Below are 144,179 nucleotides of genomic sequence, written 5' to 3'. Positions count from 1 at the left end.
ACAGAACCATGTCAAGTGTTAAGTCCTTTATTCCAACAGACCATGTCAAGTGTTGGATCCTCTACTCCAACACAGAACTGTCAAATTTCAGAGTGGTAGGACACAGGTGTGACAGTAGTACTGTCTAGGGTGTACTCCAAGTAGCTGCAAATGAGGGGAACTTCTGCACTTGGGCATTTTCCAAGTCAACCTCAATATCACCTTGAAAACTGAGAGGTGAAGGCAAGTGAGTGATGCTCTAGGCCCCGCATTCTTTCATTCTGCTGTGCTTGGCATTGGGAAGATTTTTTTTTAAATAAATGAATTGTGGCTGAAAACATACACCTCCTGTTGATATCATTCAGGTGGCCAAGAGTGTAATTAAAACCTGTTTTCCCTTTATCATTTGAGGTCTAATCTCAATGGTAATGAATATATTGAAAGATTTTGATAATTTGGTGGATGTTCTTAGGAATTGCTGTGAATAATTGGGTGAAGAATGTGGTGTTATCAAGCTTACCATGGTTCTGGTAATTATTTGATTGTGCTTTGTAGGGTAAGGAGTGACACAAGAACCCTATTTGAAAGAGCTCACATTGAAAGTATGAAATCAGACTCATTAGGCATGTGGCATGTTTGTGGTGGATATAAGGAATTACAAGAAAATAGAACAATTTTTAATTTAGAAATGTTTTAGGATGTGTTTTCCTGCTCATTTATTCCTATCAAATCACACTTTTTGTTTTTTTAAATTCACATTTTACCCATATTGGGACTTCATTTTGGTGTTTTAGCAGTGATATTTTTGTTTAAATTTTGGATGCTGTGTTGCACTCTTTATTTCCAGAGTCATCATTCAGTGCTACATTTCCAAATTTGTACTTATTTAAATTGAAATGCTTGGGTGTAGGTGTTGTGGTGCAAGGAATGCCTTTCCTCATAAATCAGGAAACAGAACAGCAAAGTCAGCATTTATATAATCTGGTTTCCCTTGCAAGTAACAGGATAGGGTGAAGAATTTGCAAGAGCACTGATGTCTTTTGCATTCTGAATTAGTATCACTAATTATTGTTGCTTACAGAATGATCTTGTGATTACTTCTTGCTGTATTTGTATAATATTTGGAGTTGATGAAATATTCTAGAGTTTTTGAGAGACCACAAACAATGACCCCCTTTTATTTCAATGTCTCTTCACATAACTTGTTTATCATCTCCAACACTCTTCTGCTTTAGTGCCCCTGAAATGTCCTTTTCTCTTCCCTTTTTGAATACTCGGTTTTGAATCTTTGTACCATTCCTCTCTTTTAGTGTAATGCATGTTCCTATTTGGTATTATGCTCTGTTAAATTTTTCACATAATACTATCATCATGTAGTTTTTTCATCCATTAGTTTCACTTTTGTGGAGCGTCGAGGTGTCAGCATGTGAGACACTGGTCTGCATCTGCATCCCCAGGGACTGGTAAAAGGATTCTTGGCATTGTCCAAGGGGGCCTTATATCAGACAGGTAGAAGTCAGGTCAAGTAAATGAACCCTTATTTGAAGACAGATTGGCCAGATACTTCTCCATTTAAAGGTAATTGGAAGTGCCCCTTGGAAACTCATGTCAAAAGAATTTCTCGGTGCAGCCTAATTGTAAGGCAGCTGCAAAGGAAGTTGTACCTGGCATGTGGATGCAGCACAGAGCATTTCTCCTCACTTGATAACTCCTTCCAGGTCTCCATCACACATGCTGAGTGATTGACTCCATCCTCTCCTCATTAAGGATCAGAGCAGACACCCACCTCTACTTAGAAGTGAAACATCCCACGTTCCAGCTCTTTCCTCTTTTTTCATTATAAGAAAGGAGCAGCTTTCCACCTGACTTGCTGTGATGTTTCCCAATCCAGTCATCACCTAACCTGCAAGGTTGCACTTCATGCTTCCCATCCCTGAGCTGTAAACAGTCATTATTCCATGAAACTGATTGGGCCCTGGACCAGTTTCCTTGTTCAGAAAAATCCCAGATGAGCCCACACCTGGAGGAGTGGGTTTGCAGGGCATTTCAACTTGTGACCGGGGCAAGACTGGGTGACCCACCCACCTTCCTGAACCCCTCCAGCCCTCCCTGGTCTACTCGTCTTGGTGGGAGCTAATTGCTTGCAGCAGTATCAGGGTGGTGCTGCCAAATGAATACAGTGCCACCTAGGGACCTGGAGGGTACTGCAGGCTTTCAGGCTTGAGTTTAATCATAAGTCCTAGAAGGACCTGGACTGATCATAGGCCTCAAGGCCATGTCCCCCAGAAAACACTTGCACACATTCTCTTGAGCCAAAATGTTGGGTTTGCAGTTCATGAAAAAAACCGGCTCCTCATTCCCTTCTTCTTCCCTCTTATCATCACAGCTGAGATGGTGCTTATCTTCAATCTTGGTCTGATCTTGCAGAACTGGAAGCATCTCTGGTTGCCATGGGAACTGTGATACTATCATGCTATAATGCTGTGTTTCTTTGACCAATGTTGTATCTGTAATGCAGCCAAAAAGTCTTAAGAGGCATTCATTGACACCCATCTTGCCCATGGCCCAGAAGAACACCATGGGGGGAGAAACAAAATTCATTCTCCTACCAGACCCTGGAAACTTTTCACCCTTGAAACCCAACATACCAGATACCAGACCCTTCCACTTTGAGTAATGGAACTCTTGCCTCTTTTGCTCTCAGTCAAAGTAACTCTGGTAACCAAGAAAGGCATTTCATTGAGAAAGGTCTAAATGATTGTAGATGGACCTTGAGTGGCAGTGATTGAGGATTCAGTGGACATGACTTTCTGGAACTAATCTCATTGTAATTAAGCTTGAGAGGAATTGTAGCAAACATATCTACACAAAGTTTGAATATTGGATGACAATATTTTTTTTCAACCAGCAAATATTTTTCCTGGGATTACAGACTCCATGAGCAATCACCTCTTCCTTTTGCAGTTTCATATCTACAGACAGGGTCTGTCTATGTGCTTAGGATTTCCCTATTTTAGAGAAACTTGCTTTGAGAGCTACCTTCCTCAACCTGCCCCATACCTGAATTGATAGGCAAGTTTCAGAACCTCTACCGGGCTGTGAATTTTGCCCAGATATCTACTGGCTAGAATTTTTTCAAATGAAATGGCCACGAGGAATAAGAAGAGTGGGATAGGAGTCAGTAGATTGTGCTTGTAATGGCTTGAGATTCCAGTGTGAATAATCTCAAAAATCTCCATTTATACTAATGATCTGAGCATATAATGTTTCCCACATACTCCTGCCTCCCCGCCTACCCCAGGCAACCATGGATCACTGGGAGAATTTCCTGCTCAGTGCTCAGCTGCAACTATTTCCTCCTTGAAAATAAAGGAATAAATTTTTTTCTATCATGATTCCCCCCTTGACTGTGGACCTTGACATGCAAAAAACTTTACCTGCTGGATAGTTCCCAAATATAAAATTAAAAACTCAGTAGAAATTGTTTGGCTTATCATTGGGTGGTTTTATCACAATGAACTTCACAGAATCAGATTGGAAGAGGATCCAGTCACCTATCTATCTGTCTTTAGATAATTCCAACCTTCCAATATCTCAACATTTTATTCTCCGTTAACTCAAGCAAATAAACATGGTTTAAAAGTACCAGTTTTAAGTGGAAGTTCATTCCACTGATAGTTTTCAGCATGGAGCAGCAGTGCCAGTAAGCAGTGCTTCCCCAATTACCTGGATATCTTAAGAGTAAGTATTTCTGGTGATGAGACCACTCTTAGGAACGCATAGGTTATATCATTCTCATGAATATGCTGATGTGGGTATTTAATCAGCAACTTCCCCCAAGAAGAAAATGCTCACCAGGGTTTAATGGCATGGAATTCAAAATGTCATCTCTTGTAGTTTTTGGAGGTAGTAGCCTTCTGGATCACAATTGCAGGTTCTCTGCAAATGACTTGATCTTCTACATCTGGGTGTTTATCAAGTCAACCTAAATATCAATTGGAAAGCCAATATGTGAAGACAAAACAGAGGTGCCCTTGGTCCTGCATTCTCTCTTACTGATGTTCTTGACATTGAGAAGATTTTTTTTTTCTAAAAATGTATGAATTGTGGCTGAATACATTACTTACCTTCTGCTGATATCATTCAGCGGACCCAGTTCATATTTAAAATGTGCTTTCCTTGTGTTATTATAGGTCTAATCTCAATAATAATAAAACATTTTAAAGATTTTGATAAGTCTTTTGGATTTGCTCAGAGATGCTTTGTAGAATGGGGAGAAGAATGTGGTGTTCTCCTCTTTACCATGGCTATTGTTATTTGACTGTTTTCTTCTATGGTAATGAATGACCCAGGAACTCCTATTTCAATGGGCTCACATTGAAAGTATCAAATCAGAGACATTAGGTTTGTGGCATGTTTGTGGTTGGTATAAGCAAATACAAAGTGGGGAAAAAAGGATTTTGAATTTTGGAATTAATTTAGAATCTATTTTTTATTCTCAATAAGCCCTATCACATATTTAGTGTTTCTTAAACTTTTATGTTTTCAAATTTCAACTTTCACCCATATTGGATCTTAATTTTTGTATTCTGAGAGGTTTTTTATTTAAATTTCTGATGTTGTGTTGCACTTTTTATTTCGAGAGTCATCATTCAGTATTGCATTTCCTAAGATGTACTCTTTTAAATTGAAATGCTTGGGTGTAGGTGCTGAAGTGTAAGGAATGCCATTCTTCATATATCAGGTGCCAGAAATGCAAAACCAGCATATATGTTATCATCTTTCCCTTGCAAGCAACAGGATAGGGCTAAGAATTTGAAAGGGCACTGATGTCCTTTGCAATTTATTATATTGTCACTAATTATTGTTGCTCACAGGAAGATCTTGCAATTACTTCTTGCTGTATTTGTGCAGTATACTGAAGTTAGAAGATATATCCTGGATTTTTTTGGAGAATATTGACAATGATATTATTTTTCGTGTCTCTTCACATAACTTGGTTTTCATCTCCAACACCCTTCTGCTTTTATTGCCACCAAAAGGTCATTTTCTCTTCCCATTTTGAATACTCAGCTTTAAAATTTTGTACTATTACTCTCTTTCAGTGTAATGCATGTTCAAATTTGTATTATGCCATCTTAAACTGTGCTCATCATGCAATCGTAAGGCACTCGGTTCATCAATCAGTTCCCCATTTTTTGAGCATCATTGTGGCAGTTTCTGTGACCCTGGCATGCAGTGTGCTTCCTGCAGGGGCTGGTAAAAGGAACCAAGGGATCATACCAGCGGGCCTTGGGCCAACCAGGCAGTACTCAGGTCAATTGAAGGGATCATTATGTGAAAACAGATTGACCAAATACTTCTGCATTTAATGGTAAGATGAAGTGCCCCTTGGAAACTCATACCAAGATAATTTCTGGGTGCAGCCTACTTGTAAGGCAGAAACAAAGTTGTTGGTGCATGGCACATAGAATTAGCACAGAAGATCTCTCCTCACTTGCAAGCTCCACACATGCTGAGTGATTCATTCTATCCTCTCCTCATTAGGGATTAGAGCAGCCTACCATCACCACTTAGAAACCAACCTTCCAATGTTCCAGTGTTTTCTCTTTGGGCATTCTAAGAAAAGAACATATCCCTCCAGAGTTGCTGTGATGTTTCACAATTTAATCATCACCTAACCCACTGGGATGCACTACATGTACCCTGCTCTGTGCTGTCGATAGCCATTAATCTGTGAGATTGATAGTGCCCAAGTGCAGTTTCCTGATCCAGCAAAATCCAGAGTGAGCTCAGACCTGGAGAAGCATATTCAGAGGGCAATGCAATTTTGAACTGGGATAAGTTATTGACCCACATGCTTTCTGTCAGCCCTCCATCTCTCCCTGGTCAACTAGTCCTGGTGGGGGCAAATTTCCTGCAGCAGTATTGGGGTAGCCAAGTGGCCACGATGCCTGGTGCAGCCAAAGGAGATCAGTATGACCTAGCAGGCCAGGAGTGTGCTGCAGGATATCAGGCTTCAGTGGTATCCCTTGTCTTGGAAGGACCTGGAACCCTCAAAAGTGATTGGGGCTGCACCCATAACACACTCTGGTTCAACTTCTCTTTGGGGAAGATATTGGGATCACATTTATGTAAAACAGTGGAACCCTCTCTATCTTTCTATTCCCTCTTACCCTAACAGCTGAACTGGTGATTGTCTTGATCTGATGCTGCCATGACCTCAAGTATCTCTGTTTGAAAGGGATCGTTGAGCTATCCTGTAGTCATGCCCCTTTTCTGTGACACGAGGATGTATCTGCAGTGCAGCCATTATTTCATGGATGCAGTTCAACTAAACCCATTTTCCCCAAGACCCAGAAACACCCCATGGTTAAAAAAAAGTGGATTCTCCTACTGGAGCTTGGAATCTCCTAGCACTGTCATACCAAACTTGTTCGATACCATTCAGTTCCCCTTTGAATATTAGAGCTCTCTCCTCTTTTGCTCTCATGTCACAGGAAAACTGATAATGAATCTAGGCATTTGTTTGAGAAGGGTCAAAAGTAGTTTAGAAGGATTTTGAATGGAAGTGGATAAGCATTCAATGGATATGACTTTCTGCAACTAATCTCTCTCCACTGAAGCTTGAGAGGAATTGCAGCAAACATGGCTACAGGAAGTTTGAAAATTGGTTGAGGATGCTTTTTTCTGCCAACACATATTTTTCTGGGATCACAGACCCCCCCGAGTCATCATATTTTCATATTTACAGAGTGTCTAGCTCTGTGTATTAGGTTTTTCCTATTTTAGAGAAACTGGCTTTGCCCAGGAGAAACACCTTCCTCAACCTCCCCCTTACCTGAGTTGTTAGGCAAAATCCAGCACCTCCATGGGGCTATGCATTTTCCCCAGATACCTTCTGGCTATAATTTTACAAAGGAAAGGCCAAGAAGGAACAATTAGAGTGAGAAATAAAAGAGTAGTTTGTGAATATAATGACTTGGGGTTCAGGTGTGAATGATCTAGAAAATCTCCTTTTATACTAACGACCTGAGCAAATAAGGTTTCCCACATATTCCTACACAAGCCCCCATGGATTGCTGGGATAAGTTTCTGCTCAGTGCTCAGTTACAAAATTTTTCCTTTTTAAAAACAAAAATCTTTCACTCATGACACCCACCTAGACTGTGGGTCTTGATATACAACAAAAGTTATACGCAGGATTGTCTGCATTATGAAATTAAAAATTTGTCAGAAATTGTTTGGCTTAGACTTGGGGTTGTTTTATTGAAAAGAATTTTACAGTGTCTGACTCGAAGAGATCCCATCACCTACCTTAAAGATCCTGCTCACAAAATTTCAACCTTCTAATGTCTCAACATTTTGTCCTCTGTTAACTCAAGTGAATAAAATATGGTTGGAAAAATACCAGTTTTACATGAAAGCGCATTCCAATGACAGTTTTTACCATAAAGATGTGGTGGTAGTTACCATTGCTTCCCCAGTGATCTGGGTTTCTTAAGATTACATATTCCTGCTGATGACACAACTGTCAAAAACTGGTAAGTTTTATCATTCTGATGAATATGCTGATGTGTGTATTTATTTATTTATTTATTTTTATTGTTAGTTTTTTTATTATTATTGTATACAAATGGGATACATGTTGTTTCTCTATTTGTACTTGGAGTCAAGGCATACCATTTGTGTAATCATACATTTACATAGGGCAATGATGTTTGATTCATTATTTTTTTCCCTTCCCCCCACCCCTCCTACCCCTCTTTTCCCTCTATACAGTCCTTCTTTCCTTCATTCTTACCACACTCCTTATCCCTAACCCTAAACCTAACCCTAATCAGCAAGTTCTTGAAGAAGAAAGTGCTCACCAGGGTTTTTTTTCTTTTTGAGGTGACAAACCATGAAATTACCTTTAATAAAGATGGTAGGCATCATCCAATCAATTAAAGATCTTAAGAGCAAAGAGCAAGGTTTTTTGAATAAGAAGCAACTCTGGCATGATGCAGTGGTGCACACCAGCAATCCCAGCATTTTTGGAGGCTGAGGCAGGAGGATTGAAAGTTCAAAGCCAGCCTTAGCAATTTATCAAGGACTTAAGCAAATCATTGAGACCCTGTCTCAAAAAAAAAAAAAAAAAAGAATAAGGTCTGGGATGGAGACTCGGTAGTTGAGTGCCTCTGGGTTCAATCCCCAGTACCATGAGGGTGGGTGAGAGAGAACTCTGCTTTTTATTTTTTTAATTCATTTTTATTGTGAACAAAAGGGACACATCTTGTTTCTCTGTTTGTAAACAAAATAGAGGCATACAGTTTTTGTAATCATACTTTAATACAACTATTACATACGGTAATAGTTTTTGATTAATTCTGTTATATTTTTCTTCTCCCCACCACTTCCACCCCTCTTATCACTCTATACAGTCCCTCCTTCCTCCATTCTTGTCCCCCTCCCACCCCCCATTATGTGTCATCATCCACTTATTGTCGAGATCATTGTCCTTTAGATTTTTGAGATTGACTTATCTCACTTAGCAGGATATTCTACAATTTCGGCCACTTGCCTGCAAATGCCATAATTTTATTATTTTTTATGGCTGAGTAATATTCCATTGTGTGTGTGTGTGTGTGTGTGTATCATATATATATGTCATATATATATATGTATATATACATATATATCACAGTTTCTTTATCCATTCATCAATCGAAGGGCATCTAGGTTGGTTCCACAATCTGGCTATTGAGCAGCTATGAACATTGATGTGACTGTATCTCTGTAGTATGCTGATTTTAAGTCCTTTGGGTATAGGCCAAGGAGTGGGATAGGTGGGTCAAATGGTGGTTCCATTCCAAGTTTTCTAAGGAATCTCCACACTGCTTTCCAGGGCAGCTGCACTAATTTGCAGTCCCAACAGCAACATATGACTGTACCTTTTTCTCCACATCCTCGCCAACAACTATTGTTACTAGAATTCTTGATAATTGCCATTCTAATTGGGGTGAGATGGAATCTTAGGATAATTTTGATTTGCATTTCTCTTCTTACTAGAGATGTTGAACATTTTTTCATATATCTGTTGATTGCTTGTAGATCTTCTTCTGTGAAGTGTCTGTTCATTTCCTTAGTCCATTTGTTGATTGGGTTATTTGTATTCTTCTTGTAGAGTATTTTGAGTTTCTTATATATTCTGGAAATTAGTGCTCTATATGAAGTATGCATGGGAAAGATTTTCTCACACTCTGTAGGTTCTCTCTTTACACTGCTGATAGTTTCCTTTGCTGAGAGAAAGCTATTCAGTTTGAATCTATCCCAGTTATTGATTCTTGCTTTTTTTTCTTGTGCTATGGGAGTCCTGTTAAAAAAGTCTGATCCTAAACCAACATGGTGAGGAATTGAACTTAGATTTTCTTCTATAAGATGCAGGGTCTCTTGTCTGATTTTAAGGTACTTAATTCATTGTGAGTTGATTTTTGTGAAGGATGAGAGATAGGGGTTTAGTTTCACTCTGTTGCATATGGATTTCCAGTTATCCCAGCACCATTTGTTGAAGAGGCTCTTTTCTCCACTGCATATTTTGGTCACCTTTGTCTAGTATGAGAAAATTGTATTCATTTGGGTTTGTGTCCATGTCCTCTATTCTGTACCATTGATCTACCCGTCTATTTTGGTACCAATACCATGCCGGTTTTGTTACTATTGCTTTGTAGTATAGTTGAAGTTCTGTTATTGCGATACCCCCTGCTTCACTCTTCCTGCTAAGGATTGCTTTAGCTATTCTAGGTTTCTTATTCTTCCAAATGAAATTCATGATTCCTTGCTCTATTTCTTTGAGATACGTCATTGGGACTTTAATTGGAATTGCATTGAATCTGTATAGCACTTTTGGTAGTATGGCCATTTTGACTATATTAATTCTTCCTATCCAAGAACATGGGAGATCTTTCCATCTTCTAAGGTTTTCTTTAATTTCTTTGTTTAGTGTTCTGCAGTTCTCATTGTAGAGGTCTTTCACCTCTTTTGTGAGAATGATTCCCAAGTATTTTATTTTTTTCAAGGCTATTGTGAATGGGGTAGTTTTCCTAACTTCTCTTTCTGAAGATTCATCACTTATGTAGTGATATCTCAGCAAGGTTTTAATTCACCTTTTCAGAGAATTGTATAATGTTGTATAATTTTTTTCATGTGCTCTTTGATCTTCTTTATGTTCTTTTGTGAAATATTTCTTCCAGTCTTCTGTCCTGTTTACTAAAATTGAAATTCTCTTGATAACTATATATTGACATCCATTTGTGAGAGACACAGAGATATCAATTGAACATCATGCCCGGTTTCCCTTCATGCCCCCATGGTATCATATTGCAAAACTGTAATGAAATATCACAACCAGGATATTGAGACTGATACGATCAATATCAATCAGACTTCCTGTCTCAGTTGTACTGCTGTGTGTGTGTGTGTGTGTGTGTGTGTGTACTAAGCTTCATACAACTTTTATCACCTGTGTACCTTCCTGTAGCCACTATCATAGTAGAGATACTAAACAGTTCCATGAGCACAAGAATCCCTGGGTTGCCATTTTATAATTACATCCACATCTTATACTTCCCTAGACCCACACTTAATCTCTAATTGGAAACTATTAATCTATCCTCCTTTGCATTAAACTAATAGATCAATTTGTTGAGAAATGTCATTTAATATATTGATCCTTCCCCATGCATAAACATGGTATATCTCTTATTTATTTAGATCACCTCTAATTTATTTTATAGTACTTTATAATTTTCGACATACTACTCCTGCACATATTTTTTAAAGTTTTTATTTTAAGTATTTCATTTTCTTTGTTGCAGTTGTAAATGATAATGTTTTAAATTCTGGTTTTTGCGTGGTCATTATATTTAGTACATAGAAACGTGATTGTTACTGTTGTTTGATTTATATTTTCAATTATCTTTAAGGACAAAATATAACTTCACAGCTAATCAGGGATCAGTTGCATATTTTTGTACCAGAGACTGAAACTGGGGCCTTGTATGTGCTAGACAATTGCCCTAACTATCCTTAGCTACATTCTCGAACATTTTAAAATTTTATTTTCAGACAGGGTCTCACCAAATTGCCCAGGATGTCTTTGAACTTGTGATTCTCCAGCCTATGGTTTTCTGGCAAAAAGGAAAGAAAGAAAAAAGTAAAAACTTTGTTGAAAGAGATAACATAAAACTTACACTATCAGTTGCTTTTAAGTGCACATTTCAGTAGTGTTAAATGTACGAATGTTGAAATGTAGTGATTTATATTTGTTTGCTGGCCTTGTATTCTGCATCCATGTTAAATTACTTGAGAGTTTAAGGAGGATTTTCTTTTTTTTTTTTTTTTTTTTGTAGATTCTCTGGGGTTTTCTAGGTAGACAATTATGTGATGGGCAAAAGTTTTCATTTCCAATTTGTATAATTTTGTTTCTTTTTTCTTGCTTTTTGCAGTGACTAGTTCTCCCAGCACTATGTTGCATGAAAGTGGTGAGAGTGGGCAGCTATTTCTATCTGTCTAGTGGAGGAGAAAGCCTGATTGAGCTCCTTTTGATTGTCCAGGTCTGGGGTCAGAAAACACAGGGTTTGGGTGATCTTTCTCTGCCGAGTGGAGAATGCAGGATGCTCTGCCTCATTTTTGTGCTGTTCTTGTAGACCAGGGATTTCAAACTAGCCTACCTCTTTCTTCCCCCTCATTTCAGTTCTCTATTGCTACCTTTTATGCCATCTATGTACAGGGTTTATAGTTCAGGTTAGTGGAATGGAGCAGGGAAAACTGCATCTGTGATTCCTTGTTCAGGCCAGAGGTCTTTTAACTCAAGTTTTCAATTGGGTTACCCATGGAGTTTTTAGTTTGTCCTTTTAAGTACTAAATGGCAGTTTTGGAAGAGAAGTTCTACATTTTAATGAAATTCAATTTATCATTTTAAAAATGGTTCTTCCTTTAGGTGCTTTATCTAAGAAATCATTGCTTACCATAAAGGATTAGTTCCAGATATTTTACAACTTTAACGCTTACATTTAGGTCTATGCTAAATTTTGATTTAAATTTTGTGAATGGTGAGATGTGAGAGATGATATTCATTTTTTCTCAAAGATCTAGTGATTGAATTGTTTCCCTTCTGAATTATTTGAATCTATTACTTGATTTATTTTTTTGGTTCCACTTATTAATGTCTGTCCTCTGTATTAAGTCTTTAAGTACCCTGTGTAACTCTTCTTTTTTTATTGTAAACAAATGGATACATGTTGTTTCTCTGTTTGTACATGGAGTAAAGGCATACCATTTGTGTAAACATAAATTTATATAGGGTAATGTTGTTTGATTCATTCTGTTATTTTTTCCCTTCCCCCCCACCCCTCATCATCCACTTATCAGTGAGATCATTCATCCTTTGGATTTTTGAGATTGGCTTATCTCACTTAGCATGATATTCTCCAATTTCATTCATTTGCCTGCAAATGCCATAATTTTATCATTCTTTACGGCTGAGTAATATTCCATTGTGTGTGTGTGTATATATATATATTTACCACAATTTCTTTATCCATTCATTAATTGAGGGGCATCTAGGTTGATTCCACAGTCTGGCTATTGTGAATTGAGCAGCTATGAACATTGATGTGGCTGTATCTCTGTAGTATGCTGATTTTAAGTCCTTTGAGTATAGGCCAAGGAGTGGGATAGCTGGGTCAAATGGTGGTTCCATTCCAAGCTTTCTGAGGAATCTCCATACTGCTTTCCATAGTGACTGCACTAATTTGCAACCCCACCAGCAATGTATGAGTGTAACTTTTCCCCCACATCCTCACCAACACCTATTGTTGCTAGTATTCTTGATAATTGCCATTCTAATTGGGGTGAAATGGAATCTTAGGGTAGTTTTGATTGGTATTTCTCTTATTACTAGAGATGTTGAACATTTTTTCATATATCTGTTGATTGCTTGTAGATCTTCTTCTGTGAAGTGTCTGTTCATTTCCTTAGCCCATTTGTTGATTGGATTAATTGTATTCTTGGTGTAGAGTATTTTGAGTTCTTTATATATTCTGGAAATTAGTGCTCTCTCGGAATTATGAGTGGCAAAGATTTTCTCCCACTCTGTAGGCTCTCTCTTCACATACTGATAGTTTCCTTTGCTAAGAGAAAGATTTTTAGTTTGAATGTATCCCAGTTGTTGATTCTTGCATTTATTTCTTGTGCTATGGGAGTCCTCTTAAGGAAGTGTGATCCTAAGCTGACATGTTGAAGATTTGGACCTACTTTTTCTTCTATAAGATGAAGGGTCTTTAGTATGATTCTGAGGTCCTTGATCCATTGTGGTTTGGTAACACATCCTTTTTCAAATTTGTTTTGGCTCTTCTAGATCCTTTACATTTCTCTATTAAGTTTAGTATTTTTTACTTAATTTAAACATATAATTTTAAAAGTCCTGACTGGTGTTGCCTTTCAATTATATATAGTTATATATAAATTATTTTTAAATAATAGTAATAATATTAAATTTTATAATCCTTGAACATGGAGTATTTTACAGTTTATCTAAATCTTTAATTACTTCCATCAATATTTTGTTGTTTTCTCTGTAAATATATTGCATGTATTTGGTTATTCATAAATATTTCATATTTTCATGCTATTGTCCAGTGGTATTTTGACTTTTAAATTTTTATTTTTATATTTTTTGTTGCCAGTAAATAGAAATAAAAATTTATTTTTTATAAATAACCATGCATCTTGGTCTTTGTTAACTTTAACTTACCTGACTTAGTATTTTTTTCTAGATTCCTAAGACTTTTCTATTTCTATAAGTATATTGTTTCAGATAAATACATATTTACTTCTTCCTTTCTAATCTGTATATTATTCAGTTTTTTCATCTTACTTTATTGAACTGGCTTGAATATCCAGTAAAATATTGAATGGGAGAAGTGAGAACTTTGTCCTGGATTATCAAAGAAGCAATTAAGGCACAAGATTTAGTATTACATTTCCAGTAGATTTTCATTGCCACCCATTGTCACATTGGGGACATTTCTTTCTACTTACATTTACTGGGATGTTTTATTACTCATAGTTATTGGAGTTTTAAAATGTTTACTCTACATATGGTATGGTTTGAATAAGTGTCCCCTAAAGATTCATATATTATTAAAGGTTTGGTCCCCAGGTTGACAGTATTGGGAGATAGTGAAACCCTCAAGAATTGGGGACTAGAAGGAGGTCTTTATGTCAGTGGAGATGTGCCTTTAAAGGAGATAGTTGGTTGAACCAAACCCTCATCTTTCTCTTTTGCTCCCTGACCTTGATATGTGTGGTTTTACTCCACCAGGCTCCCACTTCATGGTGGGGCTTCACACCAAGCAGGCCCACATCAATGAGGCCAACACATCATGGACTGGAATTTTGAAGACTGTGATAAAAAACAGTCCTTTTTTAATTGATGAATTGATAGTGATGGAGAGTTAACACAGCATATTTTGAGATAATAATTTTTTGTCCTTCATTCTAATATGGTGAATTACAATAATTCCTCTTTCAACTAGCATTTCTGGGACAAAGTAATCTGCATCCTGATGTATTATCAATTTTATATATTGCTTGTTTTGAACTGCTACTATTGTTCATAGCTTTTATTTCTATTTCCATGACACTTCAGTCATACTATTTCTTTTTTTATAATATCTTTGTGGACTCATGATACATCCAGTCTCATAAAATAATTTGCAAAATCTTCCCTCCTGTTTAATTTTCTGAAAGCATTTATGTAAGATTTGTAATTTTTTAAAAAAATATTTGACACAATTTATGAGTGAACTCTTCTGGGTCTGGAGTTTTGTTCATGGGAAATTTTTTATTACAAAGTCAATTTTTAAAATACATATGGGATGGTCCAAGTAGTTTATTTCTTCTTGTGTTATTTACATATAATATCTTCAAGGAGATTTTCATTTGACCTAAGTTATTTAATTTATTAGCAGTTTTTTATAATATTTAATTATTACCCTTTCAATATGTATTCAGTTACACTCAGTATTTTTAGGATATATAGTGATGTCCCTTCTCTCATTTTTGGTATTCCCTTGTTCCCTTCATGAGTACAACTGAAGGTTCATATGTTTTATTAATATTTTTGAAGATTTAGGTTTTGATTGCATTGATCTTCTATAGTTCTCCTTTTTTCCCCATCAGATTGGCTTATCTCTTAAAAGAACCTGCTATTTCCTTTGAATTAATTTGCTTTTCTTTTTCTAAGTACTTTTCTTTTTTGTTATATTTACATCTGTAGATATCTTTTTTGACTTGCTTTAGCTGCACCTCACAAATTTTCATATGCTGTGTTTTCATAATCAATTTCAAAAAAGTTTTAAGATTTACATTTTTATTTTTCTTTGACCAATTGTCATTTAGAGGAGCATTGTTTATTTCCCCCATATTCTGGGATTTCCCTAATATGTTTCTGTTTTAAATGTTTTCCTCTGTATAATTGTGTTATGTTTAAAGAACATATTCTGCATCATTTTAGTTCTTTAAAGTTTTTTGAGATTGGCTTTGTGACCCATAATATAGTTTATGTTGTCAAATGTTTCAGGAGCTTTTGAAAAGAATGTGCTTTTTAATGACATTGACTGCAGTGTTCTGTGTCAGGTAATTCAATTAAGACATGTTGGTTGTCAACACTTTTAAATCATCCTGAAAGAGAAAGGTTAAAATCTTTTGCTATACTTGAAAACTCTCCTATTTTTTTTCCTTTTATATCAAGCAATTTTTGATTCCTGTTTTTGGAAACTTTCTTATTGTACCAACAGACAGTATAGTTTTATTTTCTCAGTCAATTGATGTTGTTGTCATTATGAAAATCATCCCTTTCTCCCTAGTAATACTTGGGTCTAGGAATCTCATTGATCTGCTATCGATATAGTATCCCAGCTTTCCTTCCTTAATATTTGCATCATATACCATTTTCATCCTTTTAATCTATACCCTTATTAGATTTGAAGTGCAATTCTTATATGTATGCTGTAAGATTAGTTCTTGCTGTTCATTGGGTCTAAAAATATCTATCTTCTTATTGAATTATTTTGAGCATTTACATTTGATGTAAATATTGACATGTCTAGGCTCCAAGATATCATATATTTTTGTTTGTCACACCCTGTTTTTCTTTTTATCCCTCCTTTTAAAATTATTTGTGTAAATTTTTTGCATTTTTTCCATTATTAGATTTTGATATCACTTTGCAATTTTTTTTGTCGTTACTCTTCAATTTATATCATTTGCCTTCAACTTAACACCATTTATCTTCAAATGTGATATCGATTAATGTATATTGTAAAAATCACATAATAGGGGCTGAGGTTGTAGCTCAGTGATAGACTGCTTGCCTATCTAATGTGTGAGGTGCTGGGTTGGACTCTCAGCACTGTATAAAAGAAATTAATTAAATAAAGTTTCATCAACAACTACATTTTTTTTAAAACAATCACATGGTGATATATTTGTTTCCTCCTCTCATTGTTTGTGTATTTTCATGTATTCAGACATCTCATTTATGTATATATTAGAAACTCCATCCAGCAGACTCTGCCTGGGTCTGATTGGTTGTTGGGTGAGTAATGGGCAGGACCTGGCGAAGGGGTTTCTTCTCCTGGAGGGGTTTGAAAAAGAAGGAGTAGATATGTCATTCCTGATCAGAAAAGTGATCAGCACTGGGAAATCCCCAGGGGCCATTGGTCAAGCAGTGTTTGTGGTCGGGCCCATTTACATCTCTGGACAGATAGTTATGGACACTTCTAGTGGACAGCTTGTGACAGGAGGGGTAACAGCAGAAACTAAACAAGCTCTTACAAACATGGGTGAAATTCTGAAAGCTGCAGGCTGTGACTTCACTAATGTGGGCAAAGCAACTGTTTTGCTGGCTGACAGGAATGACTTCAACACTGTCAATAAAATCTAAAAAGAGTGTTGCAAGAGTAAGTTTCCTGTTGGAGCTGCTTACCGGGTTGGTGCTTTATCCAAAGGAGTAGATATTGAGGTTAAAGCAGTAGCTATCTAAGGGCCTCTCACAACAGTAGGTCTATAACTGGGGTGTGTTATTCTCATCACATCTTTAAACTAACATATTCATTTTTACAATTGATGTTGAAAATGTATGTGTGACTAAAATATCTGCAGTTATCCAGGAAATACCATATCATAGAGTGATTTGACATCAATTGAATATTAGATAATGAATCCAGTTACTGATGCAATAAATTACATGTACACTCATTGATGAATGTGGGAGATGGGATGCTCATTACATAGTCATGCATGTAAACTGAAGTATAAGGAAAATAACAGAATAGATGAGTTATTTTTCCTGAAAAATAATAAAAAACAAGCCTAATCCAATTAAATCATATCAATTTAATGATGTGAAATATTTAGTTCTCACGTTAGTTATGTGATTCTGCTTTTACTTGAGTAAAATATTCAATCTCAAATGGTACATGTAAAGAAAAAGAAAGTGGGCCAAAATTTTATATAGACAATATATTTCTAATGAAAGTAAAATGTACATGCAGATTTCCCTAAAAAAAAAAAAAGGAAAGAAACTCTTTGGCACTCTTGTTATTATTCTTAATTAAATAGTAAATCATTTTGTCAAGAATTTGTAAAACATAAGACAAGGGTATTTTATATTAACATATGTATTTACTATTCTTGATGCTCTTTTATGTTTGTGTCCTGTTTTGTATTTGGTGATGTGTTTTTATTCCTCTGTAGGGGAATTGACATTGATTTTTGAAGAGATAAGATTAGTTGTGTTGTGAAATATTCCTCTTCTAAATTTGTTTTAAAATTTTTATTTTTTCTCATGTCTCCATTGAATATTTTGGAACTGGGATGATCTAGCAGACATGGGGCCATAACCAAGTAGTGAATTGTGTAAAAAATGCCATTATTGCCCAAGTTACTAGTAATCTGTGTAAGTTCATTATAGGTCTTATATTTTATTTATTTTAATTCTTAAAATTTAGTTTAATTTTTATGTTTTTACTAGTGAATTTTAGCTATCCATAAAAGTTAATTTCATTTTGATGTAATCATACTTGCTTGGATATAACTTGCTCCATTCAGCCCCGTTATGTTCTCCCCTCTTTCCTGTCTCCCTCTTACCCATTTCCCCTCCCCTACTTCACTTGGTATTTCCCCCATCTATTTCTTTTATAAATTGGTGCTTTATAGGTGTATATAAAGGTGGGATTCACTGTGATAGACTCACACATGCACAGAGCATAATCTGGTCAACTATAACTTTTCATTTCCTCCCCTTTACCATCCCTCCCTACTCCCCCTCAAACCACCTCTTCCACTGTACTGACCTCCCTTCCATTTTCATGGTGTATGTTTTTTTCTTTATTTTCTCTAGCTTCTGCATATGAGAGAAAGCATTTAACACTTGACTTTCTGAGTCTGAATTATTTCACTTAGCATGATATTCTTTGGTTCCATGAATGTACCTGTAAATCCAATATTTCATTCTTCTTTATGGCTAAGTATATATAACACATTAATCATTCATCTGTTGATAAGCACCAACTTTATAACTTACCTATTGTGAATTGAGCTGCTATAAACACTGAAGTGCTTGTGTCACTACAGTATGCTGATTGTAGTTCTTTTGGATAAACCCCATGGAATGGATAGCTAGGTCATGGTTCCTATTCTTAGTCATTTGGGGGATATCCATATGGCTTTCCAAAGTAGTCATATTAATTTGTAGTCCCACCAGAAATACAATGGTGCCTCTTTTCCCAAATCCTCACCAGCATTTATTATTTATAATTTTGATAATTACATTCTAACTGGAATGCAATGAAATCTCAATGTAGTTTTGATTTACATTTCCCTAATTTCCAGGGAATGTTGAACATTTTTTCAAATATGTGTTTGCCATTTGTATTTATTCTTTGAAAAAAAAAGTGTCTGTTAAGTTCTTTTGCCCATTTATTAACTGGGTAATAAATTTGGGTGAGGGATAAGTTTTTTGAGTTCTTTATATATTCTGGATATTAATCCCCTGTCACAGGAGTAGCCACAGAAGATTTTCTCCCATTTTGTAGGCTCTCTCTTCACACTCTTAATTGTTTTGTTTGCTGTGTAGAAATTTTTAAATGTAATGCCACTGCACTTATTGATCCTTGATTTTCTTCCTTCAGCTTTAGGGAAACTTATTAAGTCTTGTTAAGAAACTGTATGCCTGCACCAATATGTTGAAATATCAACACTATGTTTTATTCTAGCAGTTGAAGAGTTTCTGTTCTAATTCTTTTGTGGTTTAGGTATAAGGTGTCCCCAAAAATTTCAGGTATGAGATGGTGCAAGAATTTTCAGAGGTAAAATGATCAGCTTATAAGAAGTGTAACCCAATCAGAGAATTAGTCTGTTGATGGATTAACTGGGCAGTAACTGTAGGCAGGTAGGGTGCAGTTGGAGGAAGTATGTCACTGGGGGTATGCCTTTGGGGCTTTTATTTTGAACTTGGGAGCAGAACTTTTTCCTCTACTTCCTGGTTGCTATTTACTGAGCTGCTTTCTTCTGCCACACACTTCTGACATGATGTTCTGCTTCAAATAAGGCCCAAGGCTTTGGAGATGGCAAGCCATGAATTGCATCTCTTAAACCAGGAGCTAACATATACTTTTCCTCCTTTGAGTTATTCTTGTGAGGTTTTTTTGGTCATAACAGTGAAAAGATTGACTGAAACAAATCCACAGGTCTTTGACCCACTTTCAGTTAACTTTTGTGTGGAGTGAGAGATAGGAGTCAAGTTTCATCCTTCTGCAAATGGATATCCAGTTTTTCTAGCACCATTTATTTAGGTCACCTTTTCTCCAACATATGCTTTTGGCAACTTAATGAGCTATCAGATGACTGTGTCTATGTGAGTTTATCTCTGAGTTTTCCATTCTATGCCATTGGTCTCCATGCATGTCTGCTTTGGGGTCAATATCATGCCATTTGTGTTCCTTCAGCTCAGTAGTATAATTTGAGATTAGGTGTTGGGATGCCTCCAGCATCATTCTTCTTGCTCAGGAATTCTTTTGCTCTTCTGGGTCTTTTATTCTCCCAAAGAAATTTAAGGACTGTTTTTTTTCTAATTCTGGGAAGAATATCATTGGTATATTAAGGGAATTTCATTGAATCTACATAATGCTTTAATGATCAATAATTAACTGGTGATAATTGATTTTGACAACATTAATTATGCCTATCCAAGAACATGGGAGGTCTTTTTCTCTTCTAAGAGCTTCAGTTTCTTTCTTAAGTGTTCTATGGTTCTAATTATAGAGGTCTTTCACCTCCTTGTTTAGATTTATTCTTAAGTATTTTATTTTATTTTGTTATATCATTGTGAATGGGATAATGTTCCCAATTTATTTCTCAGAAGAGTCATTATTGGAGTATAGGAAAGCTATCATTTTTTAATATTGATATTGTATCTTGTTACCTTGCTTCAATTTGATTATCAGCTCTAGAAATATTCTGTTGTTATTTTTTGGTCTTCTTAGATGTAGGATGATGTCATCAATAATCAAATAATTTGACTTCTTCTTTTCCTATTTATATTCCCTTAATTTCCTTCTCTTGCTTGATTGCTCTGGATAAACTTTGAAGAAATACATTGAATAAGAGTTGCAAGAGTGGACATCCTTGTCTTTTTTCTGATTTTAGAGAAAATAATTTCAGTTTTTCTCCATTTACTATGATGTAGGCTTTGAGTTTATCATACACAGCAATCTTGGTTAGACCCTGTTATCTTTCAGAGTTGTGTGTATATTATTCTAAGACCTGGCTTTTAGGGTTTGGAGTGAGAAATCAATACAAATTCTAACTGACTTACTTGTAAATGTGACTTGTAGTTTTTCACTTGCAGCTTTTATAACCTATCTTTGTTTTGTTTATGGGGCATTTTAATTATAATGTGTCTTATAGGGAATCTTTTTTGATGTGTCTTTGGAGTTCTCAATACATCTTTTATTTGGATTTCTGTCTCATTCTTAAGATTTGGAAATTTTCTGATATTATTTTACTTAAAATTTTGTGCATTTCTTTAGTTTGTATTTCAGTGCCTTCATGTGTGCCAACGATTCTTATCTTTGGTCTCTTAACATTATCCAAGTTTTCTTGAATATTCTTATCATTATCTTTTAACATATTTTCTTTATATTGAACTTTGTTTTCAAGTTTATATACTTCATTTTTGAAGTCTGCAAGTATGTCTTTCCTGTGATTTAATCTAGTATGATGCTTTCAATTGAATTCTTAATTTGGTTTAATAAGTCATATCCAGGATTTCTGTTTTTTTCAGAATATTTCTCCCTTTCTTGAAATGATCTTTTACTTCCTGTATAGTTATTCTTTTGCTCATTCCTTAGATATTTAAGTTCGTTGAACATTTTTGTTATCAGTTTTCCAAATTATTTTTCTGGCATTTTCTCTACTGTGGAGTCCATTGTGTCAGTTGTGCTGTGACCTATTTGGAATATCTTGTTTCCTTGATTTTCCATATTGTTACTATTTCTACCTGTCTTCTGGGATAATTTTTTCTTCTACTTTTTTGTGAGGAATTTTTAGTGAATTATCTTCACTTTACTGTGTGTTCTGGGTTGGGCAAATAGTGCAATGTCGATATTTCCACTCAATTTTTGAACTTGTTACTATGCACAGTGTCATACAAAATTGAGAAGTGACATTAATCCCCCATAATTACAATCACTTTATAACAATTCCTTATATTAATAATCTTTATGGAGAACTTACTGAGAGTGCTCTTCAGTAACCTACTCATTGGTTTTTCTTGGCCAGATTTTTGCAGTAGGGTGTTTTCTTTCTAGGGCTTCAGTTATTATGCAATTTGTTTCTTCTCAGCTCTGACAAAATTGGTCAAGATTGTTTGGGGAATCTGGATGCAGAGTTTCACTGCAGAGTTTTCATTCCCTTCTTGGATGGATGACTTTGATACCCCTGCTCTTTCTGAAAGTTTCAAACTATGTGCAGGGGCAGGAGAATAAAATTCATTAGTCTATCCTGCAGCCCTACCTCAGCATGGAAGAGATGACTCAGGGTTTCAGCAGAGTTGGTCTGAATATTGGTCTAGGTCCCTGCCCCCACCTATGACAGCAAGACTCCTAATCTCAGAGCTAAGATTGACTGTTTCAAGCGAAAGAACATTTTTGCTTTCCTCAGTTTTGTAGACTCAATTTTCTGGTGATGAATTGTGTTTTGAATCCCACTTGGAAAACTGTTATGATAGAATGGCTTCCTCTGAACCACTTATTCCATTCTCCAAAAGGATAGACCTGTTGTGAAGCTGTATTCCTGTCATTAAATATCCAAACAGTAGAGCAAGTGGGAAGTGCATCAACACCTGTAGACCCAGTGATTTAGGGGGCTGAAGTTACAAGTTTAAGATAAGCCTGTGAAACTCATACAGAACCTCTAATACCAGGTACTTGGGAGACTTGGGAAGGAGGATTATAGTATTACAGGCAACCCTGGGCAATTTAGTGAGACCCTTTCTCAAATAAAATTTAACACAGGATGGTGATGTAGTTGAGTGATAGTTTACCACATTCCCTGCTTTCTTTTCAGGTTACCTGGTATTCTCCCTACAGATCTTCTAGTACTTATGCAGCTGAGGAACATGCACCTCCTGAACATGAGAAAAGGAGGCTAGAGATGCATCCAAATCTGTAGGTCTTATTAAAATGTTCTATTAGAAAGATTTTTGAAGTCAGATAGCAACCTCATCACAATTATAACTCTTATACAGTATGTGTATCAGGTGCTAAATAAATGTGCTGGAGTTAAGTTTCTGGGGAAGAAATTATTGTTTGGTGTGTCCCCATAATGAGAAAACTTGATTTCTCCCTTGGTCATTGACTTCTTTTAGAAACAGTCCTTGCCTTCAGTACTTATTTAATTTTGCCATTTTAAATTAGAACTTCAGAAGCAAAAGTATACTCTAGCTTTGAGAAACTACAATCAAGGCCCTTGCCCTTGATTTCTTACTCCCTCTGCACCCTGACAGACCCCAGTACTCTCTCCCATGTGTCCCTGCATAGTGTGTGGGTCCCTTTCCTTCTGGAAACTCCTTTCAATGCAGTCATCACCTGCTCTCTTGGTCTCACCAAATCTGAATAATCATAAGGCAGTATTTTATTTCATTTTTTAAGTTTATTTTTTTTAAACCAACAAGGGCCATGAGTTTGGCCTGGTGCTGGCTCCTCTTCCTTGCCTTTCTGCAGTCATATGGTCCTAGTGAATAAGTAGGTCTTGTGTGTGACTGCCCAAAGTGCATTTTTTGTTTTATAATTGCAGAGCATGTGGACCCTATTTAGAGTTTAATGCTATTTAGGAATTCATTCAGATGTCTAAGATGATTCTATTTTGGGGGGCCCCAGAAATACCATTGTCACTTACTTCCCTGGTGATCACCTGCTGTGTGCTGCCCCTGAAACCCTGTTATCCTTCACCCCAAGTGCAGGCAGCAGGCTAGGCCTAAGCTGTGGTAAAAAGCACTACATCAAATCAGAGGCCATCTCAAGTTGAAACAAGGAGAAGGTCCCTGGTTATCACAGGAATAACCAAGCAGGGCCAGTTGGTAAGTTGTCAGCAATTATAGGAGACTCCAGCGGAAGGGCAAGTTCCTTAGGAGCCCAAGATTTACCCAACAGCACTTGAATGGAGGGGGAAAACAGCACAGAATGATGATTTTCTTTTTAAAAAATCAACAAATACGGTCTGGGCTTGTGACTCTGTGGAACAGTGCTTGCCTAGCATGTGTGAGGCACTGGGTTCAAGTCTCAGCATCACATAAAAGTAAATAAATAAATGAAATAATGCTACATTGATAACTAAAAATTTTTTAAAAGCCTACAAATACATAAATAGAAGCATACACACACACACACACACACACACACACACACATACTACCAAAGACCATAAAATCTACTCAAATTGACAGTTTAAGTAGGATAAAAAAAGACAAACATAAAACTTCTTTTGTTTGTAATATGAAATTACTAGAAAAATAGTTACAGGAATGTCGTAAAATATAAAGATAATTACCATGGCAGAAAGGCAATCTACTTACTAGAAGGAGAATATGCTTATTGAATGCTTGTGTTTCCAATAGAGTCAACAAATGGGTAATACAGTAGGATGAAGTTCAGACAAAATGTAATCTGCCCATCAGGAAGTGTAAACTATTAAGTTGTAAATACACTGGATTAAAAAAACACAGCATTTCTATATATATTATTCCAAGCACACCAAATAACTAATGTTGAAAGATCACTACCAATGATGCGGTCAACAAAAACAATCCCAAAATCAATTAGAGTTGAATTTAAGGAATAAAAGTGGTAAGTAAAAAAAAAATCACTTTAATAAGTTGAAAAGCAGGTTTAAAATAAAGGTGTGAACATTTAAAACTCTATGGTCTAATAAAATATCAGGATCCATAAAACAAAAACATAGGGCAGAAGTGATTGCACACCAAAAGGGGAAGACTGCAATGTTCTTCTGTGATTTAGTAATAAATCTAGTGGACAGAAAAGGTGAGGCAAAATGAGAAACAAATACAACATGAATATAAACAAGGAAAAGTAAACCTCCTTTCATGTTCCATGTTTCTTTCATGTTTCACTTTTAAGTGAAAGCATGTTAGGTCAGAAGAAAACCTCAATAAATTTTACAAGTCAGTGGTACTGCCTACAATAATCTGTAAATACAGTTTGATAAAACTAAAAATTAGTGGAAAAATGGGGAAACAGAAAAGCTCTTCTCATCAAGATACTGAAAAAAATAATATCTCTTGAGCAATTTGTAAGAAAAAGGAAATAAGATTAAAATGCAGAAATCTAATAAATACAAAAGTCATATCATATGAATGTTAGAACTGTAGGATATATAAAATGATGGTTAGAGGAAATTATAGGTTGTCTTTATAAAAAGGATAAAAGTAAAATGACAATGACCTGAAGAGTAGAAGTAATAAAGATAAAAATAGAAATTAATCAACTATGTTATTGAGAAATGGTATTACTCCAAGTGAACAAATGAACATACAAAGCAAAATGAGAAATCACATGGAATGTTTCTTAATATAGGAAAAAATGAAATGGAAACATTTTTTACAATTTATTTTTATTTTATTTTAGCTGATCTATCCAAGTCAAAAGAAAGAAGCACTCAGGTAAGAACTCACACTGGGTGCATTCTCCCCACAATACACTGAAACTCACAGTTACTCATAAATACAAGAGAAATGGGTAATAAATGTTCATAGAACTCTAAATACATGCAGGTAACCTATAAAAACTTCATTGAGAGAGCTTAAATACAACAAAAGAAATCAAAAACTTAAAAAAGAAGTGAAATACAATGTATGCATGCATATGAATCAGAAATCTCATTTTTTTATCTCAATTTTACCCAAGTAATACAGATTTAAAGGTTTTTCCAAACACAATGTCCCTCTTGGAGAACAAGGAGTTGGGAGGACTTGCTGTACCACTGAGGTTCTCCATTGTCATTCCTTGGGACAATGTGGGAACTGCTAGGTTCATCTAGTAGAGAAGTCAGGATGCTTAGGATGTTTCTCAACAAGCCTACCTGACACAGGACAACTCCCGACTGTGAACTACACAGTTCAAAATGTCAGCGTTTCTGTGCTCAGAAATGCTGTGCTAGCAGCTCTCAGGACATTTTATAAAACTCTGGTAATAAGACATGGTATTCAACTGGGAAAATTAATAGTTAGGTCAATGAAACAGAATACAGTCCAAGAACAAAGACGTGCTTTTCCTATGTTGAACTATAGGTGGTGCTGAAGAGTAGGAGGGGTTCCAGGTCTCATGCCATACCCCAAATCACATTCTGTTGGGTTAAAGACCTGCTGGCTAAGGAGGAAAAAAAAAAAAAAAAGAGAGAGAGAGAGAGAGAGAGAGAGAGAGAGAGAGAGAGAGAGAGAAAGAGAGAGAAAAAACTCACATGGAAGATGACATTGATGTTAGGTGGGGGGAGGGAAACTGTTTTTAACTATAAAGAAAGAGACCATGAATTTGAAAGTGAAAAGACCAGCCAGAGACTGCCAGCACCACCACCACCACCACCACTACAGCCATGGTCCGGTATAGAATTCAGAATCCCAGTGTCTGGTTAACAAGGAAGCAGAATTCTAATGTGCCGCCTTTCCTCTGAAAACTGTGGATGCTTATGGAGAAAACCCACACCAAGTTCATCACTTGGAGCCAGAATGACCAAAACATTTTGGTATTGGATGAATGAAGATTTGCAAAAGAAATTCTTCCCCAATACTTCAAGCACAGTAACATGGCAAGCTTTGTGAGGCAAATGAATATGTATGGTGTCTGTAAAGTAGTACATATTGACTCTGGAATAGTAAGGCAGGAAAGAGATGGTCCTGTTGAATTTCAGCATACATACTTCAAATAAGGCCAGGATGAATTGTTGGAGAAGATTAAAAGGAAGGTTTCATCTTCAAAACCAGAAGATAATAAAATTTATCAGGAAGATCTAACAAAAAATATGAGTGTTCAGAAGATTCAAATAAAACAAGAAACAATTGAGTCCAGCCTTTCAGAATAAAAAGTGAGAATGAGTCCCTATGGATGGAGGTGTCTGAATTAAGAGCAAAGCATGCACAGCAACAAATTATTCAATAGACTGTTCAATTTGTTGTTACCTTGGTTCAGAATTACCAACTTGTGAGTTTAAAATGTAAAAGACCTCTACTTCTAAACACTAAAGGAGCCCAAAAGAAGAATTTATTTGAGCACATAGTCAAGGAACCAGCTGAAAATCATCATCACAAAGTTACACACATACGACTGAAAATTCAAGGTCAAGACAGCGGATTTCAGATAATATCATTATTTATGACATTACTGATGTTAATGCAGGTGAAGAAAATATCCCAGTTATTCCAGAAACTAATGAGGATGTTATATCTGATCCCTCCTACTGTAGCCAGTACCCCGATATTGTCATTGTTGAAGATGAGTATGCACCTGTCATTCAGAATGGAGGTCAGAGTTAACCAGCCAGAGAATCCCTAAGTTCAGGGATTGATGTCATCAACCCTCTCATGTCTAGTGCCGTCCAGCTAAACAGTTCATCCAGTCTGACCACAGAAGAGCCTGTGACCATGATGTATTCAATTTTGAATGATAATATTAATCTTTTGGGAAAGATTGAACTGTTGGATTATCTTGAGAGTACTGACTGCAGTTTAGAGGACTTCCAAGCTATGCTGTCAGGGAGAGAGTTTACCACTGACCTAGATCTCCTGGTTGATCTTTTCACTACTTAGTTCTGGGCAGATAAATCCCACAGATTACATCAATAATACAAAATCTGAGAATAAAGGATTAGAAACTACCAAGAACAATGTAGTTCAACCAGTTTTAGGAGAAGGAAGAAAATCTAAGTTTAAACCACATAAGCAACTTATCCAGTACACTGCCTTCCCACTTCTTGCATTCCTTGATGGAAATCCTGCTTCTGCTGTTGAAAGTGGGAGTACAACAGCATCATCAGAACTTATGTCCTCTGTAAATAAACCCATGAAGTTGATTAACTTCTGGATAGCAGCCTGGACCAAGAACCAACCCAAAGTAAGCTTGTTGACCTGGAGTCATTGACTGAAGCTGAAGTTAGTGAAGTTACACTGTTTTATTTTTATGAACTTTCTCCTGCACCTCTTGATAGTGACATGCCACTTTTAGATAGTTAAACTCCTAACAAGTGGACTCAACATGTATATATTCATCAAAATAATGAACTAATTATTTTAAAGTATCATTTAGTACTTTTCTTTTGTAAACTGCTTTATTTTGTTTAATCAGATACTGTGGCATAACAGCACCTTTTGCTTTTCTCACTAACCATACACTCTTGTAAAGTTTTTGAATGTTACTCAGCTGCGTAGATACACACAAAATTCTGTGCACATTATTGGCATATCTTTACGTTGGACTCAAATGACCATTTTTCTCCAATTGTAGCAATTTGGATTCCATTTTTACAAATGACCATTTATTCCAGTTACTTTTGTTTTACTTGTTTGATGGTGTCTGTCTGCATTTGAGTGGAAGTCTCTAGAACTAATGCTAGAACTTCTAAAGCTTTCTCTGTTCCAATTATTACTATTAAATGTTTTTCATTTGGCTTATTTTTAAAACAGGAAGCATAAAGTGACTGTATCTTGTAAAACTTCTCTTGTCTCTCTTGGTTCAAAGAAGTTCATTTATGTTTGGAGCTCACATTCAATAGGAAGGGCAAAGTGTACACAAATGCTCACTGTTTGGTATGGTTCCAACTCCATATATGTAGCAAGAATCATATGATTATTTCAATAGTTGAAGAAAAAGCATTTGATAAAATACAGCACCCCTTCATGCTCAAAACACTAGAAAAAATAGGACTAGTGGGAATATACCTCAACCCTCTAAAGGCTATCTATGCTAAGCCCATGGCCAACATCATTCTAAATGGAAAAAATCTGAAAGCATTCCCTCTAAAAACTGGAACAAGGCAGGGATGCCCTCTTTCACCATTTCTATTCAAGATCATACTGGAAACTCTAGCCAGAGCAATTAGACACACCAAAGAAATTAAATAAATATGAATAGGAAAAGAAGAACTGAAACTATCAGTATTTGCCAATGACAAGATTGTATATTTAAAGGATCCAAAAACTTCACCAGGAAACTTCTAGAACTCATAAATAAATTCAATGAAGTAGCAGGATAAAAATTCAACACACATAAATCTAATACATTTCTATTCATAAGTGATGAATCCTCTGAAAGAGAAATTAGGAAAACTACTGCATTCATAACAACCTCAAAAAAAGATACTTGGGAATTGATCTAACAAAAGAGGTGAAAGAACTCTACAATGAAAACTATAGAACACCAAAGAAATAAATTAAAGAAAACCTTAGAAAAGAGAAAGATCTCCCAAGTTCTTGTATAGGCAGGATTACTATTATCAAAATGACCATAATACCAAAGACACTATAATTATTCAATACAATTCCAATTAAAATCCTAATGACGTAGCTCACAGAAATGGAGAAAGCAATCATGAAATTCATCTGGAAGAATAAGAGGCCAGAATAGTCAAAGCAATACTTAGCAGTAAAAGCAAAGCAAGAGAACATTTAACTATACTACAGAGCAATATTTATAAAAACAGCATGGAATTGGCACCAAAATAGACAGGTAGACCAGTGGTACAGAGTAGAGGACACAGAGATAAACCGATATAAATACAGTTATCTCATACCAGACAAAGGTGCCAAAAACATACAATGGAGAAAAGATATCCTCTTCAACAAATGGTGCTGAGAAAACTGGAAATTAATATACACTAAGATGAAATTAAACCCCTGTCTCTCACCCTGTACAAAACTCAACTCAAAAGGGATCAAGGACCTAGGAATTAGACCAGAGACTCTGCACCAAATAAAAGAAAAAGTAAGCCCAAATCTTCATCATGTCAGCTTGGGACCAGACTTCCTTAACAAGATTTCCAAAGCACAAGAAATAAAATAAGACTCAATAATTGGGATAGATTCAAACTAAAAAGCTTTCTCTCAGCAAAGGAAACAATTAACCATGTGAAGAGACAGTCTACCAGAGTGGGAGAAAATCTTTGCCATACGCACTTCGGATAGAGCACTAATATCCAAAATTTATAAAGAACTCAAAAACCTTTAAACCAAGAATACAAATAACCTAATCAATAAATAGACTAAAGAAATGAGCAGACACTTCAAAAGAGAAGATCTATAAGCAATCAACAGATATATGAAAAATTGTTCAACATCTCTAGTAAAAAGAGTAATGAAAATCAAAACTACCCTAAGATTCCATCTCACCCCAATTAGAATGTCTTATCAAGAAAACTAGCAACAATTCGTGTTGGCGAGGACGTGGGGAAAACATACACTCATACATTGCTGGTGGGGTTGCAAATTTCCAGCTACTCTGGAAAGCAGTATGAAGATTCCTTAGAAAACTTGGAATGGAACCTCCTTTTGATCCAGCTATCTCACTCCTTGGTCTTTACCCAAAGAACTTAAAATCAGCATACTACAATCATGCAGCCACATCAATGTTTATAGCAGCTCAATTCAAAATAGCTAGATTGTAGAACCAACCTAGATGCCTATTAACAGACGAATAGTTAAAGAAACTGTTGTGTATATGCACAATGGAATATTATTCAGTCATGAAGAAGATTAAAATTATGACAATTGCAGATAAATAAATGGAGTTGGAGAATAACATGCTAAATGAGATAAGCCAATCACAAAAAACAAAAGGCTGAATGATTTCTCTGATAAGTGTACGATGATACATAACAGGGAAGGAGTGGAGGAGGGTTGGATTTTGTAGTGGGAAATGAGAGTTGGAGAGGGGGCAGGGGAAAGGAAAGATAATGGAAGAGACAAACATCATTACCCTTTGTACATGTATGATTACACAAATGGTGTGACTCTACTTTGTGTACAACAAGAGAAATGAAAATAGTACTCTACTTGTGTTTATAATGATTCAAAACAACAACAACAACAACAACAACAACAAAAGCCAGAAACGGGTGAATATATTTTCAGATGGGAAAGAGTTGAAATGTGGAATATAATACTTTCAACATGTACAGCCCACAAATAGCTATCATTGCTAACAGAATGAACTGAGTTATTAGGTGTCACGTTAGTGCAACAGTCCATGATCCCTCCCCTTAAAATGCATGTGTATGAAAATATACACTCAGGGGCTGTCTGTGAAAGACTGACTGCAGAGTTAGCTGGCACTGTGACTTGGGAAGCAGTTTATTATTATTCTGGCTGTCAGATGTGCATGCTCCCAGTGACTCAACAACTCCACTCCCAAGCTCTAGAAACACTCTCATCCATGTTCATATTGAAGATTATATATGGTGGTATCATTTGTAAGGCCAAAATAAGTAAATAAAAAAATAAATTGTAGTACAGTCAAAGAGTGGTCTGTCTAACAAAGTGCTTAATGCAAATTTCTCAACTTTGACATTGGCATTTGAACTGGATAATCCTTTTTTATAGGGGGCTGTCCTGTGTATTGGAGGATGTATCAGCATCTCCAACTTCTCAGGTAAAGAGCAGCAGCATCTCCACATTGAGACAATTGAAAGCATCTCTAGATTTTGCCAAATGTCTCTGGGGAGGTAAAGTCACCTCTGGTTGAGAACCTCAGATATTGAGTGAAAAAGCAACCATAGAAATCTATAAATTGGAATGAAACCATACTAATAATGCATAGAAACAATAAAGATTTTCAAATAAAAAGTTCCTTTGATCAACATGTCACAGTTGTGTAAATTGTACATGTGCACACATGTTTGCATATGTTTGATATGTGTATGTGTACACATATACTCTCCCAGGACAGGCACATTTAAAATCAAGGGAATTATGAGCTTCACATCTGGATGGAGGCTCATCTGGGTTTGGAGGGAATGCAGGAGGAGGAATAGGTGGAGTGTATCCTAACAGAGTTAGTGTTCTCATCATGACTTTGGTGGATTGTGGTTTTCGAACTTGCCTTTGCTTGGTGGTTCTTATGGTGGTCTTGTCTCAAATAATGTGATCACTCTGAAGACTCAACTTGAAATGTAATTATCTATGCTGGCCTAACACCTGACCAGGCAGGGATAGAGGGTCTATGTCAGACTTTTCATTCCTGATCTCATCATACCTTGGTGTTTGTGTTTGCAAAAGGTAAGTACTAATGTGCAAATATTTATGAAACTTCTGCTTCTGCCACATTTGCCAGTATCCCCTTCACCAAAGGATGCTATTTTAGTTGGCCCTTCTTTTGCCACTGTAAACAAAATACTTGACAAGAACAATTAGAGGAGGAAAAGTTTATTTTGAGACTCATGGTTTCAGAGGTCTCAGACTATAAATGGCTGACTTTGTTGCTGTAAACCCAAGGTGAGGCAGAACTTCATGGCAGAAAGATGTGGTGGAGGAAAGCAGCTCAGGACATGAAAATCAGGAAGAAGTGAGAGAGAGAGAGCCCTTCTCAGCAGGAACAAAATATATACCCCAAAGATTACCCACTGTGACCTTCCTTCTCCAGCCAACCCGTACCTGCCTATAGTCACTACCCAGTTAATCCATTCAGGTGGATTAATGCACTGATTAGGTTAAGGCTCTCCTAACCCAATCATTTCACCTCTAAACTTTTTTTCATTTTCTCACATGTAGAGATTTTGGGGAACACATCTTATGTAAACCATAATAGAAGCCCCTTGACTAGATCAGAATCAGATTACAAGGGACCAAAAGGTTGTGGACCTTGGGAGATGTGGACAACTGAGTACCATTGATGTGAAAATCTACCAAAAGAATCTCATAGAATTTTGGCTCAGTTGTACTGTAATCCTCTATTGTAACAGCTTCTTCATTTTTTGATATGACAGGAAACCAGAAGTAAAATTGCATCTCACACATCACCTTTCTTCATAATTAGTTATAATAAACAGTAGGTAGCATTAGATATTTAAATATTTGTTGCATCCTTTCTTTTTGATCTCTCCATAGTTCATACAAAAGCTTTTAAAGGTCATGTGGAGTCAGAGTGAGAATATGTCAGATATCAAGGGGTCTCCATTGTACAATTTGTCTTCTACAGGGGCTATTTGACCCAATGAATGGGTGCTATGTTCACAGTATGTAGGAGGTTCACGAGCCTGGCTTTGAGCCTCAAAGTCTGAGCAAATTTTCCTACAATCTTGCACTGCTTAGGATCCAAGGAACCACTTGGATCACTGCTTCAACCATAACACCAGGCTTCCCCTTTATAATTTTTCCTCATATTGAAAGTGTGTACAATAGGAGAATGGAGAAACTTTGGGAATCCTAAATACAGAATTGGTCTTAGGTAGTAAGGGCATGAGAGTTTAGGGCTGAAGTCACGAATGTCATGCAAAAGACAGGGTGCCCACATCTGAGTGTAAGGAAACAAAGGTGCACTGTGTCCAGCTAAAATATCAGCTCAGCCTAATACTCTTGATTTCTCAATGGAACTAAAGAAAAGAGGAGGTATCTCTTGTGAAATATGATGCTCTCTGGAACATTTGAAGGCTTTTAATACAAAATATCTAATAATAACCATACATGGATGAGGCAAGAAATGATGACAGACAAGAAAAAAAGAAATACAGGCAAACCTCAGGAGGCCCTGTTATTGGAATTGGTCTTTAACATGACCGTTGTTAATGTGTTGAAGATGGTAGAGGAAAACATGGAAGAAGGACACAGAATATCATTAGGGAATTTGAGTCTATGTTAAAAACCAAGTAAATATTATAGAACTGACATATAATATTTATGAAATTAAGATTTCAGAAAATGTATTTAATAGCTTATTTGTTATAGCAGAGCTTGCAATTACTGAATTAGAAGACAGATCAATGGCAAACATCCAAATTGAAGAAAAGACAGAAAATCATAAGTACATTAGAGAAGATTTTTATACACACTCAAAAATTAACATTCTAAATTTGAGTCCTAATAAAAGTGAAATAGAAATGACAAACATAACTTTAAGAGAGTGATCAAAATTTTGCTAAATTGTTGACAGGCATTAACCCAGAAATTCAACAAATTCTGCAAAAATCCACATCAAAGCACATACCAGTAAAATTGCTCACAACCAAAGCCTCAAGGGAAATATTGAGAAAAGCCACATTTTTCTAAAAGAGCACAGGTACAGCTGACTGCTGCAGAGAAATCAGGAATTAATTGAATGACAGTTTTTAAGTGTTAGAGTTTTATATCCACTAAAATTCCTCCAAAAGCAAAGGTGAAATTATTGCTGACAAACAGAAACCAAGGATATTTGTTGCTAGCATTCTTAGACTAAAAGGAATACTGAAGAGAGTACTTATGGCAAGGAGCCATGAATGTCTGAAGTTGTACCCTACTCTCAAGATCATTAATTCCTTTTTCACAGTTTTACACTACTGTCAAAACCAAGGACTGTGGGTGGAAGACCCTTTCTTTGAGTTCATGACCCTAGCAAGAGCAGTAGCCAGGGGAACATGTACTACTTCCAAGAGACTCAGTTCCCCATAAATACTGAAGACAATGCAGTGCTGGTAGGATAATTGCTGGTGTAGATCAATGGAATGGGATTGAGAGTTCAGAGGAAAAATTTATATTTAAGGTCTGTAGATATTTAACAAGGTTGCCAAGACAATTCATTGGGGAAAAAAGAATCTTTTCCACAGATGGTGCTGGGACAACTGGTTATCCACATCACAAATATGGAGTTGGATCCCTTCTCACAGCACATACAAATATCAACGCAAAGTGGATCATAGATTTAAATTTAGATATAAGAAAATATTTGTTATATTGAGTTAGGAAAGGCCTTGATGTTGGCACAGCTATTCCCTCTGCAGCAGAAGTGACTTTTGTCCCTCAGATGTGAAAAACCAAGTGCAGACCTCAGGGGAGGTTGTTATTAGAATTAAGGGTTCAAAGCTTCTAGTTCCTGTTGCTCTGCCAGATCTTGTGACCCAAGTGGATGAGATAAGGGAGTGTCCTGACATCCTCCCCCAACCCATCCATGCAGGAAACACTCTGAATGAATTCAGGAGTCAAAAGAGAAAAATCAAGTTCTGTAATTTCAAAGTCTTCTGCAGTGAATATGTTTAGCTTTAATAAATGGAAGTACAATATTAAAACGCAAATGCACTCAACATTCCCTGAGCCTTGGGAAAGCCACCATTGGGAGATTAACAGGAATTTCTCTCTGTTCTTTATGACCTGGTTAATACATTTTTCAAGACCTGAGTTTAACTTCAGGAAATGAAACTTTTTAGATGGTACATAAATATGAAAATTTGCACATCATGAAATATTAAAATGCATTTACTGTGTGATAATCATGTAAATATTATAGAACTTTGTAGTGTATTTTGAATCGCTTTAATGGTGATTATGATTTGTAAAAAGATCTTGTCCTTAATACAGAGAAAGGATCATTTTGGGTTCCTATAATGAGATCTGACCACCAGATGGCAGAGGCACACAGCATGGAGCAAGGCTGGATTCTGGGGTCAGCTTTTTTTTTCGTTTTGGATAGTATATTTATTACGGGTTTGATGAATGACATTTGAGAGCAATGAGATTAATGCTGAATACACCTATGAACCTTCAAATGTCTCATAAAATATACAAAAATAAGAAATTGAGTAAGCCCTTTCCCAAATGGTTCAGGTGATCACCTTGTCTCTGACATAGTTCCCATTAAACTGTCTGAGAAACTAGACTAAACTGGGTTATAGGTCTAGGAGGAAGGCTACATATGGTAATTTTCTCTGCTGAGTGTGGTTCCTTAAGTGGTAAATCAAATTGGAATTCTGTGAAATTAGACACTGTGGTCTGTGTTAAAATTCTAGAGCAATTGATAAATATGACTTCAATACTCTAGACAAAAAATATGAAATGTTATTTTTTTAGGGGTGTCACATCATTTTATTTTTTCCAAGTTTTACAAATTTACACTAACAATATATTCAGAAAACAAAAATTTAATTATGATCTTGCAACACATTTGTACATAGTCTAAAATAACATATGCATATATATATATATATATATATATATATATATATATTTCCCTATTGTGTAGTTCTCTCCTTTCTGCCTTTTTTTCTTTTAAATGTGCTGGAGAAAGGAGAGTTTATGTCACACAGCTTTTCATTAAAAAGGTGAACTCAGATCACATGGAGTCTACCATTCCTAGGGTTCCAACCCAAATTGCTCTTCAGGAAAAATGAGTCCCAAATACCATATTATTGTAGATTAGTCTATCTTTATTTACAATAAAGATAAAAATCAGTAAAGAATTCGTGTTAAACAACCAGCAAAGATTGTATAACCAGCAATGTTCAAAAAATAAACCAGGCAGAATTTATTTACAAAAGTTTAGATTCCATTGCAAGACAACTTGTATAAATTATTAGAAGCTTTATATCATTATAAAAATAAATATCAAATTTGTTTCCACTTCTGAAGTACTCAAGTTCTTCAATTACATTCTATTTCTACTGTGTACATCTTTTACAAACAAATTTTACAGTAAATCTTATCACATCTATAGAATATTTACCGTGGCAAAGAAGTGATCAATTTGAGATATCCTGAGAAAATAACAGATGGTTTTAAAAAGTCACACATACATCAGGGAAACTATACTATACCAACAAATTCACATACATCCAAGTGTGCTCCAATCATTAGAGTCTGTGGGCTGAAGTGCTGTGTGGATCTTTTTCTTTACAGTGGCACAAGATGTGGTATAGATTTACAGATCTGTGCTTTGTATCTGTATATTTATGGGCTTGGAAAGACCTGCTGACTTTTTAATTTTTTTTTCCAAAGCAATTGTGACACCTATTTGCACTGCCAAATTGGCCCTTCTATAGGTAGGACAGGATGTCTGCGTCAACTACCATGCAGCCCTCGCTGGCATTTTCTTGGGCTCCTAATTGCCGCCTGGGGGCAGGTAGCGGGGCTCCAGCCAGTATGTACCCGCCTTGCCCATGGCTGTCTTAGGCGCTGCTTGCAGAACCTCTCCGGGGGGCCTTGGCCACTGCATGGTACCGCGGGAGCCCCTGACCCTGCAGTGCCACATTCAAGTTCCTGTAGTTTGTGTAGGTGCCATAAAAGGGCGTCGTGTAGTAGAGGTGACTGCTGACCAGCAGCGAGGTCAGGTAAGGCAAACAGCCTGGAGGTGCCTGGAAAGAAGTGGGTGCCGCTGCCGCTGGCAGCCCCTGTGGCCCGCAGACCGGGTCCAGGCTCTGTTGCTTGAAGTCCGACGTGGCTATCTCCGCCAGCGACGACAGCTTGGGCTTGCTGGTGGGCAGCTGTGTGCCAGGTGACGTCTCGCTGCCCAGGGGCGTCTGGTTGGCGCCGCCACCGCGAGGCGTGGCTTCGGGCGAGAAGCTCAGCAGTGGCACCTCCACGCGGGTAAGCAGGGACAAGGTCACAGACTTGGGCGGCGCCAGGTCCTGCTCACACTCCTTCTTTGTCTTCCTCATCCTCTAGATCATCGTACTTGTCCTTGCACTCCAAGCCAGACTGACACAGGGGTTCGCTGGCGCAGCAGGACTGTTTCTCTCCATATGACTCGGGTGAGCACGAGTGATTCCTAACCGAGTAGACATGCAGGCTGATCCCTCCATCCTCCGCCTAGGTCACCGTGCCCTCCTGCACCTTTTCAGGACTCTCCTTGTTCCTTGCAGCGTCGCCCTCATCCTCGTCCTTGTACTTGCTTTTTTTTTTTCCTAGGAACCCAAGTCATCTTGTTTTTCCTTTTGAGCCGCCGACGCGTGTTGGCAAACCAGGTGGAGACCAGCGTGAGTGTCGACTTGGTAATGGTGGCCAGCATTATCTTCTCCTCCTTGGTGGGGTACAGTTTCTTGCGGTCCGCGTTCAACCAGACCTTGAGCGTAGCTGTGGCGTCCTGCGTGCTGTGCTTGCGGTACGCTGGGTCTTTGAGCTGGTACGTGTAGGTCGTGCTGACCTAGGGGATGGTAGCCGGTGGCGCCCGTCAGCCCAGTGGCGCGCGCGGTGGTAGGGTGCGCCCGTGTAGGACCCGAAGCCTGCGATGGCAGCGTTGGTCTAGCATGCAACAGGCTGCCGAAGCCGGTGACCACCTGCGCCGTGAAGACCGCCGAGCCCGGTACCGGCTGAACACAGAACCGGATGCGGAGTGCGGCAGCTCCTCACAGCGAGGCCAGGCCAGGCGGAAGCGCTGTGGGCAGCCGAGCAAGAGTAGAGCGCCAGCGAGCGGGTTGCTTGGTACAGGTAGCCCTCTGCGTAGGACACGGTGGGTGCGGGTCTCACGGCCCGTGTTGCGGAGCTGCGGGCAGCGCGAGCGGCGCCCTCCATCCACACCCCGCCTGGGAGAGGCGCGGCGGCGGACACCGGGCCTCGGGCGGATGCAGATTAGCCTAGGCAGGCTGACTGGGCCCTAGCCTGGAGGCTCCCGGGCTAGAGGAACGCGGCGCGGCGCTGGCACCAGCAGCAGCAGCAGCACAAATCCAGTGGGCACAGCCCAGCGGTCGCGGTTTGGGGATGTCTGGAGTCCGGAGAGATAAAATGTTATTCTAAATCATTTCAGCAGGAGTTTTTCTTTTTCTTTTTTTTTTTTTTTTGGTTTGTTTATTTAAATTTTCCATTTTAAATCCCATGTATATCATACATATACTATGTACAAAGTGTACTCAAGAAAGGATTCCATGCTACCTAAAACTGAAGAATGTACCCATACATATATATGTGACCACAGGATGTAAGTCCTGCCCCTTTAATTCCGGAGTCAAAATGGACTCTTTTGTCATAAAAAAAGAATTGATTTCTCCATATGTTTGTCTTTTCCTCAGCTACTCAGAAGTTGGTATGAAGTGATTTTGGAAATGTGTAATAATTTTCCTGCTGTCATGTAAAACTAAAAAGGGGAAATACTGGGGAATATTGACCAAATTATAGTGTTATGTCATGTGCATGTATTGAATAGGTAACAAATCCCACTGATATGTGTAATTATAATGCACCAATAAAAATATGGGAAAACCTTCATTCTGAATAGATTTCACTAAAATCCACTTGCTTGTATTTTTTACATTAAAAAAATTGAATGCATTTTTGTAGTATTTTAAAAGAAAATGTCGTTGCCACCTGCCATAATATGCTTGAGGACGTTCAATGCAGTTATTTCATTTATAACATTTTAAACTAACCACCCAGGATCCAAGGTGCCAATCCCCTGAATAGAGAGTGAATGGGTGGGTGCTGTCCTTCCCCTGGGCTGTGGGGCTCATTGACAACCTTACAGTGCCACACCTTGATTCCCCCAGCAGGACCTGAGTGCTGCACACAGCTGGGTCTGCTGGACAGGACATTTTTCCAGACACTGGGCTGATGGTGTTTGAGGAAGCATAAGAAAGAAGTTATTACAGTGACGGAAGAACCTGTGGAGAAACAAGGGACAGGGGCAGGCTGGTTAGTGGCACGTCTGTGTCCGCCAACTCCCCTGCAGACCCTCACTCAGCTACTTAGGAAACTGGGAATGCTAGACAGAATACATGGGAATAGTTGCCAAGTTCATGTGACCTAGAATCTGCAGAAGCCACAGTAAGATGATACACAGACCAACAGGCTAATGGTGGGTGGAGGAAAGTGAAGCATTTAAGATGCAATTTAGCCGTTGCTGAGTGATCACCTGAGTGATGTTTGAACCTGACCTGCCACAGTAGGAGCAAAATGTTGGACAAATGGAAACAATCTATTTCAGAAAACCAGGTATGTCCTGCTCTCAATATTGTGTGGTTTGTCCCTGTATGTGATAAAACATTCTTTTATCAAAAGTTATTCTTTTAACTTTTTTTTGATAATAAGAATGATATGCATTTTAGAAGATATGATATGTATTTTCCATTAGATGCTATTATGTATGTATGCATTCCTAAACAACACAGACTTAATTTGTATAATTTGAACAGTTTATCAGTGGGGTTGTAATGTCCACAGCCCAGTTGTGCTAGGGCATGGAACAGGTTGCTGAAAGGTCAAGGAAGAGACACCAGAGATAGTGAGTGAGCTGTAGGGTAAATACTTTAGGGGAAGGTCCATTGGTGGCAGGCTGGATGGGAACTTTACTAGAGCCCAGTGGTGAAGGCTGGACCTTCTTCCCTCATAGTGCTTCATCATGCAGTGTCTCCTGTCCTCACAATGCCACCCCAGAAGATAATATCTCTTATTCCTTATGGTGTTTTGTCTGGTGGTGGCCAACTGAATGAAAGACACCTATCCTTTCTGCAGTGCCCTCACTTCAGCAACAGTCACTGTGTGGAGGGAGGTTTTATAGGTTAGATTGCACAATCAGTGACATCATCAGTATTAGCTTGCTTTATATGACCAACATCCTAAGGAGCAGCTATCCCCTCATGCATGCAAAAAAGCAGCTTTCTACAGAAGACACTAACATATCCTAGTTCCTAGCATACATGACAGAATGTCAGTGTCCTTCAAGATATAATTATCTAGACATTCTGACCCCAGCCTGCTCTCTTTGTTCCCTTGACTTAGCCTGATTCCCGGGAATTTAAAGGAGCATTCCAGATATATGGTGCTTTACCATCCTCTTTTTCTTAAAGGATGATACACTGTGTGCATGCTTCTGCAAGTTTCTCATTCCCTTCATTAAAATCATGTTGAGATAATGTGACTTATTCTTTTTTAATTTAATTTTATTTGTTCTAATTAGTTGTACTTGACAATAGAATTCATTTCTACATTTTGATAAATCATACATAAATGGTGTGTAATCTCTCTATTATTTTTAACTGCTGTAGAGTATTCCATTGGATGAATATATCAACACCTAATTCAGTCATGTTCAAGTTGCATCTGAGTTTTTCTGCTATTTGAAATAGTGTTGCTGCAGATACACCTTATATATCTTTGTGTACCCTAGGCACCAGAGTAGATGTCTTGCTGGGTCAGAGTGTGAGTAATCTGTTCTAGTTGCCTCCCTTAGTAGATGAAAGAATTCAGCCTCCCCCGCAGCTGGGCCTAAGATATGTCATTGCTCCAGATCTTCACCAATAATTATTGCTTTAATGGTCTGTGTGTCTTCCCTTGCAGTCTCAAGAATATAAATGATATCTCACTGTAGGCCTAGTTGGCGTTTCTCAACTGAGATTGTATATATTTTCATATATTTATTGGCCACTTGCATTTTTGGGCATGCCATTTGCTACTCCTGGCATGTTATATTGGTCTCCTTAGAAATTCTTTCCCTATCAAGCCACATAGCATATTTTCTTCTGAATGTTTTCACAGTGTAATTTGTACAGTTAGGATTTTAACTCAACTAGATTTGAATTCTGTAGATATGGCCTGAAGTAGAGATGCAAAGTTTTAAGTACTGAGACCACGACTAAAATATTTACATGAGAATATCATAAAACAAATTAATGCAACACCCTAATGAATTCACATTATGCAAATGAAGGGAGAAAAGAGACATAGAGAAAGCAGAAACAAATGGCACAAATGGGAAACACAAACAAATGTAGCTAAATCCAAATATATCAGTGATTTGATTAAATATGTGGTCTAAGCACATTAATCAAAATACAGACTGACAGATTTCTTTTAAAGACTATAGATGGAGGACCAGGACAGTAGAGGAAAGGGAGCAGGAGGAAGGGATGGAAAGGGAGACACTGTTATGTGCATGCATAGATACACAGCAATTCACTATTATGTATAATTATAATACACCAATAAAAATAAATTAAAAACAATTAACCCTGCCCAAAGGTCAAAACACAAAAACTCCAGAAAACTATATATTGTTGCTTTACAATAGTAACAGTAAAATTTATTTCTACATATACACAGAATATCTATGTACAAAGAGTGTCAGAATTAACTTTAAAAGAATAATTATATATACTGTAGAAGTCCCTTCAAATGTAATGATATACATAGGTTAAAAGTAAAAGAATGGAAAAATACAGCATGCAAACACTAATGAAAAGAAAATGAATGTTACAGAAAGTAGACTTCAGAGCAAAGAACACTACCAACAAGAAAGAAGGACATTCTATAATAACGTAAGTGTCATTTTATGAGAAGATGCAATAATCTTAAAAGTGCAGTGTCAGAGCTTGAAATTGGGAAGAAAAAATTGACAGAACTTAAAGGAGAACTTGGTGACCCATGGGAGGAAATGGAGATTTGAACACTGTTCTCTACGTCATCAATCAAACTGATAGAGAATCATCAAGGGCAGAGAACAGAACACAGAAGCCAAGTGCACAGAGTGACATTCATAGACCCTCTACCCAATGCAGAGGGTACACTTTCTTGCCATATGAAACAGGATAGATCACATCTTAGGTCTCAGATCAAATTTTAGCATATTTAAAAGAATGGAAATCACATAAAACATTTTATATGGTCTGATATTAGTGTAGAAATCACCAAGAGAAAGATAACACTGAATTCCTTAAACACATTAACCAGTTCAGTTCTAATAGTCCATGGGTCTCAGAGAAATGCTTATGAAAATTTAGAAAATATTTTGAACTAAACAAAATATCAAACTCTGAGTTACAGATGAAATAAGTGTTTAGAAGGAAATTTAAATGCCCACATTACAGAAAGGATAATTAACTAATAAAAAGATAACTCAAAAATGATAACTCAATTAATTAATAAAAAGATAACAAAAAAGATAAGTCAATTAAAGGTATTCACTTTAAGTCAATGGACAATGAAGACCAAAAATTTAAAGCCAATGCAAGCAGAAGGAAAGAAACAGATAAGAAAAGAGCAATGAAATTGAAAAGAGCAGAGAAAGATCAATGACACTGAAAGGTAGTTCTTTTAAAATATCAATATATTAATAAATCTCTAGAAAGACAGGAAAAAATAAACCAGAAAGAAGATATAATTTACTAATAATGTGAAAGGGAAGTTGTCATGGTGGAGATATGAGAAGTCCTGCAAAATTCATGTATGAGACAATGAAGGTTTAGAGGTGAAGTTTGGGTTATGAGAGTTTTAACATAATCCCCTGATAGTAGATTAATCCCCTGATAGGGATTAACTTGGTGTTTACTTGTAGCCAGGTAGGGTGTGGATGAAGGAGGTGGGTCACTGGAAGGTGTGACTTTGAGGTTTATATTTTGTTCCCTCAGAAAATTGTTCTTTTCAGGTCTTTTTTCATGGCAGTGAAAAAGCTGACTGAAACAGGAGCTCTCCCCGTAAGCCAGGGAGACCTGAAAAGGATAAGGATGAAATGCTAAAACAACTCTAACCACAGAAATAACAATATGGTGAAATGGACCATTCCTCAAAAGCCTCATATTTACAAATCCCTTTTTGAAGATGAACAAAGAGAACTGAAAAAGTTCTACAACCATCAAAGAAATTGACTTGGCAATTACAATTCATGAGGAAAAAAATCGCCAATCCCCAATAATTTCAATGTCAATTCTACCAAATATTTCAAGAAGCAATAACATCAGTTTCACTCTGTCTCTTCCAGAAAAATTGGATAAGAAGAATCACATCCCATCTCACTTCCTCATGGACAACATTGCCCTGATCCCCAAACCTAAGAGAGTACAAGAAACAAAAAGCCACAGAGCAGTCACCCTCACCAACTGTGTGAATTTGTGGCTTCTACAGAACCAAAGAGAAAACATGGTGATGGAGCTTTACATTTTGGAATGAAGCTTAATAGCATGATTGTACTATAAAAACACATTTAAGGTGTTTTTAAAGCATTCTCTCATTGGGATAGGATTGGAAAACTCTCTGAACCATCATGGAGACAAAGGCGCAAGCTGAAGAAGTGACAGGCACTCTGTCACCAGGAGCTTGCAGCCCTGTGGGAAAAAGGCAGTCACTCCCCAGGAAGAAACCCAGAAGAGGGAGGGATCACAGAGATTCACAAGTGTCAGGACCCACTGGTTTAGGAAGGGTCCAGAGGGCAAGAGTCCTATGGAATCCACAAGCCAGTGCCAATCCCTGGTGCCTGTGCCCTCCTTGGGCACCCATTGTGGCTGCATCTGCCCTTTGATGAAACTTTCTGGGAATCAGTTCCTCAGAGACCTGGTATCCCATCTCTTCTTCATTTAAGGACTCTTGAATAATATTGGACCCATCAGAAGAATTGATAAATTATTAATGACTTTTATTTTTGATGAGTATAAAAGAAATGTGCTTTGTAACAATGGCTGTTAGTGTCTCTAAACTGTGATTCTGTCCTTGAATGATTATAACAATATCTAAAGGTTTGCCACAGCTTGCCCACCTGCTCTGTGTCTCCTCAAATCCACATGTTGTAGTCTTATCCTCCAGCGCCCCAGAATGTAATGGTATTTGGAGACAGGCCCTTTGAAGAGGTAAGCTGAAGCTCTGCAGGTGGGGTCTAATCCAATCTGGCTGGTATATTTTTAAGAAGAGGAGATTAGGACATGGACACTCATAGAGAGACCACCACATGAGCACACAGGGAGAAGACAGCACCTACAAGTCATGGAGAGAGACCTCAGGAGAAGCCAAAGCGGCTGGGCATCAGATTTCCAGTTTCTAGAGCTGTAAGACAATGAACTGCTATTTAAGCCATTCGGTCTCTGTTGCTTTGTTACAAATTACAGTAGCACCTATTTCTGGAAATGTGGTCCCTGTTCAAATAGCAGGCCTTTGTATTTTTGGGCATGTCCCCTAATGGGATGGCAGGGAGCTGGATGAGAAGAAAATCTCCAGTGACCATGTCCAGCCTCACTTGTTCTCACCATGCTGTTTTCTCCATAGGTATGAAGGGGGAAAAGAGGGTGGACTCAGGTGGCACCTCTGGGGGACAGACTTGGACCTGCTCATCTTTCCTCAGGAGTCTCCTACTCCAGCTAGAGAATAAAGGAACCATCTCTTTACTGAAGTCCTGGGATGGGGGTGTTTGAGGCAAGAGAGGGTGCCCTTCCTTCTTCAGACTGGAATGGGAAGAGGTTGCTTCTAAGGTGCTTCCAGTCATAGAGAAATGCAAGCTGCTGCTCAGTTTTTGACAGATGCTTAGGCTGTGTCATAGGTCATCTGTCAGTACTCAGATTTCAGAGTGTCTGAGATAACTGAGAAGCATCCAGTGGGTGGGATGCAGCAGTGCTTGTGGTCATGGCACCTCGATGACCATGGTCACCTGTCCCAATATGGCAATCAGAGAGACAAGCAATGGTGAAGGACTGGAAAGGAGTTTTAATCAGTGTTTCCACACCAGAAAGAACAGGTGTAAGGATACAGTGACCAAAGATCTGCTTCAAGGCATTGATAGAAACCTCAAGGTTTTAAAGAAAAGGCAGAAAAGTCAAGTGTTGGGGGTTTGAATGGGGATTTTCATAGCTGGTGAAGTAGTTCATCTCATCAGGCTATGTTCTGGTTGCTCATTATCTCAGAACTGGTTCTATGAGGTGACTCTGGAGAATTCCTTATCAGATAAGGGGAGCAATCAGTACACATGGGATAATTGTTCCAGTTTAGGGTGGCAGCCTCAGTTCCCATGGAGGGTAATTTCTCCCACTTAGTGGAATGATCTGTCTCTGAGGCTCTGCTGCTCCTAGAATCCAAACTGACTGCAGTTTTAGGGCAGTGACAGAAGACATGTAGGAGCCACTCAAGGCATCTGGAACAGGAGGTTATAAAAGATGGCAGTTGAATGTCCCTGAAAATCTCAAAAATACCTTACTCTTATCTGGGTGTCCTCAGTCTTGAAGGGGGACAACATAGGTTAGCTAAATTTAGGGCTAATAAGCCTTGCATTCTACTCCTGGATGACTAATTAGCTTTTATACAAAAGGAACAGGGACCTGGCCCAAAGTTTAAGATGATAAAATACAAATTGGAAGCAGAGAGGGCAAGCTTTAGCCTACTTGCAGTTACTCTTTAGACATTGAAAGGCCTGAATTAAGAGTCAGTGCTTTTAACAAAAGTGGCTTCTAATTCTCTGTTATAATTACCCAGATACCCGTCTTTGTATGAATGCATGCTTTCATTTCTCCTGGGGAAATATCTAGGAGTAGGATAGTGAATAATATTTTAGTTCCATGCTTATTTTTTAGAGAAATTGCTGACCTGTTTTCCAGAGTAGTTGTACCATTTTATTCTGGCAGCAGAGTGTGAGAGTCCTAGTCCCTCCATTTTATTTCCATGAGGTTTTACTATCAAGTATTTTAAATTTGATATATTTTAATAAGTATCATATGTGGACATATCTTACTAGGTTATTCATTTGCATTTCCTTATTGATTTAAGTGTGTTTTTATGAACTTAATGATCATTCATATATCAACTTTTAAAAAAATTTGTGTCTATTTATTTGGGCATGGTGGCATATGCCTATAATCCCAGCAGCTCAGGAGGCTGAGGCAGGAGTATCATGAGTTCAAATCCAACCTCAGCAAAATCCAGGTACCAAGAAACTCAGTGAGACCCTGTCTCCAAATAAAATACAAAATAGGGCTGGGCCATGTGGCTCCTTGTTCTAGTGCCCCTGAGTTCAATCCCCAGTACCCTCTCCCACAATTTATGTCTATTTAAATAATTCACCTAATTTTTAATTAGATTTTTTTTTGTTACCACAAAATGGTAAGTTTGCTGTGTACACATAGATCTGAGTTCATTGTTAGGTATCTGTATTGTGAGATGTTTCTCCCAGTTACTGGCTTGCTTTTACATTCATTGTAGTGTTTTTTTTTTTTTTCATTCTCATCCTAGATTTATTCAATACATTTTCCTCACTACACAACAAATACAAACCCAACCTTATCTAAAATGCTACAAAGTTATAAAACTCAAAACCAATGTTATCGTACTGACTGTACAATAATAGAGAGAAAAAAGCAATGTAAACGTCTCCAAGGTATCCTGAAGGACCACCATGATGGCATTCATGATCTTGCAGAGCTGGCTTACAAGTTGCTCACCAATTTCAGAGAGTAAGGAACATGTCGGGCAGGGGTTTGTGGGAGGGCGTAGAAAGACAGAACCATTTGTAGCAACTAACAGGTGGAAGGACAACCCTAAAGGTTGGAAGAGAATTAAAGCAGTGGGGAAAAGGTCAGGGCTAACAGGAATGGGGCTTGGTCTCCCTTCCTGTGGACATAGCACAGCAACAGAAAGGGTGTGACCAGGTTTGCCAGACTGACTCAGGTCATCTGTGAATAGTATGAGTCACACTGCCTCCTGGAAGCTTGCTGGTTCTGGCTGGCTCTGCCACTCAACAGACTTAGGAATGGGAATGGGTGAGCTTTCTAGCCAGAAAACTGCAGGGCACCTCAATGGGCCCAGCTCTGAACCATCAGCATTTCTGCAGCCAGAAACTGCCTGCAGAAGAAAGGCCTCAACTGCTGACTTTGAAGTCTACAAGTAAGGGGTCCTTTCCTGCCCACCGTCCTTCAGCTAGGAAAGTGTCACCACTGAGCTGGGTGGAACATAAGGTACAGATGAGTTTTGGTGGCTTTATTTATCTGGAGGATTTAGATCTGGAGAGGCTTCTGTGATGGCAGTGGCCTGGACAGCAGGACTGCCTGCTCATGGGGGACCTGCAACTTAGAAAGCATCACCCCATCCTCATCTGCAGGGGTTACCTATGCCAAGTGGGAGGTGGCAGCATCATCCTCCTGGTAGGGCTGAATTGCAGGGATGGGGGGTGGCCTAGACCAGGGGGCCAACACAGCAGTAGCAGTGATCTCCTGGCCACCAATTTGTCATCCATGGGCTTCAGTTCCTTCTCAGCTTCATCTGGATTCTCAAACTTCACAACTGCATAATCTTTGGATAGATGAGGATGCATCCTTTCTATAGGCATGTCAATCATTTTAATTTTTCCATAGGTGGAAAATATCTCCATGGTAAGTCCTTGGTCACATTCCTGGTGAGCCTTCCAACAAGCACTTTGGTGGGTTTAGGGTAAGGGCTCTGCTTTTTCCTCTCCTTTTCATCTCCTTTAAGTGATTTATATTTGGAGCAGAAGCACCACCCATGCCATGTCTGTGCCAAGAAGAGCTGGGAGATCTGGAGGAGCTGCTGGAACAGGAGCTGCAGGATGTACTGGAGATCCCCAGTCCCTGGATGCAGAGGAGGACTTGTAGACACAACTTGAACCTGTGCTGCTGCTGGATCTTGAGCTGGAGGTGGAACTGCATGGAGACCTGGTACTGCTGCTGCTGAGCCTCTTCTGAGGCTTATACCTGCCACTGTCCTTCAACTTGACTGCTTGGTGTTCCCTTTGTCCTTACATCAATCCTTGGACTTCTCATCAGAGCAGTCCTTGCATTTGGTAGGAGAGGGAGCCCTGGTGCTGGACTTTTTATTATTTCCTTTGACTTCTAGCAAGATCTTCTTTTTCACTGCTGATAAATCCATTCTCCCCTTGAGGTGCTCAGTGCATCAATTATGGCTTACTTAACTCTCAGTTCTAACTTGAGTCTGAGAAAGGATCCCTAATGGATTGCAATTTATGCTAAAGAGCAGCATCTTCCTGATGCCACCACCTACTCCTGCTCTCCTCAGTTGCTCCCTAGTAGTGTATTTTTATGAAAAATTGTTTTAATTTATTTTGGTTTTCACTAATGGTTAACATTATTTTTTTTCTGTTTCAAAAAAATCACTCTTTACCTCAATCAAGGTTATGAGGACTTTTTTCCTGTTTCATTTTCTGTACTTTATAGTTCCAGATTAGATTATAGTCCTAGATTAAATTTAGGCCTGTCAGACATTTGAACTAATTTTTGTGTGTTCTGTTAGTTTTCTGGGGATGCTATAACACATGATCCCACACAAGGTGGCTCCTAACAACAGACATTAATATCCTCACAGTTACAGAGGCCCAAAGCCTATTCAAGGTGTTGTCTGGTCTCTGCTCCCTCAGGTGGCTGTGAGGGAGAATCCTCCCGACCTCTTCCAGTTCCTGAACTGCAGGTGTTTTCAGCTTGTGGAAACATAACGTAGGCTTCCCTCACTTCTTTCCAAGCCTTTCTCCAGTGTTTTTCCTCTCATCTGTATCTCCTCATCTTGTACAGACACTTGTTATTGGATATACAGTTTCCCAACTAGTCCAGGACAATCTCATTTGAAATACCTGATTTTATTACCTTTGTGAAGGTCCTTTATCCAAGCACAAGGTCTTTTTTGCAGATGCGGGAGCCTACAACCTACATATCCATCTTGGGGGATCACAATCTTGTGATGGACTGACAGATTTGACTCCATGGGAAAGTTATAGGCCAGGGTATATGGGCAATGACTAAACAGACTCCATTTTGTTCTGAGATTCCATGTTATGTAGGAAATGCTTCTCCCATGGGAACACCCTGCCTCTGTACCCATCATCAGTTACTTAGAATGACATGTTTAGCAATATAAAATGAAAAAATGACAATTCTTATATGATGCAAAATTGTTTTCTTTTTGATTCCTATTTCTCCTAAACAATGCATCATGTGAACGGTGATGTCAACAATGCTTGTTTAGATATTAGTAACCATTCTTTATTTTGTACCTAGATATAGGGTTGTTTGACTCATTTTCCCCTTCTTCTAATGATTTTAGGTCTCATGATGTTAGTTTGAAATTTTGAATCATAGAAACAGACACTTACGATTGATGTACTGATTTATGGTATAAGAACCACTGCAATCCTATGGTTGGGGCTGTTCTCCCAATAGCCATTTTTGGGGCATTGTGTGAGACAGTGAGTCAGTCAGCTTAATAAAGACTCTCAAAGTTGGACTTCTTAGTGGTCTGTTGTTAAGCTGTGCCCCATAACAATCCAAACCTCTTATATACATGATGTTTTGTGTGTAGGCACACGTGATCAGGTGTATGTTCATGGATTTGTGGATGTGGTATTTAGAATCTGTGTATATATAAGATGCTCAGGAATTGTGTTTTTGTTTATTGTTGCACATAATTCTTGAAGATTTTGGTGATGTTAGTAGAATGTGTGGTCCTGGTGTTAGTCTCATGCATTTGAGAAGTCTAGGTTGTTGGTGGCTGAGTGTGTCTTGGACTCGTGGAGCTCTTGGCATGTGTACTCTGGCAGATGTGAGAGGTACATTGTGTGCTTGGAAGTCAATTGTGTCTTTGTGTATTGTGGAATGAATGTATTTTAAGAACTGTGGGATTTCACATGGTACTGTTTTTTATAGTGCAAGAGGTGACTGGTTGTATACTTTTTGGTTTTGCAATCTGGGCCTGAAGGGTATTCATTGGGTATTCATAGGCAGTGTGTTTGTTGTACATGTGTGGGCCCAGTCCATGTTGTACATGTATGCATAATCATAGGACTGTGCATGAACATTTAGGAAGAATAGGGTATTTTTCTGCAAAAATTCATGTAGTAACCAGTGGTGTTTCTGTGTGTTTATTGGGGAGATATCAGTTGTGCTTATGTTCAGAAACTCTGATGTGTATTTTTATCTGGAGATGTGAAGGTGGTTTTGTTTTTGTATTTGAGATTGCAATTTGATATAGTACCCTTGGAGGCAGGTGAATTTTGTGCACATTTTCTTTGTTGGCTGGAGCTGCCAGGAACCAGGTATGGTAGCTGATGCTGCTCATCTCTTTAAATTTGGTTTTCAGTGGTATCCCATCATAAGGTTGAAATTAATCTTGAGATAGCTATACCTCATACACTAAAAGTCAAGACTTCCTTACCTTCCTGTGGATTATATCTTATTAAGTGTTTACTAGGACACCACCTGTGTGTACATATGTGTGTGTGTGTGTGTGTGTGTGTGTGTGTGTGTGAGAGAGAGAGAGAGAGAGAGAGAGAGAGAGAGAAAGAGAGAGAGAGAACCATTTTTATGACCAGACATCTGTGTGAAGGAAACCTATTCAGGTAAGAGTACATTGAATCTTGGAGATTTTACATGTATTGTGAATGGGGCATCAGAGACACTTTGGGGAAGGCACTGACCTTGGTCATTATGATCCACTGCTTTTCTCCTGAGTTAGTTCATTATTCAGGGCCAAAGAACCTGCATGTCAGTTGATTTCTGGCTCTTCCTCATGTAGGTGAATTCAGCAGTGTATGCTCCTTAGGGAGGCAGTTTCCTCTTCAGCATGTGTGTGGTCCAGGCAGAAACTTTTAAATGGTGTCATGTTTGTGATGGGCAGCAGGCATAAAATTGTGGGATTTCCTAGACAGTTACTGAGATGGGAAAAGTCCTCTTCCTTGTCAACAGTTGAGAATCAGCTGGGCAGTTACAGATTCTGTTGGCTTCTTTGAGGGTAAGCTGGTGGATGAAAATACTGTGCTCTACATTTTAAGGCTGCTGAAATCCTACAGAACCTCTCCCCCACTTCCATCTGTGCCATGGATGGTGTGTGCTGGTGGAGATCAGGCAACCCTTCCCTGAGGAAACCTGAGGCGTCAGATCTAGAAGGGACTTGCAGGGACCGCAAAACTTAGAGAAGATTTTGGTTTCTGTCTTGGCATCTCTGTTCCATTGTGTCATGTTTTGAAGTAATATTTTACATGTTCTGAAGGATAAGGATTCTCTTCCTGAGGGAAGTGAATCCCTGCTTGATGTTTGTCTTATAGTGTGGTGCCACCTTCTTCATTTTCTCCATTCCCCTGTAGTGGCTGACCTATCAGTGAGCTTCAAGCTGAAGGTGGTTGCCAGAGGACCCCACAACCTGCCCTTCCTTTCTGGGACTCACCTGAGGTTTTCTGTGCCTGGTTCCTTAGGCTGAATCTCCTTCTGGCTGTTACCTAGGGATGGTTGCAGAGCAGGGTTACCCTTTGTGTGTGAAATGGCAGAAGGAGTAAGGGGGGGATCTCAGTCCTCTCTAAGGGTTGGATAATCACCTTCTGGGAAAGGCTCATGAGTTAAAAGCTTGGTCTCTAGTGGATGGTGTCATTAGGAGGTCAGGGAATCTTTTAGGAGGTGGGATGTAGTAGAAGTCAATCATGTCATTGGGGTTGTTCTCCAGAATGGGATATTAGGACCTGTGCCTTTTTCTCTTTGATTTCTGGCCATGTTGAAGTGAGCAGTTTTCCTCCAGCATACCCTACTACTCAGTCACGGGTCCACAGGGAACAGGGTCAAGCAACCTTGGATTATAACCTCCAAACAATGAGCCCAAAGTAATCTTTCCTCCTTTTATGGTGTTGATCTCAGATATTTTAATACTGTGTCAGATGACTGATTAACCCAGAAATTGGTGCTGAGAGTATGTATGTTTTTGTGACCCTACTTTGTCTTGTGATTCAAAGGGCTTTGGAATTAGTATTTCAGCAGATGGTTGGAAAATCTTGGAGACCCAGGCTAGAGAAAGCCTAGAGTGTTAGAAGAGAGCTTTGTTGGCAATGCTGATGTGATGTCAGAAGAGAGTGTGTGGAGAAATGTAGTCAGTAAAGATTGTGTGTGAGGTTTTGAGATTGAAGTAAGTATGTTATTGGAAACTGGATTACAGCCCACTCATGTTACTTGTGGGAAGAATGGTCTTAGGTTTGTTTATATTCTCCATATCCTTAGACTTCTTGGAAGGGTTATTTAAAGGTGGCAGGACGTTATACTTTAGATATGAGGTACTCCCACAAACCTCAGGTGTAAGACAGTGCCAGAAAGTTTAGAGATGTAATGATTGGGTTGAGAGCTTTATCCTAATGAGTGCCTTATTCCACTGGTATGTATTAACTGGATGTCAACTGCAGGCAAGAAGTGTATGTGTGGAAGTAGTCAGTGAAAGGGGGCATGCCTTTACGGTTTATACTTTGTGGTGAGCAGAGTTCTCTCTCTTTGTCTCTGCTTCCTCATTGCCATATCCTGAGGTATTTCCCCCTCCCTATACTTCCACAATGATGAGGTACTTTATTGTGGTCTCAGAGTTATGGTGGTCAGAGAACTTGAGACCTCTGAAATCATGATCTAAATAAACTTTACCTGCTCTAATTATTCTTTTTTTTATTTGAAAGTTTTTAGAGAGTAATATATTTAAATTTTACTTTTTATTTGATCATAGCCACAATTAAAAATTTTATCACAAATTACTTTTGCCATTATTCTCATAACTAAATATTTTTATGTTTACTACTTCATCTGAAATGGTGACCAGTAAAGTTGTTTAAACAATAATAAGGTACATTTCCATTTTTTCAGGATAATGAAATGAAATTATGTAACATGCTAAAGATATTACTAAAGAGAAGTAAGCCTCTGATTTTGGCCTCTGAAATGAAGATTTGTAGGAATTTTTCTAATTAACTTTCAAATCTTCCCACAACCTTTCTGTTTGAGGAACTATCATATGTGAAATATCTGGACAAATACTCTACAAATCAAAAACTGATTCATAAGACCCTAATACCATAAACACTAGTCTCTTCAGTATGTCCTGTGTCAGTTTTCTTGATCATGTCAAGAACATGGAGACATTTTTTAAAATAATAGAACATTTAATTACATCAGTTTCCCATCAACCTGTAGAAGACATTTAGTGATTATATTGGCCATTTCCACTGGTTGGCAGGTGGCTTTTCCGCTAATGGCTTCCATGGTTTTCATTGCAGCATTTTTCTTGCCAGACTTAGTTCATTTTCAGCCTGAAGAATCACACTTCTATTTGACCAAGTTGAAGTTGGTCTTCTGATTTTTTAACATCTAATTCTGCTTTATCCATACCCAGTTTCTCATTTGTAATCTGCTCTGTATATTTTCTACATGCTGCATTTTTAGGAATTTGCTCAAGAACATCAAGAATCTTTGCATACAATATTCTTAGCCTCTCATGTGGATTCTCGCATACAGCCAACTCCACAAGGCCAGTGGTCTTTGACACACACCCGCCATGACAGTGCACAGCCCTCCAATTGTTCTTGTTAGATCTCTGGGTCACAGTGATGTAAAAGGCAACTGAAACATGGACTGACTAATCTGGTGAAGAATATCTCAAGGCAGTTGGACAGGAGAATGTCATGGGAGTCCATACCTCAAAATTCATTTCATTGTGTAACTAACACCATACAGGCACATGGAGGCCATGGTTCATGCTGTCCTGGCTAATGTTGCCCTTCACAGCTGACCTTGGCATTGTCTGTATGATTGCGGTTCTCAGGTTTTCAGAATGCAAGTATTGTGTGGTCATGAGGGTTTGCACTGATACTTCTGAGGAAGGACTCGTGGCCAGAAAGGGTATGGAGTTGGAGTCCAATTCTTTAGCTCCAGAAAGAGTTATTTGTCAAACTGTGAGAGTGGAGCCAGTGTTATAGTGGAGACTTAAGTTAGTGATGCCTGGCTAATGAAATGACTGCCAAGGAAAGTCACAAGCAGTGAGCACACCCAGCTCCAGGGAGTGGCCCTGCAGCAGACAAGGTTGGAGGGGCAAACTTGTTAAGCCTTCAGGGATCCATATCACACCACCATGTGCCCTAGTTCCACACTTGGAACACTAGACTGAATGTTTGCCCTGCTTTCTGTTTTTTCCTTGCTAATTTCCTGTTCTTCCCTTTTGGGATAGTTGTGTTTCCCCTTGTGCCATTGTATCTTCAAAATATGTTTATTTTCTTTTGATTATTAGAGAAGATTATAGCTAATGTAACTACAAAAGGTTTGATTGTGGTGCTTTGCTTTCACCTGAGTCAGACAGTACCTGAAAAGGCAGAGAGTTGGGAGAAGAAAAGACTTAATTTTGCAATAATTCAACATGTCAGACATGAATGGGTAGCCGCTGGTTTCATCGTGCTCAGTGCTGCAGAGTCAAAGTGTGTATACTATGATATGAGGGATTGTTCTCTCCTTGTTGGGCAGGTGGGCACAAGGGATAGTTCACTATTGTTGACAGATGTGCTTTTTCAGGAGCTGGGGTTGTGTGGGTCTTATGTGAGTCCAATGGACACTGAGCCATCTCAGACCTTTGAATCTAAGATTGTGTGATTGTTTAGACACTTGCTACATTCTGAAGGTGTGTGCATCTGGTTTCCATCCTAGTCTGTCTCTTCTCTATACTTCTGCTAATGCCTTTTAATTTGGACATTTCCTGTGACCTAGAAATGGGGACTGCCCAGTGCAAGGGATAGCATTTTAATTAACTCTGTGGTTAGTCCTTAAGAGAGGGATGAGAGTGTGGGGAGGAAAGCAAATTGTGCTCATGAATCAAAAAGAAGAGTGGAGGAAAAATCCTTTTAATTCAGGGTTCAGCATAACTGTGTTCCCTTGAGTCTCAAGGAGATTTTGGAGGACTATTGAAAAAGGCAGGTGCTGTTGATATTTGTGGACTCTTGGAGATGGACTGAATGCATTTTTTTTCCTGAGATAGACATGAGATTTTGGGGACAAGGGGTAGATATCCTGGTATTGATCTCTAGTGTCCACCAAAGGCATACCTGATAAACCTCTTGTTCCCAGCTGATGGCACTGTTGGGAGGTGGTGGAACATTTTGGAAAGTGGGTCCAATTGATCAAAATTAGTTCATTGGGGATGTGCCCCTGAAGGGGTACTGGGACCCCTGTACATTTATGGCTCTGTTTCTCTTTGCTTTCCAGGTGCCATGAGGTGAGAAATTTCCTCTGCCACACACTCTCTGCCAGAAGTTCTGCCTTGCCACAGGTCCAGAGGCAAGAGTGGCAAATGACCATAGAGTGTAACTTCAGAAATGATGATCCAAAATAGATCTCTACTTCATTGGAGGTGTTGATCTCAGATACTTGTCACAGAATTGGAGCATGATCAGGACAGCTCCTGTCCAAAATACAAGAAGTCTCAACCCCTTCCTCTAACAAAGTCACCTCCTCTGTAAGTAGCAGGAAACAGCTGATACTTCATGCATTCATCTTTTGAGCTACAAACATGTCAGTAATGTCTCCAGTTTAGAATTGGGACATGTAAGGATGCCCAAGGCCTCTCGCGTGAGAACACTTCAGACCCCATTCAGGAATTGAAACCAACATGCTGAAGGGAGATCAGGTGGATGAGCCTGGGCCTTCTGAGGGGACAGACATGTCACATGGGTGTTGCTTGGCAGTTAGGAGTCTTCTGTCTGTGCTGACAGGAAACACTCAAAAGGGTCTATTATGAGTGATCCTCTCCTTTGAGTTCCCCTTCATTATCCCAGAGTATCTATATCCCAGATGAGTTATCTGAGAGGGCTTTCTTTCTATTTGAAAGTGTTATCTCTGTACTGAGCACTTATTGAGTGACTGGCAAGTACTTTTAAGTTTTATAAGAGAATGTGCTCTCCGCTTTGCACTTTTACATTCACTTCCATTTCCAACACCAAGGTGTGTGACTGAAATCTTCATTTTTCACCCCTCCACTTCTCTCCCAGAAAATCAATAGTCTTGAACAGCTTGCTAACTGGATGTGTCAGTGTTGAGACTATGTATATGACATCCTGCATGTTTGTGAATTTGCACCAGAACTTTGTGTTCTTGTGTGTTTCATATGTAGAGGTATGGAAAGGACATAAAAAAGGACATTATGAATTATCTCATGTGTGAGTGTTTAATTGTCATGTGCAAAGATTTTGTCTGTGTGATTTCTTTGGTCAGTGTTGGGTGAGTGCCTTTGTGGTAGGGTTTATTTTTTATGGTGTTAGTGCTGGATCTATAGGTTTTTTTAGCATTGTGAACTATTGTGAATGTGTACATGCATTTGAGGAGAGCTAGAACTTTGTCTTACACTCTGTGTTGGATCTGTACACGTTCCACTCTTAGAATTTATGTGTATGTTCATGGTGTCCATGTGAGAATTTAGGGATGTAGTTTTTGGTGTATAGTGATTTGGAGAGAGTACGATCATTGGGTATGTTGGGGTGTTAGTAGTTATGGATATGTGGTCCATGGATATGGACAGATTCAGCTGATAGTTTCTCAAGGTGGACTGGTATGTCCTTATTTGGGGCTTTGAGGTAATCGAGTTTTTCTTGGGATTGGAGGGGTATCCTTTGTAAGTATGTAGGAGGAGTTATTGAGGTTTATGTCTGAGATTTGTTGGTGAATTTCAAATTCTGAGGCATTTTGTGCATGTGCATGTTTGCAACATAGAGGTGATTGTATATGTTCACATTTGAGAATAGAAATTGTTGTCATATGTTGATAAGTATATTCATTTTGTCTGAATCTGTTCAGTTATTGATGGAGGGTTTATATAATTGTATTTGGGTGATACTACCTGGTGTTGGTTTTTCTGGGGTGTGAGGATGTGTGTATCTGAAGCACACCAAATATCTCCACCCAGAGGACCCTTGTCATAATCATTCTTCTCCTCCTGGTAGATCAGCAGCACATTTGTGGTTGGTGACTTCCTCCTTCTTGTAAATGCTGGGTTCGCACACAAAGGTGTGATAAAATCTGTAAGCTTGTACAAAAGATGTAATCTCTGTTTTCTTGGTCAAAACTTGTGAAACTGTGTCTGGTCTAGAGGATGGAATGAAAAGCACTTGTCCTGTGATCCTTCAAGGTCCACCCTCCTCCCACATGATATAAAGTTAAAAAACTTTTCCAAACATCTGTGCAGAGAAAGTTTCAGGCAAGAGTCACACTCTGGACCAGTTGGCTGTAGTCAATAAATCTGCTTCCTGAAAACTTCCTCTGGTATCCACCTCTTCTGTCCTACTTCATTTGTATTTTAAGTGTTTCTTTGGAGGTGACTGGAATTTTGAGGCTTTGTTAGAAAGGTTATTGATTGTGATATAATTGGGTTGTGGTGTGTATTTGTTGTAGATTTGGCTGTGAGGAATTATGGGTGTACAGTCAGGCATGTGGCAGATAGGAAATATATGTAATTGAGAATTTTCAGTTCTTCAGTATTGTGTGCTTGTGATTGTGTACATCAACAGGTATAAGCCGTCCTGTATACCTGTTAATAGTGACAGAGTGGCTGTGTGTGCTTTTGGGTCTGTGAGTGTACTATGGATGTGTAGATTCAGACACACCCCTGTGTTCTCAAGCTCATGTAATCTTGGACAGTGAATGCAGTTTTGAAAAGTGGTGGCTGTGTATTCATTCACGAGCTGTAATTGGATGGGTTGTGTTTCCACTGAGGTGATGTCCAAGTTATGTTTATGTGGGAATCCAAGTTAGGAGGCTTGGGTATTAACAGTGTATTTGGGTAATTCATGGCATGGTGGGACTTGTGGATAGTTATTAAGAGGAAGATTTGAATGGAGTGTTTCTGTGAATGTATGTATTTTTGTGGTTTGGAAAGGTTGTGAGATCAGAGAGTGCAGTAGTAAAACATGTGTATTTGTGTCATACATACGTTATGTGTGTATTTGGGAAAAGATGACACGTAGATTGTAGTTGACATCATTTTTGTGTGCATTTGGACAGGGTTGGGAGTCTTTACAGTGTATTTGGAAGTTGGTGTTTGCACATCAAATGATTCTGGGGATATTGGTTCATGTTTATGTGTGTTCCTTGGTGGTTGTTCCTCTGTCCTTTAGGGTTATGGATGTTACCATTTTATAATCAGGGTCCTTCAGCTTGCATTCAATCTTTGGGAGGTTCCTAGAGCTTTTTATGTGTGTTGGGGATGAATTAATATTATTTATGTTTATTGAGTGTATATTTCTGTTGAGAGAATCAAGTCTTTATGATTTTTCAGAGGATTTAGAATTTTTCTTATGTACTACTTGTAACAAGTGGGGATTTTTTGTGTGTATACATGGTGGTAATATCATGTGCACAGTCTTCAGGGAGTATAGAGTGTACAGCGATGTATAAGCCTGCATTTGGAAAAGTATAGATTATAGCTACATGTCTTTGAGTACCTGGGTGATAATGGGTATGTGTATTTGGGGGTATGGATCAAGTGTATTTTTTAGAAGGAAAGGTTATGTGCATGTATTCAGGGAATACATGAACGGGGGTGCTTTATGCATCCATGTGTTTGGTGGGGTAGCAATGAGTTGTGCATCCTGTATCTGTTTTCAAATGTGAGAGGTTTTGATGATATCTTCAGTGGTAGGAATTGTAATATTTGTGAATCCTCACATGTGTGTGTGTGCTTGAGCAAGTGTTATGTGCATTGGTCTCTGTGGTTGGTTGCAATGTGCATGGTTGGTAGGGGTAGCAGGAGCACATTGGTGATGACAAGCCTTTCCCATGTGAACTAATGCTTGTTCATTTGATCGGATGTTCCAAAAGTAATTTCTGCTTTCTCGTCCTTATCAGATATCTGGTTATGTTAATTGTGCTGGTGGGGGGATGTGCATCATGTAGGCTGACCTCCAGGATCCTGGACTTGTGGATGGAAGCCAATCAAGGATGACTTTTCTGGAGCAGTTGCAGAAGTTTTCCTCCAAGATGCGAGGTATGGCCATTCCTCTTCAGGATGGTTCAAAGGGACTGACTCAGGAAGGAAACTGTTGGGAGATTTACAGATCCAGGGACAGTTGCTGAGAGAATTGTTTATGTTTTTCCACCTATTGCTTCCTCCCTTGGAGTTTTTCCTCTGCCAAGACAAAGGCCAAGACTCTAGAATATAAGTCCCCATAGGACCCTCCCAACCTGGCTGTGTTGGAGGCCCATGTGTGTGCATGTGTGTGTGTGTGTGTGTATGTATGTGTATGTAATGCCTCTTTATATCATAGATCTTCACTTCTTATCAGAACTATTATTTTCAAATGCTTTCTTGCATTCAGTGGGTTGCCTTTTCACTAATGGGTGTGTCCCTTGAAAAATCAGGATTTCAGTCTTGATGTAGTTCAGTTTCTCTCTTTCTTTTGGTGCTTGTGCTATTGGTGTTTCTGTCTACGAAGTCAAATCCATTGTCGTGGATTTTGTCTCTCTTGTGTTAAGAGTTTTATAGTTGCAGGTCTTACATTTAGGTTTTCTATCCATGTTGAGTTAATTTTTGTCTATGGTGTCAGATAAGGGTACAACTTACTTGTTTGCTGTGTGGCTATCTGTCCAGTGTTCTCGTCAGCATTTGTTGTAAAGACTGTCCATTTCCCATTGAATGGTGTTGTCAGAAGTCATTGAGAGCTCATGGTAGGGTGTTTTTTTTTTTTTAAATATTTGTAGTTATAGATGGATAGCATGCCTTTATTTGTTTATTTTTATGTGGTGCTAAGGATTGAAAATGCTAGGCAAGTACTTTGCAACTGAGCTACAGCCCTAGTCTTGAGGGTGTTTTTTTTCTGGTTTTCTACTCTGTTTGATTAATCTATATTTCTGTTTCATTTTCACACTGTTTTCATGACTGTAGGTTTTAGGCAGGAAGTATTGAAATTATGATATTTCAGACTTCCAATGTTGTTCTTGTTCATACTTGTTTTGGTAGCTGGTAAATTTCATATTCCCCATTAATTTTAGTATGGATTTAAAAAAGTTTGCAGTGAAGAATCTCTACATTTTGTACAACCACAAGACTGGGATCTTAATTAGAATAAGATGTAGCCCATGGTTGTAAAAATATGTCAAAATATACTCTACTGTCATATAAAACTAAAAAGAAAAATAAATAAAATGTGAAATAAAAATGGTATTCATAAAAAAAGAAGTTAGGATTTTGCTAATGATGGCACCAAAAGTGTCAATCACTTTGGACAGTGTTGGCATGTTAACAAATTTAAGTGTTACTGCCCACGTTATTTGTTGTCTTTTACTTTTTGGTGTCATTCTAAGTTTCCTTCATTGTTTTATAGTTTTCAGCTTACACGTTTTTGATCTCCTTGGTTACATAGGAGTCTCATGTTATATTTTATTTGATATGGTGCATTAAATTGTTTGGCTTTCTATCCATATTTTTTATTTAGTATATACAAACAACTTTGGGTGGTTTGCATATTGGCACCTTTAGTGCATTTATTCATTCTGGTGATTATTTTTCCTGGAATCTTAATATTCTTGAGATACAAATTTATAAAGTCTTTGGACAAAGGTAATTATATTTCTTCCTTTCCCCTTAATATGCCCTTTGTCTCTACTTCTTGACATTTGATCTGGCTAGGACTTCCCATATGTTAAAAAGAACTTGAGAAAATATGTTGTCTTCTTTCTGTTTTTTGGGAAAAGATTTTAGTCTCTGAATCATTTAATATAGTAACTGTGTTTTCCAATGTGTGGTCTTTATTTTGTTGTTGTTTGCATTCTACGTTTTTTTTTTTTTTTTTTTTCAGATTCAAGGATTGTACCCTTGGCCTCATGAATGCTAGGCACACATTCTACCAACCACAGAACTATATCCTGGCCTTTAAAAAAAAATTAAGACAGGGTCTGGTTGTGTCTACACAGGGTCCAGTGTGTCCTACAGCTTGTGATTTTTCTACCTCAGACTTTGAATAGCTGAGATTTCAGGTATACATCAAAACATGCAACTGCTTTTCTTCTTCTGTGTATGGTTGTTTTGGATTTCTAATCATGAAATAACATTCTTGCCAGATTGATGCAATGACTGGTTTGTAGTTCCATGTTCTTTTTATTAATTGGTGGAGACACACACTGGACAGAGCACAAGGAGTTAGTAAATTGAGAATAGACTGCCTTAGGAAGGAGCAGTAGGCTCACCCACAAGAATGGGAGTCCCTGAGGTAAGGAAGGAACTGGGAAGCTGGCTTTGAGAAATCAAAATACCAAACTCCTGATGAGTTAATGAGGGGATATGGATATCTCTCCATAAGAGCAGAGAATGTTCACAGCAATTTGTTTTCTGTAGTTTCATTTAGAAACTTGACTAAGTTAAGACAAGAGGAAGTGAAAGATTTGTTTCCCAACTGTTTGTTTCCAGAGACATAGTAAAAACTACTTTTGGTCAGGTTTCAGAAGGGCACAGTCAGGTGCAAGGGAGATTAAAAGCTTCAACAACTGCATGTAGTTGGAGAAGTTTGTCCTAAGGCAGAAGTGAAGTAGCATGTTCAAGAAGTTCAAGAAGTGTAGGATGAATTCTGTGAGGCTGTGAGTCTGGAGTATCTTCAGGATCCAGAGGGAGGGGTTTTACGCAGGAAAGAGTGATCCAAGTTGGTATGCCCAGTACATTTATGGCCAGAGGGGGAGCTCAAATGACCATTTAAGGTACCTTGCATCCAGGTTGTAGCTGTTTTGATAGATCCATCTCCTTCCAGGTCTTAATTAGATCTTGGTGTCCTGGCGAAATCCTCTCTTTTGGATTTCTGTGGGATTCACTAGACCTGGCCAATGGACATTTCCTCATTCTTGGAGTGTGGCCTGAACTCATCCCAGATCAATCAGGTACTGCAGAATCTGATTCACTTCTGGGTTTTGGATAATATTTGCGGATAGAAAAGATATGCCATGTAACATCTCATATGGAAGTAGCAGCAGATTAAATTTCAGAGCATTTATGACTCTCATAAAGGCAATGGGTTATAAATTCATTTGGTTTTGGATATTGCCTGTCATAGCTTAGCTGAAGTCCTCTTAAGGGAATGGTTGGCCCTTTTTACTTTGCTGGAAGAAGATGATGCCTAGTGGAACACAGATAATACTGTATTCCAGTGCTTTTGCTACTTGCTGGATAATTTGTGCCATAAAAGCTGGACCATTGTCACTTTTTAAGGATCTTGGTAAGCCAAACTAGGGATGATTTCCCTTAGGAATACCGTTGCCCCCTCCTGTGCTTTTTCTCCATATAAGGAAAGCTCTGTAGCCACCCTGTAAAGGTATGTATGAGAATTAGTAAGAGCTTGTATCCTGTGTACTAGGGCAAATCTTGGTTCCAGTCCCCCCAGGTATGATCTGCAGTGTTGTTCTGGTTCTATGATTGGTGGTAGTAGCTTTATAGAGTTATTGCAGGTGTTGAGATAGTGGTTTCAGGAGAGTTGGTGGGTGGTATTTGATATTCCAAAGTCCATAAACACTGACCATTCCTGTTGTAGCATCTCTTCTCACCTGGAAGGAATCATATACTTCCTCTGTGCCTTCCACTGTAGTACCTGGGGCAAAATCAATTTGTTATTTTCACATAACCAAGGGCCAGACCAGTCTCCTTGTTTCTTGACCCATTTAAGTTACTAGTAGTACATTATTTGTATTTTTTGGAGGATGGGGGAATGGGGGATTGAACTCAGAGTCATTCAGCCACTGAGCCTCATCCCAGTCCTATTTTGTATTTTATTTAAACACACAGTCTCTCTGAGTTGCTTATTAGTGTCTTGCTTTTTCTGAGGCTGTCTTCGAACTGCAAATCCTCCTGCCTCAGCCTTCCAAGACACTGGGAGTGTACCACCATGCCTGGGCTATGTTATTTGTGTTCTTGATTTCTATTTTGAATGGAGTGTGAATGAAATCTCATTTTCCTGTTTGTTAGGCATGTTGAACTTTTTTTTTCATTCATTTATTTCCTATTTGTATCTCTTCTATTCACAAGCATCTATTTTGATTCTTGGTCCATTTATTTTTAAAATGTTTGCAGTGTTATGTTTTTTGGAGTTCTTGATATATTATGAATATTAATCTCCTGTTGGTACTTAATTTTATCAAAGGAATAGCTGGTAAAAATCTTCATCCATTCTTTACCCCTGTTCATGTTCTTGTTTCCTTTTCTATGGGCAGAAACTTTCTAATTAATGCTGTCAAACTTACTGTTGCTTGGTTTCATCTCCTGATCTTAGGGTACTTGTTATGGATGTTGGTGCCTGCACCTATATGTTGGAGTGTTGAGCCTGTGTTTTCTTCTAGTAGTTGCAAAGTTTCTGGGGGAATTACTAGGTATTTAATTCTCTTTGAGTTGACTTTTGTGCAGGGTGAAAGATGGGGATCAAGTTTTATTCTTCTATATATGGTTGTCCAATTTTTCCAGTGATTTTTTGGAAACAATTATCACTATTTTTTCCAAAATATGTTTTTGGCACTTTTTTGAGTATCAGATGACTGTATCTATGGGGAGTTTTCTCTGTCTTCTGAACCAGTGGACTTCATGCGTTTTGATGAGTGTATCATGATTTTTTAAAATTATCCCTATCCAGTATCATTTGGGATGAGGTATTGTAATGCCTCCTGCATCACATTCCTTGCTCCTTATTGTTTTGGGTATTCTGGGTCTTTTTTTTTATTGCACATGGATTTTAGGATTCTTTTTTCTAGTTCTTTGAGGAATGCCATTGTTCATTGAATGGGGATTATACTGAATCTACATAACACTTTTGGTAGTATGGCTATCTTGACAATATCAGTTCTTCTTCACCAAGAATATGGGAGGTCTTTCTATCTTCAAAGATCTTCTTCAATTTGCTTTTTCAGTGTTCTATAGTTTTCATTGTGGAAGTCTTTCCTTGGGTATTTTTCTCTAAATATTTCATCTTTCCCTAGATATTTCAATTTTGGGGAGGCCATTTCTGATTTCGTTTTTAATGGGTTCATTATTGGTGTATAGGAAATATATTGATTTCCTTAGGTTGATTTTGTAACCTGGTGCTTTCATGAATTTATTAGCTTTAGCAGTCTTTTCATGGAGTGTTTTGGATCTTCTGAGTATAGCTTTATATCATCTGAGAATAGCAGTAATTTGAATTCTTCCTCTATTTTTATCATTTTTATCTCATCTTCTTTTCTCCTTGGTCTGCTTAAATTCAAGTTCTATTTTGAGCAGGATAGGTGTGAATGTGACATCCTCATCTTGTACCAAATTTTAAAGAAAATGCTTTCAGTTTTCCCCCATTTTGTATGATGGATTTGGGTTGATTTTGTCACATACAGTCTTAATCATGTTGAGTGAGGTAAGTCCCTTCTGCCTGTAGTTTCTTCACCATTTTCATCATAAATGGGTGCTGGGATTTGTCAAAGGCTTTCTCTACATGCATTGAGATGACTAAATGGCTTTTCTCTTGAATTCTACTCATATGGTGAATTACATTTATTGATTTGTGGTTGTTAAGCCATACTTAAATCCCTAAAATAAAACCAATTTAGTCATGATATACAGTCTTCTTAATGTGTTGTTGACTATGATTTGCTAATATCTTATTAAGTGTATTTTCATCTAAGGTCATCAGGTATATTGGTCTATAGTTTTCTTTTCTTGATGTGTCCTTATCTGGTTTTGGTATTAGGATGGTATCTAGCTTTATACAATGGATTTGAAAAGGCTCCATGTTTTTCTGCTACATTAATTCCTGTTTAAATGTCTGCTAGAATTTCCCTGAAAATCTATTTGACTGTGGTCTGTTTTTTTGGAAAGCATTTTAATTACTGCTTCTGTTTCATTGCTTTTTTTGGTTGTCTTTAGGTTTTTAAATATATTCTTCAGTAGGAATATATAATATTGCATATTACTTTTGTATAGAATTGTGCCCATTCTTCTAGGTTTTCCAATTTATATTTCAAAACAGTTCCTAATGGTCCTTTGGATATGGTAAAATCTGTGGTGATTTCTACTTTTTAATATCTAATATTGTTAATGTGTGTTTTCTGTAAGTTTTGCTAAGGGTTTATGTATTCAGAGAACCAACCCTTCATTTCAGTCATTCTTTATATTGAATTTTATTGCATATTACTTTTATTTCAGCTCTAATATTTATTATTTTCCTCCTTCTGTTTTGGGAATTCAATTTTGTTTTTGTTTTTTCTATGAACTTGAGTTGCACCATGAAGTTGTTTGGGATCTTTCACATATTCCTACATGGGCACTCAAGGCTACTAATGTTCCTCTTGGAACAGACTTTACAGTGTCCCAGGGGTTCTGAGTATGTTGTATCACTATTATTTATTGATGTGAATTTTATACTTATCTGATTTCTTCTGTTTCCCATTCATCATTCAGAAGGGTATTGTTCAATTTTCATGTTTATATATTTTCTATCTTGTTTTGGTAGATGTTGATTTTTTTTTGGTTTGCTATTGGTGAATTATAGTTGTACATAATGGTGGGAATTGTTCTTACATACAATGTTCACGCATGCACAAGATATAAGAATATATTTTAAATAATATCCTTCCCTTTCTTTTCCTTCCCTTTCCGTCCCCATAGTCCCTTTCATCAACCCTACTTATGAACCACCTCCTCTCTTTTCCTTTTCCTTCTGTAGCATTTACATGAAAGAGAACATTCAGCCCTTGTTCTTCTGATTGTGCAATATGTTACTTAATGGTTTCCAGTTTCATGCATCTTTTCCTTCAAATGACAATTTCATTTTACTTTCTGGTGAGTAAAACTTCATTTTGCATATATCCCACATTTTCTTAATCCATTCCTCTTTTGTGGGACACTGAGGCTGGTTCCATTTTGCTAAAGTAAATGGTGCTACTATAAAGGGGGTGTGCATGTATCACAATAATATGATTATGATTCTTTAGGATAAATACTGAGGAGTGGTATTGCTGGGTTATATGGTGGTTTCATTTGTGTTCTTTTGAAGATCATCCATACTGATTTTTATAGGATTTGTACTAATTTCCAGTTCCATCAATAGTAAGTTGTGCTGATTGTCACATCTTCTTCAGCATTTATTTATTTATTTTCTTGACATTTATTTATTTTCTTTTTTTTATTGAAAACAAATGGGACATATGTTGTTTCTCTGTTTGTACATGGCGTAAAGGCATACCATTTGTGTAATCATAAATTTACATAGGGTAATGTTGTTTGATTCATTCTGCTATTTCTTTCCTTCCCTCCACCCCTCCCACCCCTCTTTCCCTCTATACAGTCCTTCCTTCCTCCATTCTTGCCCCCCTCCCTAACCCTAACTCTAACCCTAACACTAACCCTCCCACCCCCCATTATGTGTCATCATCCACTTATTAGCAATATCATTCATCCTTTGGTTTTTTGGGATTGGCTTAGCTCACTTAGCAATGATATCTTCCAATTTCATCCATTTGCCTGCAAATGCCATTATTTTATCATTCTTTATGGCTGAGTAATATTCTATTGTATATATATATATCACAGTTTCTTTATCCCTTCATCAATTAAAGGACATCTAGGTTGGTTCCACAATCTGGCTATTGTGAACTGAGCAGCTATGAACATTGATGTGGCTGTATCTCTGTAATATGCTGATTTTAAGTCCTTTGGGTATAGGCCAAGGAGTGGGATACCTGGGTCAAATGGTGGTTCCATTCCTAGTTTTCTAAGGAGTCTCCACACTGCTTTCCAGAGTGGCTGCACTAATTTGCAGCCCCACCAGCAATGTATGAGTGTACCTTTCTCCCCACATCCTTGCCAACACCTGTTGTTGCTTGTATTCTTGATAACCGCCATTCTAATTGCGGTGAGATGGAATCATAGGGTGGTTTTGATTTGCATTTCTCTTATTACTAGAAATGTTGAACATTTTTCCATATGTTTGTTGATTGCTTGTAGGTCTTCTTCTGTGAAGTGTCTACTCATTTCCTTAGCCCATTTGTCGATTGGATTATTTGCAATCTTGGTGTAGAGTTTTTTGCGTTCTTTATAGATTCTGGAGATTAGTGCTCTATCTGAAGTATGATTGGCAAAGATTTTCTCCTACTCTGTAGGCTCTTTCTTTGCATTGCTGATAGTTTCCTTTGCTTAGAGAAAGCTTTTTAGTTTGAATCTATCCCAGTTATTGATTCTTGCTTTTATTTCTTGTGCTATGGGAGTCCTATTGAGGAAGTCTGGTCCTAAGCCGGCATGTTGAAGCTCTGGACCTACTTTTTCTTCTATTAGATGCAAGGTCTCTGGTCTGATTCTGAGGTCCTTAATCCATTTTGAGTTTAGTTTCGTTCATGGTGAGAGATATGGGTTTAGTTTCATTCTGTTGCATATGGATTTCCAATTCTCCCAGCACCATTTGTTGAAGAGGCTATCTTTTCTCCATTGCATATTTTTGGCCCCTTTGTCTAGTATGAGAAAATTGTATTTATTTGGGTTTGTGTCCGTGTCCTCTATTCTGTACTATTGATCCACCTTTCTATTTTGGTACCAATACCATGCCATTTTTGTTACTATTGCTTTGTAGTAGAGTTGAAGATCTGGTATTGCGATACCCCCTGCTTCACGCTTTCTGCCAAGGATTGCTTTAGCTCTTCTGGGTTTTTTATTCTTCCACATGTATTTCATAATTGCTTGGTCTATTTCTGTAAGATACATCATAGGGATTTTAATTGGAATTGCATTGAATCTGTATAGCACTTTTGGTAGTATGGCCATTTTGACAATATTAATTCTTCCTATCCAAAACATGGGAGATCTTTCCATCTTCTGAGGTTTTCTTGAATTTCTTTCTTTAGTGTTCTGTAGTTCTCATTGTAGAGGTTTTTCACCTCTTTTGAGAGATTGATTCCCAAGTATTATATTTTTTTCGATGCTATTGTGAACAGGCTAATTTTCGTAATTTCTCTTTGAGAATATTCATCACTTTTGTATAAAAATGCCTTAGATTTATGTGCATTGATCTTATATCCTGCTACATTACTGAATTCACTTATGAGATCTAAAAGTTTTCTGGTGGAATTTCCTGATTCCTCTATGTATATAATCATATCATCAGCAAATAGTGATAGTTTGAGTTCTTCTTTTCCTATTCGTTTCCCTTTAATTTCTTTGGTCTGTGTAATTGCTCTGGCTAGAGTTTCAAGGATGATATTGAAAAGAAGTGGTGAAAGAGGGCATCCCTGCCTTGTTCCAGTTTTTAGGGGGAATGCTTTCAGTTTTTCACCATTTAGAATGATATTAGCCATGGGCTTAGCATAGATGGCCTTTACAATGTTAAGGAATGTTCCCACTATCCCTATTTTTTCTAGTGTTTTGAGCATGAAGGGGTGTTGTATTTGATCAAATGCTTTTTCTGCATCTATTGAAATAATCATGTGATTCTAGACTTTAAGTCTATTGATATGGTGAATTACATTTATTGATTTCCTGTTGTTGAACCAACCTTGCATCCCTGGGATGAAACCCACTTGATCATGGTGCACTATCATTTTAGTATGTTTTTGTATGTGATTTGCTAAAATTTTGTTGAGAATTTTTGCATCGATGTTCATTAAGGATATTGGTGTGAAATTTTCTTTCCTCGATGTGTCTCTGTCTGGTTTAGGTATCAGGGTAATATTGGTTTCATAGAATGCGTTTGGGAGGGTTCCCTCCTCTTCTATTTTATGGAATACTTTGAGAAGTATTGGAATGAGCTCTTCTTTAACGGTTTTGTAGAACTCGGCTGAGAATCCATCTGGTCCCAGACTTTTCTTTGTTGGTAAGCTTTTGATGACTTCTTCTATTTCATTACTTGAAATTGGTCTATTTAAATTGTGTATGTCCTCCTCGTTCAGTTTAGGCAATTCATATGTCTCTAGAAACCTGTTGATGTCTTCGAAATTTTCTATCTTGTTGGAGTATAGATTTTCAAAATAGCTTCTAATTATGTTTTGTATTTCAGTCGTGTCTGTTGTGATATTTCCTTATTCATTCAGAATTTTAGTGATTTGGGTTTTCTCTCGTCTTCTCTTTGTTAGTGTGGCTAAAGGTTTATCAATTTTGTTTATTTTTTCGAAGAACCAACTATTTATTTTGTCAATTTTTTGTATTGTTTCTTTTGTTTCAATTTCGTTGATTTCAGCTCTGATTTTAACTATTTCCTCTCTTCTGCTACTTTTGGTGTTGGTCTGTTCTTTTTCTAGGTCTTTGAGCTGTAGTGTTAGGTGGTTTATTTGTTGAGTTTTACTTCTTTTATTAAATGCGCACCATGAAATAAATTTTCCTCTAAGTACTGCTTTCATAGTGTACCAGAGATTTTGATATGATGTTTCTTTGTTCTCATTTACCTCTAAGAATTTTTTAATTTCCTTCCTAATATCTTCTGTTATCCATTCATCATATAATAGCATATTGTTTAATCTCCAGGTGTTGGAATAGTTTCTGTTTTTTACTCTTTCATTTATTTCTAACTTCAATCCATTATGGTCTCATAGAATATAAGGTAAGTGTCTCTATCTTCTTGTATTTGCTAACTTTAGCTTTGTGGCATAATATATGTTCTATTTTAGAGAAGGATCCACGTGCTGCTGAGAAGAAAGTGTATTCGCTCTTGGTTGGATGGTATATTCTATAAATGTCTGTTAAGTCTAAATTATTGATTGTGTTATTGAGATCTATGGTTTGTTTGTTCAATTTTTGTTTGGAAAGTGGTGAGAGAGGCGTGTTAAAATCACCTAGTATTATTGTGTTACGGTCTATTTGGTTTCTAAAATTGAGAAAGATTTATTTGACATACATGGATGAGCCACTGTTTGAGGTATAGATGTTTATGATTGTTATGTCTTGCTGGTTTATGCTTCCCTTAAGCAGTATGAAATGACCTTATTTATCCCTTTTGACTAACTTTGGCTTGAAGTCCACATTATCTGAAATGAGGATGGATACTCCAGCTTTTTTTACTGAGTCCATGTGCATGGTATGTTTTTCCCCATCCTTTCACCTTTAGTCTATGTGTATCTCTTTCTATGAGTTGTGTCTCTTGCAGGCAACATATTGTTGGATGTTATTTTTAATCCAATCTGCCAGTCTATGTGTTTGATTGATGAATTCAGGCCATTAACATTCAGGGTTATTATTGTGGTATGATTTGTATTCCCAGTAATTTGGTTCATTTTTGAAATTTATTTATTTATTTTTTTAACACGACTTGGTTCCTCCTTTATTTGACAGTTCCTTTAATATAATTCCTCCCTTTGCTGATTTGCTTCTTTGTTTTTTATCCATTCCTCATGGAATGTTTTGCTGAGAATGTTCTGTAATGCTGGCTTTGTTTTTGTAAATTCTTTTAGCTTTTGTTTATCATGGAATGATTTTATTTCATCGTCAAATTTGAAGGTAAGTTTTGCTGGGTATAAGATTCTTGGTTGGCATCCATTTTCTTTCAGAGCTTGAAAAATGTCATTCCAGGCCCTTCTAACTTTTAGGGTCTGGATTGAAAAATCTGCTGATATCCGTATTGGTTTCCCCCTGAATGTAATTTGGTTCTTTTCTCTCACAGCCTTTAAAATTCTGTCTTTATTTTGTATGTCAGGTATTTTCATTATAATGTGCCTTGGGGTGGGTCTGTTGTAATTTTGTGTATTTGGAGTCCTATAAGCCTCTTGAACTTGATTTTACATTTCATTCTTCAGACTTGGAAAATTTTCTGAAATTATTCATTAAATAGATTTTTCATTCCTTTGGTTTGTTTCTCTAAACCTTCCTCAATCCCAATAATTCTTAAATTTGACCTTTTCATGATATCCCATAGTGCTTGTAGATTCTGTTCATGATTTCTTACCATCTTCTCTTTTGGTCAACTTTTTTTCAAGGTTAAATATGTTGTCTTCAATATCTGAGGTTCTGTCTTCCAGGTGTTCTATCCTATTGGTTCTGCTTTCTATGGAGTTCTTAATTTGGTTTATTGTTTCCTTCATTTCAATGATTTCTGTTTGCTTTTTTTTCAATATCTCTAACTCTTTATTGAAATGTTCTTTTGCTTCCTGTATTTGCTCTTTTAACTGTCGATTGGTGTGATCATTCAATGCCTGCATTTGCTCTTTCATTTCATTGTTTGCTTCCCTTATCATGTTAATTATGTATATTCTGAACTCCCTTTCTGTCATTTCTTCTGCCATGCTGTCTTTGGAATGTATTGATGTAACATCTAAATTTGTTTGAGGCATTTTCTTCCCTTTTTTTCTCATTTTGTTCAGGTATCAGTGGACTGCTGAGATGTTGCAGATTTCCTCTATTGACTTACAATGTCCCTGAAGATTTCTAGTATATCCCCTCTTAGTCTTCAGTAGCCTGAAGTCTTAGAGGAATTTGATAATGTGGTGTACCACAAGGAAGTTGCCTCTCTAGGGGTGGTGGCCTTCAGGTGGGGTATATTCCCTGCTAGTGGGCAGAGGTGCATCCACTTGTTGACCAATGGTCAACCAAAGGGAACTAGGCTGCGGACTGAGGTAAGGCCTGTTTGTGCCTGTAACTCTGGTTTTACTGTCCTTGTGGGAAAACCTCACCCAGCGGGGAAGACTCACCCAGTGGGGAGGTCTTGCTGGTCAGTTCCTCTCCTGCAGGTTCCCCTCAATCCACAACTACCTCCTGGGCAGGGCAGCCTTCCTAGGCAACGTCCCCAGGGGCCCAGACCTACCTCCTGGCCCTGGGAGCTTTGCCCTTTGCAGACAAGTCTCCTTAGGCTGCCCCTCCTCAGAGAAGTTGCCCGCAGTCCTGGAACCTTCGCTCTACCCTTCAGCTTGTCTCTGTGCAGATCTTCCACCAAGAAGTCGCCTAGGTCCCAGGACCGTGTTTTGCACCTAATCACCCAGCTATGTGGCCTCTCCTCTGAGCAGCCACCGGGAACCTCCTACACATGCTCTGAGCCCCAGTAACCCGCCGCATGCCTCTTCCTCCAGGCAGCCACCTGGTGTTCTGTGTGGTCGCTTTGAGACCAAGCAACTCACTGCGCACATCCTTCTCCTCAGGGCAGCCCCACCCCCATTGTTCAGGAGGTTGTTCTGAGTCCAAACAGCTTGCCATGCAGCTCCTCCTCTGGGCAGCTGCCAGAGCCCCGGCGGGTTGCTCCCTGTCTCTAAATAAAAATAAGAAGGTCTGGAATGTGGTTCAGTGGTTATGTGCCCCTGGGTTCAATGCCTAGTACCAAAGTGGGGGGGAGAAAGAAAAGATTGTCTTGAGTAACTGACCCTTTGCTGTTCCACATAGCTTTGGGAATCAGCTGCCAGGTTCCCTGAGCAAGCCCTTGGAACCTTTATCAGAGGAAATTGAGTATCTTTAGATTTTTTAAAAGTATTTTCATTAGTTGTTGATGAACCTTTATTTATTTATCTATATGTGTTGCTAAGAATCAAACCCAGTGCCTCACATGTACAAGGCAAATGCTCTACCACCAAGCCACAACCCCAGCCCTGTATTTGCACATTTTTGCTGGAAAAAGGCAGAGTTCTGATGGAAGAGTGCTCATCCTTGGGGCCCTTGTGAGCCTCAGGGTCCTCTGGCAGTAGTCTGCCTTGGTCGAAGGCTGCACAGGAGGCCTGGGGAGCTTATGCAGGTTTCTGTTTGCAAGCTCTGGTGGACTTTGTCGAAGTGAGCAGATGGGATAGCCTGACTTGATGACTGAGTACCACTTCTGAGCTTGGACACTGCCTCGACTGGGCACACTGGGAGGGGTGGGGGACGCTATTTTAGATTCAAGGCCTCACCGATCTGGGCCTTGCTGCACTCATCCTGCAGCCAAGCACACCCTCTGCCTGGTGGCCTCAGCACCCCCACGTGCCTCACAATCTGGGCAGCAGCATCTAGTGAGGAGAGGGCTTCTAATGCGGGCCCCTCGGTGGGCCAGGCCTGTCCTCTGTCTTGCACAGAACAGAACTCTCAGGCCAGCACAAGGATGACTTCCTCATTACTGTGCTGGCTGGAGAAGGCTGTTGGGCACAGCTGACCCCACACCAGGGAGGGTGCCCCAAACCTGCTGCTGTGCTTAGGCCTCACCTGCCCCGGTATGGACACTCCTGAGTCTGGGCAGGTGTCCACATGTTGTGCTCCCAGTCTGTCACTGTGGCTCAGCTGCTGGTGCATGTGGGTTCAGATGGCCCCCTCTACCTCTTCTTAAACTTGCATGTCCAGTGAGTCTAGCTAGACCAGCTTTGTTTTGGTTGACTTTAGTGGGAGTTAGTTTTTAAATATCTAAAGTGTGATGCTTTCCATACCTGCTGCTGATAGGGATTTTAAAATCAAATTGCAAGTTTTCTTTAACTGGCACTTGCTTCCCTGTGACCACTGGTGAGTGTGAGTGGGTCTCTGTGACTCTGCATTCCCTATTTTTCTCCACTTCCCCCTTTCTGGCACAAGATGCTGTTTGTGGCAGAGAATTGCTAACTTTTCCTTAATCTGTCTGCTGCTTGCTTGCTGGTTATAAGTTCTGCTTCTGCTCGCCTAGTGGCCACAGATTGCTCAAGTGAATGTGCTCTGAAGGTCCAGGATTAGCATCACTCTGCAGCTGTCCACTGCTCATACAGGCCTCTCCTCCATCTCTCTTCCTCCCTGGACTCTGTTTTTCACAGTTGCTTGCTTCTGGCTTTGTGTCATTCTCATTTTGTTTTGTCTTTTTTTTTTCCTGGGATTGAACCCATGGTGCTCTAGCAGACTCACCCTCAACCCTATTTAAAGCATTTTTTATTTCAAATCAGGGCTTCACTAATTTACTGAGGCTGCAATTGTGATCCTCCTACCTCAGCCTCCTGAGTCACTTGGATTATGGGGGTGCTACCACCCCAGCACTCTCTGTTACTTATCTGTTTGGTTCAGTGAGAACTCCTGTGCCTCACCATTTGGGACTCCTCTCCAGCATCCCCAGCCCTCTGCTGCATGCTAGCTGGACACAGCTGTCCATCTGGCTCACCTGTCTTGTGCTCTGCTGCCTTCACTACTTGAGCTGGTGCCTTGTCTCCATGCTGCTTGTGATGAGCTTCCTCCAGAGAACTCTCAGAGGTTAACCTGTCCATACCAAGACTGGCCATGGCTCTCGCTTGATAGTTTGCTCATTGACGTTATGCCTGCATCTCACACTTTTAACCCTCCCTTTTCACCTCTTGCTACATTAGACATGTGTGTGTCATTGATTCTATTTATCTGAATTTTAAGAGACCTAAGTCAATTCCAGGTGATCAATCCCCACCTCCTGTGAATGGTGGGCTTCCTCAGCAGTCCTGGGATAGGGTGGATTGCCTTTGCCTTGTGGTGCCCAGCATTAGGATGCTACACGACCCCCACCCTGAGCCCTGGGAGCTGCTGTTCCTCCAGAGCACTGCACAGCCACACCATGACTCCACTGGAGACCCTTCCTCCAAGGCCACACTAGTCTCCATGTCTGCTCCATCCTTCAGACCACACCCCTGCAACATCCTTCCCAGCCTCTCTGGATGCTCCTGCCACCCTACCAGGATTCCTCAGGATGCCCATGTGCCAGAGGACAGGACGGGGTAGGTGTGACTCCCAGAGGGCCTGGGGCTCCCGAGTGCCATGTACCAGAAGTTAGGACAAGGATGCAGTAGGACTAGATGCAGAGGCACGCTGACACCATGCAGGTTTGGAGAGAGTGTCTGTGTGCCTGAGGTGGAACTACAGTGTTGAGGCAAAGCAGCTTCAGATCAAAGGTCCAGCTCCTAGGTATTGGGCAGGGCCTCCAGTGGAGGTCTGCAGAGCAATGACCTGCTGACCAGCCGACCAGCTGACCAACCACTGACCTCCCCTCTCTCCAGGTGAGCATCTGCTTGGAATGCAACAGCAGCAAAGTGTGGGGCCTGAAACGGAAGTGGATCTGCTGCTCAGCCCAGGCCACAGTCTTACATCTGAAGAAGTTCATGGCCAAAAAGCTCAACCTTTCCTCCTTCTGAGGTAACTTCTGATTTGCAAGCGGAGCAATAAGGTGTCATTTCTCAGTTGTTAGAGATCCTTCTAAAGTGCTTCAGTTTGTTTTATTTTGCTTTGTTTTCCACAACTTCAGAAATTTTAATCAAAAACAAAAATTCTTGCTTGTTTCTCCTACCCTGCCAGGTAGTCCACAGGAAATGCAACAAAGACTGTGGACAGCAGGGACAGGTTCTGAGTGTAGGTTGGAGACTCGTCCTGCTCTTTGATTTCCCATCCTTTATCACTGGTTGGGGGATATGCTGTCTTGGAGGGTGTGACGGTAGTAAGGCTGGTCTGTCTGGGAGCCTGGGCATGGGGCACCGTGGTGGCCAGTGGCCCTCCACGTGGAGGTGCAGATGGCCAGCAGGAGTCATCTCTGCAGAGCCCCAGACAGGCTTCTTAGCCTGTGGTGTAGCTTTATATTTCCCTCAGGCTGGGCGAAAAATGGGCTCTGAGGCACAGGCATGGGAGCCGGAGATGCTGGTGTCAAGGAGTGTGAGAGAGAAGGGCTGGGTGTTGGAGAGGACCCAGATGGTCAGGGAGAGCAGTGTGTGGACACAGCCTGGCAGGTGAACCTCGGCCCAGCCAGAACCTGAGGATGCGCCTTATTTGGAAAGCGGGACTTTGCAGATGTAATCACATTAGGGATCTTGAGGTAAAATAATCCTGGATTATCTGCCTGGATCCTAAATCCAATAACAAAAGAGCCCTGTGTGAGAATGAGGTAATGGAAGGTGAGACATAGAGTCGTAGACTTGTGGCCCCTCAGCGCTGTGTGGGGACCTAACCTCAGGGTGGCTCGGGGGTGCAGGACAGGCTGCTCTCTTCTCTCTTCTGCTCTCATGGCCCAGAGGACCTCACAGATGCAGCCTCACCATATGGAAGGCTCCTGCTCTATGGATTTCCCATCTGGTTATGTGCACAGCTGCAGAGACTGACTGAGAGGCCCCAAGGGCCTCTGCAGTAACGCAGCCCTGTGGCACCCAGGTCCACAGTGTGGCTGCAGAGCTGTGCCACAAGTACCCAGAGCCAGGTCTTGGTGAGGCCAGGGAGTATCTCAGTCCTGGCCCTGAGAAGCCCCACAGGACATGCCATACATGCCAGCCACCTGGGACCCACGGGAAAACCATGTCCAGATGTGGCTTGTGGTGGGAAGAAGGCAGAGAAGAAAACAGGGAAGGGCTGTGGTTTGGCCCACTGGTGGCTGGCCTGGAATGGGTGAGGGGACTTTGGATCCTGTGAAGTGGGAGGCAGAGCTTGTTAGAAGGGGCACGAGTGCACCAGGGGAGGAGGCCTGGGGTGGCCACTCTCCCTGGCACAAGGAGCTCTGGGACCTTGCAGCCTGTTAAAGACACTGCCACCTTCACAAATGCTGGGCAGGACAGAGGGGCCTGCATGTGGAGGATGAGAGGCACAGGACACCCACATCTCACAGGAGATAGCAGCTATTGCGTGGGGCTTGTGGGCACAGAGCAGTTGGAGTGCTCACTGGGGTCACCACCGCTTGCAGTCAGGAAAGTGCAGTAGAAACCACAGGAGACAGTGCTCACACTGTGAGCCACCCTGCACCAGGAGCAACCCATGTGGCCTTGGTGGTGGGGAGGCTGAACACAGCTGGCCGGTTTCTCACAGACAGCCGGCAGTGCGGTGCAGTTCATGCACCAAACAAAGTCACCTGGGATGTGGACATGGGTGTCTGGGCTGGGTGGGCTGGGCGGGCGCTCTCCTGCCTGTCAGTATGATTGCAACCTAAAAAGGCTCTAAAAACAGTCTCTTCAGGGAGAAGCCTAGGGGCCCTTTCCTTCATTGCAGTGGAGGACAGAACAGTGGGGAGGGGCCTGACAGGCAGGACTTGTCTGTGAAAGCAACTGACTGGTAGAGTGTGGTAGATGAGGCCATTCCCAGTGTGCAGTGTCCACTGGGCCCAGCAGGTGCTCTCCCACCTTCACTGTCCAGGTACCTTGGTGACATCCTTGCTGCTGAACAAACAATTTCTGACCCTTGAGGTCCTTGTGGCTGGCAGCTCAGGAGTGGGCCCATGTCCTGCCTCTCAGGACATGGAGGCAGGGACATGGGTAGTGTGACTCCTGACCCACAAGCTGGGGACAGTGGCCCCAGGAGAAGGGGAGAGTGGGAGCCCTCCAGCACTCATCCAAGAAGCTATGAGCCTGGGCAGGACATAACATATTTGACTTTGGGGGCTGGAACGGTTGCTAGGCCTTGTCCACAGGGGCCCCTGTGACTGAGCCCCAGGCTCATGTGGGTAGGTCTGCTCTGAAGGAGTAGTTGATACCTCGCCTTTGCTTCCTTGGATTTCTATTCTGATGGGGCAGGAGCGAGTGGGCAAGGGAGGCAGGCCCTCCCACGGTGCCCAGGGGCACCATAGATGCTGGTGATGGCACAGGTCTCCAGACGGGTCAGCAGGGCCTTAGCTATCAGCCAGTAAGTCTCTAATGTAAGCCCCTTTCCCACCAGCTGGATATCTTTTGCAATGAGGAGATCCTGGGCAAGGACCACACCCTCAAGTTCGTGGTGGTCACGTGGTGGAGGTTCAAGGTGAGCACTCACCCTGGAACCTGCCATGTAACTCTCCTCTTCCTGGGTTCTCACCCTGGCTGGGTCACCTCAGGTGGGGATCTTCAGTCTCCCCCTTCTGGTTAGGAGCAGGAGTCAGTGACTACTGTGGTCAGCAATACTGGGCAGAAGGGGTGGGAGGTTGCAGGGCTGAATGGGGTCAGGGTAAATGGATGGAGTTAGAGAACATCATACGAAGTGAAACAAGCCAAACCCCAAAACCAAAGGTCAAATGTTTTCTCTGATATGTGGAAGATAATTCACGAAAAGGGGATGGGATAGGGAGGAATAGGGTTACTTTATATTAGGTAGAGGGGAGAGAAGGGAGGGGAAGGAGTATAGGGAAGGAATGATAGTAGAGTGAAACAGACATTATTATTTCAACATGTATGACTGCATAATGTGACCCTTCAATAATCAGAAAGATGAGAGATTACACTCTATTTATGTATTATGTATCAAATTGTATAAATGCATTCTACTGTCATTTACAACTAATTAGAAAAAAATAAAATAAAAAATTTTAAAAAACTGAATAGCAGAAACAGAAAAAATCTAGTTAGAAAGGGGGCAAAAGATATCTACCTATTTTTTGCCAGAGAGGTCAGATGTTTGGAAAGGAAGACATGAAAAGATGTTTGACATCACTTTCCAAGAATGAAATGCAAAGTAGAAACTCCCAGTAGGAATCACTCCATGCCAATTAGAAGAGCTAAAACACAGATCAGTGATGACGCTGAATGCTGGTGAGAGTGCCAGCACTCCCATTTATTGTTCACTCCTGGTGGAACCAGAAGGTGGCAAAGCCATTCTGTAAAATATTGTGTGTCTTTAAAAACTGATAAAATTAAACACACACTTACCATAGACCCAGTGACTACATTCCTGGGTATTTATCCCAGCAGAGTGGATATCAGTACAGAATCATTCATGGTGGCTCTCTTTGTCATAGATCAAACTGGAAACAATCACAATACCCCCTGGCCCACCCTAGTGGTGAACACTGAAACAAGCCATGGCACAGTCTTCCCAGGAAGAACTCAGCAATTAATTAAGAGAAACAACGTATTGATGAAGCAGCAGCCTGAGTGGATTTCTAGGGCCTTGTTGAAACTAAGGAGAAACTTGAATAAGCCCTCTAGCTTCACTTGCTTGCCAGTAGTTACTTGCATTTTGTCAACTTTACACATCACTAACTTTGGAGGACAGGCCACTGAGCAATAGAGTGTTCATCTCCCAAATCTTTGTAGGAGATAACACCTCTGAAGTGGGGGTTTAGAATAGTAATTTCCCAGATTAATTTTCAGGGCTGCGATGCCTGCTCCCATTAAAACCACTGATCTCCCTTGGGCCTACACTGGTGTTTGGTGGGTAACCTTCTAATGCTGGAGGGCTGAAAACCCTATCCCCAGATCACACTAATGACACCACTTTTGGAAACTGTGTCCTCTGAAGAACGATGAAGTTTGATTATGAATGACAAACCATGAACTATTTCACCTCCGATCACTTTTGTGCATGCCCAAGTTAAACCCCATTTTTATCCCATAAATAGCAATAAACTTTGGACTCCTTTCAAGGAAATTGTTCTCCTTTGCAAAATTCCATGTTTCAATGATTCATATACCAGGTGGTGTGTAGCCCCCTTTGGGTTTTCTCATTGATTTCTAAGAGTAATAGGTTGCAATGTGGGTCAGCCACTCCCAACATAGGTAACTGTGTTGTCAGTGTGGGGCCAATACTGTGTATGAAAGAGTTGGGGTACAATGTCTATGGGGGACTCCACCTTGGGATTGAACCAGTGCCTCCTGTGTTTGTGGTCCCTAGTGAATGCTGGGTCAGGCCTGTAGTGGAGGAAGAAAGGGCATGACTTGGGGAATATGAGGGATTGTCTATAGTTGGGTCAGGCTCAGGTCAGGGCCAGGTCACACCCTCCAGTCCCGCACTCCAGATGTGCAGGGACTGTGGGGACCTGAGCCAAACCAGACCCTGCCTCTGGCAATTGCTGCCATTGCTGTTGTCCCTGAACCCTGAGGCTTCTATGCAAATGTCCTTTGCACATTCTGTGGGAGGTCCATAGGATTCCTAGGGTGCAAGAGGGCCTAGAGACAGCAACCAGAGGATTCCAGAGAGGTATCATTTTACACTTATTTCCTTATGAGTTTTTCTTCATGTCTGACCATAAAATTCAGACTAGAGGAAGGTTATTTTATTTACCACTGTCAGAACAAAAATCAAATGGAGCAGAATTGGTTCTGGGCCCTTGAAATGGAGCAGGAGGCCATTGTTAATCAGATCTCACTGGGAACCAAAGCTCAACCTTTATCTGGGCTGCACCCCACCATGCTGATCAAAGTGGCCAAACTACCTATTTCCTAAAACACTGTTAAATGCTTGATCTTCTGTACAAATCACTCCTTCTACAAAACTATCCAGAGACTTAGATTGTACCCATGCCCCTTCCTACAAAATGATGTAATTTTTCCAGCATCAGTCTTACTTCCTGACTCAGTGTTGCCATCTCTAAAACCCTTGCTGTTAGAACTATCCATGCAGCCAGCATGTTCCTGAACAGGCAGCCCAGTTCAGTATTTCAGTAGTGCGTATTGTCATGACTCAGAGGTGATTTGCATTGATCTCCCAACTGCATATTAAGTGCCCTGAAGCATCATTTCTCAGTTTTGAGTTTTTTCCTTGAAACGTCCTTGAAACAGTGTTAAATTCACAGATTTAAATTCACAGATTAATGTCAAATAATCAACCAATTTGCCATTAATCTCCACTCTCACTTTTAACTCTAGATAACTACCAGTCTTTTTTCCTTTCTTATTTATTTATTTTGCTATATTATGCATAAGTGAAGTGTAATCTCTCAGTGTTCTGATTATACAAATTGTAGGATCACATTAAGATTTTTTTTCATTTTCTAGGTACTTCAGATAAATAGCATCACAGAAATTGTTGTCTTCCACATCCTAAGTGGCTTTCTCCACTTAGGGTAACATTTTTTAAATTTCTAGGCTCTGGCATGTACCCATATTTTGTATGTTTATTCCATGGCATTGTTGTACCACACTCTGATATTTGTTTTCTCTTTGATAAAAATTTGGTTGTTTGCAGTTTTGTGATATTATGAACAATGATGCTATGAATATTTTTGTTTTAAATTAAACTACTTTACGTTATTTGTTTAGTTTTCTTTCTTTTGGGGCATGCCTTTTTGTTTCTCTTGGGTAGATTCTGAGAAGTGAAACAACTGGGTTACGTGGTAACTTTATATTTAATAATTTGTAAATTTCCAAACTGATTTCTAAAGGATCTCTCATGTTACATTCCTTCTGAAATGTGTGTGGGTTCCACTTTTTCTACATCCTTGCCAATATTTGGTATCGTCTGTTTCATTAGCCATTCTACTTAAATTAAGTGGTATCCCTTGTAGTTTTAATTTGCATTTCCCTAATGCCTAATGATGTGGAACATATTTTCACATGCTTAATTACCATTCACAGTTTTTCTTTTTACAAATTAAAAAAATTGAATTGGAGATTGTGTAGTTTAATTTTATTATACATATTAGGGCATATAAATTGTACAGAATTATGGGTTTCATTGTGAAATGTCTGTACACAATTCTAAGGAGCTTTGATTGAATGTACATTTTCCTATTCCTCCATTTATATCTGTCTCCCTTCACATTTTTCCCTCCTCCTTGCCTGATAAACACTCTTTATTTGATACCATGTCCCCTCTCCCAGATTTCTCATATGAGAGAACACATTCCATACTGTCTTTCTGAGTCTTGCTTATTTTGCTTATATGGTGACCTTTAATTCTATCTATTTTCCTGAAAATGACATGATATCATTTTTATTTTATTTATAGTTGAATAATACTAATGTGTGTGTGTGTGTGTGTGTGTGTGTGTTTCCAAAATTTGAAATTTGTCCAATTCCAAGTAAAGGGCATGGAGGCACAGAATGCAGCAGAAGTGAGACTTTTATAAGGCAGGTACAATCTGCATTTTATCCCCCAGTGCACAAGGTCCCTCATCCAGTTACTCCTTGGTTGAGTACTATGGGGGTCACAACCTTCCTGAACTTTGCTTAAGACCCCACATTCCCAGGTGAGAAAGCCCTTTTACTGTGTTTAAGATCTCTTTCCCCTTCAGTCAATGTTTCTCAATGTAGGTATTTCCTTCTGTTAATCTGTTAAACAGGCTCCTATTCCCACATCCTGCTTTTCTAGAAGGGGACTGTATGTGCATGAGTCTCAAGGTTGCCACACTCACAAGTTATTCTATGAACTCTCTTATGATAATTTTCCACTCTGCTGTATGAACTCTCTTGTGATAATTTTCCACTCTGCCTTCTCTTTTCCCTGTGTTTAGAATTTCTAAAATCTACTTATTTGAGAATATATATTTTGAAAATGAATCATCAGATTTTCTATTTCTCACATATATGAAATTCTTTTCTTGAAAATAGTATTGGGGATGGAACCCAGAGGGCTCTACTAATAAGTAACTTCCCCAGTCCTTTCTAAAATTTGCATTTTGAGACATAGTGCTACTGAGTTGTTCATGCTGGCCTAAACTTGAGGTCTTCTTGCCTAGGCCTCCTGTGTCCCTGGGATTTCAGACATGCACCTTGATATCTGGCTTATATAGCACATTTTGTTTGTCCATTCTTTTCTTTTCTTTTTTTTGGGAGGGTACTGGGGATTGAACCCAGGGCCTTGTGCTTGCGAGGAAAGCACTCTACCAACTGAACTATATCCCCAGCCCCCGTTCTTCTCTTGATGGGCATCTAGACTGATTTCATAACTTGACTGTTGTGAGTAGTACATAAATAAACATGGGTATGCAAGTATCTCTTTCATGTGCTTGCTTTGATTCCTTTGGGTATAAGTCAGGAATGAGATAGCTGGATCATATGATCAATTTATGTTTAGATTTTTGTGGTACTTCCATATGATTCTTCATAGGGATGATACTAATTTACATTCCCATCAGTGGTATGTAAGGTTTCTTATTCCCCCCATCCTCACCAGTATTTGTTGTTTTATATTTTTTTTAGAGAGAACAAGTTTTACTTTTACAATCAGAACATTCTAATAAAAATATTATAACGTTAGCTACCTTCACCTCTGGGCCTTCTCCACAGTGGGCGCTGGCCACTGGGCTCCCTGAGGTATGGCAAAGGCACAACCCAGCTGCCTGCCTGCGGGCGATCCCCTCCCTGCCCGAAGCTCCTCAGCTTCCAACCCTGGGCCTCCAGGAGCTGCCACCATGAACCAGAAGCCCCCATGGCGCCCTCAGCTGGAAGGAGTGCGTCTCGGGCTGGGGGTCAGTCGATGGCGAGGGACAGCGGACGCTGGACCTGCACTCAGAGCCTCCCAGGTGCCAGGGAGGGCGGGGCTGCCACAGTCCAGCCAGATGGCAGCTGGCCGCGCCTACCCGGGGCAGGAAGAGCAGGGCCCAGGCAGGCGGCGGCGATGATGCAGTGAAGACACCTGAGAACTCACCCTGTGGCAGACACGCTTCACCAGCCCAGCAGGGCCCCTCCGGCCTGCGATGCCACCATCATACAGAAATACTGTCATCGTCTCCGCGGTGGAGCCATTCATAAAAACAAGTCTCTCAAGATCAAACTAGGTTCTGGGTTCTTGGCCGCAGCAGTGTCTGTTGAAAAAATGGACTGAAATTCTGAAATCACCGCAGGAGCAAAGGACGATAGCAGGAAGAGGGCGCAGGGTCGGCTGGCAGGCACGGGCTGGCACGTCGGGCCCGGCGACCCGCCCGGTGCTCCGCTTCCGACCTGCAGTCCTGCGTTCTGTCTGCCAGTCTCCCTGAGAAGGCACCTCGGTGGAAGAGTGTCAGCCCGGCCCTTGGCACCTGGAGTGTGTGGGCAGGACAAGCCTGGGTGGGCCGAGTGAGAGGGGTCTCTTCAGACAGCCTCTCAGCCACTCCATCCCGAAGTCCCCCTCAAGGCATGACGGGACCCAGGCCCGAAGAGACACCACTTGGCTGTGCCAGGGGTCTCAGAGGCACAGGTGCTGGTTGACCCAGAGCTGAGCCAGCCACTAGCCGGAGTCTGTCAGTTTGGTGGGCGACGTCACCACAGTCCCCGAAGCGGGGGACAACCCTCACTGCATCCTGTCCAGCTACAGCTGTGGTGCCTGGTACTGCACAAAAGCGGCACCCACGGGAGCCGTGGCCAACAGGGCCTGCAGCATGGCGGCTGGGTATTCATAGCCCACAACGCTGGCGGCAGTGGCGGGCGAGGTGGCATATGGGTAATGGTCATAGGTGGTTGGTAGGTACTGGGTGTAGGCAGGGCTGGCAGGCGTGTACTCAATGTAGGGCAAGGACAGTGATGGCACCAGGGTGGCCGGGATCACCACGCTGGGCTGCACGACGGCTTGCGGGTAGATGTAGTGGGGGGTCAGCCCTTAAGTCCGTGGGACCAGTGTGGGGTGTAGCTGCAAACGCCAACAGGAAAGCCCGTCTACAGGCTCCTGGGCTTGGCACCCTGATATGCCAGGTTCACGTTGGCCTTCCGCCTATCAATGATCGGGTTGGGGTTTTTACAAGCCCTCTCAGTTGCTGCACGGTTGGCCATGGTCATGAAGCTGTAGCAGCGGGACTCGGCAGTCTGGTGGTCGGTAATAACCACAGCCTCCTCAATGTCCCCCAAGTCCTAGAAGTACTTCCTGAGCGAGGCGTCCGTGGTGTTGTTTTGTATTTTGTTTAAGGCTTGTTCTGGAAAAATTAAGCTATTTTGTAGGAAGCAGCACGGGTGCAGTCTCAGTCTCTGGATAGTTTTGTGGAAGGATGATCAGCAGAGTTTAGCAATGTTTCAGGACACTGACAGTGTGACCCACTTTGGTCAGCAGGCCAATAAGAGGTTCAACTGTGTATGCATTTGAGTGGTGATTACAGTGACCCCCTGTTCCACTTACATGCCCAGAAAAAATTCTACTCCATTTGATCTATTTTTTTTTGACAGTGGTTTACAAGTTCCCTTTAGTCTGAAGTTTAAAATCCAGAAATGAAGAAAAAGACATTAGGAAATAAATGTAGATTGACAACTACAAATTCAGTATATTACATGGTAATATAAAGTAGACATAAGGAAACATGCCTTTGGAATGTAGGACTTCCCCTAGTCCCACCATTTGATGGAGAAATGACTGATGAACAGAAGATTGGGTTTTTTAAATCAATGAAATATTTGTACTTTGATGATTGAAAATTACACTTTTTAATTTTCATTTTGCAAATAATTAAACATTTCACCCTATGTACTGTGAGTCTTTTATCTGTTTTTCCATGAATTACATTTTCTATGTCTTGTGGGACCTGCCCCCTGTGGTGGGGATTGAACCCAAAGCCTAGTGACCCTGCCACCAAGCAACACCCCCAGTGTGGATTACTATTTAATATGCTTTCCTGTATTCTATGTGTAGACTCCTTTTCTTTTTCTCATTGATTTGTAGGAGCCCTTGATTGGGGTCAAGGTTAGGACAAACTTGGTGTAGGAGGGGTCAGGGTACTGGGTCAGTGTGTGTGAAGGAGGTCTGTCTTGGAATAAGGTCAGGGTCTCCAGTCCATCTGGTCACAGGTGAGGGCAGTCAGGTAGGTGGTGGGATGTGAATGGGACAGTAGGTGGAGTGTTCGTGTCTGTCCCGTGGCCAGGTTAGGAACCATCTGCACACAGGTAGGTACAGGTCAGGGTGGGGTCATCTCTCCAGTACAGTGCTCCCAGATGGTATCCAGGGCAGGTGCAGGCCCAGGTGGGCTAGGCACATGGCTCTGTGGCAACTGTTGATGATGCTATTGTCGCTGAATCTTAAAGCTGTCCATGCCCCTAGACCCTCGCAATCCACAGAAGGTACATGGGATCACAGGGGCACAGGAGGAACTGGAGCCCATGGAAAGAAGGCCCCAGGGCTATGTGGGCAGGGCCCAAGGTCCGTTTGATGTCGGGGCTGGTGGGAAAGGCTAGAGGGGGTGGGAGCAGGCTCTGGCAGGCTTTGATGCCAGAAGCTACCAGTACCTTCTCTTTGCCTCTGCCTGAAGCAGGAGACCACAGAGATGACATCAACTGAAGTAGGACAGGGTCCCATTCTGGTGAGGATTTAATGTGTGGGAATCCCTGCCAAGGATCAGATATGGGACTGTGGAACAGCACAGGTGGCCCAGGTGTGACCCAGGGTTTGGGTTGTATGGGGCCCAGAGGCAGATGCAGGCAGGCTCAGAGTCTCAGGTCCCTTTCCTGATATCTGGGAAGCACATCCAGGGACCAAGACAACACTCCTCAAGTGTGAGGACCACAGACCCCACACCCCCAAGATGGAAATCTTCTAAACAAAGTTGTCATCATTAGACCCACCCCTTTAGAAATGGAACTTGCCATGAGGGGAGTGATCACCCCAGGTCACACAGCACCACAGACACCTACTTGTGATTTCTCTCTCTGTGACATGGGTGGAGAGTGTGAAGTGGGGACAGACACCTAGAAATTATGATCCTGAACAAGTAAGCGTAGTAACCTCGGAGGACTTCAGTCCTTCCGTCTGAAAAGTAGGCACAGAGGTGTGTTAGTGGAGGCAATAAGGTCACAGGGTGTCCTTCCCAGTCCCTGGGCCCCTGGAAGACTGCTGTGGTCATCCTTTCACCTTGCCACATGCTGTCCAGAGCACTAGATGAATATTCTCACAGCATGTGCTTAGATATTCTAAGCCATCTAGGTGCAGGCTATGGTCACTGAAGACAGAGGTCAAGACAGCCCTCAGTCATTTAGGCCAGGTCTCTTATCCCTTGACCTTAGTGTTCCCATCTGTGAAGTGAAGCAGGGGCCTCCTTTGGGTGGTATTCTGGGGAACCACAGGTGTCTGTAACAAGTGTTTTGGGGGTTGTCTCCACAGTGTGCAGGAAGCCCAAGGTGATAGGGAAGGTATATGGTGGCCACAATGCACTGGCAACCCTAACCTCATAACACATGTGGAGGAATCCAGAGGGAACATGGGATTCACAGTCCAGGTTGGGAAGTTGCAGCTTGAGCACTTACTGACCTTGAGACCCCAGCTGGTCCTCTTGGCATCTATTTTGTGTGTATTCCTCTGAAACCCTCCCTGACATGAGGGGTGGTGAGATCCCATGACAGTGTCTCCATCCTTTCAGGAGGAAAACTCAAAGTGGGTAAGGAGGACAGATGAGGGAAGGGGTCCAGAGAGATGCTATAATATGTGGGTCAGTTTCATGGAGCTGTAGGGACTTCCCTAAAGGAGGAAGTGGGCCTGCTGTGAATGGGGACCCTCCAGGTCAGAGAGCTGTGTGAAGAAACCCATGAAGATTCTCATTCCCTTTCAGGAACAAGGAGAGCTCCTATTCTGTGTGCTCCTTCATGCACTTAAGAAATTCTTTTTGAGCACTTTCTTCCAAGCAGAAAAGCTTCAGGAAGGAGCTGCAGAGGTAGTGAGTCCATGGAATGGGTCAAAAAAAGACATTGGAAGAGACACCTGGTATATGAGTTAGCTTTTTGTCACTGTGACAAAATACCTGAAAATCAAGTAAAAAGAGGAAAGTTAACTTTGGGTCATGGTTTCACAGGTTTGTACCTCTCTTACATGGTCACTTGGCCACAGTGCACTATGGCAGGAGCAGGTGGTGTGGGAGTCCTTTCCATCACATGGCATCAAGGAAGCAAATGGGGAGATTTGGTCCCAAACATGCATCAAGAGAATACTCCCAGTGAACTGATTTCCACTAGGCTCTGTTGCTTACAACTTCTGCCATTTCCTGATAGTGCCACAAGCCAGCACCCCAGTTTTTAGCACATGAAACTTTGGGACACATTTAATATCCAGACCAGAATACTGGTATTGAGCCACAGCTCCTCCTATGTAGATAAAGGAAAAATAGTTGATCTGAGGTGCCCAATAGTACCCTTCCTGCACTTGGATTCTCAGCTCCTCCAGTTCTAGGAGGTGGTAGGAAGCCCTACATCCTGAGATTGTGAGTCCAATGTTCATCAACCTGGAGGAAGGGAGGAGGCAAAGCTTCCTGGAATCAGGACTGGGAGGAGGGGACCAGAGTAATGGGATGAGGATGCAGGGAGAGTGCTGACCCCAGAGTCAGAGATAATGCTGATAATGGGTCTTTCCTCCTCCAGAAAATCCCAGGCACCACAGGACTACCAGGTCCAATTGAGGAACACAGAGCTGTACCAGCAAACTCTGTACACCCAGACAATGCCTGTGAACAAGATTATCACCCATCCAGACTTTGAGAAGTTCTATGCCTTTGGGAGTGACATTGCCATGTTGAAGCTATTCCTGCCTGCGAACATCACACCCTATGTCATTCCTGCCTGTCTCCCACCTGAAGAATTGCAGCTGCACAGTCACACATCCTGTTGGATAACTGGTTGGGGAAGGCTCTCTGAGAAGAGTGAGGGGGTGTGGAAGAGGCAGGAAGGGATATGAAGTAAAAGAGGATGTGTGCAGGGCAACATAGGAGAAGTGGCTTAGTGAGGGAAGAGCCCCAAGCTGGTTTCTGAAGCCACTGTACTATGGCCTCACTGTGCCTCAGTTCTATGCTCTCTCAGATGAGGACTGAGCAGTGCCACCAGTGACACATTCCTTTTATTTCTAAAAGTGTGTGATTCCATGCTGCTGAATCCCATGTGACTGAATCCCATGTGGCCCAGTCCCTGAAAATCTAGGGATCCTTGACAATTAGAATCAAGAATCTGGGTTGTTTGAGTCTTTGTGGTTTTTGTTTCTAGTGTTTAATCAGCTATGGATTTCAGATGACCTGAATGAACTTAATAGCTATTTCTGGGGACTGTCCCATTTAGGTTGTCAGTTAGCTTTCCACTACTGTAAAAGAAATGCCTGAAATAATCACCTGAAAAAGAGGAAAGACTTATTGTGATTCATAGTTTTTGATATTATATCCCATGGTCAGTTAGCAGCATTGCCTTGGGCCTGTGCAAGGCAGCACATTCTGGCAGGAACACATCATAGAGCAATGCTACTCAGGGAGCAGAGAGCAAGAGGGGGGCCCATTCGGGTTCCTGACATCCCCTTTAAGGGCACAACTCCGGTGACCTAACTTCCTCCAGTGTGCCCATTCCTTAAAGATTCCAGCACCTCTCAGCAGTGTCACAGGTTGGGGCCAAGCCTTAAACACACATGCCTTTGAGGGACCTTGGGAAGGTGCTTGGAAAAAGTGGTAAGAAAGTCACATGTGGTTGCATAATGCAGTCAGTCCCATAGCCTGCATAATGAAGTCAGAGAGATCACAACTTAGGAATGGTTAATGTCTCTGAGCTCACCTCGTTCTTACTTTGTCCACTCCATATTCTTGTCATGTGAACTGCATAATGGAGAAAACTTTTGGGTTCTGTGTTGGTTTGTCAGGTTGAAAGAAGAGAATTATAGGCAAAGGCTTATGCATGGATGATTTAATAAAGAAAGGATTGTTTAGGATTTGAGGAAACACTTCTGGTATTCTTTCAATGAAAGGAAAAGTAGTACAAATTTGTGATTATCCATGGGGTGTTTCAGTGTTCTCAACAGAGGTGCTATATGTATGTTGGACAGAACATGTCCTCTGTTTTGGGAGCTCTGCCAACAACCCTAATGCCTGCCCACTCAGTGCTAGGAACACTCCTCAGTCACGTGATCACCAGCACCCAGCATACATATGAGTGCACACAAACATGTGTTGACTCTTCCTTGAAGGCAGGAACTAAGACTTGTTTTAATGTCCCAAATGGTGTCCCAGTCTCTGGCTTCTGGGAGGTACTCTGCTGCTATCTTCTACCCTGGCCCAGTAAAGCACTGTTTGTTGCCCCCAAATTTGTCTCCCATTTTCCATGCTGTGTACTTCCATTCAAGTCCCTACATGGCCCTTTTATGGGCACTTAGAATAAAATGTAAACTCCCCACCTTGTCTATAAGGCTGTACACAATATTGGTGCCCTGCCCCTTCTCTGCCTCATCTCCTACTGCATCCCACACTTACCTGATACCTAGCAGCACAAACTTACTCATCCTGAGCAATGCCATCTCCATCCCTGGACAATTTGCTTTGCTATTTTCCCTGCCTACCTTGCTTTTCCCTCTGCTCTTTGCATGACAGCATTCTTCTTGACATTTACAGCTCAGCTTAGTTCAGTACTCCTAATTTTCTTCAATTATGTCAGCTGAAATAGGCAACTGTTATATTTAGCTCATACCATGTAACAATTTCTTTGTTTAACTGCTCTGTCTCTCCCAACTCAAAGTGTCACTCTATAACATCAGTGTCTAAAATACACCAAACACAAAGACAAGTGAATAGATAAGTGATTGGATGAGTGAATGGATGGGTTGACATATGGGAGGATGAGTGTGCAATTGGATGAGAAGATGGGTGGATGGATGGATGAATGGGTGAGTGGGTGGATGAGTGGTTTAATGTGTTAATGACTGAGGAGGAGGAAGAAGGAATGGAAAGATTGATGAAAGTGGATGGAAGAATGACTGTGGGGAGATAGATAGATGGATGGCAAAGTAGGTAAATGAGTGGACATGTGGGTAGGCAGGTGGGTGGATAGAGAGATGACAAAAAGGTTAATGATGGATGGGAGGAGAGTGGACTCCATGGTTCATGAAAGGATAGATGAGTGAGTGAATGGTTGCTGAATCCCAGTGAGTGGAATTTTCCACTTTGTGCAATAGGGGAGGTGTGTTCTATTGTTGTGCAGGGACCAGGCTAAGTATATGGACAGCTTTGAGAAAAAGGAGAGGAGCTTATCAGGGGTAGATGGAAGACTGAACTGAGGTTTGAACCCCATGCTTGGTAGTAGTGAGGCAGATTGGGGGTTCTGAGTATTCTTGGTTTCTTTGCTAAGGCATAGTGCATGTCTCTCACCTCTCCCTTATTTTCACAGCACCACTGCTACCAGCCCACTCTCTCCAAGAAGCTAAGGTGAACTTTGTGGAAAGCATGTTCTGCAATACCATCTATAGGCAAACATATGGTAAAGGCAAGGACTACTCTGTGCATGAAGAGATGCTGTGTGCAAGGGACACCTCAGCAGGAAAGGGCATCTGTCAAGTGAGTAAGGCTGGGTTCTTCTGCACTCTTGCCTCCTCTGTTGGCCTCTGTTTCCCCTGAAGGGGCTGTGTTGGCCTCAACTATCTTTGTGGAGACCCCCAGACTTCCTGCTTCCTATCCTCCAATATTTTTCCTGGGCTTCTTGGCTCATCAGTCTTCCTCCAGACTAGTACTTCCTCAGTCCATCCCAGCACAAAGCTTTCCACTGCAAAGACCCTCAAACAGTATCCATTTTAGTTGCCTGTTTTAAACTCTGATTGACATGTAGTATAAACACAAGGATGAGTTATTCATAAGTGTACAGCATGATGATTTTTCTGATATTGATGCAACCTGTTACCAGCACCCACAACTCCCCATTCAGCCCTCTTCTCATCCCTAACCAGCAGATTCACTTTTAGTCTTTATAACTGATTCTGAATTTTCTGCAAATGAGATTAATAGTTGGCCATCTTCTGTATCTTAACATTACATCTGTACTCAGCGTTTTTTACTGTAAGTTCATAGCAGCAGTCTAATCATCAAAAAATAGAGGGTAAAGCCAACATTGAGGGGCATCCTATAAAATATCTGGTCATGCCTGGCGTGCTGGTGCACACCTATAAACCCAGTGGCTCAGGGAGTTGACTGCAAGTTCATGGAAAACTTTAGTAATTTAGTGGGACATTTTGCAACTTAGGAATACCCTGTTTTCATATAAAAAATAAAAAGGGGTGAGGATGTGGCACAGTGATAAAGCGCCCATGAATTCAATCTCTGGTACCAAAAATAATGTTAATATTAGTATCTGGTACCAAAAATAATGTTAATATTAGTCTACACAAATGTGAAGATCATAAAAAGAAGGAAAGATTGAGATTGAAGAAGGTTAATAAAACTTGATAATTAAAGGTAAGTGGAATACTGGATTGGATCCTGGAATAGAGTATGGATATTTGTACTTAGTGGAATCTGAATATGTATCCATCTCTAATTGTACCATGGATATGTAAGATGTTAGCCTTAGAAGAAGCTAGGTGTGGGGTATGTAGATCCTCTGTAGTATCCTGCAATTCTAGCCTAAATCTATATTATTTCAAAATGGAAAGATTTGAAAAGTGGGCAAAAGATTGAAATAAGCCCTTTATCAGGAAGTTCATGCAGATGTCAAACAAGCAAATGAAAAAAACCTCTCAGGAACTGGAGAAATAAATACTCAAACACCAATGAAATACCTCTGCACATTCACTAGGATGGCTGAATTAAAATGACTGACTTCATCAAGTGTTGACAAGGATGTGAAGCAACTGAAACTCTCATACCCAAATGGTAGCAATGTGAACTGGCATCAATATTTTGAAAACATTTTTGAAAAAGCTACAAATACTTCTACTGTACAACCCAGACATAGTAATTTTAGGTATTTATCCAGGAAAAATGAAAGCACTTGGTCAAGAAAGACATCTACATGATTACAAGACAATTCGCTGCAGGTTTCTTGGTTAATAGTTCAAAACTAAGAAAAAGTCAAAAGATCAGTAGCAATTTAATGAACAAACAAACTGTGGAATATCCCTACACTAGAACATTGCTCAGCAATAATCAGGAATAAACTATGGGTGCACATGACTACCCAGGTGAATTACTAAATAACTGTCCTGGGGCTAAATGACTGTAATAGCATGCTGGCCTGCCATGTATGAGGCTTTTGTTTTTCACCTTCAGAACTGTTAAAAAAAAAAAAGAAAGAAAGAAAGAAAGGAAGAAAGAAAAAGAAACAAGCAGAAGAAAAGAATCTTTAATGAAAAACACCAGACAAAAGAAAGGAATACAACTTGTATGATTTTGTTCCTACAAAATTCTAAGAAGTTGGGTGCTCAGTGAACCAAAAAGCAGTGTGGGTACTCCCTGCTGCTCAGGATTTACAGAGTGAGGGTCTACACAGAGGTGTCAGCTGACCCAACTTGCTCACAGGCCCCTCTGCCCATAGAGCTGTCACCTCCAGGCCTTACCTATATGTTGCCCTGGGTCACCAGGAGCCCAGGCATGGGGAGCAGATGGTGGAGCCATGTACTGATGGATTTAGAAACATGATCTTCACTGGGAGGATCATCTCAGGAGCTTCTTACTGTTCCATTCTGTGGTGCCCCTCACTGGGGAATTGATCTGGTAGGCTTCAGTGGAGTCCTGACTCAGGCAGTGGCAGCCTAGGGTGCCCAACATTGTTGCCTGGTGTCTCTGATCACACTCAGCCCCACACTAACTCCTCTCTCTCTTTCATTAGGGTGATTCTGGGAGTCCTCTTGTCTGCTATGGCCCCAATGCCTGTGTTCTAGTAGGGCTGGGCAGCTGGGGCCTGGAGTGCTGGCATCCTGTCTACCCCAGCATCTTCACCAGGGTCCCCTACTTCATTGACTGGATCAATGAAGTCAGGAGGCTGAGTCCTCCACCAGACCCTCCTCCCACAGACATTCCACAAAAGCCTCTGAGGGCTTCTGCCTCACTCCAGCCCTACAGCACCCTTGTGAGCTCACAGACCTGGCTCCTCCTGCCATTTACCCTCAAAGTACAGTGGCAGGCCCATGGGTGACTCTCAGGGAAGTGGATATTTTCTCTGACAAGGCCCCAGTCCTCTTGCTGCAGCATCTCTCACTCCAGCCCACTGTTAAACTAAATGGCTTCTTTTCCTCAGCTTCTCTGTCCATCATCTGCCACTCCCAAAGTCAAGTTTAGCAAACCAACACAAATAAAAAACTCATCCTTCTGTTCCTCCAGCTGTGCTGCCCTCTTGGGTTCCTTCTGTCCCTTAATACTCTCCTTTCCCTCAGTTCAACCATCTGACTTCCTGAAGGAAGAAAAGTACTTTGCAGAGATTTTCAACCACGGGGCCCTTGGGCAGAAAGTACAGCCCTAGGGGTGGACTGCAAGGAAGCTGGGGAGTCAGGGTGACTTCTAAGCAGTGACCCTGGTCTGTCTACACTGGCTGACTGCTTCAAATCTAGGAAACAACTGGTTGTTCTGAGGAGGTCAGGCTTTACACCCATTGTTCAAGTGTAGGGGAGGTGGTGTCTCCCCTCAGTAGATGTGCAGCATTCCTGGAGTTTGGAGGAGGAATAACCAGTACCCAGTGGATCTGAGGGATGATGATTGGTCCTGGCCTGTAGCCAGAGATCTCTCAGATTTGGGGGTGGGGCTGGAATCCAGCCAAGAAGCATGGAGGAGGCCAGATGCCAGGTTGAAAGCTGAGGCGTAAGCCAGTGATTTTCAGAGTTCTGCTCCTGTTTTGACATCTGGCACCCTTTTCATCTACTCTCATAAGATGCACTCTGACCACGTATGCTGGTGTCGACTACCCACTTCCCTAACCCCATGAACATGGTATCTTCTGTCTGAGGTCCAGGGTGCACCTGCTCTTGGGTCCACACACCTCTTGTGGTTGGATCCTGATGTCACCTTGTTGATTTAGCTGACCCAGCACTGGGTGTCCAGCAATAAGTTCCAAAGTAGTGTCAAAGGCTGTCCTTCCCAAAAATATGCCTGACACAAGGTTTTGATGCAGCTAGCAGGCACTTGGAGGCCTCAAAATTACCACTCCAGCATTCAGATCATTGTTGAAAGAGAGAGTTTGATTTAGCAGACATCCATATAAATGGACACCATTTATGGATTTTAGTGGTAATTGATTCCTACCCTGATATTTCCCAAATTTCCTGGACCTTTACTGACAGCAATAGAGATGAACTCCCATGAACATTAGCAATAGGACTTACCCAACTTTGACCTTCTGCTGCTCATGCAGGAACTCCTGTCCCCAAATTATCTTCTTTTTTTTAAATTTATTTTTACTGTAAACAAATGGTATACATGTTGTTTCTCTGTTTGTACATGGAGTAAAGGCATACCATTTGTGTACTCATATATTTACATAGGGTAATGGTATTTGATTCATTCTGTTGTTTTTTCCCTTCTCCCTCCACCCCTCCCACCTCTCTTTTCCCTCTATACAGTCCCTTCTCCCTCCATTCTTGCCCCCTCCCACCCCCATTACGTGTCATCGTCCACTTATCAGCGAGATCATTCGACCTTTGGTTTTTTGACATTGGCTTATTGGCTTATCTCACTTAGCATGATATTCTTCAGTTTCATCCATTTGTCTACAAATGTCATAATTTTATTATTATTTATGGCAGAGTAATATTCCATGATATATATATATATATATATATATATATATATATATATAACAGTTTCTTTATCTATACATCAATTGAAGGACATCTAGGTTGGTTTCACACTCTGGCTATTGTGAATTGAGCAGCTATGAACATTGACGTGGCTGCCTCTCTGTAGTATGATGATTTTAAGTCCCTTGGGTATAGACCGAGGAGTGGGATTGCTGGGTCAAATGGTGGTTCCATTCCAAGCTTTCTGAGGAATCTCCACACTGCTTTCCAGAGTGGTTGCACTAATTTGCAGCCCCACCAGCAATGTATGAGTGTACCTTTTTCCCCACGTCCTTTCCAACACCTATTGTTGCTTGTATTCTTGATAATCACCATTCTAATTGGGGTGCAATGGAATGTTAGGATGGTTTTGATTTGCATTTCTCTTATTACTAGGGATGTTGAACATTTTTTCATATATCTGTTGATTGCTTATAGATCTTCTTCTGTGAAGTGTCTGTTCATTTCCTTAGCCCATTTGTTGATTGGATTATTTGTATTCTTACTGTAGAGTTTTTTGAGTTCTTTATATATTCTGGAAATCAGTGCTCTATCTGAAGTATGAGTGGCAAAGATTTCCTCCCACTCTGTAGGTTCTCTCTTCACATTGCTGATAGTTCCAAATTATCTTCTGAAAGTTCAACAAAGGCCTTCTCAGTGTCTATTCCTTAAAGGGCTTTACTGACAGTCCTGGTCTTTAGCCAGAGCACCTCAAGTGAAGTACAGTTGTGACTGATCGTACCACCAACAACAGTGATGGGTCTTGGAATTCCAAAGTCTCTGGAAGGTAGAAGACAAGAGCTTCCCACCTGGCAATATGACAAGTAGTGATCTCACCCAGCAGGACTGCTCAGAACCCTTATTGGCATAGCATGTGGTCCACGCATCTTCTCCACAGGGTCAGGGAAGCTTGTGGTTCAGTGCTGAGCACTAGCTCCTTCACCGGCCTGTTGGTGCTATAGCAGACTCAGGCTGGCTGGTAGTGGGGTCTGGGCATCATCCATCCTGGCCTGCGGACCACCATTTTGGACTATACATCTTTTGGTACTTTAAGCCAATCTAATAAACCCCCCTTTTCCAGTCATACTTCCTGTTGGCTCTGCTCCTCTAGAGAACTCTGTCTAATACAACTGGACAGAGTCAAGGAAAGAATCAGTGAATGTGTAGTTTGTAGTAGAAACTTCCTAAACCCAGATGCACAAAGAGAAAAGAGTGATAATGACAAAATAGAATACCCAAAATGTGGGATAAGTACCAAAGTTGTAAGTCATGTATAATGGTTATACCAGAAGAGAAGAAAGAAGAAGTATTTGAAATGATACTGACAGGATTCTCTAAAACTCTCAACAGCCACCAAACCATAGGTATCATTGAGCAGAATAAATGCCAGAACATTCTACCTATGCTTGTCATATTCATACTGCAGAAAATGAAGTCACATAGAAAGTGTTGTAAGAAGCTATAGTGGGGAAGAATGCCTTGTCCACTGAGAAGTAAAGATACAGATTATATCTGGCTTTTGTTCAGAGACTATGCAAGCAAGAAGAAGGTGCAATTAAATATTTAGTGTTGAGAGGGAAAAAGTTCCTCTTTACACTCAATTCTAGACTAGTGAAATGCTCCAGCGAAAGAAAAAAAAATGAAGAATTTCCAGTCAAATATAATTTGAGAGAACTTATCATCAGCAGACTGCCTTGGAAGAAATGCTAGAAGTTCTGTAGGGAGCCAGAAAATAAAATAGGTTAGAAACTTGGATCAACAAAAAGAGAGAGCAGGAATAAGTGAAGGGAAAATCAACAAACAGTTTTGGATGTTAATTTAATTAACAGAGAGCAACTCACTCAAAATGATATTGCAGCAATGTATTCAATGACTAAATCTTATGAATAACTGAAAGAGTGACTGCAATGTTATAGGAGTGAAGAATCAGGAACACTGTGCTATATTGCAAATGCACCAATCAGGGTGGGTTGTTGCTGGTGGTGTCAGTTGATGTTTCCCCAGGGTGCTGTGACACTTCCCCTAGAAACCAGGCCTTGTTCTCTCATCAGGGCACCTACTCAAGAGGGCTTTCCTACTCTGGGGATTGGTCCAACCTCCCTGTATAGCATCTTTCACAGAATCAGAAAGAAGCTGTAAGAAAAATGCCATTTTTTGGCTATGGTTAATGGTATGGAGTGTTGAAGACTAAAAAACAACTCCCCAACCAATTGAGACAGAAGGACCAGATGTTCTTATGACATACTCCTGTCTTCCTCATGATCACTTGGAGACTTTTGATTCCACAGTAGGTCCATCCCAGCTGACTTCATCCTGCAGTCCCTCTAGATGACTCCACCACTTTGAGACCCTATATTGTCCCCAGTCTGCTGTGTGAGAAGCCCCTCCAATACCCATGCCTAAGTAAAAATTCTATGTGTATCTGGAAGGACACTGTGTATGCTTGAACCACCTTTTGAATTTAAATAAGATTCCTTCCCCAAGTCCTCATGCAAACAGTCCCATACCACTTCCCCTTCTGGTACAGCATGATTCCTAATGAACCCTCTCTCAGATGGTTATATTTTATCTTTTCATGATTTTATCTCAAGTACAGTAGGTCAAGTTGGTTGCAATGCGAACTGGCAAACTGGGCAGATCACCCTGAGGGTGGCAAGCACAGAGTGAAAAAGTGAAACATAGATCTCCCAGGAGCTGCTAGGTCTGGCTGCAGATAAGTTCCAGGACACTGTCAGAAGTTACAGGCTACTGCTCCCAGGAAGGGAACAATGGAGCTGCTACCATTAGGAGCTCAGGCTCACTGATGTTCAATCTCAGGGACACTTAACACTTAGATCTGAGAGCAACCAGTTCTCAAGGTTCAGGGCTGCTAATACCAAGAGAGATGTGCTTTGCCTATTTGTGATCCCTCTCTGTATCTGGCCAAGAACCCTCATTTGATTGGTAAGAGAGATTTCTAAGGGACACAGATCATAAAGGGATGCACAGAGAAGATCACTGAAACCAAACAAAGTCTTTGAAGGGGTGATGTTATCATTTGGATATGAAGAACCAATCTGCTTTTCCTATATTCTCTGAGGGACTCAGAGCACAGGTCTGGTGGCTGGGGGCAGGCTTATGGTTCAGAGACAACAGCAACTGCAGCAGCAGTGGCTCCCCTGTGGTTTGAGCCCCTCTGGTGCCTATCTGGGGGTACAGGGATAAGCCTGCCCTGATCTGGACTTGTCAATGAGCAGAAGGTTCTTTACCTGGCTTTGAGTCAGGCACCAATCTCCTAGAACTCATCCCCATCCCCACCCCCACCCTTGCCTCCATCCTAAACCTGCCCTCATCTGGGACCAAATGGATTGGAGGCTCTGACTTCATCCCAAGACAGACCAAACACACAAGGTGACATAATACCCCAATCCTTCCCAAACCCATTGTGTTCCAACCCTGAGCCCACTCTGACCTCTGCTGAGTATGGCTGGTCCACAATGCTATCAAGGGCTCCTAAAAATCAATGAAAAAAAAGAAAAGGAGTCTACACACAGAATACAGGAAAGCATATTAAATAGTAATCCACACTGGGGGTGTTGCTTGGTGGCAGGGTCACTAGGCTCTGGGTTCAATTCCCACCACAGGGGGCAGTCCCCGCAAAACATAGAAATGTAGTTCATGGAAAAACAAATAAAAGACTCACAGTACATAGGGTGAAATGTTTTATTATTTGCAAAATGAAAATTAAAAAGTGTAATTTTCAATCATCAAAGTACAAATATTTCAGGACATTGATTTAAAAAACCCAATCTTCTGATCATCAGTCATTTCTCCATCAAATGGTGGAACTAGGGGAAGTCCTATATTCCAAAGTCATGCTTCCTTATGTCTACATTATATTACCATGTAATATACTGAATTTGTAGTTGTCAATCTACATTTATTTTCTCATGTCTTTTTCTTCATTTCTGAATTATAGACTTCAGACTAAAGAGAATGTATTAACCACTGTAAAAAAAAGGATCAAATGAAGCAGAATTGGTTCTGGGCACTTATAATGGAAGAGGAGGTCACAGTAATCACAACTCAAATGCATATGCAGTTGAACCTTTTATTGGCCTGATGAACAAAGTGGATCAAACTGCCAGTTTCCTGAAACATTGCTAAACTCTACAAATCTTCTGTACAAACCATTCCTTCCACACTATCCAGATACTGAGACTGTACCCTTGCCCTTTAATACAAAATAGTTTAATCTTTCCAGCATCAGTCTTAACAAAATACAAAGCAACAAATGCTAGTGAGGATGATGGGGAATAAGAATCATTATACACCATTGGTTGGAATGTAATTTAGTACTGTCACTATGGAGAACAGTGTGAAGGTATCTCATGAAACTAAACATAAATTGACAATATAATCCTGCTGTCTCACTCCTGGCATATACCTGAAGGAATCAAAGCAAGTACATGAAAGAGATGCCTGCATACCCATGTTTATCTATGTACTAACTGCAATAGCCAAATTATAGCATCAGTCTAGATGCCCATCAACAAATGACTCAATAAAAAGAATGTGTTTTATGGAGTTGGGCTTGTAGCTCAGTGGTAGAGCACTTGCCTGGCATGTGTGAGGCATTGGATTTGGTCCTCGGCACCAAATAAAATAAATAAATAAAATAAAGATATTGTGTCCATCTACAACTAAAAACTTTTTTAAAAAAATAAAGTGTATTATAAAAGCCAGGCATCAGGGAGCAAACCTGAAATCCCAGTGACACAGGAGGATGATGCAGGAGGATCTCAAGTTCCAGACCAGCATGATCAACTTAGTAACAACCTGTATAAAACAAATTTTTTAAAAGGCCTTGGTAATTTTCTCAGGAGTAGAGTAACCCTGGGTTCCATGGGCAGTATTGTCAAAAAATTTTCATATATTTGGTAATTAGAAAATCAGATGATTCATTTTCAAACTATAAATCCTCAAATAAGAAGATTTGAGAAATGAATTCTACATGAGGGAAAAGAGAAGACAGTGTGCAAAATTACCAAAAGAGTGTTCATGCAATACCCTGTGTATGTGGTGATCTTGAGACTCATGCACACACAGTCCCCTTTTAGAAAACCAGGACGTGGGAATAGGAGCCTGTTGAATAGATTAACAGAAGGAAATACCACATGGAGAAACATTAACTGAATGGGGAAGAGATCTTAAACATAATAAAAGGGTTTTCTCACCTGGGAATGTTGGGTCTTAGTCAAAGTTTAGGAAGGTTGTGATCCCCCATAGTGCCCAACCAATGAGGAACTGGATGAGGGACCTTGTACACTAGGGGATAAAATGCGGATTGTACCTGCTCTGGGCACACCTGCTTTCCAGACACTCAATCTTGCAAACCTAAAGTAAAAGTCTCACTTCTGCTGCACTCTGTGTCTTCATGTTCATTCTTTGTGTCTGGACAGGTGTGCATGTATACACACACACACACACACACACACACACTCAAAGAAGTATTATTCACGTATAAAGGAATATAAAATCATGTCATTTGCAGGAAAATGGATAGAACTGAAGATCATTACATACATACATACATACACACACACACACACACACACACTCTCAAAGAAGTATTATTCACGCATAAAGGAATATAAAATCATGTCATTTGCAGGAAAATGGATAGAACTGAAGATCATTACATACATACATACATACACACACACACACACACACACACACTCAAAGAAGTATTATTCACGCATAAAGGAATATAAAATCATGTCATTTGCAGGAAAATGGATAGAACTGAAGATCATTACATGAGCAAAGTAAGTAAGACTAAGAAAGACCAGCATGGAATGTTTTCTCTCATAGGTAGAATCTAGGATGGGAAAGATGATATGAAATAAGTAGAAAGGCTATCAGGGAAGGAGGAGGCAAGCAGGGGAGGGGCATGGATATAAAAGGGGAATGGGGAAGGCAGATACAATCAAACCTCATTACAATCATGTATGGTCATTTCATAATGAAACCCATTATTCTGTACAATTAATATACACTAATAAGTATATTAATATACAAACTGGACAAGCTGCAAATTAAAATTTTTAATTTTGGCAAAAGAAAAGAACTGTGAATGGTAATAAAGCACATGAAAATATGTTCCTCGTCATTAGGCATTAGGGAAATGCAAATTAAGACTACATTGGGATACCACTTAATTTGAGTAAAATGGCTGACAATGCAGACAATACCAAACCTTGGCAAGGATGTAGAAAAAGAGGAACCCACACACATTTCAACAGGAATGTGTAAATAGAGACTCTTTAGAAATCAGTTTTTAAATTTATAAAATATTACACATAAACTTACCACATGACTCAGCAGTTTTAGTTCTCAGAATATACCCAAGGAAAACAAAAATGCATGTCCAAAAATAAAGAAAACTAAAGAATTAAAATAGTTAAATCAAAAAACATGTGTCTCCACAAATACTTGCATAGGGGTATTCATAGCAGCATTGTTCATAATATCCTCAAACTACAAACAACCAAATACCTGTCACCTGGTAAATAAATATCAGAGTGGTACAACCATGACACCAAATGAAAAGAAATGAAAAACAGGCATGTGCCAGCCTAGAACTTCAAATATGTTATGCTAAGTGCGAGATGTGGAAGACAACAAATTCTGTGGGTTTCTTAATCTGAGATACCTAGGAAATGCTCATAGGAAAAAAAAAGACTTAAATATATTGGCATTTTTCCAGGGGTAGAGACAGAAGAGAAGATTAATGGCAAATTGGGCGATTATTATACAGCTGTATGAATTTACCAAAATCATTGAATTGTCTAGCTATAAGGAGTGAACTTTATAGTATATAAATTATATTTCAATAACTCTGTGTCAAGGAAAAATCAAAATAGAATGATAAAGGTGAGGGCATGTAATATGCAGTTGGGAGACCATTGAAAATCACCTCTGAGACCTCTGAGATACCCACTACCGAACCTCTGAACTGGGCTGCCTGCTCAGGTGCATCCTGGCTGCATGGATAGCTCTAATAGCAAGGGTTTTGGAGATGGGAACACTGTGAGTCAGGAAGTAAGACTGCTGCTGGAAAAATTACATCATTTTGTAGGAAAAAACATGGGTACAATCTAAGTCTCTGGATAGCTTTGTGGAAGGAGTGATTTGTATAGAAGATCAAGCATTTAACAGTGTTTCAGGAAACAGGTAGTTTGGCCCACTTTGGTCAGCATGGTGGGGTGCAGCCCAGATAAAGGTTGAGCTTTGGTTCCCAGTGAGATCTGATTAACAATGGCCTCCTTCTCCATTTCAAGGGCCCAGAACCAATTCTGCTCCATTTGACTTTTTTTCTGACAGTGGTAAATAAAATAATCTCCCTGTACTCTGAATTTTATGGTCAGACATGAAGAAAAAGTCATAAGGAAATAAGTGTAAAATGAAACCTCCCTGGAGACCTCTGTTTGCTGTCTCAAGGCCTTCCTGCACCCCAGCATTCCCAATAATTTCCAATAATTGAATCAAAAGCCACAAAGACATAAAGAAACCATTCTTTTATACCAAATGTCCAGGACTCCTAGGGTTTCAGGGTCTGGGCCACATGTGATTCAACAGCCATGGAATCACATATTTTCAGACTAAAAGGGATGTGGCACTGGTTAGTCCTCACCTGAGAAAGCATGGAAATGAGGCATGGTGGGGGAAGATGAACTCTTGACTGACTGAGCCAACCCCTGTTGCCCAGTACTTCCCTGTATTGCCTTTCTTTCCTGCTTGCCTCTCCCACACCCCCTCACTCTCCTCAGTAAGCCTTCCCCAGCCAGTTTTGCAACAAGACTACGAAGAGTTTCTTCACCTGAGTTTCCAATAATGTGCAGCTAACATAGGGCACCCACAAGGAGCCAGTCCCTGTGGACACTGTCATAAGAAACAGCATTTCAATAATGGAGGGAGTGGGTCTTGCTTGTGTTGTCAGTTGACAATTCCCTATTGTGTTGTGACTCCTTCCCCTAGAAGTCAGGCCTTGTCTTCTCATTCTGCCACCTACTCAGGAAGTCCTTGACCATGCTGGGGATCAGTCCAATCTCACTGTCCAGCATCAATCATGGGAGGAGAAAAAAGCTGAGTAAAAAAAAAAAAAAACCAAAACCAAACCAAACCAAACCAAAACAAAACAAAAATACTGTTCCAGCTTTACTTCTAGCAACCCAATTAATGACACAGGGCGGGACTGAAGACTCAGAAGTAGGTCTTCATCCAATGAGACAGGAGGTCCAAAGTTCTCAAGAGGTACTTTACAAAAAGTTGTGCCCTTCTCTGTGTTGATGATGGCTGCCACAAACAGCCCATGGTAACTTGGAACCTTTTGCTTCCATAGCAGGTCCACCCCAGATGACTCCACCCCTTTGGGGCCTTTCAGTGGTTCCCAGTCTGGAGTGTAAGGAAACCTTCCCCTGCCCATGCCTAAGCAGAAACACTGCAGGTATCTGGAAGGACACCTTGCATGCTTGAGTCCACCTTTTTAATTCAAATGAGATTCCTTCCCCATCTCCCTATGCAATCAGTTCCTGTACCACTTCCAATTCTGATGCAACATGAATCCTAATGAAGTCTCTTATAGATGGGTATAATTTGTATATTCATGACTTTAATCTCAACTAGAGCAGGTCAAGTTGGTTGCACTCAAATCCGGCAAACTGAGCAGGTCACCCTGAGGGCAGCAAGCACAGAGAGTGACCCAAAGCAATGGAGAGCTGCAGGAGCTGCTAGGTCAGGCTGACAGATGAGTTTCAGAGAACTGGTGGAAGGAGCTGGCTACTGCTCCCAGGAAGACAACAGGGGAGCTGCTACCACTAGGAGCTGAGGGTCACCGACATTCAATCTCAGGTCTACTAACACAGAGATCTGAGTCACCAGTCAGTCCGCAGACACTGCAAACAGTAAGCTGTGAACACCAGGGGAGATGTGCTTTACCTCTGTGATTTCCCCTTCAGATCAGACCCTCAGATGATTGGTAAAAGAGATTTTGAGGGGACAGAGATCATGAAGGGATGAAGAGAGAAGATCCCCTAAACCAAACAAGCCCGTTTGAATGAGATGATGAGTGGGTTTCTTGTTGTCTGTTTTCTCCCAGGATCAGTGGAAAGACCAGTCTAAATCTGGAGGCAAGACCCGGTGAATGAACACCTGTGCAACCTGGGGACTGGCATCTCCAGTTACCTCCTCCTCTCTTGTTCTCACTGCATGGAGTTACAGACACACCATGGCAGAAGACAGCAGCCTGAGAAGATTTTTCTACAAAACTGCCTTTATTCCCACTGACACAAGGTCATCAAGGTACAAGTTCCCACCAGGTTTAAACCTTCCATCCCTCCCCTCTCAGTAGACTCCCTCTGTCCTCCCCCTACCCACTTTATACACTCCCAACATCCTGCCCTTCCCTTCCCTTTTCTGAGGGCCAACGGGACCTGACCTGAGTGGGGAGAACCCTTTGGTCCCATGGGGTGCAGAATGAAGCAAGGGTGAGATTTCACTTGAAGGACAACCACCCCAGAGACCACCCATCAACCCTACTGTTGTCTAGGACTCTTCTTAATCTTCTGGTTGCCTGAAGACTTGTACTTCTTCTTCTAAGACTGTGAGAGGTTCAAACCAGCTCCAGATCCAGGACATTTCCCCAAATGACTTGGATGGGCATCCCAGAGTGGGGCATCTTTTCCACATTGCATGAGTGTCCACTGAGAGCTCATTTCTTGGACATAGCATCTTGAAGGGAGGATGTGAACTGAGGCCTCCTCTCTGAGGCATTGGGGCCTGGACTGCTTAATCTCCCAAGGAGATTCCATGTGAGGGTCCTGGCTCTCAGTCCTAGGGCAGCACATGGTGCTGGGAGGCTAGGAGGAAATTCAGTCTTTGGAGGTCATCATCCACACTACAGTCATTGGCTGTCCCATGTGGTCCCCCAAGAAGTAGTGGCTATTCTGGGACCCACTATAGCTTTGTTCCCCAGGTTTATGGAGGAGGATCTATGGTTTGGGGGAGGAAAGTTGGACCAGATGACTCCCAATGAGGAAGACCCTTGACAGCTTGGGAGAATAGCAGTGTCCTTTGGATCTAACAACTCAGGTTCTGTGGCCCTACACTTCTTCAAGTCCTGGGAAGCCACCTCTGGTTTCAGTTCTCCATGCGGACCCCTAGATTAGTGTGGTGGTTACATTTCTCTACGTTTTGGCTGGGAGCTGCCTTGGGAGCTCTTGAGCCTTTGGGACATACCATGACCTTGAGGCAACTGCAGAGGTGCTTCTTCAAAAGTTGAGGAGGATATGGGTACTGGCTAACTGTATGATAAGGGCCACAGAGGACAGGGACATTTATATTTCAATGGAAGGTGTGAGCTGGAGGTGTCATCCATCTTGGTCTCAGGGACATAGACTGAGACTCTGCTGACCACCCTCATGGGCTACCTTTCAGCTTACTTTCCTGAATCTGTCCCTGACTCTCCTGTCTCCTTTCTTTTATATCCTGACAAACATCCTCTGTTCTGGAGCAGTCACAATCAAGGAGTCACATATCACAGGCAGGACAGGGATAGAAAACATCCTGTGTACCACGTGAACAGTGTCTACCTGCTATCCCTTGCTCCCCTGTCCATCTGTGATCACTCCCTTTCTTACCTATTTGTATCCCTTTATTCTTCTAGTCTACCAGGTATATCTCTCTGCCTTTTTCACTTGGTGTCTGTCCCCAAGCCCTAGTAAGCTTGGTGTCTTGACCTCTGTAGTTCTACCTAGTGCTACTTCTCCTGTTCTACCTTTTTTTTTCTCACAAACCCCTTGTGTCCTGGTGTCCCTGCACTTGTTTATTAGGTGTCCTTGCTTCTCTCGTATATCCAATGTATCACCAGCCCCTGACCTACTGGGAGGCCCTCCTTCCCCTTTATATCTGGTCAGGGGTGAGTCCTTGCTCCTGCTCCTGCTCTTTTGTTAAGGCCAAGATATTTATATATGGTTCAGAGAAAAGTAATTCTTCCAGGAAGCAGAGGTGAATCATAGTCTACACCTGGGAAGAGAAGAGAGTGTGAGTGACCTTGGGAGGAAATGACTCCAAGTCTGGAAGACTTCTAGGACAAACAGGAAGTGGTGATGAACCCATCCTGGTGTGCACCATGGGGTTGTTAAATCCCAACCACCTGCTACACACATGTTTACAAATGTATGTATGTGTGCACACATGCACACACACACACACACACACACACACACACACACAAAATTAATACTGAGAATCTAAGCTATGAAGTTACACCAAGAGTGTAGGGCTAGCCCACCTTGTTGACAAGTTCTCATTAATGCAACTCATGAGATGGATCTGGGTATAAATCATCCATTCTTGGCTGTTCCTCCAGTCCTTCCTCTCCCAAGTTCACAGAAGGCTGTCCTGTGGACAAGTGGGAGGGCTTCCATGTGGTAAAGTTTGTAGACCCCAAGCTGTACACATGGACGGCTTCAGGTGTGATCTCATTGGGTGCCTAGGTCTTGTGCACCTTGGTCTCTAGCACCTTGGGTTTGGCTACTAAGGATCACGCAGGTTATGCCTTAGGCATTGTATTTCTGGAGGCACACACGAGGACAGGGAAGACCAGAGCAGTGCATAGATGGGGGATCCAACTCCATTTCAAACAAATGGTAAAAGGCAGGGTTCAGGGACCTAACCTGGTCTGCCAAACTCCAGGACAACCTGACTTGAGGACCCAAGGGAAGTGACAGTGCATGAGGTGGAACATCTAGTACAGTCATGTGGGAGGACATTTGGAGCCACTGATAGTTCATGCACTATCCCCACCCAGGACCTAAGTCCTGCAAAGGTGGTGTGTTGGTTCTTTGGATAGGTAGGGACAGAAAGGAGTCACATACTTTGCCTCATCACTACACAGTTTTAAAAAAGTTTAGAAGGGACCTTAGGTGCTAAGGGGCTCTTCTGCTTGAAAGATTAAATTTCCCATACTGAAGGAAAAGATCTTATTTTGGACAGCAGTCTCCCTTGGCCCTTGGCACCCTTTGGTATCAAGTCTCGAGTTCCACAAATCCTGTTGGAGTTTGGGTAAGGGAGGCACAGGCTGAGTTGAGAATCAAGTTAGGCATACCAGGCAGGTGCTAGCCCAATTCCAAGCAGGAGCTGGTGGCAGGGATTTAGAGTTGTATTCTGCAGTGGACTGGATCAGTTCAAGGAGGGAGCTGCTACAAAGGAAGAACCGCAGTTCTGGGGAAACACTCTATCAAGTAGTGCCTGAAGAGAATCAGATCTGAGGGACCCAGGTAGGACCCCTAGGTGACTCTTGTTCCAGGTCTCTCCTGTTCTTGCCAGGAACTACACAGATCAGGGAACTGTCAGAAGCTGATCAGGGATTTGATCCTTATCAGGGAACACCATGACACAATTCAGGGATATTGATGCTGGGACTATGAGCCCTGGAAGGATCATATGGGAGACAGAGGCACAGGAGAGGTCATGTGAAAGTGGAAGCTTAATTGAGAACACTGGGTTGCTTCCAATGAGGACTGTTTCTTTTTCTTCATTTCACTTGTTAAAATTAGAATGGCAGGGATTACTTAGAGCCATGCTGATATAGACTGGAGATGTGGTGCTGAATCCCTCCATGCACTCCCCACTGCCATCCTTTTGTGAAATATCAGGTTGAAGTACTGACCACTTTCATGACCTCTGATAGTTCCCACTCCAAAAAAGTGACTGTTTCCAGGAAGGTATGAGGTTAGTGGCCTAGGCAGAGCCCACAAATACAAAGAGAACTTGTGACTGGACTGGTTACTCCTCCCCAAACTGACCCTGAACCTCAAGGCAGAGTTGAAATCAGGAACATTGAGGTTGGAGTTTCTGGTACAGTTGCAGAGAGAATGCCTAGACCTCTAGCTAGAGGGAGTTGAAATTTGGAGAAATAGATGCCTCAGAATCAACACACAGACAGGTTACAGGACCTACCAGACCGTGCTGTGCAATATATAATCCTGCACCACTTGGGTCTGGGGCCTGAAACCTGACACATTTCTGGGGTTTCATCGATGATCATCTGGTCAAAGATGCTTGTGCACTGCCATTCCTGTAAACTCTTTCAAAGGCCCTCCTCTGTGGGGGTCTCTCAGTCATGTCCCATATGGATGAGGAAAGGGTTAAATGATGGAGGTGAATGTTGGCTGCATATCACTCAATTACCCCCAAACTTATCTACTCAATAAACACACAAGAGCCAATATTATTTTTAAATGAGAGTGGGTGTGACAGAACTGACCATACCAGTTCTGGCTTCTAATAGCAACAACGACATGGAGTTGTCCAACTCTCTTTTATTTAGAGACACACAGGTAAAGGGGGAAAGACCAGGATGAGATTCTTCTGTGATGGACAGGATAGGATGGAGTTAATGGAGCTTTTTACTTAGGGGGAATATTCCAGAGGAGTCAGGGATCCACTCCCACACAGTGCCATATGCTTCCTGGCAATCTGGGACAGAGTTCTGTGGTTGTTAGCTCCTGGAAGACAGGTCTCTGCATACCATGACTCAACTTAGTCTGATTCTGCTAAGTAAGCATGGCTTCCCATACTCCTCCGTGGATATGGAGGGCTCCAGTTGGCACTCGGACCAAAGCAATGTACTGGAATTCATCAGAATTAGTCAGGGTGTACAAGGTCACCCTCTATTCTCAACTTACCTGGACCAACACACTCTTCTATCTTTGTTACATCTGCCCCATTATGTTCAATTCAAAAGTATTGGCACTGGGACCCTGGAACAATGTATCTGATACCCAATATCAACACTATGGGCTGCATTGGACTGTATGATTTTACTTGAATTCCTCAATGGTGTGGGGTATTATGTGGTAAATGTCTTTATCCTCCAAAATTCACATGTTGAAGTTCTAACCCCCAATGTGATGGTATTTGGTGATTGGCTTTAGTGTTTAGGAGAGTTAGATGAGATCCTGAGGGTGAGGCTTCATGAGGGCATTAGTGGTCTTGGTATGAGAAGAAGGAGACACTGAAGGGATGCTGGTCATGTGAGGATACAGGCCAGCCAGGCATATTCTCAAGCAAGAAGGAGAGAGAGCCCTCATGGGACTTTGGGTCAGGCATCCTTCTTCTGGGATTCCTGACTCCAGAATGGTGAGAAATGAATTTCTGAGCTTTCAGCTACTGAGTCTATAGCATCTGGTATGGCAGCCCAAGCTAACTGAGACAGTACACACAATGGTCTGGGAGCACAATTAGAGTGGGGCAAAGATGAACATACCCATCCAGAATCCAAAGAATGAAATTCCCCATGAGTGCCCCCTAACCCCATAACCACAGGGCCCTGATCAAGAGTTCAGAACAATGTGTGTGGGTGTCTGTAGAGTTTTGTCTTCGGACCAGCATCCCTAACCTTACTTCTGATTGTGATGTCTTCCGGGCCATGAACAATCAGGTTGATGCTGGAATCTGAAATGACTAGAGGAGGAACCATCATATGGAGTCAGACAGCCAACTCCAAATCCTGGCTTACATTATCTCAGACACCTGCTCTGACCTTGAGTCCTCCATGTGACAGTGATGATTTTTGGAAACAGATTGCTTATACTCATGGGGCTGTGATGGGCAACTGAGTTAAGGCACATTTCATCTTCTGGTGTGAGATAAATATTGCTGGGAATATAGGTCTCTGAGCTTATCCCCCAAACCTCAGGACCTTCCTTCTGTTTCCCCTACATTCCCAGCCTCCTTTTTCCATCCCACACTTTTCCTCATGTCAGAGCTCTAGGAGGAGTTCAGGGACCATGGGAAGAGCACTCACATGAGGAAGCAGGAGAGTGCTTCCACATCTGGAGTCTGAGGAAGGTGCCTGTGGACCAGGGTCTTAATGCGCTGCCAGTGGCTGAAGTTTTCATCTATGCTCTAAGGTCCACTGGAGGCACCTGGTGGCATTACATCTGGAAGGTGGGCAGTACACTCTCTCCAAACTGTCCACTTGGCCCTTGGTGGGCACTCATTTGGAAGACAATGGGGTCCAGGTAGGCAAATGGTGGTGGTGCTGAAGGGGCAAAGCCCTGGTGCCAGTGGCCCCCATAGTTCCAGGTTGCCCCACTGACTGAGGCAGGCACAGTGGTCCTCAGGGCAGAAGCTGTTGTGTGGAAGGGAGCAAGATGTTCCACACCCCCACAGAAGGCCCCCGGGGCCCTCCAGATGAGGGGTCCCTGAGTGTGGCCAATGTTCTGAATATGAGGAGGGTCTCCTGGCTTCAGTTCTGGCCCACATTTTTCAAAGGTGAAGAGATCAGTCGCACAGTTTTCCAGGTTAATTAGACAGCACCAGAGGTTTATGCTGGTAGATGGGTGCAGTCAACCATGGTCACAGGGGCACATCCCAGAACAGCTGGTGTGTTGGCACAGGGGCAGGAAAAAAAAAGAGCAGGCCTCTGAAGAGAGACAGGGGGACACCAAGATTGAAGTTCATGCCTGGTTTTGTAATGCAGATGCTGTGTATGCAAATCAGAAAGGGGCATGGAGGAGGGGAAATGTCAGCAGGATTGAGACCCCCCCCCCATTCCCTTAATCAGTGGGAATCTTAGGACAAATGGAAAAAGATCAGGACTCTGTGTGCAAGGAGTTTGGGTAGTTTGCAAACATTCCTGTGTGAATTTCATGCTATGTTTCATTAGTCATAGGAATACCAAGAGAAAACTTGTTTCCAGAACACTTTCTGTTGAATGTGACACCTCAGCTTTCTCTGCCTCTGAGACTTCCCTTGAACAACCTTTGCAGAACAATCCATCAGCCTCCTATGTGACTCCCTAGAAATGGATCAATCATTTGACTGTGCTCAGTAGCACCATGACCCTTGGCATGCTCTCCAGTGTAGTCCAGACATTCCGAGGTCACTTTTGAAGGTGACAGTTTCCAAATACTGACCCATCACCTCCTCAGCCTTCCTTTTGCTGACACCTCCTTTTATACCCCTCAATTTGTTTCCTAGGCTCACACAAACAAACAAAAAACACCTGAATAAAGTGCTCTTCCTGCCTAGGAGCTGAGGAACCCTGAAGTTCACCCAGGAGCAAATCCTTCCTAGCATGTGGGTGCTTCTCCTAGTACTTCCTACAGAAGTCCCTAATGGGGGGGACAGAATCTGACCAGCCCTCCCCCCAGTGTTCACTGGTTTCATGACACTGAAAACTCTGTTCCCAGGGAAAAAGGCTGTGTGATAGTCATTGAGTTCCCTGAGATGCTCTCCTGGCATGATCTGCAAAGGCTGCTGAGGTTTATGAAATGTGATGTGATGATGAGTGATGCAGCTTTCAGAGATTTTCACAGCCACTTGTCATATTTTTAGGCCTAGGTATTGGAGACATTCTGAGGGCCTTTTCCCTTGAGCTCCCAATAATGAGATGGAAAGTGTCACAGAGAACTAGGTATGAGCCAACTGAAACTTGTGGCAAGGTTGTCTGGAGGCCATCCCTGTTCAGTAGGATGTCATACATAGTGTAGTCAAGGATTTAAAGGTCCACAACACTTCAACACTTGCACATATTAACAAGGACACCTGCTTAACTTCAAATCAGAATACAAGTAGGAGCCCTTCCTAACTGTGTGCTATTCTCCTTTTTCTCTTGAAAAGAACCCAGTTGTCTTCATATCGATTCTGGAAAATGAAGGACCCCCCATGTGTGTTCACTTCTCATGGATTACCAATTATGGAAGATGAATACAGTCTTCCTGCCAACATAAAATGAAGGATGAGGCTACACTACAGAGAGTGGCCAACACCAAGCAGCTCTGAGAGTCCTCTTCTTTCCATGAAAGTGATAATAATTCAGAAGACCTCATGGAGGTCCGAATATACATTGGTTGAGTTTCCCTGGTTCCCTGCCCTCCATGAAACAAGGACACCTGCTCTCTGGACTGAAGGAGTTTTCCAGGGCAGGGGTTTGGTGAGAGGTCCTGGGCTGTGGCACTCAGAGTGCCCTACAACCTCACTCAGGGTGTATCACACTGCAGATGTGGTCATTAATAAACCTACTAGGCAGTTTACTAGCTGAGAGTCTTTCTCTCCACTGCCCACTTATAATCTGAGACCCTAGCATCAAACCCCTCAGAATGATATCAAAGGCAGCTTCCAGCTGTCTGAAGAATGGGCACAGGCTCATCCTCTATTTTCCTGGGAGCCCTAACTGACCACCACTCTGACACTGTCTCTAACTCCCTAAGAATACCATTCAGGGACGTGTGTCCATTCTACAAGGAATCAATCCCTTGACCTTTCTCCTTCTGCTGACCCAGTGTACTTCCCTTGAGTTGTCTGATCTGTGTCTTAGGAGCCCTCCTCCCCATGAGCACTATCAGTCTTCCCCGGGCTTCTGCAGTCACATCAAGTGTGTTATCTAGTGGTCTTTCCTTCCTTTACTTCTCCTCACACAGAGGAAATGCTCCTTTCAAATTCCCAAGGATTTACAGGGTGAATGGTAGTCAGATAACAAGTCCCTGACCCTCCAAGTTCCTCTCCTTCTAAATGTCAGGTCCCCAGACACAGTGTCTCACAGACTCCTAAGAGGGAAATGTCAACAACTGGACCTAGAGAGTGACCTGGCTGTAGCAGATTCTCAGGGTACTGGAAAAGTTTAAATATAAACTCCAGTGCAATGATGGGTCAAGACATTCATCATGGGGGGAAGGAAAAAGGGTAGCAAGCCTGGTTGGGTCTGGGTAGACAAACCATGAAGAACTTTGGCTGGTAAGGAGGAACCTCAAGTTCCCTTCAAGTAATATAGTGGTGCCATAAGTGGTGTGTGCCTCTGGAACATTTTTAAATAGTTTCCCAGATTCACAGAGTGGTGGGTGACAGATGCCACTCTATTCCATTACCTCATCAATTGTCTTTGATTGCTTCCCCTGGTGGGCACGACCAGTGAGCTGTGACTCTCACCAGCCACACACACAGCAGTATATACTGTTTAGAGTATAAACAATCAATACTTTAAACAGTAGGATGTGGCTTGCATTTTATGGGTATAGTGTTTTTTCATCCAATCATGTCTGCAAAACACACACTTGGGTGTTCATGATATATTTAATACCTTATTAAAATTCTTTTTAAAGGAATGGGACAAAACAGGCTATTCAGACACCGAAAATAGGCTTCTTTGGCTCTTCTTTCACTTGTCATATCAGCTCATTATTTCCTGTAGTCTTCATTCATGTCATTGATATTAGATCTGGAGGGTTTCTCTTTCTTATTTTTTTTCTTGACCTAGTGAGATAAAATACAATGTGGTAAACTGTCTTCTTCCATTTCCACATTCAGTTTTTTTTTTTTTTTTAATAATGGTTTACTATAATGAATAGTGGAGGTCAGACTTTCAAAGCAAGCTTTATTTGCTAGACCAAGATTGAATTCAGGGCCCTTGCATACTCTTAGGTAGCACTTTACCACTGAACTTCATCCCTAACCCCATATAATCAGATTCACAGATGAATGACGGAAACAATCCTATTCATCAATGACTTGGTAGATGTAACCCTAATCCAACACCATCAATCATCTTTGTTTGCTTCCCTGCTGGGAAGAACAGGTGAGCCATGGCTCTCATCTACCACCTTAATTATAAACAATAATGAGTATAAACAAACAATACTCTAAACTGTAGGGTGTGGCTTGCATTTTACAGATATAGTGGTTTTTGCACCTCATCACATCTGCAAAACACACACTTGGGGGTTAATGAGATATTCAACACCTTATTATAAAACTTTTTAAATGAATGTTCTGGCAAAACATGCTATTCAGGCACTAAAAATGGCATTCTTTGATTCTTCTTCTTTCACTTGTCAAGAGAGCTAATTATTTCCCACAGATTTCATTCATGTAATTGGTATTAATTAGAACTGATGGATTTATGTTCCGTCCAGAAAGGAGACACCACCAATCTTTAGTGACAAGATTTATTTCATCCTCCCTGTTTTTCTGCCTCTTTTGTTCTGCCACTCTCTCCCTTCTTCTCCCTCTCCCTCTCTCCTCCCCCAGGTTCCTAGTTTATCAGCCAATTATAGCAAAACTTTCTCTCACACAGGATAGCATGCAGAGGAATGTCAGCATAGCACTATATGAATCAAGAGCTGTCCACGCACGGCATGATATTAGATAGACAATCCTAGAGCCTGGCATTAACATGTTATAAGTCTCCAAGGAACTAGTAGGCAAGCAACCTTTTTGGGTACTTTCTTATTTTGGTATCCAGTGCCCTTTGGCTCACTGCCAGGTGCCATCTTGTCCAAGACAGCCCTCAACAGGCTCTCCCTTTTTGTTATAAAAAGAAAAGGACAGTGACTGTGTCTGTCTTAGGTGCCAGAGTCAGACTTTATCCTTTCCTGTCATTGGGAGTCAAAGAGCTTTTGGCATGCTTTGATCCCTGTCTTAGGTTGGTATAAAGTCCACCCTGTGCTTACCCATCTTTGACTACCAGCCCTGTAATTGGGAGAGCCAAATCTGCAGATCAGAGCCTTGGTCCATGGCCATAAGGGCTTGCCATACCACTAAGGCTTGCTGTCCTTGATGACTCCTTAGAGACAACAGATATCTGAGCAGCAATAATAACAGCAAGAACAACAATCCCATCATAGCAAAACTTCCCATCCATTGTTTACCAAATTGTAATGCTGACTGTAAGAAACTAATGGCTTCTGGCATACCCGGACATTGACCTGAATACTATTTACCACAAATATAGAATTTCTTAATAGGATAGTCAAATTAGTAAACTCTTTAGTCCATGTTCCATTAAGCATGCTTCCAAGCTGTTTGGACAGATTTGTAGCAGCAGTAATATTAGAATAGGATATAGGTATAACACATAGTGCTTGGGCATGCACTAGACAGCCTGTCTGTGCGGTAACAGTCAACATGTCCTCTTGTTCTTGTAGTAAGTCCACTCTTTGGTTTAGGATCAGGATTCCCATGGTGAGATGTGCATTCATGTTTTCCTGGGCATTCATGTTTCAATGCTTTGGCAGTGGCTTGTGATAGATTGTTGAGCACACGAGCAGTAGGAATAGCAGTTCCTAGGGTAAGTCCAGCAGCAGTGGCAGCAACTGCAGCAGCCGCTGCAGCAACAGCGATGGCTATAATGGCTGAGATACCAAAATCTTTTTGCTTTCACAGGTAGGAAATTCCACTCACTATGAATTAAGGTCACTGGGACTGGAATGAATTTTGGAATCCTGGCAATCACAGTCAGAGGAAATAGTGAAGCATCCCAACAACTAGACACATAACACTCTTGGTTAGCACAGTTAAGGACCTCAGTATCATTATCATTGTTATTAGTAATATTAATATTAAACTTAGAACTGTTAGACAGAATGAACACAAATGGAGACCTGACACATACGGGAGTAGGGGGGAAAGACTAATAAAAAGAGGAGCAATTGGTCTCGCACCCTGTATAACTATAAACAGGTGTATTATTTCCCTTTATATAGGCCTGTTTTTGACTGTACCTTTAATGAATGGGAGAGAGAATGCCTCCCTGTATCATGGCAGTTTCTGAGGTGGCTAACCAGAGGAAGTAAAGACTACCTCTTAACTTGAAGTTTAGACTAGTAATAAGTGGCTTTACAGTGGAACCAGCTGGTAGGTAAGGGATACCTAGATGTTCTGTACTAGGAAATAATTGAGGGAAAACTTGTGTGCCATGAGTGATATATCCCCAAATGTTTTAGGAAGAGCTAATAACAGCAGACTTACCACCATCACCATCATTTTGTGTTTCAGTGCCAATTTCTTTCTTATGGATAATCCTTACCAAGCGCTCCGGGACCCAGATAAGTTGTAGTTGGTCCTGAGCAAAAACACAAACAGATCCTCTCCCCCAAATTAATACTGGGTCAGGTCCTTTCCAGGAGCCAGTCAAGCTGTCTTTCCACATTGCTTGTGGATGGCCACCAGACTTTCCACTAAAATGTCTATCAGTCGCAGTACGGCCCATAGCATCCAAATTAAAAAAATTGAGGGTGAATAAAGCAAGATTAAGTCTGTTCTTGGAAGGGGATAATGCCCCTATTTCCCCTTTTTGTTTAGTTAAGCAAAATTTAAGTTTAGTTCAATGTTTGATTAGCCCTTTCCACGATAGCTTGTCCTTGTGGATTGTAGGGCAATCCTGTAGAATAAAAGATATTAAACTTTGAGCAGAACTGTTGAAATGAAGAAGTATATGCAGGCCCATTATCTGTTTTAAATGATTTTGGCCTTCCCATAGTAGCAAAGGCTTGAAGGCAATGACTGATTACATCTTTTGTCTTTTCCCCTGTATGGGCAGTAGCAAATATATATCCTGAGTAGGTATCTACAGTTACATGTACAAATCTTAAAGTACCAAATTCAGGGATATGGGTGACATTCATCTGCCATAGATGATTTGGAAGGAGTCCTCTAGGATTGACTCCAAAATGAGGAACAGATAAATGAGGCATACAGGCAGGACACTGTTTTACTATATTTTTGGCTTGTTCTTTTGTAATGTTATATATTATTTTGAGAGTAATAGCATTGACATTAAAATCTTTATGGAAATTAATTGCTTCTTGTACAATATTAAACACATGAGGATCTCAAGTAGCTGAGTCTGCAGTAGAATTTCCTTGAGCTAAAGGCCCAGGTAAGCCTGAATGTGCTCTGATATGTCCTATATATAAAGGTTCTTTGTGAGCCCACAGAAGAATTTGTACTTGATAAAAGCATTATTGTAAGGTAGATTGAGGACTAATGGGTCCAGCTGTCTCAAGCCGTGGCACAAGCTGGGCAATATAGAGACTATCAGTATAAATATTTAAAGGTTCTTCAGGAAATGTTTGTAAGGCAGTTATTACTGCTTCTAGTTCAGTTTTTTGAGCAGACTTGTGAGAAGTAATAATAGTCTGTACTTTATCAGAAACTACTGTAGCTGTACCGGAGGTAAAGATTGTATTTGCTGCTGGGATAGGTTGAGCCTTAACAACCTGAGGGAAAATAACAGGATGTCTTTTGAAGAAGCTGACAATAGGTGAACTTGGCAAGTGATTATCAAATGTGGCCATGGTGGAAAAATAGACAATTGTCCAATCTTCATTGTTAACTACTATTTCAATCTGTTTTGCTGTGTATGGGACGTCTGAGGATGAACTCCAAAAACTCGAAGGGCTGTCTTAAGTTCCAATGTAACTAGATTTGCTACCATCACAGGATACGGGGAAATATTTTTGGGGGACACTGGCAAATGGATCCATATCAGAGGTCCAGTTTGCCACAATAGACCTGTAGGAGTATATTTAGAATCTAACCCTATGAGGCTAAAAGGCAAGGATAGATCAACTCTATCACTATGAGCATTTTCTAAAGCTTGCTCTACTAACCTCAAGGCTTTTCTACCTTCAGGAGTTAAATTTCTGGGGGATGTAGTATCTGAATCTCCTTGGAGAATATCAAACAGAGGCTTAAATTGACCAGTGGTGATTCCCAAATTTGGCCTTATCCAATTTATATCACCTAATAATTTTTGGAAATCATTTAGAGTCTTAAGCTTTCCTGTGGCTAATTGAGTCTTTTGTGGCCTAACACAGGTATCTAAAATTTGATGTCCTAGAAAGGTAATAGGGCTGTGGGTTTGCACCTTCTGGGGCCACATGTAATCCCCATTTTTCTAGGTTTTAATAATATCATCAAATACCCCTAATAAAGTCTCCTGTTCTCTATGAGCTAGAAGAATATCATCCATATAATGGAGACAATAAAGTCCTTTACAATTTTGTCTAATCTGTGATATGGCCTGGCCAACATATATTTGAAACATAGTGGGACTATTTGCCATTCCCTAGGGAAGGACCACCCATTGGTATCTAGTATTAGACCCTTCATTATTTAAAGAAGGAATGGAAAAGGCAAATCGAGGGCTATCCTTAGGATGCACAGGAATGGGAAAGAAACAATCTTTTATATCTATAGAGATGATATGATAATGTTTTGGAACAGCAGCTAATGAGGGGAGACCCATTTACACTGGGCCCATAATCTGCATACTGGAATTTATGGCTCTCAGATCTTGCACAAGTCCCCATTTCCCAGACCTTTTTTTTTTTTTTTTCTCTGACAAAAATGGGTGTATTCCAAGGGGAAGTGGAAGGAATGATATGGTTTTTCCTTCAATTTTTGATTAACTATTTCCTGGGCGCCTTTATTTTTCCTTTAGAAAGGGGCCACTGGGGGACCCAGATAGGATTATTGGATTTCCATGTTATCTTTAATGGTTCAGTGGCCCCTCCAGAAAACCCAGTCCCTCAGTCCCTGTTTGTCCTTCAGCTTGAATGGGGCAGGTAACACCTTGTAAATTTTTGCCTAGTCCTTTTCCAGGGATATAACCTTGTCTCACCATGACTGGCAAAACAGTTGTGTTTAGATAGGACATATTTTGCTCAACTGAGGAAGAAACAACAACATCCATCTGTGTTAAAGTGTCTCTTCCCCAAAGAGTGACAGGCAGGTGAGCTAATACATAAGGTTGGAATGTTCCCCTTTTCCCATCAGGGTCCTCCCAAGATAATACAGCTGAATTTTGTAATGGGGTTTGGGCAAATCCAAGTCCCCGTAAGGTAGTACTGGATGCTGTAACAGGCCATGATTTGTTCCAGTCCTTCTGTCTTATAATAGAGATGTCAGCACCTGTGTCTATTAGACCCTCTATGGGAGTACCATTAACTTTTAATTTAAGCATGGGTCTATTTTTTGTTGATTGTGCCCAGAAGACACCTGATCCTGTGGGTCCAAACCCATTGTCTTTTCCAGTCTTTTGTGAACTGGGAAAGGCCCCATGATGGCTGGACAATATCAATATTTGTGCTATTTTATCTCCTGGAGAACTAACAGATACCCCTCTAGGGGAAGATAACATAATCTTTATTTCTCCAGTATAATCAGAATCAATGACTCCTGGCAATACTTGTAATCCTGACAGAGTTGTGGAATTCCACCCTAACAATAATCCTGCTGTGCCCTCAGGGAGTGGTCCATGTACGCCCGTGGGGACTGCTTGTACTCTCATTTCTTGGGTTAAAACGAGTCAGGTGGAGGCACAGAGGTCCAATCTCCCTCTTCCTGATGTTCCTCGGGACAACGAGGAGATATTCGGAAAGGATTGTGAGTGGGGATCTGTATTATGGGATTCTGAAAGGTCCTGTATATTTGAGGGCCCCAGGTTCGGCCCCCTGGCCGTTTTTTGACTGGGCTGGCATAGGATATCTCTCTATATCAAATCTTGATGTACAATATTTCACCCAGTGCCTTCCTTTTTCGGCACCGGGTTGATTTGTCCCTTGTTGTTCTCCAATCTTAGGTGTTCCCCTAGGCTTTAATCCTATGGGTCCTTCAGGGCAGTCTTTTCTGAAGTGCCCTCCTTGCCCACACTTAAAGATATTATTCCTTTAGCTCTTGATTGCCCATGATTTGGCCCTTGAAGAGCAGCAGCTATTACTTGTCCTGTAATGACTGCATCATTGATATCCCTGCAGATCTTTATATAGGTACTTAAATCTTTATTTTTCCATGGTTTTATAGCTTGTTTACACCATCTATTTCTTTGCTCATAAGCTAATTGCTTTATTAATGCCATTGCTTGTTCTGAATCTCCAAATACTCTAACAGCAGTTTGGATTCATCTATCAACAAAATCTGCAAATGGTTCATTACTTCCCTGAATCAAGTTGGACAACTGCCCCTGTAAATATCCTGTCCCTTGAATTCCAGGCTTTAGTGGCAGTAGCAGCAATTTGTGCGTACACCCCAGGATCATAAATAATCTGCTGTTGAATACCTTCACAGTTTCCTTCTCCTGTTAGCATTTCCACATTCCTTTGGGGAAAGCCTGTGGCAGCGTTACAGTGTGCTGTTTCTAATGAGGCTTCCTGCCATGCAGTTTTCCACACTAGGTACTGCCCCCCTGATAGCACAGCTTTACATAGCCTTTTCCAATCTTCCGGCACTAGATTTAACCCCGATACTGATTCCAACATGCTAATTGTAAATGGGGCCTGTGGACCGTATGTAACCACTGCCTTCTTAAAATTTTTTACTGTTTTGAAATCTAGAGGTTGATGGAATCTTTGTCTATTTTGGTCCTCTAGTACAGGGCAGAATTGTGGGACTGCTGAGGTTTCCTTAAGGGGGGTTTCTTCTCCCTGTGGTGAAAAACCCATCTGATTTATAGCATGAGCTAACTCCTCCCAAGTGTACCTTGGGGGATATAGGGGGGGCAGGCTACTTGTGGGGGAGCTGCTGCCTCCAGGAAGCGATTGGTATTCCTTCCCGATATAACTGATGGGGGCGACTGTGTCCTTGATGCTCTTTCTAATTCCTCCCCAGTAAGCCCCTCCTCCTCTTCTTCCTCTTTACGAGAATTTACATTTAGTTGTTTCTTTATCTCTTCCAGACACATATTTACTTTTTTTACTAAAGTTATTATTTTACCTTTTTTAGATGTTAGACATTTCTTAATGAGCTGCCACATTAAGGTACTGAGAAAAGTACATCTAGGTAACAGGGATTGTTTTTCTGCTTTAATAAGATCCTCTTTATCATGTTCCCATTGTGGAATATTTAGAACTCCCTCTTCCAAAAACCAAGGACTAACCTTGGCCAACGTGGTTACATATGTTGTCACAGTAGATGGTTTTATGGCAGTCCCATTAGCCTTAACTACATCTGGTATGATTCTTATCATTTGATTTCTAGACACTTGTGACCCCATTCTGGAGTTATGAGACTTCCCTTTACTGGGGTTATGTGGCCTCCTTTACTGGGGTAATGTAGACTCCCTTTACCAAGGTATGTGGTTCCCTTCACCGAGACTGTGGGGTCCCTTCACCCGGACTGTGGGGTCCCTTTCACCGGGACTGTGAGGTCCCTTCACCCGGACTGTGTGACCTCCCCCTTATACACTCTGGCCAGGGATTTCTGGGAGGTTATCCTACAGTTTTCCTATAGCTTACTTTAAGTTATCTAGTTTTCCTATAGCTTACCTTAAGTTACTTACCTGGGAGGACATAGAAGGAGAAAGAAGTTCCCCGTAAGGGCCACCACTTGTTCCGTCCAGCAGAACCAGTGTAGAGAAAGGAGACACCACCAATCTCTAGTTGATGAGATTTATTGCATCCTCCCTGTTTTTCTGCCTCCTTTGTTCTGCCACTCTCTCCCTTCTTCTCCCTCTCCCTCTCTCCTCGCCCAGCCTCCTAGCTTATAAGCCAATTACAGCAATGCTTTCTCTCATGCAGGAGAGCATGCAGAGGAATGTCAGCATAGCACTATATGAATCACGAGCTGTTCATATGTGTTCATAGTAGGCAGAAAACCTGCTTTTTTGGGGAGGAAGGGGGAGCAGAACTGGAGAGGGAACCCAGGGGTGCTTTATCACTGAATCACATCCCCAGTCATTTTGATTTTTGTATTTTATTTTTATTAGGGTCTCCCAAAGTTGATTCTGGCTCTAAGTTGCTGAGGCTGGCCTCCAACTCATGATCCTTCTGTCTCAACTTCCTGACTGGTTAGAATTATGGGTAAGTGCCACTATGCCTAGCTCATCTAACTAATATGTCATAATATGACATTTTGAAATTGTGAAGTCACTGTCTACATTCATGATTTTGGTCACTCTCTGCAGATTTAAAAATGTAACCAAATGGGGCTAATTGTTAAACTAAAATAAGTTTGTCCTAAACCAGTCTCTGTAATTGGGTGATAATGTTTTTCCCTATGTGGCCACCGTACACGGTGAACTGTAATCTAGCTTAATAAGCAAAATGCTATAACCTATCTTAACTGTAGGAATTCGCTTGTAGCCAAGCAACTAAATCTCAGTCAGTCATAGCAATGCAGCTTCAGACAATCACATGCTCTTGACTGACCTGACCACTGGCTTTTGGTCAGATTGCAACTAATCAGATTCTTTACAGATGGCCCTTCATTTTCTCTGACTGTGAGTAGAATGTGCAGAGGTGATGCAGTTATACCATCTTTGGTCCCAAGTGCAACCTAGAGCTAGAACTTTTTTCTTTTTTTTCTAACAGAAGTTTTTCTAAACCAAGTTGTTCTCAATTTTTCTACAAACAATTCCAATGTAGGAATCACTGTGAGAATCTACCTCTTTGTTCCTTGTGACATATGGGGGAATTCATAGACTTTTTTTCTGACCATTTTTGAGCCATCTAGGAGTAGAGTGAGCTGAAATCCTCAGTAACACAGAAGAGGCTGACTTGGGAATAACTTTTTTTCCACCACAGAGTCAAAAGTTAGATCACAGCTTGAGAGCCCTGAGGTTGGGAGAGAGATTGTGACAGCAAGAGTAGTACCAGGTGAGGGAGTCAAGGGGAAAATTGTGAGGAACAGCCAGGAGACCTACAGGAGCGAGGCCCTGGAAAATGCAGGGATGCCAATGAAACGTTCCCTCTGAATGCATGTCCAGTCCAAACAGCATCCTTGTGGGCTTAGGGAAGAGCAGCACCCATCAAGTAATATTTTCTTGCTTTTTTACTCCCAGGGTAGCTGCTGGACTTGAAGTGATCAGAAAACATGACCACTAGAGCTGTGTGGCATAAGAGGTAGATGTACCAAATGCCAATGGAGAAGTCTACCTGCTGCTTGCTGGACTGAATTTGCAGGATTTCAGTAAGACTGTCTGTTCCTGAGAGAAAATGCGTACTTTCATTGCAGTGTCCTGTTTTGACTATTAACTTGGGACTGGCAGTGTAATTACTGTAACCAGACTTCATTTTGTCTCTGGAGAGAAACATGGATTTTTTCCTTATTTGAACATAAACAGGTGAGCCATGGGGATCCTGGATTTCATCCAAGTACTGGAGACACCAGTACCAAAGAGCTGGTGTGCATATTCAGTATGGAGAGAAAAAAGTCAGTTGGAAGAACTCCATGAGTGCACCTTGTTCACAGTCAAAGCAGCAGTACCTGGAATTAGAGAAAACAGCCTTCAACACCAAAGTAAGTTAGTAGAAACACACTAAATATCATGTGCAGAAGACATGTTTGGGTAACCCTAAGATGGCGGCTTTATTGAGCTAAGAGGTGGTGTATAATTAATGTTAACATGGTGTGATCTACCTTTGCCTGAGTAGTTAATGTCTCCTTTGTCCTAGTGGTCAACAGATATTCCTCATTCTTTCTTGATTGGTACCGAGGGGTGTGCCTCAATTGTGCTAATCCTCAGCTGATTGGCTGCTTTAGGTATATAAGACATACCTATAGGAAGCACCAGGGATAACTGGATAAGGAGGATAAGCAGCACCTCTGAATGATGGCAGAATGCAGAAGGCAGATGGCAGATTACAGAAGAAGCACCTCTGTTAGCAGGCACCTTTAGTTTGCAGGATGCAGGATTTTAAGAAGATATAGATCTCTGAAAGTGTAGTCTCTCTCTCTTAAGCAAAGCCTCTCTCTTGGGCAAAGCCTCTCTCTCTCTCTCCTCTCAAAGTCTTTCTTCCTCTATAAGCTAGGGAATAAGTGAGTAAGCAAGAAAGCAGCACACTAAAGAGAAAGATAGTAGAAGTAGCTCAGTTTCCAGTCCACCTCTGATAAATACCCACACAATTGTTGATGCAGGCGGTAACAAATTGCTGTGGGTGGCGACAATCATGTTCAAAAATGTGAACTGAAAAATTAAAGTATATTCATCTGCTTCTTAGAACTCTAAGTCCCTAGTATGTATTAAACATTAATTTTTGTGCTAGAAAATTAATAGGTTGATTCTAGAAACAATATATCACAATTGTTTGTACTTTTATTTAGGAAGTAAAAATTAAGTTGGCAGTCATGCAGTAAAAATAAAAACAATGATAATATCAAAATCATCCTCTTAACTGGAAATAATAATGAAATAAAAATAAAAACAATGATAATATCAAAATTATCCAATAGGAATTATGCAGTGTTTGAATATTGTAACATATTTCCTCTTCATTACAACATTATTAACATTCATTCTCATTTTAGGAAATGATGTTTGGAGATACAGAGCGTCTTGCCCAAGTCATATACTTGGAATCTGGGAAGTTTTTCTCACTCCAGTGACCACAATGTACAAAATAAGTTCATACACCTCTTGAAGCTTTTCTTGATGTTGGACATAGCTTTGTAAAGTTTTCCTAGCAACAGATGATGGCAGGAATATAAAAGGGTGGTGGGATGGTCTTGCTTGCAATGTTTCAGGAGGATTCCTGAGCTGATAGATGTCTGTCTGGTCAAGTGGTTGTTGGCAAGAAATGGTAGAGATTGTGACAACATCAGGGAGCAGGTGGCAGCAATTTCAAGTACTGGCCAAAAAGGGGAAGGAAGAGATGCAGACATAATGAAAGTGAATGAGGGTGAGGAAAGTTAATGCACAAAAATGTTCAGGACTGCAGGGCTGTGCCAGCCATGTTTCCTAAAGGAGGGCTTAGCATTTTCTAATCCCAATTCACTGTGGCTGGCACAGCATTATTTGAGACCTTTCTGGATGTTAATTTCACCTGTGTGATTTGCATAACTGTGGTACCATGGGTGTGAGAAGCATGGACCACATGTTTATGGGGAGATGGGCTGTTATAGGTATGACAACTCAGTCCAGGGAGGGACACCCTAGCAAATTGAGTAATCACAGAGACCTACACCTCTTTGGAAAATGCAGCAATCCACATTGGTCCCAGAAATAATTACAGCAATTGATTGTGTTACAAGAATGTTTATGCATGTGACCAACCTTTTAGGGAACAGAGGGGAAGCCATTGGAACTGTCTGGAGCAGAATGTGTCATACTGTTAACGTGGTGAGAAGCACAAAAAGTGTACCTGTGTCTGGTGAAGCTTGGAGGAATTTCTTCCTGTGGGAGTTCTTCAGAAGTTCAAGTGCTTGAGATTGTCAACAGCGTTGTAGTCTATGAAGGGGAATTGTTCTTAGAGATAACATTGTAGAAGGCCTCCCTGTTTTTGTTCTTTTTTGATTTTCCTTATTTGCAAAAGAACTTTTTCCCTTGGAGTATGAAGGTGGTATCACATATTTTACTACTCCACAGTGTATTCTGGAGTGTCTGGTTTCAGTAAAGTGAGTTTGAAACCTGTGTTAAATACAAGTCTATTTCAAAACCAGATTTGCAATAGATTCTAATGTCACTTAGAGAGTCTTTCATCTGTGAATTTAAAAAGTCACTTCAAACAGGTCAGAGTGATACAAACCTGTGATCCCAGCTACTTAGGAGTCTGAGGGAGGACGATTGCAAGTTGGAAGCCAGCCTCAGCAACTCAGCAAGACTTGTTGCAAAATGAAATAAAGAAGGGATCTTGGGGTGTAGCTCAGTGGTAGAGCACTTGCTTGTACTAGGCCCTGGATCCAATCTCTAGTACTGTGAAACAAAACAGTACAAATTACTTCATTTGCAACAAAATGCTTTGATGTGAAAAATTTTAAAAACAAAGGAGATGTGTTTTTGTTTTTTCTTGAATGTCTTACTTTGTGGTTATCTCTTACTTGGTATGTATAAAAATGCTGAAATGTTTATGAGATTTACAGTAGGGGAATATTATTAAAATAAAATGCAGTGGCCATAACATCTTTAATGTAAATATTTTTGTAATGGATTGAACCCCGTGGATTACTTCTTCTGGATAAAGCTCTGGCTTTCTGCCATAAAAACTGGACACAAAAATCATCGAGGCTAGCATGTACAGATGCATGTGCAGTGATTGATGGGAATGTTGTTTAAATGCAAACTGTTCATCGCTTTTTGCACAGGTTATTGAACTATGAATTGCTTCTAGGGACAACATATTTAGCATGTCATAGTAATGGACTATTTGTTATGAACATTTCTCTGATTTTAGACTTTACAACTACCTGTAATGATTGAGGAGTAATCACTTAATTTATCCTTTAAAAAATGAATTTGAAAAGGATACACTATTCTCAGTAAAGCATTTTCTGTATATGATCTTTCTTAATTTGTTTCCTGTTGCATTGATGACCTGAACTTACCCTGTGTAAGTTCCACTGTAAATGATCATATAGTATAATAGAGAGTATTAAAAGATATCCATAATCATATTGTTTCAGTTTTTGGTTTGATGACATTATAAGGGAGTACAGTAGAAAAATTAATAGGTATAAATTTGTAACTATGTTGAAGTGACTTCTTTTTTGGTCAAAGTTTACATGCAGAGTTTTTTTGTTTGTTCTGTTTAGTTATACATGACAGTACAATGCATTTTGATTCATTGTAAATGAATGGAGTAGAACTTTTCATTTCTCTGGTATATGATGTATAGTCACACCATGGTGTAATCATACATGTACATAGGTTAATGATGTTTGTCTCATTCCACCATGTTTTCTTTTCCCTGCCCCCTCTGTTCCCCTAATTTCCCTTTACACATCCAAATTTCCTCCTTTCTTCCCTTACCTCTCTGCACCCCATTATATATTGCCATCCACTTAACAGAGAAAATATTTGATCTTTGGTTTTTTGGGACTGGTTTATCTCATTTAGCATGATATTCTCCAACTCCATCAATTTACCTGCAAATTCCATACTTTTATTCTTCTTTATGACTGAGTAATATTCCATTGTGTATATATACTACAGTTTCTTTATCTGTTCATCTATTGAAGGGTATCTAGGTTGGTTCCACAACCTAGCTATTGTGAATTGAGCTGCTATAAACATTGATGTGGTTGCATGATTGTAGTATGTAGTATATTTTAAGCCTTTTGAGTATAGGTTTAGGAGTGGGATAACTGGGTCAAATGATGGTTCCATTCCATGTTTTCTAAGGAAACTCCATAATGCTTTCCAGAATGGCTGCACCAATTTGTAATCCCACCTCCAATGCATGAGTATACCTTATTTCCCACATCCTTTCCAATACCTTTTGTTGCTTGTATTCTGGATGATCACCATCCTAATTGGAGTGAGATGAAATCTTAGGGTAGTTTTAATTTGTATTTTCTAATTACTAGAGATGTTGAACATTTTTTCATATATTTGTTGATCAATTGTATATCTTCTTCTGTGAAATGTCTTCTCAGTTCCTTAGCTCATTTATTAATTGGGTTATTTGTATTTTTGCTGTTAAATTTTTTGAGTTTTTATAATTTTGGAGATTAGTGCTCTACCCAAAGTGCATGTGATAAAGATTTTATCTCACTCTGTAGGATCTCTTTTACATTTTTGGTTGTTTCCTTTGGTGAGAAAAAGCTTTTTAGATTGAATCTATCCCATTTATTGATTCCTGCTTTAATTTCTTATGCTTTGGGAGTCTTGTTAAGGAAGTCTGGTCCTAAGCGGACATGATGAAGATTTGGGCCTACTTCTTCTTTTATTAGGTGCAGGGTCTCTGTTCTAATTCCTAGGTCTTTGATCCCTTTTGAGTTCAGTGCAGGGTGAGAGATAGGGGTTTAAGTTCATTTTACTGCATATAAATTTCTAGTTTTCCCAGCACCAATTGTTGAAGAGGCTATCTTTTCTTCATTGTATGTTTTTGGCACCTTTGTTTAGCATGAGATAATTTATGTGGGTTTGTCTCTATGTTTTCTATTCTGTACCACTGGTCTGCTTGCCTATTTTGGTGCCAATACCATGCTGTTTTTATTACTATTGCTCTATAGTATAGTTTAATATGGTATTGTGTTACCTCCTGCTTCATTCTTCCTGCTAAGGATTTCTTTGGCTATTCTGGGTCTCTTATTATTCCCAATGAATTCATAATTGCACTTTCTATATCATGAGGTACATCATTGGGATTTTAATTGGAATTGCATTGAATCTGTATAGTGCCATTGGTAGTATCACTGTTTTAACAGTATTAATTATGCCTGTCCAAGAACATGGGAGATCTTTCCCTCTTGTAAGGTTTTATTTTATTTATTTCTTTAGTGTTCTGTAATTTTCATTGTAGAAGCCTTTCATTTCTTTTGTTAGATCGATTCTCAAGTTTTTTTTTTTTTGAGGCTGTTATGAATGGAGTAGTTTTCCTAATTTCTCTTTCAGAGTATTCATCACTTATGAATAGAAATGCATTAGATTTATGAATGTTGATCTTATATCCTGCTACTCTCCTGAATTCATTTATTTGTTCCAGAAGCTTTCTGGTGGAATTTTTTAGATCCTCTAAATATAGAATCATGTCATTAACAAATACTGATAGTTTGCGTTCTTCTTTTGCTATTCATATCACTTTGATTTCTTTGGTTTACCTAATTGCTCTGGCTAGAGTTTCCAGTATGATCTTGAACAGAAGTGGTGAAAGAGGGCACCCTGCCTTGTTCCAGTTTTTAGAGGGAATGCTCTCAGATTTTCTCTATTTAGAATGATGCTGGCCATGGGTTATCATAGATAGCCCTTACAATGTTGAGGTATGTTCCTACTATCTCTGTTTTTTCCTAGTGTTTTGAGTATGAAAGAGTGCTGTATTTTATCAAATGCTTTCTCTGCATCTATTGAAATAATCTGTTATTGTGGTGAATTACATTTAGTGATTTCTGGATGTTGAACCAACCTTGCATCCCTGGGATGAAACCCACTTGATGTGGTGCACTACCTTTTTAATGTGTTTCTCATATGTGAATTCCTCCTTGTTCATTCTTGTTCTGATCTCCTGAGCTTTTGGAGTACTAACTTGGAAATCATTGCTTTGCCATCATCTTGAAGTGTTTTCCTATGTTATCTCTAGTAGTTCTAAAGGATCCTGTCTTAAATTAAGGTCTTTTTAATCTTGATTTGATTTTTGTACAGTGAGAGATAGGGATCTAGTTTCAATGTTCTCCACTGGAATATCCAATTTTTCCAGCACCATTTATTGAAGATGGCTGTTCTTTTTCCCATACTTTGGCACCTTTGTTGATATTCAGTTGCAGTGTGTATTTATTTTGGGTTCTCTGTTCTATTCTATTAGTCTACCTGCCTCTCTTTATGATAATACTATACTGTTTTTATAACTGTGACTCTCAGTTATAATTTGAAATCAGGTATTGTGCTCCTAGCATTGTTCTTTTTTTACAAAAATTGCTTTAGCTCTTCTGGGTCTTTTTTCTTATTCTCTTTGTCTTGCCTAATTTCTCTTGCTAATATTTCTGGTATTATGTTGATAAGGGTGGTGAGAGTGGGGATGTTTGTCTTGTTCCTGATCTTTTAAGAATTGCTTTCAGCTTTTCTCAGTTTAGTATGATGTATAGCCTTTACTATGTTGAAACATGGTTCTATTATAGGTAATTTATTCATGCTTTCCATCATAAAGAGATGCTGTTTTATATGGGGGACAGGAGGGTACTGGGGATTGAATTCAGGGGCACTCGACCAGTGAGCCACATCCCCAGGCCTATTTTGTATTTTATTTGAGGCAGAGTTTCACTGAATTGCTTAGTTCCTTGCTTTTGCTAAAGCTGGTTTGAACTCTGCGTCCTCTTGCCTCAGCCTCCCAAGATGCTGGGATTACAGGCATGCATCACAATTCCTGGCCAAGATGCTGATTTTTTATCAAAGGATTTTTTGCATCTATTGGGATAATCAAGGGATTTTTATCTTTGATTTTATTTATATGCTTATTAGATTTATTCATTTGTATTTGTTGAACCATTCTTGCATTGTTGGAGTGCAACAGACTTGATCATGACATTTTATCTTTTGTGTTTATTACATTTATTGATTTGTGTTTTTTGAACCATTCTTGCATCCTTGGAAGGCAACAAACTTGGTCATTGCATATCATCCCTTTAATGTGCCACAAAATTAAATCTGAAAGCATTTCATCAAAGATTTTTATACATTTGTTTATCAGAGATATTGATCTATGCCTCTTTTTCTGTTGTGCCCTTTAGAGGTTTTGTTAGCAGGATAATACCATTCTCATAGAATGAGTTTGAAAGCTTGTTTTTCCTGTTTTACTAATTAGTTTGAGCAGCATTGGTGTTAGTTCTTTAAAAATTTGGTAAAATTCAGCAATGATTCCATGTGGTCCTAGGATTATGCTACTTCTTCTTTGTTTTTTTTTAATCAGAAGACTTTTTATTACTGCTTCAATCTCAATACTTGTCATTGATCTACTAAGGTAATTTGTATCCTCTTGATTCAATTTTAGTAAGTCATATGTATCCAGAAACTTTTCCATTTCTTCTAGACTTTCTAATTTATTTAGCATAAAATGTTTCAATATTTACCCTAATGATCCTTTGAATTTCACAGTATCTGTCTTCTTTTTTAAGTCTAATTTTGTTTATTTGGGTCTTCTCTCTTTTTCTTCTTGTCAGTTTAGCTAAGGATTGGTCAATATTATTATTTGGAAATAACCAACTGTTTATGGATGTATTGTATTCTGTATTTTATTTCACTCTCTATGATTTTTAATTTTGATTCATTGTACATAAATAGAGCACAACTGTTGTTTCTATTTTTGTACATGAAATACAGTAGCACCATTTGTAATCATACATGTACATGAGGTAATAATGTTTTTTCATTGTTATTTTTCCTTCCCCTACCCCCTCCCACCCTCTTTTTTCTCTATACAATCCATCCTTCCTCCATTTTTGTCTCCCTCCCACCCCCCCTTATGTATCATCATTCACTTATAAGAGAAATCATTTGGCCTTTCATTTTTGGGGATTGGCTCATCTCAGCATGATATTCTCCAACTCCATCCATTTACTGGCAAATGCCATAATTTTATTCTTCTTTATGACTGAGTAATATTCCATTGTGTATATATATCACATTTTCTTTATCCATTCATCAAATGAAGGGTTCTAGGTTGGTTCCACAATCTACCTATTGTTAATTCAGTAGCTGTCAACAATGATGTGGCTGCATCACTGCAATATGCTGATTTTAAGTCCTTTGGGTATAGGCCAAGGAGAGGTTTAGCTGAGTCAAATGGTGGTTCCATTCCAAGTTTTCTAAGGAATCTCCACATGGCTTTCCAGAGTGGGTGCACTGATTTGCAACCCCATCAGCAAAATATGAGTGTACCAACACATATTGTTGCTTGTATTCTTGATAAGAGACATTCTAATTGGGGTAAGAAGGATTCTTAGGATAGTTTTGATTTGCATTTCTCTTATTACTAGAGATGCTGAACATTTTTTCATATATCTGTTGATTCCTTGTAGATCTTCTTCTGTGAAGTGTCTACTCATTTCCTTGGCCTATTTATTTATTGGGTTTGTATTTTTGGTGTAAAGTTTTTTGTGTTCTTTATAGATTCTGGAGATTAGTGCTCTATCTGAAATATGTGTGGCAAATATTTTCTCCCACTCTCTAGGCTCTCTTCTCACATTGTTGATTATTTCCTTTGCTGATAAAACCCTTTTAATTTTTAATCTACCCAATTATTGATTCCTGCTTTTATTTCTTGTCCTTTGGGAGTCATGTAAAGGAAGTCTGGTCCAAAGCCAACATGATGCTGATTTGAACCTACTTTTTCTTCTATAAGGTGCAGGGTCTCTAGTCTGATTCTGAGAGACTTGATCTCTTTTGAGTTGAGTTTTGTGCAGGGTGAGAAACAGGGATTAATTTCATTTTGCTGCTAATGGATTTCCAGTTTTCCAGAAACATTTGTTGAAGAGGCTGTCTTTTCTCCATTGTATGTTTTTGGCACCTTTGTGTAGTATGAGAAAACTGTATTTATGTGGATTTGTCTCTGTGTCCGCTATTCTGTACCACTTATTTACCTGTCTAATTTGGTGCCAATACCATTCCATTTTTATTACTGTTGCTCTGTCGTATTGTTGAAGGTCTGGTATTGTGATATCCCCTGCTTCACTCTTCCCACTAAGGAATTCTTTAGGTCTTCTGGGTCTCTTACTCTTCCACATGAATTTTATGATTCTTGCCCTATTTCTATGAGGTACATCTTTGGAATTTTAATTGGAATTGCATTGAATATGTATAGCAATTTTGGTAGTATGGCCATTTTGACAGTATTAATTATGCCTATCCAAGAACATGGGAGATCTTTCCATCTTCTAAGGTTTTCTTTAATTTCTTTCTTTAGTGTTCTGTATTTCTCATTGTAGAGGTCTTTCACCTCTTTTGTTGGATTGATTCCCAAGTACTTTATTTTTATTTTTGAGGCTAATGTGAATGGGGTAGTTTTCCTAATTTCTCTTTCCAGAGATTCATCACTTATGTATAAAAATGCATTAGATTTATGTGCATTGATTTTATATCCCGCTACTTTACTGAACTCATTTATTAGTTCTAGAAGTTTTCTGGTGGAATTATTCAGCTCCTTTAATTATAGAATCATGCCATCAGCAAATAGGGATAGTTTGAGTTCTTCTTTTCCTATTTATATCCCCTTAAATTCTGTCTAATTGCTCTGTCTTGAGTTTCAAGGACAGTGTTGAATAGAAGTGGTGAAAGAGGGAATCCCTGCCTTGTTCTAGTTTCTAGGGGTAATGTTTTCAGTTTTTCTCCATTTAGAATGATGTTGGCCATGGGCTTAGCATAGATAGCCTCTACAATGTTGAGGACTGTTCCTACTCTCCGTATTTTTTCTAGTGTTTTGAGCATGAAGGGGTGCTGTATTTTATCAAGTACTTTTTCTGCATCTGTTGAAATAATCATGTGATTCTTTAAGTCTCTGATGTAGTGAATTACATTGATTGATTTTTGGATGTTCAACCAACCTTGCATTCTTGGGATAAAACCCACTTGATTCTGGTTCACTATCTTTTTAATATTTTTATGTGATTTGCAAAAATTGTTAAGAATATTTTCATCTATATTCATTAAGGATATTGGTCTGAAATTTTCTTTCCTTGATGTATCTTTGTCTGCATTTGGTATCAGGGTTGTATTATTCTTTTAGTCTCTAATTTATTTATTTCTTCTCTGATCTTTACTATATCTTTCCTTCCAAGAATTTTTGATTTGGTTTGTTCTAGGTTTTGTAAGACATTATGATGAATCATGATATTACTGATTTGAGTTCTTTTTGTTTACATAAGCATTTATTGCTATAAACTTGCCTTTCAGAACTGCTTTCCCTGTTCTGGTATGCTGTGGTTCCATTTCTTTGAAATTTTAAGCTGGGCACAGTAGTGCATGTCTATAATACCAGCAGCTCAGGAGGCTGAAACTGGATTATCACAAGCTCAAAGCCAGTCTTAGCAAAAGCAAGGCCCTAAGCTACTCTATGAGATCCTTCTCAGAAAAACAGAATAAGGTTGGGGGTGGGACTCATGGTCCATTGTCCTTCAGTTCAAACCTTGGTACCAAAATGAAAAAAAACAGGAACAAATTTGAATATTTCCCTCTAATTTTATCCATGACCTAGAAGAAAGTAATGTGTCCACTGTTCATTTAGTAGTGTGTTGCTCAGGTTCCATGTGTTTGTGAAATTTCTGCAGTTATTTCTAGCTTCTTTTCATTGCCATCAGATAAAATACAAAATATCATTCATTTCAAAAATTTGTTAGTGGTCGGGTTGTGGCTCAGTGGTGGAGTGCTTGCCTAGGATGTGTGAGGAACTGTGTTCAATACTCATCACAAAATAAAATAAGTAAATAAAGGTATTTTGCCTATCTACAAATAATAAAATATATTTAAATTTAAAAAACTATTAGGAATTGCTCAATTGCTGAATATATGGTCTATTGTGGAAAATACTTTTTGTGCTGAAGAAAATAATGTGTATTTTCAACTGTTGGATGGTATACTTTGTACATGTTTGGCCATTTGCTCTGTAGTACAGTGAACATCTGATGTTTCTTTGTTGATTTTTTTGGGAGTGTCTGGATGATGTATTTCTTGTGGCCTATATTTCCATTTATCTCTAACCATGTTTGTTTTTTAAAATTGGGTGCTTCAGACTTATTGCTTGTGCATTTTTAAAAATTGTATCTTTGTGATGAATTTTTTCCTTGATCAATATATAGTGACCTTCTTTATCCTTCTGATTTTGTTTTAAAGTCTGTTTTACAATTATATCTACTCCTTTTTGCTTTTGGATTCCCTTTGTTTGGAACATAACTTCTGATCTGTTTGCTTTCAGTATGTGTATATCTCTGCACATGAATTAAGTTTCTTGGGGCAGCTATTGTTGGATCTTATTTTTTAATCCATTTAGCCAATCTGCCTCTTTCATATGAAAAATTAAAAACATTTACATACAGGGTAATTCTTTAAAGGTGTGTTGTTATTCCTGTCATTTTGCTCTTTTTACTTGTAGTGATTTGGAATATTCCATGTTCTTTTCTTCCTGTTTTATTCATCTTAGAATTTGCATGGTTACTATATTGATAATTATGATTCTTTATTCTTCCTCATTTGCATGTTTACTCCACTAGTGAGATTTATTTTTTCACATTTACCGATGATTTGATCTTTCTTCATCTTCTGGATGTACTATTCCCTTTTGCATTATTTTGACTTTTCATCACTGTGACAAAATACCTGAGAAAAATAAAGAAAGATTTATTTTGCCTCATGGTTACAAAGGTTTCCTTTGTGGTTGGTCAGTTCCATTACTTTGTGCCTAAGGTGAGTCAGAGCATCATGGAAGATGGACTTGGCAGAGGAAATTTGCTTACCTCCTATGATCTGGGAAGCAGAGAAAAGGACAGAAAGGGACTGGTGACAAGATATAGTCCCCAAGGTAGTGCCCCCTAGGACCCACTCCCTTCAAACTAGATCCCATTTCCTACAGTTTCTACCACCTCTGAGTAATACATTCATATTATGAAGCCATCAATGGATTAATCCACTTAGGAGGTCAAAGTTCTCACGATTTATTGATTTCCTAAAAGCCCCACCTCTGAGTAATACTGCATTGGGGAATCAAGCTGTCAGATTATGAGCCTTTCTGGAGCATGCTAGATCCAAACCTTAACAAGTGTCTTCAGTGATGCTGATCAAGTGGTCATGCATTCCCTCAGTTTATTCTCATTCAAGGTCTTTATCTCTCCTTCTTTTGTTGAAGACTAACACTGCTGGGTATAACAGACTTCTCTGACACTCCACTCCTTTATCCAGACTACTTTTTTCTTTTTAAAGATCACCAGTCAGAATGGACTATAGTCAGTCATAAGGAATCTCATTTTACCTTAATTATTTCCTTTCTCTTAACTACTTTTTTAGTTGTTGGTGGACAACATACCTTTATTTTACTTATTTATTTTTTTGTAGTGCTGAGGATTGAACACAGTGCCTCACACATGCCAGGCAGGTTCCACTGAGCCACAGGCCCAGTCCCCTTAATTAATTCTTTAAAGACCAAAATACCAAATAAAGTCACATTCTTGAGTAATGGTAGTTGAGACCACATATGAATTTTGGGGCACATAACTCAACCTAATAGGAGGGTATGGAGAGTTTGGTTGTCTCTGGTGAGCAGCAGGGACCTCAGGGTCACCACAGTGTTTGTAACAGGGGTGCTCATGGGGCCTGTGGATGAGGGTGGGGTGGCATGGCTGGAGAATCTCTGCTTTTATTTCCTCACAAAGTGACAATAAGTTACCTCATGCATGAATCAGTTAGTAAACAGCCCAAGGACAACCCGGGTCTCTGAGACTTGTCAAGTGTTTGATTGCTTGATAAAAATGAATGGTGTTGTGTACATTATTAGTAGTCATATGTAGTGTATAAATTCAGAATCCAAAGCGGTTGTGCAAAATATTATGAATTATGAATGCATGTGATATAACCTAGAAAACAGAACTAGTGTGATGACCCTCCTTGAAGGTAAAACTGATTTAATTCATCAATGGGGCCAATGTGAGGTTTATAGTGATATTGTGAGAGTAATCAATACTTTAAATACATGATCAACTTGGAGACATTGCTAGAAGGTAAAACACACGTTGCTTCCCATCTCTCTACATTAGGTCCCACCAACATCAGTTATCCCAAAAAAATGTGGTGAAGCCTCAGTGGGTCTTGTCAACACTGTAGCATTAAATGGGTTCATTTTGCATTTTCCTACCAGTTGGCCAAGACAGAAACCAAGGTCACTGTGGGTCCAGGTCTGTGGGGAATGAGAACAGCAAGAATGATGTGATAGATTGTCTTAGGTAAAATGTCTGATTAAAAGTTCTGTCCTCAGTTCTGAGACTGTGCCCTTCTTAAATTTTTCATTAAAATGTACTTACTTTTAAGAAAATGAAGGCATAGAATCAGTTTGAAGTTTTTAACTTTCTGCTTTATTTTAAATATTTTTACTTCTTTATTTGGCCAAGGCAAAACAAAGAAAATACATCACACCTTGATTTGGGAATATCAAGTGTTTTGTTTATTTAGAGGCTCCATAAAATTATCAAGTTGAAGATTGTTCCTATAAAGCAGCATCTCCTGGGCCCCAGGGCGGCTACAGGAACCAGGTGGTAGAGGCAGGTGGCATGAGGGAGAAAGTGTTGAAATCTGTGTGTGCATATCAAACAGAAGGGGCATCCTTGTCTTCCTCATTGTTAGCAGGTGAAAGAGATACCTCTCTGGCCATTGGTAATTCAGGTCCCTGTGGATCCTGGGGTTCACAGTTAGAGGAGCATCCTTCATGCAGAAGGTCTAAAGGGACATTCTCTGTCAGGGTTTCCCTCTAAGCAGAGGGGTGATGACCCCAGCTGTGGGTGCCCCTCAACAGTGGAGGAACATTGTCTAGTTATAATTGAACAACCCAGAATGGCCTAGTGATTAGTAAGGTTCCTGACAAGAACCTACAGACTATGATGGGAATGAGCAGGACCTTGAGAGAATCCTGCTCCATGTAGGAGGACTTCATCTGCTAATTGACTAGTAAAACTAATGATAAACTATTGACAACTGCAGCAAATGAGACATTGCTGAGAGGACCTTGGCAACACATTTATTATCATGCCAGTAGCAAGGAACTTACCCTGAGGGTCATAGTAGAGCCATTAGGAACAGACGCTTTTATTTGAATTAAATATGAGAAGTCCCTTTTGTACACTGTGCTGTGATTTATATAATACAGAATTAACCTTCTTTATCTGCAGTCCTCATCCATGGATTCAACTAACTTCAAATCAAAAATATTGAGAAACTGTAATGTACAAAGCTGCTCTCCCCACCCTTTCCGTTGCAACCATTTCTCCGCCTTCCAACTACTGTCAGTCTGTGAACATCCTAGCTACCTATTGGTTCATCAGTCAGCTTGCAAGTATCTTTCTCCATTATTGGTCCCCTGTTAGCCTGGCAGAATTCAACTGCTTAAGGGTAGCTACCCTGCCATCTTTTTTCTTGCTTTTTCTCTCCTACTTACTTGCTTTCTTTCTCCTCCTTGCTTTCCACTCTCTCTAGTGTGTGCCCTTTCTCTTTCCCTTTCTTTTCCTCTCATTTTCTCTCTTACCCTGCAGGGAGACACTTTGTTTGCTTAATAAACTCCCTTATGTGATTTCCCATGTCTGGTGTGGTTTTCGTGGGATTCCTTACAGAAACAATAATTTATCTATATTGAACACGTACAGATATTTTCCCCCTTGCTATTATTCTCTAAACAGTACTGTGTAATAACTACTTACCTGGCACACAGCCTGTGGATGACATGAGGGGGCAGAGTACAAGGCCTTCCAGAGCATCTGCAGTTCCATACACTGGGAATACTCCTTCTGTGCAATGTGACTGTAGCCCTTGGGCTAGGGAGCATCCTGATTTGGGGTCTCTTGAGGCAGTGACTGAGACTAAATTCTGACCTGATTGGAGTTGCCCTCTCTCTGTCAGGTGGGGTGCTCGGGGTGCAGTGAATATACCTGGGAGAGGGGACCTGACTGGCACATCTGTAACTGAATCACTGATAGTGAACCTGGGACCCAGGTGATAATGGCAGCCCACAGGTATCACTAGCCAACATAGTTCCCACCATTTTGCATGAATTAAGTAAATTGCCATGTACTTAGGATTGAGGTATGGAAATTAGAGGCTTGCTCTGAATCACACAGTGGTGTTGTTGGGGGTGGTGTGGGGGTGGTGATAGGGAGTGCTTGAACTTGCCAGCATGCCTGTTTTTCAGCCTCACTATGGGTTTATGGACCATCTGGAGTGTGGTCAGAACTCCTGATCATACAGATATGCTCATGAGGCCCTAGGCAAGGACTATTGTTTCCCTAATGACTCTAAATACAGAAAGAGTTAAGCCCCTTTGCTCACCTAGGGAGCAGCTCCTGGGGCAGGTGTTGTTATTTGTTCCCCAGCTTCCATGGATAATCCAGACTTCCCTGTGGAAAGGACAAGCCTCCTGTTTGTGGGGAGCACATACATGCTAAAGCTGAAAGATGCCCCATTTTTCTTTAGCAAAGCATACAAAATCCCCAATTGTCCTCATAAACCATATTGATGAACAAAGAGAAGTAAACATTTCAAGTACCCTTTCATCAGCTTCTTGTGAACACCTGAGTATGGAAAGCCCCTCATGCAAAGGAGAACTGTGCAAGGACTTTCTCCTGTCCTTGGGAGGGAAATGTCGAGTGTGTCATCTGCACCCAGGGAGGTGCCAGCACTGTGCAGGTGTTCCTTGGGGGCGTCTGATGTCAGAGGATGGAAGGGAGAAACTGCTGTTCCACTGGGCTGTGGTGTTGAACTCTACTTTGTTGTAAAAGAAAAAGAAACATTTTTCATTAAACCTGAAATCAATGGCAATACTAAAAGTGGTGGGAGGGTGCAGGGTAGAGAATCCTTTTAAGAAAAAAATATGCCTTACATTTGCATAATTCTGAGTATGAGAATGGTTGGTTAGAGGACTTGAGGATACAATGCATTATTGGAAGAAAATTCTAAGAAATCATCTTCATTACACATATAAGTGTAGTAATATGTTACTAATAATATTCCAGAGAATATTTTGGAAAAGTATATAGTAAATCTAAATCAAGAGTTGAATCCCATTGGCATTATTAGGTAAACATTAATATAATAGGATAAAACATATACAGATTGTTTGCATTTTTCCAATATCATTTTATTCATGAATTTTAGTAAGGTTAACAAGATAAAGACATGAGAATGTTTACCTTGCTCACACCCATGGTCACCATCACAGTTCAGTAAGTTATGGAAATTTAATATTATTTTGTTTAATCAGCGTAACAACTTCATGTAAAGTTCCTTATCCTGTTAGCAGCTGCAGATAGAAAACATTATATATTATATTGTATATGATATACAATATATTATATTATATATTATGTATATTAAATATATTATAACATTTTAAAAGTTCCTAATTAGATCTTCAATTAGTTCAGCTTTGTGCTTTTCCATTCAAGGTATTCCTTGACTCTTTGTCTCATAAGTGTTCATAATTCCATGGAAACTGCTTTCCTTCCTAGTGGAAATGACATTGAGAAGAGCTGGTTGCTGTTGGTTCTCAGTCAGCAAAGCTGGGCTCTGCCAGGACACTAGAATCAGCTGGTCCTGATGACAAAGCAGGGTCCCAAGTCTCTCACTCCCCAGGCTTCTCCATCCATCTCTGTGGCTACTCACTGGAGTAAAATAGGATCCCACAAGGTCAGCAGCCTTCATTCTTCTCTTCCCCCCATCACCACCCCCCCATTGTATATTGTCATGCATTTATCAGAGAAAGCATTCAGTCTTTGGTTTATTGGATTTGGTCTATTTCACTTAGCATGATATTTTCCAACTTCATCAATTTTTAAACAAATGCCATAATATTATTATTCTTTATGGCTGAGTAATATTCCATTGTGTATATATACCACAGTTTGTTTATCCATTAATCAATTGAAGGGCATCTAGGTTGGTTCCACAATCTAGCTACTGTGAATTGAGCTGCTATGAACATTGATGTGACTGCATCACTGTACTATGCTGATTTTAAGTCCTTTGGGTATAAACCAAGGAGTGGGATAGCTGGATCAAATGGTGGGTTTATTCCAAATTTTCTGAGGAATCTTCATACTGCTTTCCAGAGTGGCTGCACCAATTTGCAACTCCACCAGCAAAGTATGAGTGTACCTTTTTCCCCACATACATGCCAACAATTATTATTGCTTGTGTTCTTGATAATAGCCATTCTCATTGGAGTTAGATGAAATCTTAGGGTGGTTTTAAATTGCATTTCTCTAATTACTATGGATGATGAGCACTTTTTCATATATTTGTTGATCACCTGTATATCTTCTTCCGTGAAGTGTCTGCCCATTTCCTTAGCCCATTTATTGATTGGGTTCTTTGTATTTTGGGTGTAAAGTTTTCTAAGTTCTTTATAAACTTTGGAGATGAGTGCTCTGTCTGAAGTGTGTGGAAAAGATTTTCTTCCACTCTGTAGGCTCTCTTTTCACATTGTTGCTTATTTCCTGTGCTAAGAAAAACCTTTTTAGTTTGAATCTATCCCATTTATTGATTCCTTCTTTTATGTCATGCGCTATGGGGGTCTTATGAAGGAAGTCTGGTCCTAAGGCAATGTGATGGAGATTCAGACCCACTTTTTCTTCTATTTGGTGAAGGGTCTCGGGTCTAATTCCTAGATTTTTGATCCATTTTGAATTGAGTTTTGTACAGGGTGAGAGATGGGGTTTAGTTTCATTTTACTGCCTAAGGATTTCCAGTTTTCCCAGCATCATTTGTTGAAGGGGCTATCTTTTCTCCATTTTATGTTTTTGGCAACTTTGTCTAGTATGAGGGTACTGTACTTATGTAGGTATGTCTCCATGTCTTCTATCCTGTACCATTGATCTACCTGTCTATTTTGGTGCCAGTACCATGCCGTTTTTGTTACTATTGGTCCATAGTAGAGTTTAAGGTCTGGTATTGTGATACATCCTGCATCACTCTTCCTACCCAGGATTGCTTTTGCTATTCTAGGTCTTTTGTTCTTCTTGGTGTATTTCATGATTGCTTTTTCTGTTTCTATGAGAAGCGTCTTAGGGATTTTAATTGGAATTGCATTAAATCTGTATAGCACCTTTGGGCACACAGATTTTTATGACTTTGTACTTGGAGAAAGTGGGTGTGACAATGAATAAATACTTAAATACTGTGGATGGCAGTGGTCCAGGCAGGGGCATGGACTAGGAAGAACAGATCTGGCCCTCCTGGGGACCATGGGAGATCTTTGGGATGGGCACTCAGGGAGAAGTTTATTGAGAAGGGAAGGACACCTGTATCTTTGCAGGGTGGGCATTCCATGCACAAGGAAGTTAAGGTTGTTTTCTGGGAAGGAACAGCATCCAGAATGGTTCATGGAAACCCCCAGCATGAATGGAATGTCATAGAGGAGGGTCATGGTGAGAGTGAGGCCACAGAGGCTCCACAGGAGCCACACCCTGCAGGACTTGGTGCACTGGGTGAGAACCTGAGGTTATTATAACTAGGTGGACTGCACAGCAGATTTTGAGGAAGGCATGGCTTACATGGCTTTCTCTGTAGGGATTTGGGGGCTCTGTGAACAGGAAAGGAAGGGGAAGGACAGGGAAGGATGCTGCACTATTGATGAAGAGGGTGTTGCAGGGAGTCCAGGGGGTCTCTTTCCCACTTGTGTTCCTGACATGCCAATCTGCTTCCAGATGTGGGAGACTGAGCCATTTCCTCTGTCTCCCCAGACAACTGTAATGTGCTCCAGGCCTGCACCTGTTGAACACTGTTCTGAAGGATCAGAAGTGAGGTTGAAGTCTCAGTGCAGAGAGTATCTGGCAGTTCCCTTGCTGAAGTCAGAGATTTTGAGTTCTCATAATTGCAGCTGGATGACTGAGCGGTTATTAATAATTTTATTTTCTGCCCTGCATTGTACAATTCATAGTGACAGAAAATTATTTCTCTTTTAAATCACAACTTATTCCACTTTTACAATGTGTGGCGTGTAGCAGCTTCTCATATTATGATTTTTTTGTATATGTGTGTGTGAGAGAAAGAGAGAAAGAGGGAGGAATGGGGAGGCAAGAGAGACAGACTAACTTCATACTTTGTCTTAGTGGAAACTTCTTTTTGTCTTTCCCACTTTCTCACTTTACACTTGTAACTCCATAAATTCCTCACCATCTTTTCTGCATATTTTGTTTGTGTGGATGGCTAGGATAATGGGTGGGTGCACAGCCCCTGGGAGGTGGAGTGAGTCCAGATGCCTCTTTGATGGTTTATTTCATTCCTAGGGTCCATTTGCTATAGGTCATTATTGTGTTTCCAAAGTAGCCAAACATCCTGAATTCAGTTCTTGTCTCTAAATGAAATAAACAAAAAATGATATTTATACATTTGACTAGATAATAACTAAAATTGGACAATTAGGAAATTTCTCTCACTGGAGGCTGGCAGCATTTTATTTGAGCTATAATTTGTGATTCTCTGTGTGTTAGAGCTGAGTCTACTGTAAACCTCTACAGGAACAATTTTGCAGGTCTTCACTTGAAATTTTCAGTTCTGTTCAGAGGCAGTGACATTACAAAGGAACCGAAGTTCCTGAGGATTTTTCCAAACTGAAAACACCATTTAGGAGGTCCGGTTGACAGTGTCTCAGTGTCTCAGGGTTCTGGCAGGAGGACAAGGCTGGTGGTGTCCTACTTGTACTTCTAGATGGCTAAATGATTTCGGGTCCACTGGGAAGGAGGAATAGATGTAGGGTCTCTGTGGGATGTAAGTCTCTGTGTGTCAAGTCTCCATGGGAACTTTGTGAGTTGTCTGTGTGACATCTGCATGCTCTCTCTCAAAATCTGTGTGAAGTGTGTGTGAGGTCTCATTTTGCAGACTGTTTGTAAGGTCTCTGTTTCTGTGTGGTGTCTGTGTACTATGTCTTAGTCTCTGTGATGAGTTCTCTGTGAGGAATCTGTTTGACATCTTTGTGGAGTTTGTTTCTCCAATGTCTAGAACTCTATGGGAGGTCTCTGGGAGAGATCACTGCATGAGGACCATGTGGCAGTGAAAGATTGTGGTGGGTGCATTAGGTGTCTCTTTATATAAGTCTGTGTCAGAGTTCTCTGTGAGAAGTCTGTCAGAGGTTCTTTGAGGACCTGAAGTTGTGTTATTTCTGAGGGGCGTTCTTGTGTTTCTGTGACTGCTGTGTTGGAGGTTCTGTGGTGGTCTCTGGGGCAGTCATTTAGTTGGGTCTCACTTGTGTCTGACAAAGGATTCTGTGAGGATCCTTTATGGGAGGTCTCATTATGTCTCTGTGGGGTCTCCTGGTTGTTGACAATACTGCCCCTCATAGATAACAGAGGTGATAAAGCAGAGGGCACAGTGACTTCCTCACTCATGCTTCTGACTGTCCATCTCTGTTGCTATCTGTGGGATTATCTCCTCCAGATCCCTGTGGTCCATGTCCAGCTTGTCTGCATCAAGACCCTGCATTTCTGGGTCTTGGAGAACCCAGCAGAGCCAGATTCAAGGACCCATGTCTCTTCTAGTCCATCTGGTTTCTGGGCCTATTCTTGATGCTAGGCCCACCCTGGGGTCTCCTCTGATCAATGAAGGGACAGGACCTGGTTCAAGAGTGGCCTATAGGTTCTGTAACTGCACCAGGAGGGACTGTTTAAACCCACATATACATTAATGTCAGGCATGAGAGCAGTTCCATGCCCATGTCATCTGCCTTAATGGCACCTCCTGCGAAAGACTCTCCATCAGGGAACAAACAGGGCAGAGAGAGTTGTTCCAGGAGGAGTGGCACATCCCCTGTGTTTCTCTTGTACTTTTTCCATGCTTCCCATTCACCACAGCATGTATGCAAAGTTCATGCTACTCTGCCTGCTTTCCTGGCTCCATCCTTTCCAATTTTTAAGCACCTTTCTCTTTAAGGTGCTTAGGGCCTTGCTAAGCTTCTCAGAATGACTTTGAACTTGTAATCCTCCTGCCTCAGCTGGAATTGATTATACATGTGCACCACCATGCAAATGTGTAGATGATTATTACATGCACACTTGTGCCCATAGAGCATACAGCGGACCATGGACAGTGGTGATTCACCCACATGGCCCTTTGCAGTAAACTTGTGCTTCCCCCACTCACACGTGTGGTGCTCCAAGTTCCATCCTGGCCACTTTTCTTGAGTGTTAAGGAGGCAGGGACAGAGGCAGGTGACATGGCCATGTCATAAGGACTGAACTGAGAGGGGCTTTTGGGGCTCATGCCTGTGCCAGCCTCAATCAGGCAAAGCAGAGGCCCTAAGGCAGGGGTCCTCACTTCCCCCTCACAACATCTAGGCAGATCTGCAATCTCAGCTCTTCAGGAGGCTGAGGTAGGGTGATCCCAAGTTTGACACCAGTCTCAGTAGATTAGTGATACCCTGTTTCAAAATTA

General features: G+C 40.5%; 1 protein-coding gene and 6 pseudogenes across 1 annotated transcript; 3 read left to right on the top strand and 4 right to left on the bottom strand.

Annotated features, from left to right (window-relative positions):
• Nucleotides 1-16,690: 16,690 nt before the first annotated feature.
• LOC124974258 (2-iminobutanoate/2-iminopropanoate deaminase-like) lies at nucleotides 16,691-17,095 on the top strand (annotated as a pseudogene).
• A 9,098-nt stretch (nucleotides 17,096-26,193) lies between these two features.
• On the top strand, nucleotides 26,194-27,826 carry LOC124974291 (heat shock factor protein 2-like; annotated as a pseudogene).
• Nucleotides 27,827-36,579: 8,753 nt separating this feature from the next.
• On the bottom strand, nucleotides 36,580-38,053 carry LOC124974290 (iroquois-class homeodomain protein IRX-2-like; annotated as a pseudogene).
• A 9,241-nt stretch (nucleotides 38,054-47,294) lies between these two features.
• On the bottom strand, nucleotides 47,295-48,100 carry LOC124974288 (RNA-binding protein with serine-rich domain 1-like; annotated as a pseudogene).
• A 5,083-nt stretch (nucleotides 48,101-53,183) lies between these two features.
• Nucleotides 53,184-74,100, bottom strand: LOC124974287 (NADH dehydrogenase [ubiquinone] 1 alpha subcomplex subunit 5-like; annotated as a pseudogene).
• Nucleotides 74,101-83,710: 9,610 nt separating this feature from the next.
• Nucleotides 83,711-84,294, bottom strand: LOC124974304 (RNA-binding protein 38-like; annotated as a pseudogene).
• Nucleotides 84,295-87,721: 3,427 nt separating this feature from the next.
• Nucleotides 87,722-93,246, top strand: LOC124974286 (putative serine protease 47). The gene is made up of 3 exons (XM_047537666.1): nucleotides 87,722-88,019; nucleotides 90,511-90,677; nucleotides 92,941-93,246. Exons 1-3 carry the CDS (start codon nucleotides 87,722-87,724, stop codon nucleotides 93,244-93,246), a joined length of 771 nt encoding a protein of 256 aa, XP_047393622.1.
• The last annotated feature ends 50,933 nt before the right edge of the window (nucleotides 93,247-144,179 follow it).

This window comes from Sciurus carolinensis, unplaced genomic scaffold (genome assembly GCF_902686445.1).
Source record: "Sciurus carolinensis unplaced genomic scaffold, mSciCar1.2, whole genome shotgun sequence".
Classification (NCBI taxonomy): Eukaryota; Metazoa; Chordata; class Mammalia; order Rodentia; family Sciuridae; genus Sciurus; species Sciurus carolinensis.
Note: the sequence above shows the minus strand (reverse complement) of the source record. Positions and strands in the feature narration are given on the sequence as shown.

What these genes read in the sequence shown, in the direction of transcription:
- LOC124974286 (XM_047537666.1), top strand. Translation starts at nt 87,722, where the DNA reads ATGGGTCTTTCCTCCTCCAGAAAATCCCAGGCACCACAGGACTACCAG. An exon ending in GGGAAGGCTCTCTGAGAAGA is followed by an intron (nt 88,020 to 90,510) that starts GTGAGGGGGTGT and finishes TTATTTTCACAG; the next exon opens with CACCACTGCTACCAGCCCAC. An exon ending in CAGGAAAGGGCATCTGTCAA is followed by an intron (nt 90,678 to 92,940) that starts GTGAGTAAGGCT and finishes CTCTTTCATTAG; the next exon opens with GGTGATTCTGGGAGTCCTCT.